At 33.3% G+C, this 140,077-nt stretch overlaps 5 protein-coding genes across 11 annotated transcripts; 3 read left to right on the forward strand and 2 right to left on the reverse strand.

The window, feature by feature from the left end:
* Positions 1–6,386: 6,386 nt before the first annotated feature.
* Positions 6,387–43,235, forward strand: LOC125062775 (gamma-aminobutyric acid receptor subunit beta-like). 2 transcript variants are annotated; one of them, XM_047668927.1, is made up of 10 exons: positions 6,387–6,520; positions 36,037–36,137; positions 37,003–37,070; positions 38,734–38,960; positions 39,049–39,131; positions 39,418–39,555; positions 39,764–40,048; positions 40,452–40,633; positions 40,709–40,882; positions 41,016–43,235. In XM_047668927.1, exons 1-10 carry the CDS (start codon positions 6,435–6,437, stop codon positions 41,178–41,180), a joined length of 1,509 nt encoding a protein of 502 aa, XP_047524883.1. In that variant the 5' UTR covers positions 6,387–6,434; the 3' UTR covers positions 41,181–43,235. The 2 variants fall into 2 exon arrangements, with proteins under 2 accessions (XP_047524883.1, XP_047524884.1); XM_047668928.1 differs by lacking the exon at positions 37,003–37,070 and adding an exon at positions 37,240–37,307.
* A 7,315-nt stretch (positions 43,236–50,550) lies between these two features.
* Positions 50,551–61,232, reverse strand: LOC125062733 (JNK-interacting protein 1). 2 transcript variants are annotated; one of them, XM_047668832.1, is made up of 8 exons: positions 61,096–61,232; positions 60,801–61,024; positions 59,872–60,126; positions 57,778–57,978; positions 57,397–57,514; positions 57,148–57,310; positions 56,558–56,739; positions 50,551–54,337 (listed from the first exon to the last, which is right to left on the reverse strand). In XM_047668832.1, the coding sequence occupies exons 1-8, from the start codon at positions 61,215–61,217 to the stop codon at positions 54,265–54,267; spliced, it is 1,338 nt and encodes a 445-aa protein (XP_047524788.1). In that variant the 5' UTR covers positions 61,218–61,232; the 3' UTR covers positions 50,551–54,264. The 2 variants fall into 2 exon arrangements, with proteins under 2 accessions (XP_047524788.1, XP_047524789.1); XM_047668833.1 differs by having other exon boundaries at positions 50,551–54,351; positions 61,096–61,231.
* An 8,992-nt stretch (positions 61,233–70,224) lies between these two features.
* Positions 70,225–81,243, forward strand: LOC125062475 (tryptophan 5-hydroxylase 1). Its single transcript, XM_047668442.1, has 10 exons — positions 70,225–70,505; positions 72,340–72,493; positions 73,613–73,778; positions 73,844–73,894; positions 76,529–76,646; positions 77,194–77,357; positions 78,518–78,644; positions 79,490–79,722; positions 80,460–80,676; positions 81,045–81,243. The coding sequence occupies exons 1-10, from the start codon at positions 70,248–70,250 to the stop codon at positions 81,132–81,134; spliced, it is 1,578 nt and encodes a 525-aa protein (XP_047524398.1). The 5' UTR covers positions 70,225–70,247; the 3' UTR covers positions 81,135–81,243.
* An 11,804-nt stretch (positions 81,244–93,047) lies between these two features.
* On the forward strand, positions 93,048–101,210 carry LOC125062793 (UDP-N-acetylglucosamine--peptide N-acetylglucosaminyltransferase 110 kDa subunit-like). 3 transcript variants are annotated; one of them, XM_047668954.1, is made up of 9 exons: positions 93,048–93,084; positions 93,471–93,918; positions 95,156–95,550; positions 95,885–97,107; positions 97,179–97,470; positions 97,583–97,763; positions 98,474–98,578; positions 99,079–99,231; positions 100,987–101,210. In XM_047668954.1, the coding sequence occupies exons 2-8, from the start codon at positions 93,803–93,805 to the stop codon at positions 99,227–99,229; spliced, it is 2,463 nt and encodes an 820-aa protein (XP_047524910.1). In that variant the 5' UTR covers positions 93,048–93,084; positions 93,471–93,802; the 3' UTR covers positions 99,230–99,231; positions 100,987–101,210. The 3 variants fall into 3 exon arrangements, with proteins under 3 accessions (XP_047524910.1, XP_047524911.1, XP_047524909.1); XM_047668955.1 differs by lacking the exons at positions 93,048–93,084; positions 100,987–101,210 and adding an exon at positions 99,352–100,965 and having other exon boundaries at positions 93,372–93,918; XM_047668953.1 differs by lacking the exon at positions 93,048–93,084 and having other exon boundaries at positions 93,373–93,918.
* Positions 101,211–108,600: 7,390 nt separating this feature from the next.
* Positions 108,601–139,484, reverse strand: LOC125062718 (gamma-aminobutyric acid receptor subunit beta-like). 3 transcript variants are annotated; one of them, XM_047668805.1, is made up of 10 exons: positions 139,350–139,484; positions 116,674–116,774; positions 114,769–114,836; positions 113,169–113,395; positions 111,754–111,836; positions 110,392–110,529; positions 109,839–110,123; positions 109,528–109,700; positions 109,175–109,303; positions 108,601–109,001 (listed from the first exon to the last, which is right to left on the reverse strand). In XM_047668805.1, the coding sequence occupies exons 1-10, from the start codon at positions 139,424–139,426 to the stop codon at positions 108,837–108,839; spliced, it is 1,446 nt and encodes a 481-aa protein (XP_047524761.1). In that variant the 5' UTR covers positions 139,427–139,484; the 3' UTR covers positions 108,601–108,836. The 3 variants fall into 3 exon arrangements, with proteins under 3 accessions (XP_047524761.1, XP_047524760.1, XP_047524762.1); XM_047668804.1 differs by lacking the exon at positions 114,769–114,836 and adding an exon at positions 115,010–115,077; XM_047668806.1 differs by lacking the exons at positions 110,392–110,529; positions 114,769–114,836 and adding exons at positions 110,777–110,914; positions 115,010–115,077.
* Positions 139,485–140,077: the final 593 nt, after the last annotated feature.

Here is a 140,077-nt window from a genome sequence, read left to right on the forward strand (position 1 = left end):
AAAACATATTCATCGAATTTCAAATTCTTCGGGCTTTTAGTAACCGGTTAGAAATACTTAAATTATTTAGGAAGGATTTACGATAATTGTTCAAAAAGATCAACAGAATTTCACTCAAAACTTGACAGAACTTCAATTCACACAATTACGCCCGCATTCGAGGCAAAGAAGGTCTAATTGGAAGAACGAAGTAATTGCCGAACCGCCAGGAGCAAAAAATAATTTGAATTTACACAAAAACCACTATTGGTGATTGATTTGAGGATAAAGTGAGCTTGTTAACCCGTTCTGATACTTCATTACTGATACTTTTTTAATATGGAGTGTTTTGTCTTTTTTCTGTTTTATTTTTTCAACGACAACCTCCAGCTTATAGTGACTCTTTTAATTACTAACCCATTGAGGCGTTTGTGGTACAACACAAATCTTACCTATGACAGCACTGGATGTGGCTTGCCATAAGCTTAATTAAGTAATACACATATAATAAACGTATAAGTAACACAGCGTGCATAATAATAAAGTGAACTTATATATACAATGTAAAACGAAATCGTACAACACAATCGAACAGAAGCAAAGACTATAGAAAAAGATTTAAAAGTTTATCGTGCTAGTTTAATTTTGTTAGCTAAGAAGAAAAACAGAGACAAGGAAAGAGAACGAGATATACCAATCACTTACTTGTGTTTATTTACAATTCTACATACACACGGTAAAGGGGAAAGCTTGAGAGACTGGCGCTGTGATATTAAATTTTATTTTACTTAGTAGTTGTGGACAGTCAATTTCGTTTCGTTTCGAGTGAAGTCTAATAAATCTAGCTGATTATGAAGGGACATAAGCCTGTACGTTTTTAGTTTTATTATATGAATGGCGTTTAGAATCACGAGTGCGGGCGTTGTGTGAATTAAAGTTCTGTCAAGTTTTGAGTGTAATTCTGTTGAGCTTTTTGAACAATTATCGTAAATCCTGAGTATGAATAATTTAAGTATTTCTAACCGGTTACTAAAAGCCCGAAGAATTTGAAATTCAATGAATATGTTTTACTAATTACTAAACAAAATTCATTTAGTATATTCATACTTATTGGATATAAACGAATTATCACATAATACATTTCATTCTCTTTGTAATAATAAATGTAAAGAACAACATATTTTTAACATATCCACTATGGTGTAATTCTCCTACAAAGCTTTATTCAACGTCAAAGCGTAATTGCTATATAATAAGCTTGAAATGAGCAAAATCATATCAAAAAGGCGATTATGTTTTGTAAAAAACGGTAGGTTCCCGTGTTGCACAGACCCCTTTGTTATATTAAGGCATTTCAGACACTAGATACTAACTAACTTTTTAGTCTGTTTTTATAGATTTTTGAAGACATGTTTCAAGTCGCGTGGTGGTCAGAGAAACATCTAACAAACTGCCAGGTTTTATATACTTCATATATTTTCAAGTGATTATTGGTTAAGTCATTTCCAAACCCAAGAGTTTCTCACAATATAAAGCGACCCCATGAATCATTATTCTATCTTTACAGTTATTAGTAATTCGATAGAACGACTATATTAATATTTGTTTTCTTACTTTTGTTTATTTATGATAACGGGCGTTAAACGTAAACTACATAAATTTTTCTGATAAATTTCAAATTTAACACTTAAATAAATCAATACTGGTTTTGTTTACATGCAATAATGGAGATTGGCTGCGATTGCAAAACAACCAATACGTACGAGGATTAACAGAGGCGAAATTTCGATCTCGTAAACGAAGTGAACTCACTACGCTGACCTAACAACTACGAGCGAGCAGGTTCCAGTACCTATCAATTAATAGACGTGGAAAACAGTTTTGTGATACTGAATATGTGTTTTTAGAATCGTAACAAAACTTTAAATATATATTTTTTATAAGAACAAGATTGGATTATATAGTTCATTTCTTTAATAGCACTTTAACTTTTTCTACAGCTGTGATACTTTTTGACATTCAACACCTTTTGACTTTAGTCACCACGCACGCTGTAAAGCATGCGAAACGTCGGTTAAATTTAAAATTATGAAAAATAATTGTAAATACATAACTTTAATCCGGTAAAAAATTGTTTTATTATCAATTGTGTGAAAGACAATACTAAGCACTTTAACTGTTAATATCTGTATGATTTAAAAGTCTCTAGTTACTTAATAAAAAAAAATCAAAAATATTTCTCATTTATATGATAGGTATGCTTCTCTAGAATTTCTCTACTTCTTCTCTTCTTATCTTACGATATGTTAACATACTTTTCTGGCGCTTTTAGTAACACACAGTCCCTATAATCGAAAGCATTCGGTTCTGATTGTTTCAATACAATAGTAGTGTCGCTTTTGAAAGCTCAACAGGATTGCATGAACAAATTGTTTATATTAGTTATTTTAATACTGAACAATGAACTTTTTTGGTAATTTGAAATGCCAAAATCCATTCATGCATAATTTAACAATGATTAAACATTAGTCTTACTATCTATACTCGTATAAATCAAAATGAATCGCAAATTATGTTGCTATGACCGGCTGTCTCAATGGGGTAGCATAGCAAAATGTTGGTTTGTAGCTACATAAAAGGCTAAGTAAAAAAAACATATTAAGGCGAAACGAAATTAACGGGGCCCGATAGGCCTAAATAAATCCTTCATAATACTCCAATTTTTAATATAATTTATGTTATAGAATTCCCAATCTATAAGTCTAATTAATCCATAATCAATTATTACTAATTGTATGCGCTTTGTTATGAATATTATATGAATGCGTGCTCCATAGCTATGCATACTGCCCTGCGATTCTGTAACTCACTTTTCGAACCCACACAGCGGTTTTCGCATCGGCGGTCGCTCTCAAATCAGTCGTGAAGCAGTCATTTTATGATTTGGCATTCTGATAAACAATAAACTACAAGCTCTCACCTTTTCAGAATGCCAAATCATAAAATGACTGCTTCACGACTGATTTGAGAGCGACCGCCGATGCGAACACCGCTGTGTGAGTTCGAAAAGTGAGTTACAGAATCGCAGGGCTGGTGATAGAGGCTAAACATTTGTTTTTTTTTGTCTTTATTACTACGATTAATTCCAAATCATGTCCAGCAATGTGCTACGGTTGCACTCAAAAGCGTTTTGTAAAGCAATAAACTTAGTGATTAAAATAGAGGCGGTAGTTAGTTCTTCTCGACCGTCTTTTGAGAACTCAAATCAGGGGCGTAAATGGCAGTAAATGTAAATTTAGAGTGTTTTTTTAAGCACAACAAATAACATGAAATATATTTTAGCTTTATCATTGATATAAAATTCCACCACGTCCGTTGCTGTACAATTGTGTTTTTGAAGACTTATTGTACGAATCACTATGTGATACTGTCTACTCGGAATATTTCCGAATTATTTTAGATGTTCAAAGCAAGTGCGCACCAATTCCTAAAACTGACAATGCATTGAACGAGCCTGCACTCATGTGAAATTCGCAAATGCTAAAATCAAGCTATTGCTAAAAGTAACTGTAACATAAAACTTTAGAAGTGACCTAATGGATGCCCTATTAGGTCATGGGCACCTTGTTGCGGCTATTTTATTGAACATTCTTTAAGGTAAGAAGGTTTCGAATTAAGTATGTTATTGCCATTTAAAACAATTAAACTTTCTCGACGAAAGTCTTTGGAATATAAGACAATTTTCGTTAAGTTACAAACAATTTGAATGCAGCTATTTCGCTCAAATCTCTAGTTGATATTAAATTATTCGTCATAGAAGCACTCTGACTATCTCGGAATGAATGCGTCGGTACAATTCTTAAAATCACAATGTCGACGGTAAATTACCCCTCCTTGAATAGCACTGAGCCGAGAAGAGCATCTTCACTATTCAGACGCTCTTAAATTTTGTACAAAAGAGTTTCGTTTATAGATAAAAGTTTTTTATTTATATTTTTACCATATTGACCTGAAATATACGATATTATAGAAATCGGATAATATACGAGTACGACATTCGAATTTGGTTTGCGTGTGCTACGTTTCGTAGAGCGTGAATCAAAATGATCCTTTTTAATTTAAATTATATTGTTATTTTAGTGATGTTCATCCACGCAAATCTGGATGGGTAAAACTGTATAGGTTAAATAATAAGGTTTTAAAGTTTTGTTTTGTTACTCTTATTAACATTGTTGTCTACTAAACCTGTAACCATTATTGTTCGTAGATTAGAAGCACCACGGATTGGAAGATTTTGTGAAGCTAAGAACCAAGCCCATTTGGTACCTACTTGCCAATATAATAGGTTTATTTATCAACGTAAAATTATTTAACTTATCGATATTACACAATGTTCGATTCAGATTTCATCTCTATATATAATGCTAAGCAAAAGTCACCGAAGCTTGTGATGAGAAACCTTATTGTGCTTGCCTTGCATACTGATATATTTTCTCTTGTTACGGAACTTGCAAGAGGACTGGCGAGCTACTTCTCAAATATTTCCAATATTTATAGAAAGCCCGCCGTCTCGCAACTCCCGTCTACGCTTTTGTTGCATTGAGTGACGTATTTATATAAAACGGATTCGTTTTAAAGTTACTTTCTAGTTTCTTGAATTTTCTCATAAATGGCTTTGCAAGGAATAGAAAGTTTTCGAGTGTTAAAAAAAGATCAAAGTTTCGCTTGATTGAGATTGGTCAAACGGAATCACAATCACGCAAAATGTGTCATTGTTTTGTCTTTTGTTTTTCATTTTCACCTCTGTTAGTCTGTCAATATTTTTTAAAATAAAAAGGGTATCTTATATAAATTCACATTTAAGGGAATACAATATTTTAAATTGCATAAGTAACTTTGCGATGTTGTCATTTACTCTTGTTATTGACAATTCTAAACTTCTATGAAAGCTCTACTGGGTACGACTGCAAAGTTACGTTAGCTTTTATGCAAATTAATTTCGTAATAAATACATACTTTAGTTTTGAACGTCTCCTTCCTAAAGTTTTGAGCGTCACCATTCTAAAGTTTTGAACGTCACCTTTCTAAAGTTTTGAGTGTTTAGCTTTCATACGTAAATGCCACTTTATTTGTTTTTTCCTGTTAGAGTATATTTTATCATTTTATGCATTTAATATACAGCTTTTTAACGCGATTAATATTTCACTTATTTTGTCGTTATGTTTACACTATAATCTATGTGGTAGTAAAACTGTTCTTTATGAAATATTGTATACTTATAGCAAAGGTTTTTGCCCTTTTTCAAGCCTTTTTAGGGCGTGAGACAAACGAGCAGGCAGTCACTTGGAGTTAACTTCAGCTGCTTAGCGCTAACCACGAATACTAGAAGTTTTGCAAGTGCGTCGCTGGGTTTTAAGAAGGCCTTTAAAGTGGTACGGTCTACGCTCGCAGCCTCCTAATTCGTAACGGTTTGGAGTGGAACTGGCCGCAAAATGTGTCCTTTTAAGCGCTCTGTTATGAATCTCGACATAAATTCGGGGTCGACTTTTCATCAATTAAATTATAAGTTTGTGGCGCATACGAGAATAAATAAAGACGCATTAAAACCACGATTTGACTTATTATCAATGAGTATATACGTATTAGACTAATTAATAAATTATACTGAATTTTCACTCGCCTTAGAGTGAGCGTGCACGAGGGTTCTTAGAATAAAAATACCTAGAAAAATGAAATTTGTAAGCCTCTTATTCTTCGTCGGCTAACTAGAACGCACTACTTGTGCAGACGGGATCGTTTCACTCGGGGATAATTAAAAAGTAAACAAAACATATAGAAATATCTAGACGTTTCAGCGATAAATATTTCAATTTCAATTTTATGTTTATTATTCGTAGAAAACAGTGAAGAGGTTTACGTAAGTCACGTTGCTTTTTTAAAGTGCAACGTGTTTTAGAATTCTCCAACTAATTGACACAACGTGGATTTTATACAACGTGAATTTTATACAATGTAAACAACGTTTTTCATCTTTTTATTTTATCTTTTATAACATTTTCCTGTTTAACTTGAACAGCTTCGTTTATTCTCATTTTGGCTTTACAATAATACGGGTAAGTCAAGTGCATAGTTTTTAATTAATTTTTATCGGAACACAAATAGTGCGTACAAATAGATATCGGTGAAATCGAAAGTAACATGTTAATAAAACATGAGCGGTGGCGAAAAGTCGGTGCGTCGCAGCGTCAAGATGAAACGTTTAGTGCTTGTCGCTCGATAAGTGTTGAGGATCTGAACACCAACATTGCGAAAGAAAACGCCCGGGTTTGCGGTCGATAGGCATGAGAGCGCAAGCGCGAGTAAATGCTGCTACAGAAGTCGAAAGATCGCATCAGTCCGCCGACAAACTGGAAAGCGGTTGCTGCCAGCAGCGCCGCTGGCACGCGGCGGGCAGAATGACGTCTCGTCCGCGTAACATGCGATTTCTCGCGTTCGTATTTTCGCTCGCTATAGCATGGTTACCACATGCCGACCAAGCCGCGTGAGTATTCTCACATCATCATGAGGTCATGATCAGCATCATTTAAGTCATCATTGATGCGCACCGAACCCGCACCATCCCGCATCGATCACCGCATCGCGAAACCATAGCGTGCGAGCAAACATTCAAATAAAATTTAAATTACCGGGTTTTTTATTTTTTATGATTTTTAATTCAGCTTCGCAAACTTTTCTAAAAGTATTTTTTATTTTAATAATCAATTAAAATAATATTTTTTTAAATATTTGAAGTTAAATTAAAACTTTAAAATTATTAAATTATAATTTTGCACAATACCTACATTTATTTATCGGCTTTGAAAAATAAAATTACGAAATTAGCTACAGGATTTAGGAGGAGAACAATTAATTAAAATTTAAGTGACGAAAATATCCTTTTTAATCACGGTTAAAGTTTCCTTCTAAATATTGTGTCTATAAATCATTAACGTATTTAAATTTAAAGTGTGATTTACAGTGAAAAAATATTTTTTTAAATTCCAATAAAATTCAGGGCCTCTTAAATAGTAAGTATTATTTTACAACTAAGAAAAAAGTACTAAAAAATTAACCCAGTGCAAGATGTATCGATTGAAATTTGAAAAAAAACTACAATTAAACATTTTTCGTGAATCTTAGTCGATTCTTTGGATCACCTTGTGTTACAGCACATGAATGATAAATAATTCCTACATTCCGTAAATTGTCTAATTAATCTACAAAAATTAATTAAATAGTGTCGATATTTGAAGAGAAATAAAATTTTCAAGTTTATCTAAACTTTGTATTCATTTAAGTACCTATTGTCATACGAAATGTATTAAAAACTAGATGACCCGTCGAAATCCTATACCTATATATTTGTGTCATAATTTACAAAGTTTTAAGAATAGACCAAAGAGATCGGACCTCATAATATAGCTATGAAACTCAAATGTCTAAATGAATATATGACACTCCGTTTAATTCTTCCCTGATCTCCCACAAATATTTAAAGATCATAAGACAAACGAAAGCAATTCGTTTTATGTATTATACAAGATAGCATGATTTTTGTAGTTCAAAAAGTCAAAATTGTTTAATTCATACACACTTTAATTTTATTGTATCCAAAGGTTAAGACTATGCTTATGCGAACAGAAGATTGACATAATATTTCTTCATTGGATCTAAACGCGAATTTATTAAATTATTTACTATAAAGCAAAAAACGCTGAACGAACTGCTAAGACTAAAATAATTCTGAAATAACCATTAAAAAAATAGATTTGACAAATGCACTACCGTACGTCGTAACTCAAAACGATTTTGATATACAAGAATGTTTTACTTAGCGCTTTGTCTTTTATCTCCTATATTTAGTAGATCTAAGGACAACCGGTATCCCCACAACCTTTACCATACAATTAAAAAATATTTAGAAAGTAAATAAAAAAATCAATTATAAATAATTCTGAAACAACCATTAAAACAATTAGATTTGACAAGTGCACTACCGTACGTCGTAACTCAAAACGTTTTTGATAATATACAAGAATGTTTTACGAAGCGCTTAGTCACTTATCTCCTATATTTAATAGATCTAATGACAACCGGTAACCCCACAACCTTTACCATACAATTAAAAATATTTAGAAAGTAAATAAAAAAATCAATTATAAATAATTCTGAAACAACCATTAAAACAATTAGATTTGACAAATGCACTACCGTACGTCGTAACTCAAAACGTTTTTGATAATATACAAGAATGTTTTACTAAGCGCTTTGTCACTTATCTCCTATATTTAGTTGATCTAAGGACAACTGGTATCCCCACAACCTTTACCATACAATTAAAAATATTTAGAAAGTAAATAAAAAAATCAATTATAAATAATTCTGAAACAACCATTAAAACAATTAGATTTGACAAATGCACTACCGTACGTCGTAACTCAAAACGTTTTTGATAATATTATACAAGAATGTTTTACTTTGCGCTTTGCCTCTTATCTCCTATATTTAGTAGATCTAATGACAACCGGTATCCCCACAACCTTTACCATACAATTAAAAAATATTTAGAAAGTAAATAAAAAAATCAATTATAAATAATTCTGAAACAACCATTAAAACAATTAGATTTGACAAGTGCACTACCGTACGTCGTAACTCAAAACGTTTTTGATATACAAGAATGTTTTACTTAGCGCTTTGTCTTTTATCTCCTATATTTAGTAGATCTAAGGACAACCGGTATCCCCACAACCTTTACCATACAATTAAAAAATATTTAGAAAGTAAATAAAAAAATCAATTATAAATAATTCTGAAACAACCATTAAAACAATTAGATTTGACAAGTGCACTACCGTACGTCGTAACTCAAAACGTTTTTGATATACAAGAATGTTTTACTTAGCGCTTTGTCTTTTATCTCCTATATTTAGTAGATCTAAGGACAACCGGTATCCCCACAACCTTTACCATACAATTAAAAAATATTTAGAAAGTAAATAAAAAAATCAATTATAAATAATTCTGAAACAACCATTAAAACAATTAGATTTGACAAGTGCACTACCGTACGTCGTAACTCAAAACGTTTTTGATAATATACAAGAATGTTTTACGAAGCGCTTAGTCACTTATCTCCTATATTTAGTTGATCTAAGGACAACCGGTATCTCCACAACCTTTACCATACAATTAAAAAATATTTAGAAAGTAAATAAAAAAATCATTTATAAATACTTCTGAAACAACCATTAAAACAATTAGATTTGACAAATGCACTACCGTACGTCGTAACTCAAAACGTTTTTGATAATATACAAGAATGTTTTACTAAGCGCTTTGTCACTTATCTCCTATATTTAGTAGATCTAATGACAACCGGTAACCCCACAACCTTTTCCATACAGTTAAAAATATTTAGAAAGTAAATAAAAAAATCAATATAAATAATTCTAAACAACCAATGAAACAATTAGATTTGACAAGTGCACTACCGTACGTCGTAAAAATATTTTAAGTATCAATGAAAAAAAAATCACTATATATATTTTGAAACAACCATTACATTTGACAAGAGCACTCCCGTATGTCAAACGAAAACGTTTTTGACATATAACAAAGTTATACTTAGCGCTTGATTGAGAACCTTTAACTTAGTACCGAGAGCAACAGCAACCAAGGTTAAGATTCAATTCTGAACTAAATATAAAAAAAAATCCTTTGCCTCTTATCTCCTATATTCTCTTTTGTATCTATCTAATAGATCTCAACAAAACCGGCACCCTCACAACCTCTATCGTAAGCAATTGTCGCTTATGCAGATAGAAAGAATTCCATTTAAAACTCACTCCTAAAACGAATTTTTGGGCATAAAATAATATCAATCTAAATTACCTATAATTCGAATTATAAACAGTAAACGTCTCAATGTAACTCGCGATCTTGAATTTATATTATAAACATACATTTCAATATATACATCGACGGTGACTTTCGCTTTTCAAAAGCTCATGAAGCATAAGATGATTAGTTTAATAGCGAAAGTACACAGTTACGTCTAGCCACTCAGTCTAGAGCTTCTTGTTTTGAATACGTGGTGAGTTACGCAAACCCGTTGTAAATACGATAATGGACTAGAAACCTAGATTAACTTCCATTATAACCTATTTAACAGAAACTACGTCAGAAATAGGATTATTAATTATATTTATACCCAACGCTGTAATGATACAATGAATCTATTTACCAAATGTCACAAATACTTTATTAACTTGTTAAAGAAAATATTCTAAAATTCATGCTATCTTAATTTTTATGTTTTTGTCAAATAATGTGTATGTTAACGTAAAATTGTAAAAACCTCAGCGTACTACTTATAATTTAACGTACTTAGATACTTCTATAGACTACAATTTTATTCGTTCTTAGTAACTTCGATAGATTACAATCTACCTAATAATAATACGTTAAATTGTAAGCAGTTCGTTGATGTTCACAATCTTTCGACAGTAACAATCTCGCGAGATAGATTACAATCTAACGGTGTTTACAATTTTACGGTGACATATACAATGTAGAAAGAAAACGTAGAAATTTATTAGACTTTAGTCATGAAACATGAAGTAAGAATTTTAAAATAAACAACATTAATTTTAAGTTTAAATACTTACTATCATAATCAATAGATCTAATTTCACGCACGCTTAATTAGTAATACATACTCGTATAAATACATATATATTATAACATTTGAAACTAATTGAGCAAGGTAATACAAGCTATGCATTAATACACTACACTGCAACTATACACTAATATCGCTTTCACAGCACCTAACGCAAATATAACTATTCATTAAAAATTAACGGTTACTTAAGATTTACAAAAGTTATATAGACTCAATTCCAAGCTAAATCCCACTGTATATGCTTCCTTAAATTAGCTGTTAACTAATAGGATACGAATCATATCTTCTATTTAAGATAATAATGAACATCTCTGAGTAAATCTGTGTCTAATTTATTCTTATTTTTAAGTGAGGTCTGCGTAGAACAGATATTTTTAATATATTTTTTAATTTGTCTGGAAAACTTCGTGGAATAATAAAGATTAAGCGATCAGCCTTGCGATTCTGTAACTCACTTTCGAACTCACACAGCGGTTTTCGCATCGGCGGTCGCTCTCAAATCAGTCGTGAAGCAGTCATTTTATAATTTGGCATTCTGATAAACAATAAACTACAAGCTCCCACCTTTTGAGAATGCCAAGCGAGTGCCTTTTGAGATTTGAGAGCGACCGCCGATGCGAAAACCGCTGTGAGAGTTCGAAAAGTGAGTTACAGAATCGCAAGGCAGGTAAAGATATCACGAGTTCACCTACACGGGAAGAAGTATGCCATACATTCAGTCTTTAAGAAATAAATTTAATTAAAAAAATACTGATTTATTAATAAGAAATCACTCTTATTGGACCGCTTTAACCGAAAGAATTAATTATTTCATCATTAAAATATCCGCTAAAGGTAATTAGCCCACTAATGTGTACTGTACGAATATCACATTAATTTAAACATATCGGCTGCTGATTGAATTAATTAATTTTCCTCGAGCCTTTGTCATTATCGCACGGAAAAAGATTTTACGGAGCTGTTTAAAATACATTTACCGTTCAGCAATGAAAGTTAATTGTGAAACGTGAAGGTGGATATGTCTGAAAAACACAACCACTATGGATGACACTAAGACTATTCCCTAACTTGAACACTGTATTTTCAAAACATCGTAAGATCATCTAAATTTAACTTTGAAGTTTCTAGAAATTTTAACACAACAATTATGAAATTTAGCACAACCAACACCATCCGACTCCAAAGCTATCAAATACATATCAAACTGTTAAACTTTTGAAATTGAAAATATTTACTTAAATATATAGAATCGAAATAAAATTGACGGATATCTTAAATACTGCCGATCATTATATAGCTTACTAAAAAAATAAAACTTACAAATGTACAATAAGCTTCACGTTTAAAATTTCCCACAAAACCTTTTTACAAAACCAATATGGACCGTTTGCATTTCGCTTTTACCGGATGGATCCACTGAATTGATAAAAACCTATAGGGTTTCTATGCGTCAATCGTTGAAACTATAATTCCGATATCCTTGAAGTGGTATGTGTTAATTTTTAGCTTTAATCGACGATTATGTCCTATGTACATGAGTACTGTGTATTTAAATCGGAATGTTATACGCCTTTTTTTTGACAAAATATATATTCTACCCTTCACACGGAAATTAATTAAAATGACTGTATATAAAAATAAACAATAGAAGATGTTAAGTAACGAGCAGATAATGCCTAAGGTATTGGAATATGTTCCCGAAAATATCAACCAATGCGCTGTTACCATTAAGTGTAATGTTGACTGTGCGCAACCATCAGATCCTAGATAGCGTTTAATAATAATGATAGATTGATCAAACATGTTTGATTGAGTGCGACCGTAATTACCCGGCCTTTGTTGATTATATGTAACTAGTTTCCCATTATTTAAAGTACGGATGCCTGATTTTAGTCAATAGTACTCGTGGACATGTAATTTAATTATTGCAGTCAGCAGTTTACAATGAACTTGATACCGTAGTAACGCAGTTATTCATTTAGTCAGGTATTTGACGCAAAATACGATCATTATAATTATTCACCAGACGGCCGGCCAGCCTTTTGATCAACCGCGTGTATGATGTTGAAATATAATTGAAATTCGAATGTTGAAAGCAATATAAGACTTAATTTTTTTAAATCATTTCTTCGGCAGTATATTTTTTGTCTGTAGTATATTGTATGTATTAACTTCAACAAAGTAATTTTAATAATAATATATATTGTATAAGTAAATTAAATTAAGTTGAACAATATATACTAAGGGAACCTTTTAAAATATCACCCGGTTTTAAAGACACATTACAAGTTTGAAGTTTAAAGCATTTTATGTCAAAATGTCGGTACAGCAAATCCAATTTCGATAAAGTTTTAAATGTATAATTGACGTTAAGTTCTAAAGTGGCTGTTGTCATAAATTTTAAGAGTAGCTTATATAGTCTAGTCGACAAGTTGAAAATGGTACAAAAGAGAGATACTGCTCTTAAAATTATGTGCGATAGCTCATTGGATCCGGAATGACGTCTAGAAAAATGTGCCAAAAGCGTGTATTAGCACATAAAAAATTGCAAAAGTTATAAACAATTAATAATGAAAAAAAAGGCATTTCGTTTTTTGCCAATATTTAATGAACTATTAATATTTAAGAAATTTCAAAAAAAGATTCTGAAAGAGGAGTTCGAGAAAATTTCGTTAGTTAACATCTTTAATTGTTTATAACTTTTGCAATTTTTTATGTGCTAATACACACTTTTGGCACATTTTTCTAGACGTCATTCCGGATCCAATGAGCTATCGCACATAATTTTAAGAGCAGTATCTCTATTTTGTACCATTTTCAACTTGTCGACTAGACTAATATAAGATAGGCGAGGAAAATATATTTTACACATATTTCGCTTGATTGTGATTGTGTCCAAGTATCCAGTTCAATCGCACGCTACACGGCGTTCCGTTTGACCATCGTTAATTAATAATATCGGTTGACGAACGATGAAATGTTTTATGCTTTTAAATTCTGACCAATTTAACTCAAAATATCAACATGAATAAAGCGATATTTCATTGGAATTATAAATAAAAACAACTTGAACACTTGGAAAATGAATTTGTCTTCCCACGTTGTTTACTAAAAGTAGCTTGGCTTATAGTATGTTTTCGAATACAAAACATAAATTCAAATGAAAGTCGTGTAGCAATTTACTAATTTGATAAAATATATTATTAGCCCTTTACTTGTTCGTAACAATTTCCGAATGTAGAGATGTATAATAAATTGCCTAGGGAATTTTATATTTATGTAATTGAAAAACAAAATATCTTAAAAAACTTATGTTGGATAAACCTTTTGGTACCAATATAACTGTGAGATCTATAACTATTTTGTTAATTTTAGTCTTACTAGACAAACGAAGCAATCTAAAAACATCACTAAGAGTGAAACTGTTTTCAATTATTACAAGAATGTTTCAAGATTTTTTACACATTAATTCTCTTGTTAAAAAAACTTTCTCTTTTGGTCATATAATGTTAACGTTGTGTTGTTGTTAACGTGTTTCCTGTAAGTTTTTCACAGTTTGGTGAAATTTACATTTAACAAGGCAACTATATCTTACGATGTACATTGTAACACCACAATACAAGATATAAGCAACTATTACTACTATTCGCGATATTTCATATTATACTGAAAATCATTTAGATTATTTTTACGGAACTGAATGTATCATCAAAAAGTCCGCAGAAGTCTTGGTTGGCAGTGGACATTTGCTAAGTTCTATTCTCCTAGCTGTTTGTCTTACCAATACACTTTATAAACGAACAAAAAGAATATATTGAATAAAGGATGAAAGAATGAATTAGTTTTATTCAAAATGTGTAAAGTGCAAAACTGCAACAAGATAATCCCTGAGATTGACGCTTTAAGAACCTAAATCAATATTTGAAGGCGCATTAAAAACTTCACAGAATTGACCGAGCCTTGCTTCAATGAAAAATTTTCCGTGGTAAACGCTTACATACTTTTTGTTTCACGCCGATGTGTTCAAAGTTGTGTAATAAAAGTGTTTCTACAGTATTTTGCAAACATTGAACGCATATTTACTAGTGGCTAATAAATCTGGTTTGTAAATATTTCGGATATTTTTAGCTTTCGAAATGCAATGTATAAATTAATTTAAAAGTGTGTTTTTATATTGCCGTCGATGTAACGCTTGGTTCATATAATATATAATGGTAAATGGCTACAGAATTAAAATAGTTAAGCTATAAAATCATTTTATAAGGCATGAATACTTCATTCATAATTGTGGATGACAAAAGAATAGGATTGTTCACCGGTTATTCTGTCAAAACTACGAGATCGATGAGTATCGCTTTTCACCAGGAGCTTGTATTGGACAATATTTTTCGACGAGGATAGAAATATAAATGTATCTGAGATATCTGCCAACTTGACAGTAAATTATTCGCTTTTTTTAACTTTAATTGTCTATTAGCGATGTTCAAAGTCATAAATCATTTATTAATGTAGGTAACACAATGTAAACTTATGAACGTCCAAAAAAGAAATATACATTAAATGATTCAAATTTTACATTTACTGCCAGTTCTCAAATCAAGGGCGTAGAACGGAAGAGAAGAACTGGCAATAAACTCTCCGCCATTCTTTTTAATCGCTAAGTTTTTTGTTTTACACAATGTTTGTCGGGAGGTGCAACCATTACACCATGTTCCACATGACATCTTAAGTAATAAATAAATATTAATAACAAAGATTTGTCCTCTATCAGCAGGAGGCATAGTGAAATAGGAGCACATTGCCCAGCCCCTTATCTGGTTCTAATAGGTAGAACCTTTTAGAGGTAGAATAGGTATTAGAAAAACAATATAGTAAAATTTGAAAAAGTTTGTAATCAATAGCGGTGAGAAATAGGGCTGATATGAATAATTAATTTACTATATTAATAATATTGGCATATTAGCTACCTTTGAGCCAGTTCACAAATAGATGTTTAATGAAAACTAGAACCTTGAGACTGTCAAAGACAGAAAGTTTTGGAGGCAGCCGCAAATTTTAATTAAAATTGATTACAAACAAAATAGACTCAAGCATACGTTTTTAAGTTATCCGCGACGTAATCTTCATTTTTATAAAGCACCATCGCACTTTCCTCATTCGTCTAGTGGCTTGACGTGACTAGGTTACTGAATCCCGAATAAGGGCCGATAATAAAAAATTACATCTTCTTTTCATATCTTAAGGGAAGTTTTCGAAAGCCATCGTGATATTAAGGTCATTTCAGATATCTACCTGTATGGTATGAGAGTTATGGAATAAAAAGTATGTTCGTAACGATACACTTTTTAGTGTCGAGTGCTATACCTCCTATACCTACACGTCTTTAAGAGATAAGCCGTGGTTGTGTCCACCTGGAGGTGTTTAGAATTATTTCTAGGCATTGATACGTATTAGCGTGAAATAGCATGATTGGTCTAATAAAAGAAAGAAAATTTCCCGTTTCCAGAATGATGCTGCTTGTGACTTTTTTAAACACATTGTTCCAACCTAATTTATGATTTTTTTACTAGAGTCTAGAAATGGCTTCAACTTCGCAACGAATTCATTTAAATATTTTAATGGGTAGAAACCATTCTTCTCAATAAAACGACTAATAACGAATTGTATTTTGATGTGTATAGTCAGCGACTAACTATAAGTATTTTATAAAACCAACGTATCATAACAGAAGCAAACAAATCTTTACAAAAAAGTGCGCAAGTGCTAACGAAGGTTTTACGTAAATATTTTTTGGTTTTAATAGAACATTTAAATAACACAGGCTAAAATACTAATAACATGATAGAAGAACGAAATAGGTTCAGCTAATGCTCAACCAACATGGGTGGTGATCACATGTTGAAGGTGAGGCACTGGATTACAGAATGATATTCTCAAGATTACCAGAATCAGTTGTATGTAATATAATATTCAGCCTTTATAATGATTTTACACTCACACTTATCCATATTCTTTTTCTATATAGAAAGTGCTATACAGATATAAAACTCTAACCGTAAGCTAAGCGTACTCTTCTTATGGTACAGGTACTTAATTTAGAAGGCGTCGTAAATATAATAGTGAAAAAGCGTACTCTCTAAGACACCTAGCAGATAAATAGCGACTAAATCCATGTAACTCCGACAATATTTATTGAATTTAACACAAAACAATAAGCTTGAATTCTTTGACGTTTTCACTTCCGCACTTTGAAATTAAACAAACGTGAGCGAGCACTTACAACACTTAAGAAATAATATTATGTTTCACAAACAAAACAAGTGTAATAAAGTTATGGTATTGAAACCTAAAGCTAAAATAAAGCATTTTATATAAAGTTGATACAAAATGAAAGATGATACGAATAGCGATAAGGTTTATATAATTTAATTTGATTTGAATACTAATATTAATGCTAAAATACTGTTACTATATGTATTTTCATGAGAAACAACGAAAAACCCCAACGGAAAGCCAGAGAGATCCGTAAACTATTAAATATTTAATTCATACCTTTGTAGTTAAAATACCTGATTAATGAAAATACCAGCTCTCGTAATGAGCTTAAATTTTGAACGGAAATCCATTAAAACATAAAATTGATTTCGGTACATCGTTAAATATTTAAAATATCAAGTTTGAAAAGCTACAGGTGTAATTGCGTTATTCCACGTGCGGTATTCCAGGAATTTGTAACTATCGCTGATCACTCAATTACCTTCAAAATCGTGCATTATTTCCCTAACAACTCTATTGCCATTATTGTCCTCTATTGTAAAGGAAATTTGTATTTGAACACATGATTGGTGATTATTCCTGATTAAACACATAAACATGTTTATTTAAGCGATAATGAACTGAAATTTATGTAGATTATTAATGTACTTCGGTATTTTCATAAGCTTTGGCCTCAACATAATCATGGCAGGGAATAACAGTCTACTTGATGAGGCCTACGCCCCAATAGAGTGGCTAAACTATCCCGAGGGCTACAAAAGCCGGTACCTCTTTAAGTGCCAGAAATGGTTAGCTAGCCACCCGCCTGTCAGTAACAGCGACCGTGGATCTGGTGGAGCCTAAGTTGAACTGTTGTGAACTATGTTCCGGTTAGAAAAGTCGTTATTACTTTAGATCAGGGGTCTCCATACTTTCCAGCCTTAGGGCCATACTGATTACTCTAGTAAGTTCCGAGGGCCAAAACCATATGTCTTTATGCTTGTTATAAGTTATGTTTTTATCACAAAAACAATAACATTAAGCCTACAACAATGTTATTAGTAGTTAGCCCATGACCATATCAATGTAGATGTCATATTGATTCAACATAAAATTAGAATACTTCAGTGAACTAAATTTAATTTGCTATAAAAAATATGTTCTCTAAAAGGAGTTTTCAAGTATGCTAGCTCTCCGCGGGCCGGACAAAATCTGTCTGTGGGCCAGATGTGGCCCTCGGGCCGTAGTTTGGAGACCCATGCTTTAGATAAACAATTTCGGAATACCTATATTGACGGAAATATGTATTGGTTTTTCTTAAAGATATTTAATGTGCTCCTATAATTGTGTGGTTTTCTGGTAATATCGTCTCATTGAAAAAATTAAATTGATACGATTTGACATTTCCTCAAATGTTTTTTATAACATCTGTATACTTTTGATTGTCACGAATAATTTGTATATGAATTGCAGTGTATGTGTTAAAATTGTACAGAAGTATTAAATATTAATCACAATTTCTATATCTGAGAAACACCGATTTCCCGTGGCGCCAGGTAAAAAATATATATTTTTGTATTAGATTTTTTTAATCAGTAGCGTTAATTAAACAGTTAATTAAAATCCGGACCGCGAATAATTAGATTTTGTACGCAAATTGCTAATATTTGGCTCGTTCATCTAAGAGATTACGAATATATTTCCCAAAAAAGAGAGCGACTCGTGGCTAGCGGGTCCTCAACGAGCGTGACGCGTGGCATATCGATTTGTGGTCGTACCGCAAATTATACTCAAAAAAGTTATTTGTTTCCCGTTTCAAGTGGGTTGAGAGAACCAGACCGAATTTTATCACGGGCCATGTATAAAGTACATTATTGTATCAAAGACAAAGACATAAGAACCGGTTGTTGACTATACTCTGATATTGTACACATACTACAAACGTTATGCTATTATTTGTCTGAATATTACTATTATTATATAAACTACTAGCCGAGCGGCCAAGCGTTGCCGTGGCTAAAGTTTTAGTTATATTACGTAGTAGTAACCTATTCAAGGGAAACGGTAGAACACCAGTCATGGGGACCAACATACTTTTTTGGTGGTAATGCCATTAAATTGTAGCTAATATTTGAAACGTTGGTACTTTCAACACAGCGCCATCTGTTAGAATTGTGACTATTAAATAATAAACAAAATTTTTTCAATAAAATAATATTGCGGGTGTAAATTGAGATGTAAGCTATCCTATCTTTTAAGTTGGATCAAACTACACACGGTGTGCAAATTTGATTGAAATCGGTTCAGTAGTTTAGGAGTCCATAGCGGACAAACAACGTGACACGTAATTTATATACAAAGATTTATATTATATACGTAATAACCAATAATGTTATTTTCAGTTAACGAGAGTAAATACTAATTGCATACACCAATCGTGGTCAAAATGTAAATTATGAAATAGTTGGTATGTTAAGCAAACAACATTATTGTACAATATACATATAAATGAATCTACACAATAATGGAATCTATGTCAGAGTGGCTTTGTGAGTAAACTAATTCCGGATAAAGGATTTATTGCGTAAGTTCGATCGATCACGTCTATCTCAGGTCTAGACTTTGCACGTTGCATCTATTGAGACTGCAATTGATCTGGATAAATTTCCTCGTAATCTGTCTAGACTATACAAAGTGAAAACTTAAACGCCAATGGCAAAAGATGCAGCGTAATATGATCAAAGTATATAAGTCTAATGCGAGTCAAGTTCAATTCTTGGCCAATAAAAGAGTTGACATCTTAATAGGTGCCAACTTGTATAGAACAACTGATTAATTTATACATAATATAAACAAAGAACAAACCTCTTTTAAAGTACGTAAGAGTAGATTAACGCAAAATTTATGTTTTAGTAAATATATATTTTAGTGTAAACATAAGAATATTATTAACGCTCATACTATATTTAATTGTACAGTAGAATTTGCTTGTTATTACAAAGGTAATCCAAAAAAAAAAAAATCAGTGGCGCTACAACCTTTTTAGGTCTTGGCCTCAGATTTCTGAATCTGTTTCATGATCATTTTTTAAATCTAATAGGCAAGTAGGCGATCAGCCTCCAGTGCCTGACACACGCTGTCGACTTTTTGGGTCTAAGACATGTCGGTTTCCTCACGATGTTTTCCTTCACCGTTCGAGGAAATGTTAAAAGCGCACATAGAAAGAAAGTCCATTGGTGCACAGCCGGGGATCGAACCTACGACCTCAGGTATGAGAGTCGCACGCTGGAGCCACTAGGCCATCACTGCTAAAAAAAATGAAGAATAAATATATATATGTTTAACACTCGAAGACAATCTTTAATTACCCTATAAACTTTTTGCTAGACACCTATAGGCAAACGTAAACGTATAGTGTAAGAACTGTTTTTGAACGAAATATTACAACTTCCTTATTTCTCTTAACAAGAAATTGTATCAAATAACATTTCAAAAGTCTTATTCAACGTTATCTCTCAACAGCTAATTATAAATTTTCTAAAGAACCACTATTCACAGCAGATTGCCGTTTTTCAACAACAAAAAGGGCTGTGATTAATTGACGCTGTTATCAAATAACAGTAGCTGGCACACATCGGTAGAGTCACCTGGCTGGGTTCCATTTTGTAATAGAACCAGGCCAAATAGAACTATTGCGTTTAAGTCCAAATGATATGTAGTGTACTAAAGCCTATGCGAAATGTATGCGCTTTTTTGTATTATATCTTCTATACAATGTGGTTTTAAGGTAGTGTTACTCTTACTTAAAATAATGTGCTTAGTAGAAGCACAATAAAATTTTAGTTCGACTTTTCTCGCTACGCCCGGTACCTTGCTACAGAGTCGAATTGTTTTGAACAAAACATACAAAAATATTCATTTCTTGGATTGATAGCGTCACTATTCAGGACCAAATCTATCTAAATATATTAACGTAAAACGTGAAAATAAAAAATATATACAAATATTAGTAAAGAGTTAATGGCTGCATAAAATATGATACGTTATGTATTTATAAATAAAACTACCATAGGGATTTTTGGCGTGGAATATATGGCGAACATTTTATATTCACGTAGCAAAGCCAAAGTCAATAGCAACGTTTTTACGACAGGATTCTATAAACAATTCACTCAAATAAATAATATTTTTCATTTGTATAATTTAAAACCCCGACCCAGACACCGTACGCTAATTAAAATAAATCAGTAGATAACCGAACAGAATTTCGGTAATTTCAGTATTACGTAAGAACACGTGGTGAATTGTGAAATAACTATAAGGTTGGGGTGGGGGAGTATATGAGAGGTCGTTACGCCGGCGCGATAGCCCCCGGGTGATGTCGATTGTTCATCTTACGGGCCAACACGCTCGCTTTGACAAAATCTCGTTTTGCATCGTAAAAAATTCAGGCTACTTCACCTAGTTTCATAATTGCAGGATTATGATTTTTTTATGTTCTCTGTTCTAAATAGAGATGAGTTAAAATTGTAATGACTTGGGCCAACAGTCAACGAAATTATTATAATTATTTTCGTAGCCGCTCGTAGCACTATAGTCACGTTTCGAAGTGACTACGTCACAGTTTAAATACAACGTCGCAGAGAACTAAGTACTCATATTAATTATCACGGGCTTTCTCGCATTGATTATTCTTATTGTAACGTATACAAATGTTGGAAAACTTCAAAATTTTAAATACTTTAAAAATTAAACATTTATAACAGAGAGAGCGGAAAATCCAGTAACATGAGGAGTACGTTCTAGTGGTTTGCGCCTCTCGTCGAATCGAGACTGTACTTCAATGGTTTTTTTCTTTCTAATTGCGTAATTAACATTTGCTCTTATGGACAAAAGCAAACATCATGAAGTAATCGGCATGATTTAAAACCCAGAAATCTACGATATGTGTGGGTGTGTTACATATAATATGTTGATCAACTATGTCTAAAAAAAATGTTTAGAAAAATGAATGGCTAAGACCTTTTTATCATAAGTTGCAGCACCATTAAATTGTACTTACTTATTGTACTTTATCAAATTAATATTAATTATCACGTTTCACGCAAATAATAATTAACTTGATTTTTAAAACTCCAGTAAGACGATCTTTAAATGTTTATGGTAAATTATTATAAACCTTGATTGCCATACAAAAAGTTTATAAAAGCCAAACCTAAAAAGCAAACCTTATATTTTATAATTATTAACTAGTTTTCAGAGCTGCTAGCTGCTGCGTAGCAGCCAGCCCACAACATGGCGGTGTATAGTGTTAGGGGCGATGTTACTTGTAGATTAGTAGAAAGTGTTATGTCGATGTGTGTCCGACCGAATAGAACACGCCTTGCAAAATTTTAGCCAAAAAGAACCACAAACGGCGGTATTAGCGAATTAAAGCGGCCATCTTGTTATTTGGTTGATTGGGTTAAAATTCCGATCTCATTAAATTTGGTGGCAATCTTGACCCAAAACCCCCACCCGATTCCACTAAGTATTACCGTTTAGACGGGCTGTTGAAATTTTTTAGGAATCTTCAGACCCTGCACATGCCAGAATTTTCCTATACTCCATTTCGGAGTAAGTATATGAAAACATTAAAAATATCCTACGTAACCGACTTCCTCTCGAAATAAAACCTATTTAATTAATTAATGAAACATGTTAATTCAGGTCTATACAGTATAATTGCAAATAATTTTAGGTTCAAATGAAATAAAATATCATATAAATAAAACTCATATAAAGCGTTTGAAATGTTACCAACAGCTATGTTTTATTTTAAAATAGTACTAGTATTTACATGAATAAAATGGATTTAGTTTCAATAATAACTCAACATTTATATGGCCTCAAACGTGTGATCAATAACATTTTATTCTATTAACATTGAATCAGAAATAGATAAAATATTTCCATCTAGAATTTTTATTGAATACATAGGTTGACAGTCTTTTATATTTTATATTGGAAAGGTTGATCAGATCATTTTATATCACTCATGAAAATTGTCAATATGATTTAAGACGTGTAATAATTTTGCGTGTGTTTAGTTTTTAAAACAAGTTGGTGATTTAAAACATCTTTTTATACAAAATCTGATTGATTTACTAAACTACGGAAATTATCGCGTATATTGCAAAAGGAAAATAAATACGGAAATAATACAGTCCGTAGCCGAAAATAAACAATTCGAAGATAACTCAAGCTGCATACTCTCCAAAGCAATTTAATATCAAATATTCAAGCAAATTTTATCACAGTTACCTTGACTAAATCGCGATACCAATATTAAATTCATAGTTCCACACAAATTATTCAGTAAGAATATTGATAGGCATTTGGGCATATTAATTATAAAATAGATAGGGAATTATCGGGCTTTTGGTTCGATAATTAGTTACATGTTAATATATTTCTAAACTATGAATGATTTATTGGAGTGGTGATATTAACAGTATGGGCTTAATTCTTGAGTTTGTACGTCCGAACACCGGCTTTTTCTTTGTATATGTCTAATTAACATTTGTGAAAAAAATATATTGGGAGGCATTTAATGACGGCACATTTTTACTACCTACGTATAATATAATATTATATGGGTAGGTAAAACTTAAAGAATTTTTTGATTCAAATTACATCATGTGATTCATTAGTAATTTACTAGACTTCACTATTGGCTTCTTCTCGTACTTGATACAAGCTATTTTTATCGCCTTTTCAAACAAGCTAAGTAGCGAAACCCTTGCGACCATCAAGTTTAATTACAATTTCTTCAATTCCTACAAAGTTTTAGCGAAAATTTCTTGGAAAAATATCGTTTCCCAGTTTTTATTTGTTGTTTCAGAAAAGTTAATTAATTACATAACACCTACTTGTTTTGCGTAAACAGCGTTTTTAATATAAGAAAATTATTCTGATGGAATTTTGCAAAGCTAATTTATCATTTTCACGAACTATATTACAAAATTTTGCTCTTTGGGAGATAATACAATAAAAATTATAACTATATTTAATATAGTATTCATCCCGCTATCTTCTAAAACATTTTTACTACACAGAAGGCTGCTTCTGCATTCCTATACAATTTTTTTTTGATTAAAATATAATTTAACACATACAACTCTATTGATAATTAGCATATCAAAGCATTATATTAAAATGTTTTTGGCAAAAATTATCTAATCAGCTATTGACATCAATGTGGTATTATATATCAAAACCTATGGTCACCAATTATATGAGGATTAGAAGGACGCAGCAGAAGAACATATAACATTAAGGATTTGTAAATCTTAAGAAAAACTTTTCCACCTCCCTACGTAAGCGAAAAAATACATGACTGGATAATGTTCATTACTGAATAAAAAAAAGGGTGCGTATACTTATGTACGCGCGTAAGGAGTTATACTTCTTTGGCATTATTAAAAATAGTTTTTGATTGCATGCAAATAATTAATTACAATTAAATAATCAAAGACTGGTAAAGGAGTCATTATAGTCAATAAAGTTCAGTTTGCATTTGAACATTTAAATAAATAGAAATTTATTATTATTCTCTTACATTAAGTGTAACATAAATTCTATTATTATTCGAATGTTGTTTTTAAATTATGTCCAATGCCGTAGCATCTTCCGTGGGCAACTTTGTTCTGTTAATTTTGTGTTTCGGTGCGCGCGCATCGTAAGATTTCACTCTCATCAATTGTTCATAACGCGCCTAAAGAAGTATAAATCTAAAATAATATGCTATTACATTCAAACTTATTTAAAGCCTAATTCATAGAGTTGATAACTTGTTTGTTAAAACTTGACACTCTAATATTTTCACTACTATCAATTTCGGGATACAAAATGTTTCTCCTATCGAACTAGTTTGCTTTGTAACTTGTTCTAAAAATTAGTTATTTTTACGGCGATGTACGGGAATAATCAAGTACACAGAAACTAACGAAAACAACGTATATAAACATTTCTGTCATAAGAAAATATCTTGCGAACCCAGCGTGGGTGGAGTCTATCAGTGTTGTGATTTAAGTTAATTCATTACGTGGGGACACTTTATATAACATTGTAGCCGATATTATATAGGTGAAAGTAAATATATAATTATTATGATATAATAAAGTAAAATTTTAAAACTTGGAAAATTAATAAAAATACCATAAAAAACTCACACACTCATGTGGCCGAAACTTTAGTATGGTAATGCAACTGTTTAAAATTCAGATACTGAGAAACAATTTTAGCTTCGAGTAAAATATTAATTTATTTTCTATTTAGCATAATCCATTTAGCCTTTGTACCGTAGGTCACGTTAAATAGTCCATTATATTCTTAACAAAGTTGACGTGTATTATAGAATAGAATGCCTTGCTAATAGAATAGTAATTCTAGCTTGCGTGCATTTCTTAATCTTCTTCCGTACCCGGAATTTATAGGGATACTAGCTGACCGGGCAAACTTTATAATAAAAAAATAGGGGTTGATCGTAGAGGAGTGAAAGTTAAGGGGTTGTATGTATTTTTTAATGCTGTATCATAAAAACAGATAAAAATATCTAAAAAAAAAAAAAAACATTTAGGAGTGGACTACCCTTAACATTTAGGGGGATGAAAAATAGATGTTGTCCGATTCTCAGACATACCCAATAAGGACACAAAATTTCATGAGAATCGGTCGAGCCGTTTCGGAGGAGTTTAACCACAAACACCGCGACACGAGAATTATATATATATGATATCTTATGTGTCTAAAGTCAAAGGAAATCCTTGTTTAAGGCAAATCTTTCGGTAAGGTTTAGAGGGTTAGCGCTAACAATGCCTCACGTTGGAAGGTATTAACTTTTGACATAAGAGAGTTACTATCTTATTAAGCATTTCGCATGTTTTAATTATTAAAGAAACTGTTTTTAATTGGACGTTTTCAAACAATATTCGTAATATATAAGTGGTGATCATAAAATTTATCCACATTCGAAATTTAAATCACTGTTAATCCGGGCGAAATTACAATTAAAACGCTATTTATTTTTAAATACAATAAAAATAGTTACTTTCATTAAATATAAATAATGTACAATTAAATTCCACATTCCCCGCTTTATTTTTAACCAAACAATTCGGAATTTGCAATAGACGGCATGAATTCGAATAGTTACTGTAACTATTTCGTTGGCAATTGTCTTTTGACTATTTATGGGACGACTGCCGATGTTTATAGCTTTTGAATTTAATTAACTTTTGATATCGTGGCTCGGATATTCGGAAAGTATAATTTAAACACGGAACTGTATTATATTTATCATTGCTGCTTTATTGTGGTTTTAAATTGGATTAAAATGCGAATGTCAGATTATGATTATTTATTTAAAACGTTTGTTTCTCGTAAAGACTAAGCGCTGTATATAGTATAATGTGAACATTTTAACACTAACGACATATATACAATTGAGCGACCCAGGTATATGAATATACATTCACGAAATATAACATAGACCCTAGTGAAAATAACACGTCAAGACCAATGAATCGAATCTTTTAATAGGATAGTAAAACAAAAGTAAATAATCTAAAAGCCAACAACAACACATCCCAGCGATAGGTCGTTTTTATGATTATTATATGTTATATACAAAGGCGTAAAAAGGTTAATTATGGAGGCAGCCTGGTGAAAAAATTTCGAAAATTAGCATGTAGCAAAAAAAAAAATAAAAAACTTAATATTACGACGTAACTGTAACGGCAGTACGAGTAGTTGTATGTCGGATAGCCTATGACAGTTATACTTATAAGAAACAAATGAACAAAACTTTATAAAGGCTTTAACATTCTCTAGTTTTTCAACCTTAAAATATTAAAAGAAAATATATTTTCCTTCACTGAAGTAAGAGTCTTGTTTGCTCCAATCTCATAAACAGTCAATAATAAATTATGTTCCCTACGCTAAATAAATAGAATAACATAATATAATGACACATACTCATTGTAAACAAGTCGTCGTCGAACATAATTATTTTTCTATAGGCTCATCTAATGTGAATTGATACCGCCGCCTATGGATAGTCTCTACTCCAGAGGGCTCGCGAGTGCATTGCTGGCCTTTTAAGAATTGGAACGGTTTTTTGTTGAAGGAATTCAATGGACTTCAGTGGGCAGCTGGATCCACATAGTGGTGGTGCGCGGCAAAAACTGCCTTAAAAACGCTCAGCTGTTTGTTTAATACAAATTTATATAAAAGCTATTTTTTATTAATTATGTTCTACTGTGTATTCATTTAGAGAACTTATCAATGAATGAAATATGTATTTTTATAAACATACAAATTAAAATAAAAGCAAATATTACTCTGTCAAATATTTTCCAGTGTCCATTAAATCTTAATGTAAAAACTTGGATTTCACATTGACCGAGTGCATAATACGTTTTTCAAAGCCATTTCCGACTATACGATTAAGCCTGTGTGGATTTAAAAGCTCTTCGCCTAAAAGTCTGAATAGCTAATTTGTCGTCATTATGATCTTACGTTGCTTTTTGTGAAATGACTGGCTATGTTCCCTTTGTGAGATAGTATTGAAATTAAGTATCTTAGATGAGATGAATTTACTGTATATTATTGTAATTAAACTTCGAAAAACGTATCGAAATGCGTTAAAACGGGTACGGTGTTTTCTATGGAAAAATAAGGCTTTCAAAGCCTCATTTTCATACAAAATGATGAAAGTAATAGATAGTATTTAAAGGCCGGGAGCACTGGATAAATATTATTTTTTAAACAAAACATATTATAAAAAGAAAATGTCATTTATCGAATCCAAAATAATACTAATGATTATTTTTCCGACCCAAATATCGGCCAATAGAATTGCACCATTCGACGTCACGTGGTACAACCTACATGGTATTATACTGAAAATTTTTTGTGAAAATTTTCTCTGGTCGTTGCTTCAAGAAAAGTATTAAGTAGTTGTTTTATTCATTATGAAATTCTTATTTGTTAACTGTACATTTCGTCTCATGGTGCAATTCTATTGGCCGACATTTGGGTCGGAAAAATAATCCCCCGAATACCACTCGAGCTTCAAAATTATCTGGTATTTCCCTCAAGGTTCCCTGCAAACAAATATAGTCGTCATGACGACTATATTAATTGTTTGCAACGAACCTATCGGGAAATACCCGATAATTTTGAAGCTCTTGTGGTATTACATATGAAAATAATTTTAATAGTAGTTATGTCTCAAAATCAGAATAGAAAAACGAAGCGTGTATTCTATAGATTTAATATCTGTGGAATATATAAAAGTTTTATGACCGATTATTATTACTAATAATTACTTTAAAATTAATTTATTAAAATAATTCCTTGAATGAGGCGAATCATGAAAATATTTCCACAAATTTCGATAAGGGTCGTTAGAGGCTAATATTATGGGTAAGAAAGTGTTTTAATCCCGTCTAAGTAGAATGAAACGAGCTATCTATGGTACTTCATAAGGGTACCCTTATTGAGAACCACTCCACTTTGACGCCCCTTGATTATTCCTCTTATGATTTTTTGTTCGGAAAAAAAACCATGCTTTTAACACCTTTTATTTGGACTTTAATACGATTATCATAAGTGTTGTTGTTTAGTCATTGAGTTTTAATAAATGAAGTGAAGAGGGAAGACGTGTTTATTTTTAATTTAATATTATTGTGGTTGTTATTGAAAACTGGACCTTTAGTGATCGAACCGGAACCGGGTCTTCGAATTTATTTTAGTTGTTTTATTTAAGATCGCTAGAAGACGGGACTAATATATCTTAGACAATTTTATACTTTACTGTATAGTTTGCTCCTATACAAGAGTTTATAAAAGAACAAAAAGCCTAAACAGTTGACTGTGTTTGAATAAGCATTTTAATTGTTACAAAATATATGTGTTTTACGAATTGCACTTACAAGAAGTATTTACAAAAGATTATATAAGTATTTTTCAGGAACATAGATAATTTAGTGTGCGGAAGTTATTATATCCTAAAGATACTTTTAGAAAAAATAATTAATATTGAGTTTCGAGAAAATAATTTTAAAGGCATATTTTCATCTTGTAACTTTGTATCTGGATAATAATGTATTTTGTACGATACGTCAAGTTATTAGGTTTCGATGTTTCCCTTCCATTGGGGCAGCCGTGGATCTAACCAATGTCCTCAGGTATGAGTCGCACGCTAAAACCACTAGGACAACACTGCTATCGTATGACTGCTGGCAGAATGACCAACGCTGTGGACTTTCTGCTTCTCAGCATAATGCTGAGTCAGTGCCAATTACCACAGCCACACGCATTACACACTTAAAACGTACCATGTTCTTTAGAATACAAAATTGTTATCTCTAATTTTTTTTGTTATTGTTATTTTGTGTTTCTGTTTGTGTGTTTTGTTACTAATAAATGTTATATCTAAATTGGGTCACAGTCGATAAAACGAGGACCTTCTTTATGAAGGAAGCTGTACCGGTCTAAGTCGGTTGCGCATTCCTATCACTGCATAAATCTTTTCTTTACAATATATAAATATAGTAGTACAGTTCAATAGTTGGGTTTTATTCAGACGCGGTTAGGTTTGCAGCAATCATTTTATAAAAGCTATTTCCTGGTTGCATTATTTATAATAAAAACCGTGGATTTATAAGCAATAAAGGCAATGCTAGTATAATTCGCATCGGTGTAAAATGAAGCGATAAGACGAAAAAGGCAAGTAAAAACTTTTTATATCTCATAAAACCAGTACAATATTTTAAACGTTGAATATTAGTGTATTAATTAAAATGTAAACATTATTTAACGAAGAGTGGAAGCGGATTGTATCGAGGTAATCGGCTTTAGACGTTGGTTGAAGCAGCTAGGCGTTATAATTCCAACCACAGTTATCGCATTCGCCATTTCTGAATATCACGGCTATTTCGAATACAGTCTAGCGTAATCCCACAGGTACATTTTGTTTGAATACATGTTTGTTTGAGACCTATTGTCGGAAAGGGGAATCTACAATACAGTTTGGTGACAATGTGTACGCTTTACACCGATATAGATTCAATAATTAATATCCTTATATGCCTGCCCTGCGATTCTGTAACTCACTTTTCGAACTCACACAGCGGTTTTCGCATCGGCGGTCGCTCTCGAATCAGTCGTGAAGCAGTCATTTTATGATTTGGCATTCTAATAAACAATAAACTACAAGCTCCCACCTTTTCAGAATTCCAAATCATAAAATGACTGCTTCACGACTGATTTGAGAGCGACCGCCGATGCGAAAACCGCTGTGTGAGTTCGAAAAGTGAGTTACAGAATCGCAGGGCTGTACATAATATGTACATAACCAACCAGATAGGTTAAAACTGTAAACTCGATACAGTTTGTACGAGCATGTAGTGTGTCAAGGGTAGATTTGTATACGAGAGGTCAGAACAGTTGTATAAATTTAAAATTAACTTCATAATTCATTTGATCTTTATACATTTTAACAAAAATGTACTTTATTGTAGATCAGTGTTGGCCTAGTGGCTTCAGCGTGCGACTCTCATACCTGAGGTCGTAGGTTCGATCCCCGGCTGTGCACCAATGGAATTTCTTTCTATGTGCGTATTTAACATTTGCTCGACCGGTGAAGGTAAACATCGTGAGGAAACCGTCATGTTTTAGACCCAAAAAGTTGACGGCGTGTGTCAGGCAATGGGGGCTGATCACCTTCTTGCCTATTAGATTTAAAAATGATCATGAAACAGATTCAGAAATCTGAGGCCAAGACCTAAAGAGGTTGTATTTATTGTACTTTACGTTAAAGAATCTCAAGTTAGATTCTTGTATTGTCTGAAATAAAAAACTTCAAGAGAAGTAAGGTATTCGAGACTCGTTCAATTCGCATTTCAAAGTTAATAAAATAACTAGAAAAAAGGGCAAGAAGTAAGAAACTTTTTTATTACATCTAATTCACAAATTATATTAACACGTATATAACTCCTAATGTAGTAAAGATCAAATTGCAAGAACCTATTTCTTTACAGTTACTGAATATTTTTTCGATAACGTGAATTTACAACGTAATTGACAAATTGAAATAATTAAATAATAATATTAATTAATATGAACAATAAAATTTATTTTTATACAGCTAACATAAAATCTTTATTTGTTTATTAATTATCTACAAAAAGGATCGATTTATACCACAATCTAGCCTACACAAAATTAATTAGAAATTGTTTTCCTAAAAATTTATTAGCATTAAAAGCAATTATTTTATTCTAACACCATATCGTCTTCATAGTTGTGTTCTGAAAGTTTCTACGGCAATTTCTGCTCGACAAGTGGTTTTCGAATCAATTCTACTTAACTTACTTCAATACTCTAATACCCGTTTCTCAAAACATTATTAACGCATTATAGCAGCGCATATATTAGTTCACTTCACTAAAACTAACAAGAAGACCTTCAATATATATGAGTATGTTACTCATTTCACATGAAAATTTGCATCAATACTTTTATTTGAGAATAGAAAGAAGCTATTCAAACATAAATTATAGTTCACCAAAATATTCGCTACTTTCGCCGCCAACTTTATATTTACATTTTTAAATTTAGAATGCAGTTTAGCTGAACTTAGCAACACTCCCTCGTGTATATGTTAAAATGTTTCATGTTGAACTTCTCGTTCTGTTTGTCAACACGACGAAACTGTCTGGTTGAAATGTTCCGATAAATTTCTGAGTGTATTTTCATTTAAGGCAAATAAACCTTCGCGTCAACCAACTTGAAATTATTGTATCGTATCACACGTACATTTAAACATCAACCTGTTTCATTTATTTTGGCAAAGTAGAAATTTGTCTTAGGTTTTCCTATATTTTGTATCTTACATAAAAAATATTTATCTAGGGATAAAGGTTGGCGGGGACCTCCCTTCTACACGAACATTACGCAAAATCGAATAGTTAATGCAATTAAATAGTAACTAAAATAGGACGCTAAGCAAGCAACTACGCAGGCTATAAATGCCTCATTAGGGCAATTATAGTGCTTCATTATATAATTATATATGACGGCGAGAGTAGTGACCAGAACGAGGGTAGCACCTAAATAATGGTGCAGGAAGATACGCGTAGGATTACGCGTGGAGATAGGATGGTAGAGAGTGAGAGGTAGTAACTGACAATGAATGATAGGAATATTGTCGTCTAGCGACAGGAAGGACGAAGGAGTCAGAAAGAAAGCAACAAACGATAACCTGAACAATGTCTCGAAAACACAACCTGAATTTCAACAAATTGTTGAAAATAATGACGTCAGAAATACTGACGTCATAAATTAGTTTGTAGGCATCAGCCATGTGACATTAGAGTCTTTTTAAAGTATTTATTTTTGATTGAAATCCCGCTGTTAGCCTTAAGGGTCTTTACAGTTCAGCCTTGCGATTCTGTAACTCACTTTTCGAACTCACACAGCGGTTTGAAAAGGTGGGAGCTTGTAGTTTATTGTTTATCAGAATGCCAAATCATAAAATGACTGCTTCACGACTGATTTAAGAGCGACCACCAATGCGAAAACCGCTGTGTGAGTTCGAAAAGTGAGTTACAGAATCGCAGGGCAGCTCGGGCTGTTTTGGCGAGCGTAGCTCGGCCTGATTGGGCGTTTTTCCCGCAAATAGCGCAAGAGCGTCTCCTGTGAGACTCGGACCTCGGCTTTGGCCGTCGCAGGGTGGTCAAACGACAGTCATAGGAACGAGTTGCAAAGATTACTTTAAAATTTATTATCATTAAGTTTCGAATGTTTAAAGTTATGATAAATTACTTTTAATAATAATGACCATGGAATCATTAGTATTATCGACCATAGAATAGTCGTTAATTTATAGCAACATTGACAAATTAAATAAACCATTCGTGTTAACGGTTTTGAACTAATTTGCCATTGATGTTATTAAATTATTATCACAATGGCAGCTGATACCGCTGCTGTGAATTTTATAATTGAAATTATAAAACTGTTAATTATGATAAGTAAAGCGATTTCTCCAAATTACGCTTGTCGTGTATTTCTTTTGTTTAAGAATTGATAATCAGGTTTGCGGCATAAAGTATAACAGGCATAAAGTAAGCAATATAATATAATTTGTATTTTCAAGCAATAAAAAATACGCCAAGCTGGCTAAATAGCCGAGTTGATACCGAATACCAATAAATATTTTCCAGGTAAAATTTGTTATTCAATAAATTCGAAATCAGAATTCTCGCAATGCAACTTTTAAGCATGTCTCGTCGCTTCATGTAAAATGTCAATGCCGCGGTCAATTTCCTGACTGTGACATTAAATTTCCTTCTGGTATTGAATACATCTGTTAGATTAATTTCACACGAGTCCTGATTCTATGAATAATTAGTTATTCTACATAAAATTAACGAGCATATCCTAATTTATTTGTTCTGGTATTTTGTAAGATTTAAAGCGTAGGTTGGTTGTTTTCCGTGCCACTACTTACACCATGCCTCCTGCTGATAGGGGACTAATCTTTGTTTTAAGTTTATTTTATTATTATTTATTACTTAAGATGTCATTGTGTAATGGTTGCAGCTCCTTACAAACGTTGTGTAAAACAAAAACTTGGCGATTAAAAAGAGTGGCGGAGAGTATATTGCCAGTTCTTCTCTTCTGTTCTACGCCCTTGATTTGAGAACTGGCAGTAAATGTAACATTACAAGCATTTAATGTATATTTCTTAATTTGACGTTCAACTCGTGTTAGTGTGAGTAAATGATTTTTGGTTTGATTTTCAGTTAGCGGTAAATGAAGCGGTGTTTAAAATATTCAATTAACTCTTACATTATCAGCTTGGATTTCAATCTTATTTCCTCAAGATATTAGAAACGGGTAAATTAACTGATTTTGCCACGATCCTCTGTTTGCCTTAACACAATTTCCGGGGAAATTGATTGCGCTAGCAATATTGACTTCGGCTGCAATTTATGCCAATGTATCGCAGACTTTAAAGCAAACATTTTATTTGTATAATTTTATATTATATCATTTCGCAAAACGGACCGAGTACATGTCTAAGTGCGGAAACTGAGTCTACCAACCATATACCATATTATAATATTTAGGTAAACGTGAAATTAATTTTTGCTGTATTTTTTTTATAAAATTTTCTATGTCAAAGGTCTTGTATACTGACTAATTGGTCTGACGTATCAGATCGTGTAATAGTCTAAATATATATAAAAAGTTGAGCAATATAAGCCTAGTGGTTCCTAATGGTTTGGATTAAATGGAAAAAAGCCTAATGGTTGGAGTATTTCTATATCCCCTTGTACATGAATAAGAAATCTCATATAAGAATTAAGAAAGGTTGCAGCATTGTTACAAAATTATTAATATGTCTTTATCACAGCGTAAACACAATTCGACAGAAAACGACGGAAATGAGAGTGCTTTATAATTAAAGTGCATTTATTTATTTATTAACACTTCGTTATATTAATAGTACTCATAAAAAAGGTAACATGTACGTAATATTATTGAACAACAACGATTGTTTAAGTACGGAAAAAGAAATACTAAAGTGCAAAAAATGTTTTTAAAAAGACGTCAGAGGGGTAGCTAATCGTATGGAACCTAAAAAGCGTGAGGTGTGTTATCGAAATGGTATTTCAAAATTGCATCTGTTAGAGAAGCGTAATATGTATATAATTTGAATTATAAGAATTTAAATTCATTATAAAACTAATCAATAACACTGATTTAGTTTTTATGAATATAATATAATAATAGCATGAAGCTTGAGTTTAATTGAACACAATCTCATCCCTGAGGTCGACTTTCTATGTTCACATTCAATATTCGATCGAACGGTGAAGGAAAACATCGTGTGGAAATTGGCTTGCTTTGACCCAAAAAGTCGACAGCGTGTGTCAAGCTCAGGCTGATCACCTACTTGCCTATTAGATTAACAGAACAGAATCTCCTAAGTGGTGATTAAAAAGGTGTTTCCACGGAATAGACGCGGCTAAACCATAGAGCACAGCCTAACTTTATATAAATCACCTTTATTTATTATTCGATAATTTTGTATTGTCAAAATTCCGAACCGCATTTTAATAATTTCAGCAATTAAATGTTAACTGGATTATAATAATAATTGGCATTGCAGCTCGCGCTTTCATGAATTTAATAAAAGAGAATATGTAAAATATCTTATTATAAGTAAATTAATAATAAAATTAAAATAACTTATATTAAGTAAATTAAATTCATGTCAATTTCATTATGGGAATTGAAATTGATAGATTAATTTAAACGATAAATTTAGAGTTATCTAACACCGCCGGTGACCGGCGGAAATTTATTATGAATGCGACAAGCCGGTGCATCAAGAGAGAGTATGTTATGTAAATGTATACATGCAAGATAGAAACGTAAACGTTTTAGGATTTTTTTATAATTTTCTTATGTAAATTATGTAATAGAATGCAAATCTCTATATATTTTTTATAAAAAAAATTGTTTTGTATAAGTCTTTCTTATTATTTGTTTGTAATTTACTACGGTGTAACAAAATAATTGCTTCTTTTTCAATATTCTGTACAATTTTTTACTGATCACTGTCACACCATTTGTTGTCATTTCTATGAAAAAGATAAGAATTTTCACAATATATTGCACATAATAGGTACCGACTTACAGCTTTTTTTCTAGAAAATCATAAGTGCGGCGGAAAAAAATTGTCTCGACGTTTCGCGTGATCGTTCGTTTGTCGTTCGTCGTTCCCTGACTGAAATAACGTTTCATACTTTTTACACCAGCACTATGTGGCTGCCTTTTAATATATTTCCAACCAATTTAACTCCTTTCCTTCAAGAAAAGAGTGTATCAACTGGCAACAGAGGATAGTACTGTGAAGGACCGTTAGACGCGTCTATGAAGAAAATTAATAGTCATCAATAGGAAACTTGATATTCACGTAAATAAAAGATGATATAATGAAGCATTGTCAACAGGGGAGCGGGAGGCGGAGGAATGTTTGGCGATGTCAACATCTCAGCTATTTTGGACTCTCTGAGTGTCAGCTACGACAAAAGAGTGAGGCCCAATTATGGCGGTGAGTGATCTTCATATTCCCAAAACTCCGCTTTGCTTACTGCAAAAATCTAGCGCTATTTACGTAATTTTGCTCTAAGTGCAAGAGTGGTTCACACGTTCAAAATTTCTCAAACTTTTTGTTAAAATAATAATTTGTTGTTGTTATGTGATGTAAATCAAAATATAGGATAGCATTGGACGACGAAATCTATGTTCCAGAATGTCTTCAATAGAACAGCGACGAGAAAAATAATGTATATTTCTTAAATGTTATTGAATTTTTAGGGCTTGGTAAGTAAAATTTTCTGTTTATTCAATGCGCGACTATAAATGTAAATTCAAATCAATAGTGTGTTATGGCAACAAAACAACATTACTATTCTGTTTGTATATTCATTATGCTACATTCGCCCAAAGTAATTTCTTACATAAATAATAATATTTGAATTCGCTTTGAATAATTTAAGCTCATTGTCTGAGCTGTCAGGAGAGCTGAATGTCTCGTTTCTAGAACTATTACTGTTGCACAATTCTTTAAGAAGCTTATTTAAAATTCATATTTCAGGAAATACAAAAGTAAAATAATATCTTTTCGTAATTGGAAAACCTTTTTCGACAGTTTAGTTTCTACCTGTATTGAGTAAGTATATACGTGGGCATGTTTTCCGCCAGGAGATTTGTATCGCCATGCATTTCTTTGAGTTTGGAGATGTATTTTATTTATTATGTTTCGTTGATATATGTATGTCATGTTTTGGAGGATAACCTTTTTATTTTATTTTATATTTTTTAATTCGCCGGCACAATGTTTAAAGAGCATCAGGATTCAAAAAATTCATCATTGAGGTTTGGTGTAATGTGAAGTAACTAATATAATATTTCAGGACCACCAGTGGACGTTGGAGTCACCATGTACGTGCTGTCCATCAGTTCTCTATCTGAAGTTAAAATGGTATTTAAGAGACTACTTTTACGTAGATGGTCATGTTCACTGAAGAATTAGGTTTACTCTTTTTCGAGTCGGACCTAGTCCGTCTTCGAATAAGGGTTCCGGGGATCATCCTTTGGTTTGGTTTTCACTCGCGCATGCGCGCTCGACTCACGATTGGGCTTGATTGCAGGTCCGCCAGTGGAGGTGGGCGTCACCATGTATGTGCTGTCTATCAGCTCCGTCTCCGAAGTGCTCATGGTACTCGTCACTGTCAGCTCACGCTTGTCTCGGCCGCTTCGGCTCAGCGCCGAGCGACCGAGCAGCCCTAGACACGAGGCTGCGAGCATGCCGGCGTAATGGAGCAGACCTCCTGGACGGTTTAACACTACCACAAATGCTATTTACTGTTCCAAATTTAAAACTTCATTGGCAAGTAGTGTTACCTTCCAGGTGTGTCAAAAAAGACAAATATGTAATTTGCTATTGAGCATCCCCCCCAAGACTCTGTCGATGCTCCATTGTTGTTATTATGTTTTGAGCTTTTTATGTTTTTGAGTAGGTATCTGTTGTGTCTGTGGATTTCTTACTATTGTCTCCCAGATTGGCGTTTACACCTCAAAATCGCCACTCGCAATAATTTTCTTACTTTCAGTAGTCTTGCTATGAATGTATTTAATGTTTGTAATGTTGTCCGTGAGTTCCAGTTGGACGAGGGAACTTTTCGAAGCGTAATTGTTTTATGATTTTCTTTATATCGGTACAGGTGAACGTTTAATTTTATTTTTTGTACGACGGTAAATTTTGTGTTCCGCCTTTCAACCTTGCGTTATTACAATATCGAGCCGCGACGATAAGCGCAATTTTTTATGTTGAAAACAAACGCGATTGTATTATTTTTTTCAAAAAGCCGCTCATGGTTCTCCCTTGATAACGGTTCCAAATTACACCGTCTAACTGTGACCAGGGTTTGTGACCCCTAGTGGAAACCAAATCAAGGGGACGACATACATAAAGTCACCACTGACGTGACCAAAACGATAGCTGTTAGATTGCGTCAAAAAGTATACGTAAAATAAGGACTATTAAATTAATATATGTTCTTTATTAAATAACTTACGATTTCAAATGAATACACTTATATATAATGATATTCGTTCAATGTTTTACGTGTACTTAATTAATATAATGTGTGTAACAAAACAAAAATGTTATTTATTAATCTCATTTGCAGATATATAGACGTTTCTATGACAACGTTATAACAAATAACGTATTATAATAATTTAAAATTAAAATACTAATGAGCTGTCTTATTACATATAATATGTCTGCAATAATATGAGATGTTATATAAAACACAAGTTGTGCATTCCGGTGACTAAAATAAGGCACAGAAAATTCACATTTAAACATAAAGGATACGTTTCATCCCATCCCATCCCTATCATTTATTAACCGTTTAGTATTCATTAAAATTGTAATTTCTCTTAATTTTTTAACAAAAACTATTCAAAAACTCATTCGCGATTTTAATATTGGCGGTTTTGTGTTAACAAAAAGTTAATTTCTATTCGAAACGTCTCCTTTAGGAATTGGATAACACAGTTTTTTGCACGACGTCCGGAATGAATAATTGTGTTTGCAATTGAAGTGAGATGTTTTCTATAACTCTTTTTATTTTTAGGATTTCACATTGGATTTCTACTTCCGTCAGTTCTGGACTGATCCGAGGCTTGCATACAAAAAGCGCCCAGGTGTTGAAACATTGTCAGTTGGATCGGAATTTATCAGGAACATATGGGTGCCTGACACATTTTTCGTAAATGAAAAACAATCCTATTTTCACATTGCAACAACTAGCAATGAATTTATACGTATTCACCATTCTGGATCTATTACACGTAGTATAAGGTTAGGAGTAAAAGTAATACTTTAGTAGTTTCCAAATTATTTGATAAATGGACACAAATTGTATTACTATATGAGTATTTCTTTTTAGATTAACAATAACGGCCTCCTGTCCCATGGACCTACAATACTTTCCTATGGATCGTCAACTGTGCAACATTGAAATCGAAAGCTGTGAGTCTCATACAAGCTTACTTTATTATGAAAACATGATAGTTTCGCCATGTATAGTTTCGCGCTTAAGTTACATGATAATTAAGTTTTCTTTAAACTCAAAAACTATTGTGGATATCCAAGTAGCTTGTAGACATATACAAACTAACGCTTTCTTTTTGGCATACATTTTTTTATTTCACTTCGAACTATTAGCTTTGGTAGATGGCTCATTCACTCTACAATATACTAAAACCCCAGTGGAATGGGTGCTTATTTTATCGTTCCATATTTCTGCATGGTACAGTTGGCTACACCATGCGGGACATCCGTTATAAGTGGAATGAGGGGCCCAACTCAGTAGGCGTATCAAGTGAGGTGTCCCTGCCGCAGTTCAAGGTTCTGGGCCATCGACAACGAGCTATGGAGATTTCTCTTACGACAGGTACTTGGCACTATCCATATTTACCAGTGATGAAGAATGAGCCTTTTATTTCTTTATGGTCTATTACAACGACCATTTGCATGTTGATCGCTTGATTCGACTTCACTATTGTTCGGATCGTTCAACTTCATTATGCTCTTCCTTTCGAAAATCTCTATCTTTTTTCTAATTTATCGAAACATTTAACTAAACAAGAGTTCTTTTTCAGGAAACTACTCCCGATTGGCTTGTGAAATCCAATTCGTGCGTTCAATGGGATACTATCTGATTCAAATATACATCCCGTCTGGTTTAATTGTGATCATATCATGGGTATCATTTTGGTTGAATCGGAATGCAACACCCGCACGTGTCTCTCTTGGTGTGACCACTGTGCTGACCATGACTACCCTTATGTCTTCAACCAACGCCGCTCTTCCCAAGATTTCGTATGTTAAATCCATTGATGTTTACTTGGGCACCTGCTTCGTAATGGTCTTCGCTAGTCTACTAGGTAACCAAAATATTACAAGATGCGTTTTATGTATAGTGTTGTATAAAGATTGTTTAAAAACGGTAATACTTAAAGATATATGTGTAAAATGCTACGCGATCACTTTGCTAAGGGAGCGTTCAAGTATTACGTCACGCAATTTTTGGAGATTATTGACCCCCCCCCCATGTAACGCGCCGTTTCGTGACCACCTAGTGACTCTTTATACCATACCATACCATAGTTACCATTATGTAATGTAAAGTACTGGGAAGTCGAAAATAATATTAACAATAACGCGTAATTCAATCCGTTACGTTCCGTAACGTTTTACAAATGTACCCCCCCCCTCCCAAAATTCGTTACGTAATACTTGAACGCTCCCTAAGTTGGAAAGGGTGAATTAGCCTTATTTCCTTTTCAGAATACGCTACTGTTGGATACATGGCTAAAAGGATTCAAATGAGGAAACAACGATTTACTGCTGTCCAGAAAATGGCTGCCGAGAAAAAGATACATATCGACGGCCCTCCTGGCACGTCTGAGCCACTTCCACCGCCTAGAACAAGCACACTTTCAAGACCTGCTCCGCCTAGCCGCTCATCGGTACGTACAACATTCTTTTAGTTTAAATCAAAGCCTATAACTGAAAAACGTTTGATACTACTGCCTTTAATTTAGTCCTACAACCCTCACACACAGGAGGTACGCTTCAAAGTCCACGACCCGAAAGTATACTCAAAAGCTGTGACTCATGAAAACACGATTAATGGTGCAAGAGCCCCCCCACCGCCAGCCCCAGCTGCTCCTCCCTCAGAAGAAGAAATACCACCGCATCTACTACAAGCATCGAAGGTTAGTTGACGTTCTAATACTCAATTGTTAAGCGAATGTGAATTTGGTAATGCAACGCGAAAGTTCGCCTAGCGAATGTATAATCCAATAATTTATAATAGTCTAAAAATGTTAAGTTGGAAAAAATTTACAGAGTATCAACAAGCTGCTTGGCACGACTCCTTCGGACATCGACAAATACTCGCGCATAGTTTTTCCCGTTTGCTTTGTCTGCTTCAACCTAATGTACTGGATTATATACCTTCACGTTTCGGATGTCGTCGCTGACGATCTGGTACTTCTCGGGGAAGAACATTAAATAACACGGCTTGATAATGGTACTCGAATGATTTTTGGCCAAACCATGTAATATTTAAATCTTTGCATAGTATAGTAATAATACTACGTAGCACGTTATTGACATACAAGTATCACAATGTATCTTTGTTTATGATGTAAGTGGCACGAATCAACAGAATCTAATCAAACATTTCCGAAAGGTTATTCTATACAAATTACGTAGACTTGTTAGTGTATAGTATCATAGTTAATATAAAGTGTATTAAATTAGACATACAATTTCTAACGATAGTGAAGTAAAATTTATTCCTTAAATAACTATGTCTATCAAATGAATTACTAAGTGTTATAATAATATTTAAAAAAATTGTCGGTCACTCTAAATATTCCTTGTTTTCGTGTAATGTGCCTCCTACATGATACCTGATTTAGTATCAATATGCTCCCTGAAGTGATATAACAAAAGTTATGTAGAAAATTACAAAAAAAGACAAAAAAACATGATAGTCAAAAGACGATAACTCGCAGTTAAATGACCACGGGTAATTTATATAAGCTAAGTGTGTAAATACCTATATATATATATTTATAGCAGTAAACTTTTAAGATAATCAATATGATTCTAGACGTATATGTAAAAATCATTTATAGAAAACTAATTTATTTCAATTTTAAATATTATACACTGATGACACAATATTACAATTCTAGTGCACAGTACACTTGCATCCACGTGTTTAGAATAAATATTGTTATAATCCGGTCTCTGATGTGGGAAGATACCAAAACTGTTTTACCTTCATATATAAAAGAGAAAAATCTACATTTAATCTAGTATCGTAATTGATTTCAAATTACGATTATGTATATATTTTTGTATTTAAAATACATATACATTTTACGTACGAACATTACGAGAAAACATAATTAAATCAGAAATGCTCTATTGAAACAATGTTTTAATATTAATCACAATACTGGTCAAAGGTCAATCCCACGAAGATTATGTTCCTAAGGAGTTTTCAAGGAGAAAAATACTACAGGCTACGGAAAATTACTGTTTATTTATCTTTCACTTTTGCTCGTTTTTCATACGTAGCATTTTTCACAACTTTTATGCATAAGGTTCAATAACTTTGTCTAAAACTGTACATGACCAAGTATTACACACTTATGTGACTCTATAAGAGTCAAGGCACGTTGCAAAAAACGCTGAAACAGATTTCTTGTGACTTATCTTAACCATGGTTAAGGATCTTTTTGTATAACTTTTTGCATACCAAGCAAATAATCCTATAAAATCTAACATCGACCAAATATCTCAACATAGCGATGATAACCGTATAGAATAAGAATGCATAATATATTTATTTATTTTTAAACCTGAATTTGCTATACTTCCCACATCAGAGGTAATGGTAATGCTCCAATAATGGTGTATTATCTAATTTATCAAAATATGACTGTTAATTTTTTGACAATAGTTTTCCCAATTATTTATGTTTCTCTTATAATTATTTCATGGTAAGTACCGTGCTGGTACATTCATACTTCTAGGTAGTTTTTTTGATTAATTTGACATTTAATTTATAGTTTAAAAATATGATTCATCTATCATATATTTAATTTGCAGTCATAGAGATAAAAGCATTTAGTTCATTTGTGAGTTATAATATGATAAAATAATTTTGTACCTTCAAAACTATAATATTTATCTATATGTTAACTGTGTACTATGTTCGTGAAAGTTTCGATGTTATTATAAGAGTGACTGTGAGTGATAAGTATGCCTGAATAACATGTTTGTACAAGATATACTGCTGTGAAATTTTAATTTATAATTAATGATTTTTAAGAGATTTTTACGAGTCTTAAAACATAGTCTTTTCCTTTTTGGCTTTGGGCCCGAATCGAGAGTGTTATTTTGATACATAGTTTAATAGATAATAGGAATGAGAAATGCAACCTATATAGATCAGCCTTGCGATTCTGTAACTGACTTTTCGAACTCTCACAGCGGTTATCACAGCGGCGGTCGCAAATCAGTCGTGAAGCAGTTATAGGCATAAACAATAAACTACAAGCTCCCTCTTTATCAGAATGCCCAATCGTAAAATGACTGCTTTACGACTGATTTGAGCGCGACCGCCGCTGTGAAAACCGCTGTGAGAGTTCGAAAAGTGAGTTACAGAATCGCAGGGCTGTTGCTGAATGTGTCTAGAGTGACTAGAGTGTCTAGTAAATGTACCACAACTTAACGCCTAGGTTGAAGCTTCTGTACCTAATGTATTAGTTGTAGTTGTGTTTACATGCCACCCCGATACATGTGGTTTTAAAGTTTGATGGCTTGTCGAGTATTTCTATCAAGTACGAATACTCGGACGTACAGAACACAATAGTTGGTACTACGACGCCTCTACCTACATATTATTTAATTTAGTTCTATTTTTAAGTTGTTAAAGTCACGTTATATACAAAAAGGTATTGTTATATTCCGTGAATAATTATATTTTATTTATATGTAGATATACATGTCGTAGCTACGTATGTCGTTACTTTGTTATTGAAGTCTAGTAGGTTACATTTGGTAATAATAATGATGTTGACTTATTTGCCCTTCAACTTTTCTCTCTTAAATCATTCACATAACATTCAGTAACAACTTTCTCGCTTACCGGGAGTTTTTGACTTTATAGATTGTAATCGATCGATCCCTAATCCATCTATAATGAATACTTACTCGTTATATTTATTTAACATAATAAGCATTTGATTTTAAATATGTTTTTTGAATAACCTTTTTCATTTTAGCGTCATAATTAGGGCTTAATTTCTCGCCAATGCAGTTTGAAATGCAAAAAGTTATTTAAATTTTACAAAAATGCGCTGCATAAAGGTGTATTAGAAAATAACAATTTATTATTGTATTTAGCCACCTTCATAATTCACTGATAAAAGATATTTTTAAGGTTAAATTTATCGTCTGAATTTTGACTCATGAATGTTACAGGCCGAGAAACGTATATTAATTACGTCTAAACGTGCTCAATATATAAGTAAAATTGTATGTATAAGATTTTATATTTAAGTATAGACCATATATTCACAAGTTTCAAAGGATTATCATTTGTTATATCTGAATATTTTAAAATTTCACGTTAATACTATGCATGTGACTCGTTAAGTTACCTTACCTTTTCCTTGAAAGTTAATCCGAAGGTTGTAATAGAACAAAACAAAGGAATAATATCAAAGTGTTGGCATTTATGAAAAATATTTAACAACGTTAAGTTTATTGCAGAGAATTATAGTAATGTTGGTTTACTGTCGCAATGTACTCAAACAAAACAGTCAAATTAAAATGAAAAATGTAAATTATGCACTTAGATAGTAAGGAAGTAGAGTAGATTAGCATGACAGGTAACGGACGAATTGTGTGTTAAAAATATGTTAAAATAAATTAGGAAAGATATAATTTATCGACGAATGTTTATCCTTTACTATATCCATTATTGAAAGACATTTATTTATATTGAATGATAAAATTACTCAATTCGTCCGGATACCTTCAGCGCGAAACCAAATTCTAAATCACATTTAAATAAAGGTTAGAATAAAATATATATATATTGACATATGAAATCGATTAGAAAATTATGTATTTAGTATCAATTGTTCAAAACTTATATGATATCAAGTTATTAGGTCTGCTCCTTTGGTAAAAGCACTCATAATATACCTTTTGTAAGACTATACTATAGCAAGTGGATATAATGTTCAAATAAAATAATAGCCGAAGATTAGAAATTTCACTAGGATTTTAAATGGAATGAATAATTTTAGAATTTCAAAATTGATATAGATGAATTATCACAGCAACATGAATGCATCGGTGTAGTCTGCCATTCGTGTAATCGATTTGTCCTGAGAGGGCTAAAAAAACGATGGAAGGACTCAGATGATCTTACCCAGTTATTCTTTACATGAGAAATGGAACACCGACAGTCATGAATTAACGTTAGCCCCACAAATTTTTGTCATATAAGCCTGCAAAAAGCACATGAAAGCACGATGCAATAAAGGTTGTAGATTATGCATATAATATATTTTTATTATTGTACAATCACATTTATATTATGGAAATTCGTAATTTTAATACACCTCTCGTAATTAGATGTTAATTTGAAGATAAATTTTGAATTTCGTACAGAATTATGTGCCAAATTCAGGCTGTAATTTTTGAAATATTATCAAAATAACATTTGAAATTTGATTATCATGCACACATTCTAAAAAAATTCTTTAATCATTGTGATAGACTTAAATATTTGTTACTTCTGAATTCTTTAACACCAAACAAATATTATTTTAGTACTAATTGGCGACTAAACTCTTTTGTTCGTGAGTTGTGGCTCTATAGGCTTTTGATTTCGTTCATAAAACTAATTTACGTATATTGTTAGAGTAGTAAAGTATTGTGTAAATTTTATATTATTTAAACAATCTTTTGTTATATAGACAATCACTACACTTCGGTTGAATTATGAAAGGACAACTAAAAGTCAATGCTTTTCCTACACTATCATACCACACACTTGCCGTTACAATGATATTTCTACCAAGCTTAAAGGGCATATAACTTTTCGAAGAATTCCTGGGGGCTGAGAATATAAAACAAAAGACGAAGGCCTGCATTCTACTGTGATTGGACAAACGTATTTTGACTTTTATATGTGTATGCGTGTTGACCAATTACAATCAAAGGGCCATAATTCCTGTTTCGTTTTATTATCTTACCCACAGAATAAGTAGTTGCAATCAATCATCAAATAACATTCTAAGACAAGGCCTGTAGTAGAGGCTAACACCGTCCGCCTTCTATAAATTGATCTATTGTTTATTACTCGTAATTTACCACATAGCTTTAACTAGAAGTATTGGATGATATATCCGCGTTTCCTTTATCAGTATTAAAATTAATGTCTCGTTTCGTGGTGCAAGAAGCTGGTCTATTTGGATAGTAAATTTGTATTATGTTTCTAAATCTTTATTGAATTTAAAATGTGTGAATTTGTAACATTTTTGATGTTTTTAAAATGGTATATGTTATTACTTAAAATTGTGCTGTTTGCAGAGCTGTTTCCTGTTAAGAAGAATCTCTTGAAATATTCTAAATTCTAGCTAATTGACTGACTACTATTGTTTTTAATCGGTGCAATCCAACTTACACGGAAAAATAAATTTTATTAAATCTAAGAACTGTTTGAATGTTTAATTTATTAATAGCGCGTGTAAATAAACAGTGATGCAGAACTAAATGAAAGCAAATACTGCGGTAAATATGCAGCATAAATTCAATTCATATTCAGCCTTTGAATATGGCAATTCAAAAGCTTCATACATGTAATTATCTTAATCGACAGGAAATTGTCCTTCATACCTCAGTTAATTGCAATAAAACCACTATTTAACGCAGTCAATATTATTTAGTTACGTTTTATATAAAATAATACCAGGCTTGATATTATGTCTGATAAATATTTAAATACAAGGAGAGATTTATATCTCGATATTTATGAGGTTTTAACAGCGCGTTTTTAAAAGTATTTCGTAGCTAATACAAGGTCGTGGCAAGGCGGGTTTTAAGAAGTACAGCATAAAAAGAGAAACCATTCCTTTGAATGTAAAAATTTAAGTAATAATTAATAAATGTGGTTAATATTCTCAAAAAATTTAAATATTGTAACAGTTCTTAGATTTATGTTAATATGATGAAGTATTTTATAAATTATAATTTTTTGGTAATTTATACTCACAACATAGTTAAGTTTAGCAGTACTCAACTGAATAATGTTAGCAATCTTGAAATCATAATAATTAAATGTTAAAACTAAAGCAAAATAGCGTTTTCTGTCGAATAGTATTTTGGAATGACAGTGTTTTGAATAAACAGTGTAGATTTTAGTTTTAAATCATTGTGTTAAGTTCCCTTTACATTCATTTCCTTTAACTTTTTTCGACTAAATATATTGTTCGCTGTTTATCTTTATTTTAACTGTAAATAGTATGTAATGTAGTAAGTCTCGTATTGTAGATTTCGACTGATATAGTTTGACTTTAAGATGTAATAGTAAATTTGTGTCGCAAGATAAATTTCTTATATAAAATATGTTTCCGTCTTACTTGATGTAATCGGATTAAACACGCTGGCGCTTTTGTAGTACGGCATTATGGAATTCGTGTTTTAATAAATAAGGTATAATAAAAATGTTTTCAAGATTGCTAACTGAAATATTAGGTAATTATAAGTTTTTGACTTAACATTAGATTGTTTGTTTATAGATTTGATGTTAAAGTACCAGTCTGCCATCGTACATATGTAATCGATAACTTCTAAATGTTTTAACATTAGTTTCCCTCATTTGTATTATGTTATAGTGTTGGTGTGAATAAAGATGTTGCTCAAAATATATAACTTTAATGTGTGTAGTTACAATGTACGACATTTAGTTCTGTGATCCAATAAAATTATATAAATAATAATTATTTTATTTACGATGTAATCGTAGCACGTATAAACCGCGATGGGTAAATATAATCCGGGGTTTTTCTTAGGTTAGAAAATTAACATTGCTACTATATAGATACAGTGGTGGTCGTATATCTAGAAGCACTTACGCAAGAATCTAGAAGATACTTCACCGCAATCGTTTTTATTTTTAAAATAAGTAGGACAACAATATGTTCAACGATTTATCATTTATTAGAAAACCAATATAAATCCCATTACAGAAGTGCAGTTTCAATATTAAATTACAGACAAACATTTAAATCAGTTTTAAGGTATGAACAATAATGATCAACTAGTTAGAAACATCAAAAAAGTATTAAAGTCAATATAATTTTAAGTACGAGACGAATTAAAAATAGGCCCTTTCAAGCTAATAGAGAAAATATCAAACTCCATTTACAGGATTGACACTGGCATCAGAAAAACAGAATCAACTTTATTCTTACTACTAACTTACTTGAAGATAGCTAATAGATACATCATACAGTGTATATCTATACACTGTATCTATTATCTTTGTATTTTATCTATATTATTTAGAGTTAGATGTAATGAAATCGCATTTCATTAATATGAATTTGGCGCGCTTCGCGCTTTTATAAGTTGTCTGTGGAAGTTGGTAGGCGACGCATCATCGTGACGCGCGATGAAATGGCGTTCAGATTATTCTGTGCATTTTTTCTCATAAAAAAACTTGTAGTGAGATAGATTAATGGATATAATTGAGGAGACTTTATTAGTGAACTTTACCTGTATTTTCAGGTGAGATTTAATAATTATTGTCATAGTTAAACTATAATTAGTAAAGGCGTGATAAATAAAACAAAACTTTGTATTTTCAGAGAAACATTTTGTGGTTTATTTTGAAAATCCTCAATAATATATCTTATATATACTTGTCTAGTAATTACCCCTATATAGGGTGTCCATGCGTCGAGTTGTCCCTCTCCCGAAAATATGGCGAGGGGGCCGGTGGCTGGCCATGCGTCATACTCGTGAGCGGGTGGCACTTGTGATGTCTGGTCGGAATGTCTTGAATTCGTGTACGAGTTGTTATTTCGACTATGTATATGGGTGTTGTTCCCACGAGAATGTAAGTGTGTGCTCCTATTTCGTAAGCATGGTGAACATGCTGTTAGACGACAAATCTTTGCTTTTTTTAAATTATTAATTAAGAAATAACTTAAATATTATGTCTTGTGGAACACGGTGCAGTGCGGTAAAGGTTGCAGCTCCTTTAAATATTTTGTAAAGCAAAAAAACTTGGCGATTAAAAAGAGTGGCGGAGAGTTTATTGCCAGTTCTTCTCGTCCGTTCTACGCCATTGATTTGAGAACTGACAGTAAATGTAAAATTAGAAGCATCAAATATGTTACTTAATGAATAAATGAGTTTGAATTTGAATATAAATATATATATATATCGATTCTTAATAGTTCCATTATGGCAAGTGTTGGTAGGTACATTAATATTCATCCCTATCCTTACTTTCATTATCTACAGAGACATAGTGAGAACTAGCTTGCCGCGCTCCGCAGACTGTCTACTTGTCGCAAGTAAAATTTGTGACAATAGCCATCTGACACGAACAACAAATTTTGTAATGCTAACATTCGAAATACTTCATTTTTAAATAGAATGTTTGTAGTTTCATGAATTTTTTTATTCTCTGGTTATAAATTAAAAATCCAACATTTCTAAACGAGTTATTATAGATATTGTTAAATTTATTTCCGCTTGCAATCTTATATGGGACTATATAACTTATAAACGTATGCTAGAAGGTAGGTATTTAAATAAAATGTTTCAATGCGTAAATTCGGAATTATTTTTAATCATTGCCACTTATATACTCAGGTAGATGAAACAATGTAAAGTTGTAAATTATTTAATTTGATCGGCATAATGTAAGGGAAAGATGTAAGACGAGCAACGGCCATGTTTCTTAGGCTTTTCTTGACTTATTAGGGGCTGACATGCGAAATCTTTACGGGAGTTAAACATACTGTAACAACCTTGTAGTACTTCATGTTGATCACGAACATTTAATGGTTACTAAGCAATTTACTTACGTAGTCAGAAGCGGTCATTAAGAATGAGCCTATAAAAGATGTATAGATCAAACCGAAAGCTAAAGGATTGTTTTCGCAGTAATTAATTAATCCAGCGCCAATTTTCAACAGTTCAGACGATTATCAAATATATATTTTATCATTAGATATAACTTAACTACTGTACGGCTGATATAATAAGCGTAAGGTTTGAATTACGTCCTTGGTTATATATGAGGTGCATATATGTATATATTTTAGGAAACTTATTAATATAATGTTATGGTTAGTGTGGTGGTATCTATTGGTTATAATAAATAGCTTATATTCAAAGTTCAAAATGTTGTTATAGTACACAAAAGCATTGGTAGGTGGCGCTGAAACACGGTAACAAATACCCGTGGGAAGAGAGTCAAATCTAAAATTTAACTTTATAAAACAGTTTAGCACATATCCAATATAAATCAATAAAAAATACCTTAATATTAAATAACACAGTAAATACTAAATATATAACTCGCATTTTCAGTCAATCAATTGTTTGACTGGTCAAGTATTAGCAATATATGAAACAGTTTTAAACAGAATTAAAGTTAGTTGAAACAGAATTAAATATGTCGCCCCATTGTTTACATACTCCAAACATTTAATATTCACATTAATGGTATTTGCTATAAAAATACACAACAATAGAAGGGTTAGCTATAAAATGTTAAAGATATAGGTGCCCCTGTGAAAGGAAAATTAATTAAAAATAAAAGATAGTATTCAGTCCCGTTTAATTTATTTAATGTCTAAATCAAACTTGCTATACAATTACTGGAAAAATAAATATATTCTATCAATAATTTCTTGCAATGAAATTTGATTTTTTCACGTACATTTAATGTACAATATTGTTAAGAACTGTAATAAACAAATACTATTGGTATATTGTAATCTTCAAATTGGGGTTTAATTTTGGTAAATAAAGACAATATTATTTAAATTATATTTTAATTAACCATAACGCGTGACTAATGAAATTGTAATAACGCTATACAACGCAGAGGTAAGACTTGTATTTACAATACAGATGAAAAAATGTTGAACAGTAAATATCAATAACATTTATTTTGTTAAGCCACTACCTATTCGGTTCATTGTTCATCTGTTTTCAGTATTAATAAACACAAAATCAGTCTTATTACACTATCAACTCCTAATAAAATATATATCAGTAGATATTGGTGAAGGGTTAAAGGAGGTCTGTACATCTGAGTGGCTTGCGTTTCGATTCCTGCCAAAACTCTGACCCTAGATGGGCACTAGATCATACTGCACTAGTTCCGGACGTTCTGCCGATTTGGCATTAAGCATTTCAAAAATCAATATAAATAAATGCGCAGCAGCAAATTACATTATAAGGTTACCATAGGTTAATCTATTAAGGGAATCTTACTGTCATAATAGTACAGTTAGACTGATTTAGTATTATTAAAGACTGATCAAACCAAATCAATTACGCACAACGGACCAATTGAGAGTCTAAGTGCGAAAAATGAGTCCATAAACCTAAGGTAATTCTATTAAGGGAATCTTACTGTCATAATAGTATAATAAGACTGATTTAGTATTTTTCAAGACTGATCAAAGCTAATCGTAAAATACGTAATTACGCAACACACGTTTCATACTCGGTACACAGGCTGCAATTTTAACACCACAAGGAAGGTAGGAATGTACTTCAAAAACAAATCAATTAGCGCATCTAGTCCAATAACAGACAATCCCCCCGTGTGACCATTAAAGACACGCGCCATCATTTTGTCTCCTATAGAGGAAGTATCTGAAATATAACTTTCTTGCGTTCTAAAAAAAATCTTAGTTTACTTTTACGTGTCAAGATGTAAACCAGAACATACAGGTATTTTTAAGCGGTTAGTAAATACATAAAACCTGTACTCAATATACTTAGAATTTTTTCAAAATTTATACTAATGAAGGTTGGATGAAAACATGTAGAGTCGGTGTATTGTTAAAGCACCGCCTTAAGACCCTTACGAAAAAGGCTCTCACGGCATATTATATTTGTTAAACCCATTTTTATTTAGATTTTTAATATCTCATTGAATCAGTGTTTCCACTGAAGTAGTTTTGACGTTGTTTCATATCATAAGTGTGCATTATCCCTACGCAAAATGTGGTTAACGTGCAGAGACAATCGCTTACGTGCTTCGAAGTGGTGTTAAAATTCCTCCCCGTATATTCCATTATGTAGGCAGTGGCTAAGTTTGTAAACAGCATTCTAGCGTTAGCTAAGCTAATGTTAACCTTTTTCATATTATCAAAAGTCTTTAAAGCTATTGACATTCACTGTAAATGTACAAAAGTTGTTCTTATTGCTTTCTATTTCAAACGTTATATTAAACAAATCTTATTTTACAAGATCAGATTTAACAGTGTCATAGTATAGATTTGTGTCAGGATAATTCTAAGTGTCTAAAAAAATATTATCTATCAATCTATAGAATTTTATTATTACCGTAATGTTGTTTATTTTAGAAGAGTTGATTAAAAGGCTGCCTTGAATCGACTTATAAAATCAAGTTAAAGTTTTTAAGAAATAGTTTAGTTATAAATCTAATGATACGCCAAATTTATCAAAATCAAATTGTTAAATAATAACGCGTTATAATTCAGGCAGCCGTAAAAAATTAACCCGTGCATAATTTTTTATTATGCAACATATCACAGTATTTGAGAATTGTTATATTTTGCGAGTTAGTTTTTTTTAAATATTTGTATCTCAAATAAAACATATTAATAACCGTACGTAATCGTGATAAGCAAGGCGCTCAGCAAAGCTCCCGTTGTATTGAATATTATATTTTATTGTTTCTATATATTATTATAACTATATATACAATACTTTCAAGGCGACATAGCATCGGCAACGATATTTGGAAAATTTTATTAATTTGACACACGACGAAAAAAAAATTGTGTCCTTTAATTTGGAGCATTATTATAAGTTGATTATAAAAGTCTCGATTATCCTAGATTCTTTAGCGAAAGAGTCCCGAGATGAGACTTCAAATAGGACACGAAGAATTCTTGTTGCGTCTTTTATTATATATAGGATAATTACCGACAGTGATATTAAAACCTACATAAGTAACTTTAGTGTATAAGTGTATTTGTTAGTAGTTGAAAGATTTATTGGATTACAATTTTCGGACCAGGTTTTTTTTTCGTATTTATGCTTTTTATAATAATTATTAAAGCTGTCTGAATTGTCAGGCACGATATAAAAGTCGATTAAGATGACATAACCATCTAAATTACCTACGTTTTTAAAAATAATACTGATTTATACGCGAGTCATTCAATGAATGTTAAAAATTAAATAGGAAAAAAATTGCAATCAAGATACCGAAATTCGAATTATTTTACAATAAAATAACATATTTGGTTTAGGCCCAAGGTTAATATCATTTTTTAAGTTCAGCTTAATACCACGCAAAGTCCGCAAGAAATCTCTGTATGACCGTAGCAAAGTACCAATCACGTCACGCTCAAATAAACGTCGTAATTTTCAAAATTCCAGTGGATCATTAAGAGTAATTATTTACATTACAAAGCTAAGCCAAAATAAAACAAGTTCAAACAAAAGAAGGAAAAGATCTTTCTCGATGATTCAAAAGGATTCCTTAAATAATGAATTCTGCATTCATATCTGTAGATGTGTTGCACCGTAAACAATATACGAGTTGTGTTGGTATGTGTTTTATTAGAACAATACAAAATACCTACGTGATTTGGCACAAATTTTTATTCTGTATGGAGGATTCTATTGTGTTGAAAATGTATGTAATAGCACTGTGATTTTCTTATTAGTGCATTTACAATGAGGCGGCAACTGTAAAAACGGCCGTTAAAACATGTAATGGCGAAAGAAATACCAATCACAATAGTGAGTTTGTTCACGATTTGTGAAGTAAGACTATCAAAATTGGGTATAGTCGTTAGATGACGCTGGGTGCTGCCAAGTGTGCTGTTTTAGTTACATATAAATTAGAGAGTAATATGCTTGTTATGTTGTTGGTGTATTTTGAAATAATTGACAAATTAAAGAAACTTAAATTGACTTGGTCTGATGAGTGAGTGAGTATCCCAGTGATGGGAGACGGAAAAGAGACCAAATAGGGCAAGAGTCAAATAAAGATGTGAAGAGACGATCCGCCGGAAAGTTGGAGAAGTCATAAGATAAAAATCTCGTAGTTGAAATGTATGTTTTTGCTTACGTTAAAATTATGTAAATGTAGGTATTTGGTAATCAATAAAGGCTTTTATTATTATTATAAGAAAATCTTTTTGAGGTGAAATGAATCTAATCAAAAATTTAATCAATTGCGATTTTATAATTATGTATCTGTGCTACGGCCATCTTGTTAATAAATTTTGTTAAATGGTCGTTTAAAGCTCCAAAGCTTTGTTCCTCATTCAATGTAAATATCCTCAATAGGATATGCTGTTTCTATGAACTTCTGGTAAAATCTCTGGAATGCTCTCCTGAAATTAGACAACTAATTATTTATTGATATACTTTGAGTCCTGTTGAATAAGCAAGCTATGTATAATTAAGCTTTATATAGTTATATTATCCCCCTTGTTCACGAAAAAATAGTAACTAAAAAATAAAAACTTGACACTTAAAAAAAGCACTTTTTCGTATTATTATTATGTCAAATTGTATTTTAGAAACAGATTTTCGGCCTCTCGTCGAAATCGAGAATTCTTTGAAAGCGTGGGCACAAGCGACATCTCGTGATCCCAATAACAGCGAACTTAAAAAAAGCATATTACTCTGCCAAGCCCTTCAAACAGGAGATTTCTAAGGCAAAGTATGAGCACATTGCCAGATTTGGCTAGAGATTAGCCCTTCTCCCTTCGGGAAGGCCACAAGCTCAGCCCTTCTGGTCTCTCGCCAAGCTGTCCAAGGGAATTTTTGGGCTGTCTCTTCACGTCCAACTCGACTTTGGATGACCAAGGCGGGTCGCCACAAACCATGTCGATTGGATGCCGGAAATTATATTCTGGAAACGTACTGCCCGTAAAGCCCTTGGACATTCATAAGTCGAGCGGGCCTGATGGCATCCCCCCAATTGTGCTACATACTTGTGCTCCTGCGTTGGTTACGGTCTTAACGCTCCTTTTCCGGTACGTGTACTCGCTCAGCGTTGTCACATACATCAATACAAAGCCATCGCTCTGATCCATTCACCTATCGCCCAATAGCTTAACCTCTTTATTCTCTAGCCAGCTCCTAAGGTATCTAGAGGCCCACCAGCTCATTAGCGACTATTAGTATACCTTACACATAGGTGGGCAGAGAATTGAGTCCATGAGGGAGACGCTAGCGGTTAGTTTGGATATAGCGAAAGCCTTTGATTGGATGTAGCATAAAGCGCTGAAGCTCTCTCGAAGCTTCCAGCCCCAAGAAATTATGTGAATGGTTCTCCTCAACAAGGCTAAGGTCCTATTCCCGACCCAGTTTCTTCTGCACATCAATGATGATGATGTTGCAACTTAGCAACATTCAGTGCTATGCGGACGTCAGCACAGGGAATACACATTACACTGGCCATGCAGGTATCTAGGAAGTTGTCGATTAGTGTTCCGGTACTACGGTAAACTTCTGTCTGAAGTCGAAACCCTGTCCAATTTAACTCCAAGAAGACACAAGTTTTCGTGTTTTCCGCTAAAAAACACCTTTTGCTACTCCTCTTTTCGAAAACACTTGTCTTAAGACCAGCACGGGAATACTTGGCGTTGACATATTATCGAACGACGTTCAATTTCTCGGTAATGTGGAGGGAAAAGCTAAATTAGCCTCCAAGAAGCATGGTATGCTCAGCAAGGCAAGACGCTACTTCACTCCGGGCCTTTGCTTGCAACTGTTTAAGCGCAAATTCAATCCCACGTGGAGAACTGTTTTCACCTCTGAGCCGAAGTTCCCCAGTACCAGCTCCTTCCACTTGACCGTATTGTACCGTATTGTACCGACCGTACCGTACCGAGCGCCTTGATCCCTTGGCGTTGCGAAGAGATGAGTCTGCATCGTCTACCGCATTTACCATGGAGAATGTTCAGAGGAGTTGTTCGGCTTAATGCCTTCAGCATATTTTCATCATTGGACGTCCGTCGGTCCACAACTGAGCGTTTTTTAAGTAAATTTTTGCCGCGCACCACTATGAACCAGCTATCCAATGAAGTTTTTTATCGAACCAATAATGACTTCTGTCTTTTAATAAAAGAGCTTAAGTCATCATTCTCAAGAAGTACTCTATGCCTTGTAAACCATAAAAAAAACTAGAATAATTAAATCAAACCTATCAAACAGATTTAAAATATAAAAAAATATTATAACAAAATATTAAATAAGAAATTATATACGAAATGACTCATAAAATCTTTGAAATTATATATATACTAGTGGACCCGACAGACGTTGTCCTGCATGATATTTCAAGCGATTAGTAAAGCAAAGTATGAAAGTACTGACTGCAGCGCCATCTGGCGGGCTGATTTGTGAATCTAAACCATTTCCAGATCCCCTTGAACACACACAAAAAATTTCATCAAAATCGGTCCAGTCGTTTGAGAGAAGTTCTGTGACATACACACTCACAGAAGAATTATATATATAAAGATCTAGTCTAGCCATCCTAATACATTTACAAACCCTATTCAATCTATAAGCAATGCCAACAATATAATTTAAAAAATTACCCCACGGCTTCAGCCACAGGTCTGGTAGACTCCTGTCCACGGAACACGTGACATGCAAATCTCTGGAGTGTGGGATGTTTCGTGATGAAGCCGAGATAGCGATGGTCCCGAGGGTGGAACGCACAGAACGATACATTCTTCAGTGAGTAAAAATAGTCGATGCAAGGCGTATTTCGACTCCGCTGTAAAAAAATTAGTTCTTAGATTAGGCTTGGACATGTAACGCACGCGCTATGTTGACTTTATATAATTCAGTTCGCAATCGTTTACAGTTTATAATAAAAACAGTATACTATTAGACCTTTCATTAATTTATGTCATGCACTAACGTGCATATTCATGCTTGCCTTAAAAATACAATTTTCTAGGATAATTAAAAATTGGGAAAATCTATTTTATCAAAGTACAGTTAGTAATAAATTATTGCAAAAACTTTATTATGTTCTACTTGTTCCACTTACCACTGTAAAAAAAAATTAATATTTGATAAAGAAAGCAATCGTAATATTAACGACTAGTACTAGGTGATCCATAAAAGTCTGAACACGTATTAACTAAGGACATAAAAACGAAGTAAATTTAGAACTTACATCTGGTTTGGATCTGTCGACCATGCGAAGGCCTTGATCCGAAACTTCTAAAATACAAGGCTGAGAGCCAATATCTCCATTAGAGTCACCGACAATTTTTTTAACTGCCTGACAAACAACACCAGTTCCTTTATGAGCAAGTGTTTCTACGGAGCCCATATATCTGCAACAGAATATATATTAAACTACATTGCGCAATAAAATGTACTTCACTCGAGAAATTGTATAAATAAATGGATTTTAACTTACCCCAGTAAATATCTCTCTCTCTTCGCTTTAGCGTTTGCTGGATCAAAATCACTGTAGTCCATATCAACCGCGTATGCCGAAGGAAAAATACCTTGTTGACCTGTTCTTAAATTAACTCCTAAAAAAACAAAAATAAAGTTGAAGAGCCTAAACAGAAGAGAAGATAAAAGGAATAAAAGTGGCAAAAGTAAAATATAGCCAGATGAAATTAGGAAATAAAATCATAGTACTCTCCGCCCAAGTCACAATTTGGGTTTGAATAATAGAATTAAATTAATAATAGAAAGTGTAATAAAATGTAATAATTTTTAACCACTTTGGAGCGACAATATCTTATTTCTTAAAATTACAAAACATATAGTCTTATCTATATATACTTACCTTCGCACCATAAGTCGTCTGCCTCCTTCTGAACATAAATCGGATCGCCTATTTCCACTTCTATCTCGTCGTGATGTCGCGGGTTGAATTTGTGGAGTCCTCTGTGTGTGGCTTCGAGCATTTCTAGTTGGCTATGAGGCACTGTGCTTACGTTGCCGGCGAAGTTAATGCCGCTGATGCTGCAACTTGATGATGGTGACACTGAAACATCAATTAATACACGCAATAAATAAGAATATTCCAGTACGGTTCCCAAATAGTTATTGAATATTTTCCCCTCATCACCATTATTGCTTAACAAATGAATGAACGAGGCATCCATTTTAAAGAAGACAAATTCATAAAAATAACTGGATTAATACAAAAGCAAAATGTTGTATACATTTTAAACTATCATAAAATGTATATTGTAAGATGAAAAAAGCAATGGCAGTTGAAATTCATATCGCAAAAACAGAAAACTCTTAATAATGGAGAAGCAACTAAGTGAGTCCAAACATTCACATTAAAAGAAGCAATTTAAATATGGGTGATAAACGGCTAAGCATTGTATTGCTGTTAAACCTATGACTTAATAATCCACATATCAAGAATGTGTCCACAAATGAAGCTAAAATCAATATGTTAGTGGATAAAGGATATGATTCTACATATTAAACGGTCCCTTTAAGGTAAGGTATAAAATAAATAAATAAATCAGTGGCACTACAACCTCTTTAGGTCTTGGCTTCAGATTTCTGAATCTGTTTCATGATCATTTTTAAATCTAATAGGCAAGTAGGTGATCAGCCTCCAGTGCCTGACACACGCCGTCGACTTTTTGGGTCTAAGACATGTCGGTTTCCTCACGATGTTTTCCTTCACCGTTCGAGCAAATGTTAAATGAGCACATGGAAAGAAAGTCCATTGGTCCAAAGCACAGCCGGGGATCGAACCTACGACCTCAGGCATGAGAGTCACACGCTGAAGCCACTAGGCCAACACTGCACAGAATGTAAGGTATAAAGATGATAATCAAATATCATTCACAAACAAAACAGATATGGAAATATCATGGAGAAGACAATGGTATCTGAGACTAACTCCTCTTTGTAAGCACGTAGAACTTAGATAGCTTCAAGAAAGAAAATAGTAGAACTTCCAAATGCGAATGTTTTTATAATTCTGTATTAATGGATGCCGATGTTCAGGAACTACACCACCTTTAAAACATATCATGACATAAGGGATATAATATGTATAAGTGTAGGTTTGTGTAATACTTAAAGACCACAATATTGGACAACCATCATTACATGATGAGGAAAAAAAGATTAAAACGAGGTATATGATTGAGGGAAGAGATGGATAGCATAAAAGCGTTTCCTATCCTATTTTCATGTCTACTAGTGAACTTTTGAAGTTGCCCATTAGCGACAATGCTCTACAATACATGTTATATTGAGAAAGTAAAAAAAAATAATATCAAGAATTTAAATGCCCCAATTTATTGCCAAACACGATGTAATTCCAAATTTGAAATGTTGATTCGAATGACAAATTCAAACCTATCAGCAAATATAAATTGAAACACTTCAATTAATCCACTGTTCATCGAAAGCACTAACGGATAAAAATAATTTCTGTCAGAAGTCGCAATAAAGGAAAGTATTGATTATTCTAAAAATAACTCTTAACAGATTTCCCAGGACGTCTTTTTATAGCTATTTATTTGTGAATGATGTACTTTATACCGTAGTATTTATAGATATAATTAGGCTTAACTAGTTTGTAGGTTCGATCCCCGGCTGTGCACCAATTGACTTTCTTTCTATGTGCGCATTCGCTCGAATGGGGAAAAACATCGTGAGGAAACCGGCTTGCCTTAGACCCAAAAAGTCGACGGCGTGTGTCACAGGAGGCTGATGACCTACTTGCCTTTTAAATTGAAAAAATGATCATGAAACAGATGTAGAAATCCGAGACCCAGACCATTGAAGATACTAAGTGAAGCTATTATTGTTTTGTCGGGAATCACCTATGACCTTCTGCATTTCAAAAGTGTTTTACAGTGGTTTCATGTTTAGAATATTTCTTTCATGGAAAAGCTCTTACCGTTCTGTTGTAACGGCGTTGGGGATAGGCTCTTAGGTCCAGTATCGATCGGCGAATGTGCAGTGCTGTGTCCACTATCTACATCGCCGAGGCTTTGCAGCCTTTCTGAATCGGGACTGGAGTCTTCGTCCAAGAGGTAGCCGCACTTTAGCACCAAAAGGGGCCGCCCCTGCCCCCCTGGTCGTACAAGAAGACCAGTTAATGCTCCTAACTCATCAGCAAGTGATGCCGGTTGGGATGCACCAACCACAGAAGCTGTAAGACACATAAAATACAGATTTGCATTACATTATAAGTTGGCGTCGAAATAACCATGCATAGGTTTAAAAAAATTAACTACTGCATAAAAATATTTACACCTGTTTAGAATGTGGTTGTTACTGTGAGTTGGCTAATTTGGTACCAACTCTGTGTCTGTAACTTGTTTTTTTTGGTAACTTTTTTATCCTTTCTCGTAGATATCATTCCCTTGTATTCAGTAATTTGTAATTCTTTACTAAACATGGAATTAAGTAACAACTTAATACTCTTGTCTGCCTTACAAAACCATATTACCATGTACCTTTGTTTTAATTCTTCTTTATTTCTGTTATTTAAATACAAATAAGTTTAAACCCCTTTATCGTGTTATCATGTTACAATATCAATCAAAACTACTATTGGATTATTGCGCCAGTCAAATCTTGGGACGAACAGAGTAACGCTGTTACGAGGAAATTACAGCCACCATATACTGGCTGGTGTCAAGCATGAGTTTTTTTAAAGAGTAACCGATACAATATTTTTACATGTTACATTATGGAAATTTTTTCATAGTATTCGCAAAGCTAAATGAAGAATTAAAAAACATATCATGAACGCTAGAATAACAAGTGCCAGAGCGCATGTGCCGAGATATCGCTTAAAATCAAATATCGAATTTAACTTACTTTTTCTATTTTTGGGTATCTCTGGGAGTTTTCTTCTCCTCCTTTCTCCACTTGTAAATTGGTGACGGGGACTGCGTTGTGCGTCTGTTTTATCAGATTGTGTGATTGGGGAGCCATCTGCATTTAACGCTTCGGTGTCGGCCACACACAATTTTTCTTCTTCTGGCGACTCCTCGCTTTTAGAAGACGGCGAATCATCTTCCAGTCCAACATTTGGTACTAATCTGCAGAAGGGAAGTGTAATGAAGTTGCGGTGGGTGTTTGGATAAATAATTGTATGTAAAAGCAAACTTACGAATAGAACGGTGTTGGGGCCTTTATGTGTTGCGGTAATTTGTCAAATACCCGGCGAAATTCTTCAAATTCGCTGTCGGCCATGTCGGTACACCTGATTGTTGAAGACAGAGGGTGGCGCATGCGCGAATCGCATTGAAGGGCTCATATCGACCTTTGCTTTTAGCAAGGGGTGTCGGGAAATGATACGGTCTGCGCATGACGGCGCACGCATGACTGCGCGCGCATATCTGATGTCATTAATAAAAATGTATGAATCAGCGGGAATTCCAAATATTTAGAACTTACTTTATTTGTAATAAAATAACATTATATTTTACTTAATGGGTTTAACCAAAAATACTTATTTGTGACAGGTATACTTGGAGATAAATAAAAGCGGTTTCTATAAGTAGACATTTTACGAAATAAAAAAAAATAGGCATTAGTTTATTGGACGGTAAAAATAATGTATATCGCTGTCGTGGACTTACTATATCACGGATTAACTCAGTATTAGATTTAGAGAGTTAACACGAACTCAATGTCTCGTTTAAAGTTCAAAGGTGAAACAATAACTAAATGAGGAATACTCGAAATTTATAACATTTTAAACTAAAAGCACGAAATAATTAATGCAATCAATAGAAAGAAATCGGTCAAAATTAAGCAATAGGTATTGTACTACGAACGGTTCGGCGGCTGTCGATACACAACTTATACTAAAAATTAAACCTGAGTATATACCTCGTTATAATGTCTCCTTATCAGGAAGAAAGGCACACAATATCGTCAGCCGTAAGGATTTGGAGATATTGTTAGTTTGGGAACAAAGAGAGGTTGGACTGATGCTGTACCTTGCCTTACAATAATAGTTCACAAACACGCACAAAACACTCATTATAAAAGTCTAAATTGAGGACGTAACTATTGACAATTATAAGTACGAAAAAGTTTATACATCATAATAAAAATGCAACTTATGTAACCCTAGTAAATTTCAACAAAGACTAATCTTATCAAAAAATGTGAGGATCGGACGAGTAAAAAGATTTTTGGAACGAAGTTCCTTATCGCGCGTTGTGAAAGGGGGCTAGACGGAAAAAATTCTTACGAAAAGTTGTCACGACATTTTTTTGCTATTTGCTATTGTAATACACCCGTTCTCGTCCGATCACCGAAGTTAAGCAACGTCGGGCGAGGTCAGTACTTGGATGGGGAACACCTCGTGATGTTGGCTTTTTTTTTTCGTCGTAAGATTGGTGTCGAGAAAATCTATCATACTGTTATGATACCAATTAACATATAAATTTCGTTCCATCCCGGTGTCCCTTGACACCTCTAAAGTTTTTTGATATCACCTCTTCAAATTTAATAAAATTATGTATTTCGAACAGGTATTCATATAAATATAATAACAAAAATTTAAATTATTTTCTATATTTATTTTAAATTTAAACAAATATTAAACATTAAAACGTAATAGAAAATAATGTTCAAGAAATAAATCTTATTGCAATAATTTGAAAATAATTTTAAACTAACTAAAACACGTATAACAGCTTCACATGATTTTTAATTAATGCTAAATTGTTGTTTTACACCAAGCAAAATTACTACTATACAGAAGTCACAACACTCTTCCACGCTCTGCATATCACAACCGTGATTAAAATTTGACATTATTTTTTTTATGTACTAGCTGGCCTGGCGAACATCGTACCGCCTAACAGTCGATTCTTAATTTTTTTAAAATACTTATTCTGCTATTCGGGACACCGGTCTAGCCAGTAAGATAAAAAAAAGAAAGTTGATAATACAACAAATACATTATGACAAAAAATAAAAATTTACCTTCCCGGAACCCCTCCACTAACACTTGAACTTTATGATATGGTATTAAAGTTCAAATTGCCTTTAAATATTATTACGAATATTTTGTATGGGAATATAGAAAAGTGTTGTTTTTAGACGTTTTCACTCAATTTTATTAATTTTTCTCTCCGTAAGAACCATCCTCGTACGTCAAGGAATATAATAAAAAAAAGAATCAGACAAATCGGTCAAGCCGTTTTCATGTTAAGTCGTGACAACGGAAAACGGGTTTCATTTTTATATATATAGATAAGGACAATGAGCGACGTAAGGACGACAACGAGCCTAAGGACAATAATCGCATGGACTCCTTTTTTTAGTGGGTGCGATCCGGCAATTGAAGGAGGAGTTCACTCGAATTTTGAACAGTTGGAGGTCGTATCTGTCAGGAAAGACCCCTACCGGGAATCGATTTCACAGTTCGCTACTTCGCAAAAGAAAATGCCTTGTGAAACGGACTGTGGAAGATTTCCAGTCATCAAGGTGATGTTGATGGAATTTTCAATTGATAAGGCTCGTACGGTGTTGAAACGAGGCAGTAGGGATCAACCCAACCAATTCTTCAGAACACTCAACATTTGGTTAAAAGGAACAAGCTGGATGAACAATATTAATACTTCACGACGCCGAGGTGCTGATGCGAGTTTGAAATGACTTTTAATTATTTTTTCTTTTTAAACGTAATGTTGTAAAATTCAATAAACACTACCACGTGTTTAGAAAGATTTTCATTATTAGAAACCAATAAAAAACAAAAAAAAACATTTGTTAAGTTTTAATCACTAGAATATTTGTTAGAACTTGGTCCTTTATAGAATCTATGAAGTAATATATACCCAAAGCTGTGCTCCCAAGAAAATAATTAATGGCTGAAAAACTTAATTAAAATTGATTTTACCATTTGTTTGTATCAGCGATATATGTTAGAAAAAGAGACATACCAATACTTTTGATCTAACAGTTTAGTTTTCTAAATGAGTTTTAATAATGGAACTGAGTTCTATTAAAACTTCCGCTGGTATTTACAGTGTTTGTTGATACATCGGCTTTGGCTATTGACTGTCCTCTCGAAGCGTGCGGTTTCCTTCGTCTACGGGATAAAAGAGTACTTCACGAGTAATCAACTTCCAACAATTCATGTATTGATTGGAGTTGCAATAATTTATGACGTAATTATTCATTCAACACCATTCAAAATTCAGATCATTGAATTATTTATTCGGCAAATTATTCAGAAATACATGAACTATTGTATGCAAGGTCTCTTACCTGTTTTATTTGTATTTGACCTATTGGTCCAAGATCCCAGGGCCGCCAGACGTCACGTATTTTCTGACGGATGAAATGTGGACGATTGGGTAGTGTTAGTATGTACTATGATCGTATGCCTACCTGCTAGCTTGGTCAAACGGCCAATTTCCAGGTATCAGGTAATCAAGGTACACAAAAACATTACTTACTTCACGTAAATTCTCATGGCTGATTTTTATATATGTTTTCGAGTGTATAGTTAAAAATAAATTGTCAATACTCCCAGACACTTTCCGTCGGCCATATTGCTTAACAGACGCTTTAAGGGTCTCAAAATAATTAGTCAACTTCACGTAAATTCTGACGCTCCATTTTTATATATGTTCATCCCACAACTATTTTAAAAGCTTTGACAAGAAGACAGACCGATCCAAGGGGCCAATCATCCCCTAAACTAAATTTTAATATCTCTATGAGTGGGAGCGCGAGAGCATTATCTACGCGCATGAGACTGAGTGAGACCGACTGCGCTGTTAAAGCCATGAAAATTACTTGAAAAATTATTATTATTCAAAAAGGGCAAGCAAAAGCCGTTTAATATTTTGAAGAAAAATGAAGAGTACCAACAAGCATTTCACCGTTTTGGTACGTTGGATTTTGTTGGTGATGTAGATGAAGAAGAACGTTCCTGGAATAATTTTATTGATGTAGATGCTGCCAGACTACAGTTGTTTATCATTTACATACATGGTATCTGATATAAATGAAGAATTCAATCGAAAGAATTTAAGAAACTTCGATGCCAGTAACTTACCACCTTGTAAAAGTGAGCTTTGGCAACAGTTTCGACGGGCTGGCTTTGGAACAATGCAAGTATGAAGATGATAAATATTTTCAACCCCGAAAACAATGGCTGGACACTACAAGATGGTAAATATGATTTTCATTGGTTCGATGGAGATCAATTACCGGGTTTTGTCAGTGAGTCGCTGGAAGAACAATCAGGTAAATTATTTTCGTTTCTCATATTATTTGTATCTTTTTAGTTTTTTCAGACCTTCATTGTTTAACTTGTTTTTTACAGAGGAAGAAAATAAGGATAATGCTGATGATGACGATCACGATTTAGATATTCAATTTCAAGATTGATATTTGTTGATGATGATAATGAAGATTAAGAGCCACTGTTAAGAAATATTGAAGAATTAATATTTTTCCACTTTGTTTCCAAATTTCCAATAAATAATTAATTAAAAAAATTGCTGCTATTTAAATATAAGTGGTATTTTTAAAAAATATTGTTTAGTTCTAATTAATAAATTGAAAAAAAATAAAAAAAAAATTCGGCTAACTTTAGTATTATTTATTATGTGTCAATTTTTTTCTTATTTTTGTTGCTATAATTTACTTTTCAACAAAAGTTCTAAAAATTATAAAATATCTGTTCAAGTAATTTTCATGGTTTTAACAGCGCAGTCGGTCTCACTCAGTCTCATGCGCGTAGATAATGCTCTCCCACTCATAGAGATATTAAAATTTATTTTAGGGGATGATTGGCCCCTTGGATCGGTCTGTCTTCTTGTCAAAGCTTTTAAAATAGTTGTCGGATGAACATATATAAAAATGGAGCGTCAGAATTTACGTGAAGTTGACTAATTATTTTGAGACCCTTAAAGCGTCTGTTAAGCAATATGGCCGACGGAAAGTGTCTGGGAGTATTGACAATTTATTTTTAACTATACACTCGAAAACATATATAAAAATCAGCCATGAGAATTTACGTGAAGTAAGTAATGTTTTTGTGTACCTTGATTACCTGATACCTGGAAATTGGCCGTTTGACCAAGCTAGCAGGTAGGCATACGATCATAGTACATACTAACTCTACCCAATCGTCCACATTTCATCCGTCAGAAAATACGTGACGTCTGGCGGCCCTGGGATCTTGCTCTATATCTGAGATTACCGCACCCCGTTTTATACGTACGTCGAGTAACGTCAACATCCGTCAGAGTCCCAACACTATACTATTGAATTATTTGAATGGTTTTTTGACTTTTCAGAAATATCTTCATTTGAGATTGTTTGATTGAATGTTTTTTTTATTTGGCTACATATGGACACTCATGCTATATTAGGTGCGTTGCAAGTCTTTGAGGGAGTAGTACGCTAGTAGTTTTATGTAATATAAATAAAATGAGTGCGTTTAAAAAATATACAAAGAAACCTTTTTCATTTATATTCCTATTAGCAGAGTAAACGAGAACAAACAAGTGAAAATCAAAGAAAAACATGATGAATGGATTCAAATTAGATAGGCGCTTTGCTCCTGGGAAATTGAGTTTGATTGAATTGAGAGCTTCACGGCGAATGATACAGTCAAATACCAGATAATAATAAACAGATTTAATTATTTATATAAAGTCCCTAGAGCTTAATATGAGTTATTTATACTATATTGAACTTTGAGTTTATAAAACTCTACATAGTAATTTTTGCCAGAATACATAGTTTAACATACCATTGTATATCTATTATTATTTGTATAGTATTAGTAGTACAATAGGGGAAGTAATAACTTAAAAATTACTTTCATTAGCAAATATGTTTTTATACCTAAGACTCGCCACGAACGAAGTCGTAGTATATATAATAGTGACTTTCGGTAGCGTTTTTATTTTTTAGACGAATTATATCGCAAATAAAACACATTATTATTATTAGTAGTAGAGCTTTATTAATGAATCCATACAAGAATAGATTATTATTCTTAATTTCAGTATTAGTTGTGTTAGGATAAGTTATGGTTTTTTTGGTCTAGTATTGTATGGTTTTAGGGTAAAAGCCTCCTCTATATTTTACATTTCTAATTTTTTTGCTCTGTATTTTCTTAATGCAATGTTCAGATCTAATTGTCTTGTGTTGAATGACAGGGATCTTACTTTAAATGTGCATAATTTTAATTGTTGTGACATGACGCTCCTTTTTTTATTTTCATCATTGTTCTGTTCTTCGTTTTTCATATGTAATGGAGTGTGGTGGTCGCTTAAAACTCATAAATAAACATTAAAATAATCTATTGACATTATTTTACTAAATTTTTAAGTACATATTTAGTTTATTCATCTATTGCCAATGCATAAATATTATGCGAATTATGGCCAAAACGTTTTTTTTAAATATAAAACCTAAACTAAACATCTGAAACTTAAAACGTCCCTCCTTGAGCTTTCTTTATTGTAATTGAAAATGTTGATTTCAGTGGAAACTATACTCTTTTAAACTGAAATGGAAAATCTGTCCGAATTATTGGAAAACGGGGATTCGAAGCATTTCTCTGGTAATACTTATATTGTTTATAATGTTGTGTCCCATATGTGTAATTTGTATTCAATAGGCTTGGAACAACAACTAACATGGACTCCTGATTCTAAAGAGTTGATAAACTCTAAGTTTTAATGTGAATAGTTCGGTGTCCATAACAGTCCTACTGTGGGGTAGATCCCCTCCACGACTGACATGAGTTGTTCGATTATATGGTTGTCTATCCTTAGGCGGTGCCATAATGCCCTTCCCAGGCACTCTCGAATGTCCATATTAATTTAAAGTTGAGGATAGATATTATTTTTTAGGTCATCTGTGTTATCGACAATTAGACGTGTAATCATGTTGTTTCTATCTCTTAGCATACAATATTCTCCAATTACACTGCTTGATAATAATTGTGAAGTTGTACTCACATATATATTTGTTTCACAACTTTTTAAATTCCCATAATACATATGCTTTCAAACTGACATTTCATCTGCCGGCATACCCATAAAAAAACCATCACATGAAATCCTGCTTGCCTTTGATATTTCATTATGCGATCTAGTGGTTCGATTCATACCAAATTTTCCATTAATCTAATTTTATTTGTAAATACTACTATACTTCTTCGGAGCCTTCTAGCCCATTGTATTACTGATCTTTCCCATTATCCCATTTTCCAATATGTATATACTTGCTAGAACTTCCTAGAACAACATTTTAAATAGGCACACTAAATTATGATTCTGTAACCGTACCTAATTCATATTTCTATTATAAGTGCCTTAAAATCTAAGACTTAGCAAATGAGCCACAGAGACATAAAATTAACGGGTCATTGTAAGTCTCCATTTGATCTCTTAACGTTAACGAAGCATTAACTAACGTAACGTTGTGAATGACGTCGGGTATTTGATAGTCATCTTCATATGGGCTGTAATTAAGATAATGTTAGTAGAACAGGAATATTCGGTTAATGTTGCTAAGGGCAGAGGAGGCATTTTGATTAAGTGTGCAATTCTATAACTAAATATATTTAATTATTTTTTTTGTTTGAAACTCCGTGAAATTGTATTAATACCATCATGAAGATATACGTTAGTTTTACATCCAACTATTATTATAGGTTGATTTAAGTTACAATATCGCCGGACATAGTAAATCCAAATTAATTTGTACCAAATACACTAACTCAAGTAAAATTATAGGTACCTATGCATAAAGGTATGCCAAAGAGAAATGGTAAGGAGCACGTTAGAGCAGACAAAGTTGGAAAGTTGAAAATGTTTTAAAGAAAATAAGCCGTTTTAAATGACGATGGTCGATGGACGATGGGGCACCTGATGGACCCTTACAAGTCTTGAGAGATGGAGAAGATTCACTACTGGAGCTCAGGCAGCCCCTAGATGTTAAAAGAATACGATTTAGGAAATGGAAGGGATAGCAATAAATGTAGAGAGCTGGAAGAGGCCTACGTGTCATATACACTGTAGACCAAATATTTGGTCTTATATTTAAAATTATTGGTTACAGAAATTATTGATTTTTTTGCATGTATCTGGATTATTATCAAGATATATTCTCACCTATCACTATGTAATTTGTTACCAAGGAAATGTCAGTATATCGTTTTTTTACTAATGCGTCTTCCAAAAATTATGTTTTAATACCAACATCTCATTATGGGTACAAACTATTAAATAATCCGCGTCGGGTTATCTATTGTTGGAATAGCTAATTCAAAAGAATTCTCATCGAAGGGCGTCCGGTAATGTATGACATTGATCCTCTTTCCGCTAAACAATGGTAATAAATACAGCAACCCGAGGTTTATAAGACGTCAATTCATGAGGTGGGTGGCTATTGTATAAATAGTACAAGGGGAATTTTCAGTGGCTGGTAAAGAATATTTTTGACTCTGTGACTAAAATGCATATAATAATAATCAAAATGTAATTTAGTCGTGAAGGAAATATGTACATTGTACAAACAATGTCAATAGGAAAATTAAAAAAATATAGTTTTGAACTGAAAACGGGCGAGAAGAATTTGTAAGAAACTCTGGGCCACTCGTTTTAGTCGTCAAATTTTCTTAAAAGATGCGTGCTGCACAAAATGCAAAAGGTAATGTTGACTACATAGTCGATTCACCGTCACACATCGTAGACGTAGAAATTCAAACTACAATTTTCTACATTAATTAACAAAAAATATGACATATTCTCAATGCGATTTTAGCTGTCATATCTGATTGGTATGTTATATTAATCTTAGTATATTTTGTCTATTAAACAAAAGATATAAATAATTGTTAGGTCCGTTTATTTTGTACGAGTCTCCGAAGAAATAAAAGCAAATATTAAGCAATTTATTGTAGTACGTTTTTTTTTTAACTAAAGGCCTTAACAACTAATACTTATAGAACAAATATATTTATTATTTATACATATGGATTTAGGTACATAAATATTAATTCTGCAAAATTTCATTTTTCTCCCGTATAAATGATTGTTATCGATTTAAATCGAATACAATCTAACAATCAAAAATAACAAGCAAAGTGTGTCCGTGACTTAACAATGTGAAAGATTTTCCAAGTTACGGTGAAATACTTGATTCAGCCAATCAAATATACCCACCCTCCTGCAAAGCTCCCGCGCCTCTTCTCTTTATATACGGACGCTTTAAAGGACTCCTCGCAGTGAATCACCGGCGTCCTTACTCGTCAAACTAATCATGAGCGGGTCCGGAAAAGGATTACTTGGTCTATGGCTGTATAGAAACGGTTCCGATTGGCAGGTTAAGAATGAGGGACACCATCCCAAGCTTGGTGAACTTCATCCACCACAGAATTTGGAGGGTGAAAGAATCTCAGTCATATTTACAATCAACAATCAAGTTGGCGGTCTTGTAAGAGTACTGACGGTTTTCCAAGACCTGGGGATTAATGTACTTCATATTGAGTCGAGAAAGTCCGCTACGGAAGTTACTGCGGTAAGTTGTTTTTATTCTGTGTTAAATCTTTGAGTTTTGTAAAGTTGTATGAAGCTTCGTATCAAAGTTACGCGCTTTTTAAAGTAGATATACGACGCGTATATAATTTTTGATATTAATCAATATTAAAACATTAATAGTGGATATTTAATATTTGCTTATAAAAAACTTAAAATGAAGTTTATTATAATTTTGAATAAGATTAAAACATACCAAGTTTCTATAATTCAATTTGATCAGGCAATTTGCGAATATTAGTGTAAAATAAAATATTAAAATATTTTCTTATTATTAAATATCTCATTGGCAAATTCATCGCATTGCTAAATGACTGTTAAGATTATATTTTTTTATTGGCAAATAAGTTACCTTATGTTCCAGTAAGAAAAAATCTTGGGGCGAATCCCACAGCGCTTATAATAATATCTATCTAAATTAAAATATGTTGTCTAATAATTTACCTAATCCTTTTTGATTAGGTATTAACGCTTGGCGTAAATTTTAAGGTTTAGGATTTGATTCCTGGCAAAACAATTATGACATCTGGTTGATAAATTGAGAGGGCGCATTGATGACACAACATAGTACAAACAATTTTTTATATAGTCACGTCTTAAAATAAAACATCGCAGTGCAAAAGTTTTTCTGACATTTCTATAAAAAAAGGCAAGGTTTATCTGATATCAAAAATAAAACTGAAATTAAGCCTGTTACAATGTATGAGGCCTGGTATCACAGATTATTATCTTTAGCATTATTAAAAAAGACTGACTGTTTAGCTCGTTCGTTAATATTATAAATAATATTTTTTTCATAAAATCGACTTAACAATATGTAAATTAAAACCTATCAAATATCTCCATAGTTGCGAATTAAAAAAAACGATTTTAATCACGTAAAGGTCACATTTAACTTATTCACATTGTAAATTTCGAGAAAATCATGAAAAAAAAAATTGTTTAGTTTTAACTTGTTTCCATAAATATACATCAATTAAATATGTCCCGTCACTTATATTTCGATATATGTTTATAAATTGATTTTTTATGTATGATTTTTTAGTACCGTATTTTTGCGAATATTGCATAGAATAAATTTATTTGATTCCGTTTAATTTCGTCACAACACCTTGATGGCTGGAAGTGTTCCTCAGTCCGTTTCACAAGGCATTTTCTTTTGCGAACTACCGAACTGTGGAATCGACTCCCGGCGGGGGTCTTCCCTGAGAGATATGACCTCCAACTATTCAAAATTCGAGTGCACTCCTCTCTCAAAGGCCGGCAACGCACCCGCTAAAAATAGGTGTCTATGGGCTGTGATGACTGCTCTTTTAGGCGTCCCGCAGGCTCGTTTGCCCCCCTTTTTTATTTAAAAAAAAAACATTTTTTTTAAAGTATTTATTGTCTTGACCCCTATAACTTCTAAAAAGAATTTGACACGTTCCATAATTAATGTATTTGAATCTTATAAACTTGTATTGCATTTAAGTGTAAATAAAAGGCGCCATAGTTCAATTCTTCACTCAATAATGAAGGTTGTTTTAAATTACAAACGAATCGCAGATCACAACTCAAATATCAATTTGAAATTGCATCTGACGATCAACAACACTTTATGGAACCAATTGCTCGTCGAGTCACTTTCAAACACATAAGAAAGAAAGAGCCTTCAAAATTAAAATCTCTCACAAAGTTGTGCAACGAAAGCCTGTCGATCCTAGAACACAGACCAGCTCTATTAACTGCTTTTTAGTGTTTAATTCCAAAAAGAAAACAATTGCAACACATACTATACTGTTTACGTTTAGAATTATACACTTTAATAATTGTTACAGTCCGATATATTAGTTGACGTAGAATGCGATCCAAGAATAATGGAACAACTGAAGCGTATGTTGAAGAGAGAGGTCCAAGATTTTGAATTGGTGTCGTCGAACACTGGCGAGGAGTTTCCCCCTCCAACGCCGCTTTCAGCCGCTGCATCATTTGGTGAGTTATCGAAACATATAACAGTCGGTTGCGCCTATAATTTCCATCACAAACATCGCGTGTGTATGGTTTGTGCATGGAAAAATAGTTGTTTGTGGTCAAATCCTATATGATAAATGCTTCCTTCCTTCCTCTTTCCTTATTTTTTTCTTCTGGTAGGCCGAATAAACGAAAAGCCAAGCGTCCGACTCTCAACCTTGAGGTCATTCGTTTGAATCACGGCTGTGTGCTGTGAGTTTTCTTTCTATATGCGCATCTATCACTTGCTTCGACGCTAAAGGTGAATATTGCGAGGAAGCCAGCAGCTAAGACCATATAGGGTTGTAATAAATGTACACAAAATATATTTCCTTCCTTGAGCCTGTGTTGCTAACTTAATCAATTAGCCAGGCTGTCCCGGCTAGCTGTTACATTGTTAGAAATACGATTTCTATGTGCTATTCTAACAGATACTGATAAAACTACTGTACTCCACTAATTTGCAGGGTATTTCTAGTGCCTCTTAAAACCAATTGACGCACACATGAGTTGCACTAAGATGCGCGTGTCTGTCAATGTCATTATACAATTGCTTTATATTCCGACATTTAGACATAGACATAGACATAACATTTATTACAAACAAAAACACACACACATAAACACACAAAATAACAATACTTAAAGAAAACATAAAATAAAATAAGACATCACAAACAATAAAAATTAGAAATTAAAATTAAGAACATTTGAATTCATTGTTTCAAAATATATAAAATGATACTCAAATGTGTTGCTGAAATATCCATTTTAAGAAACAACATTTAGAGTTTGTTATTTTTCTTGAAAACAATAACTTTAATTACCCTATTTCTTTTATAATCGATGATGTTCTAACAAAAAAAAATCTTCAAATTCAAATTTAAATGACAGCCAAAACTAGCGTCTTTTCCACAGACTAACTAAGAAAGAACATTTAGAGTGTGTCATTTTTCTTGAAAACAATCACTTTTACCCTATTTCTTTTATAATCGAAGATGTTCTAACAAAAAAATCTTCAAATTCAACTAACATGACAGCCAAAACTAGCCTTTTTACCACAGACAAATTAAATAAAACATCAGTTAACATGTTTTATAGATTTTGGTGAAATGCCTTGGTTTCCCCGAAAGATTGCGGACTTAGATCGGGCTCAGAACGTGTTGATGTATGGCTCCGAGCTGGATGCTGATCACCCTGGCTTCAAGGATCCTGTTTACCGGAAGAGAAGAGAACAATTTGCAGCAATTGCAAATAATTATAAATAGTAAGTTAGCTATGTGTATTATCGTCATAATTATGTTAATATTAAACGTCATTTTTAATTCCTAGCGGACACCCGATTCCTCGCGTCCAATACACGGATGTGGAGATAAAAACTTGGTACGTATTTTTTTTTTATTAAATCTTTTACTAAGTCGATTGAATAGTAACAATAGTTTATAATCATCAGTGTTTTTACGGTTTAAGATATTTTATTTGTCATTAAGAACTTTCAACTAAAAAATATACCAATACAATAATATTACACTGATTAATTATTTGGATATTACAAAGAGTACAAGAGCAGGTAAGAAACAATGGACTTATTACATAAAAATGCATCAATTACATTTTTTAACCGTTACTTAACACAAAAAAGAGATAGTTTACTCTCATTTAGGGGTCTAGTAACAATTATTATTTCCATTCCTTGTGTTGTAGAGCAGTGTTGTACTAGTGGCTTCAGCGTGCTACTCTCATACATAGCGTCGTAGGTTCAATCACCAGCTGTGCATCACTGGACTTTATTTCTATGTGCGCATTTTACTTTTGCTCGAACGGTGAAGGAATCATCGTGAGGAAACCGACATGTCTTAGACCCAAAAAGTCGAAGGCGTGTGTCAGGCACCTACTTGCCTATTAGATTGATAAATGATCATGAAACAGATTCAGAAATCTGAGGCAAAGACTTTTTCTAGTATTGCATTTAAGTTTAGATCAAGTCATAAGGTTTCGCATTGTTTCTTAAAGAAGACTTTTACTATTAATGACGTGGAATAAGTGATACCTGTATCTTATGTTCCATAATAAACGTATTCTATTTTTATTTTATAGATTTGTTTTCAAATTATTAACTTTTATAAGCTAACTAAATTGTGAAATTAAATAAATAATAATTTGTTGCGAGATGTATCTCGCGTTGACTGTGCCGAGAACTAATAATGAAACTTAAATGTTCAACAGCTTCCGATGTAAATCAAACTTGAGTCTGAGGCAAATGATGTGGTGTAACAATAAATTAGTTTCCCAAGAGCGATACACCGCTAACTTATTTGTGAACTCGAACTTCAATCCGTTTACACTTAATATATGTATGTTTTTAAATCCTAAGAAACAAAACTTGATTATTTTATATTTATATACTGTCTATACTAATATTATAAAGAGGAAAGATTTGATTTTTTGTTTAATAGGCTCCGAAACTACAGGACCGATTTCAAAAATTCTTAAATGATGGATTTTAATTTTTCAGGACACATCACTATCTATAAAAAATGTCGCGATAGCATGTCTCTATCTTTTATAGTTACGTCACAATAAGCGTCCTTTTATTATTATTTTTTATTAAAATACCACCGCTAGAAAAGGCTCTTTATTCGTACCTAGGTATTGATCCTTATCAAAATAAATACCAACGTTTCACATAAGCTACAATTTAATGGCATAACCACCAAAAAAGCATGGTAGATTGGTGTTCTCCTGCCGTTTCTCTTGAATAGCTTACTACTATGTAATATAACAAAAATCTTAGCCACAGCAACGCTTGGCCGAGTCTACTAGTCGTTTATAAAACAATGAAAATTATATGCTTTAAGCTATGAACATTCGGATGATATATTTACAAATGCCACATACACATTTTGTTATAAAGTTAAGCAAATTTCTAAGCTTTGTGCTACGTGGGTTAAAACAAAAAATACTTGAGTATAAATACTTATCGAATAATTATTATCGTTCTTTACAATATTCCTTTTGACATATTTTTACAGGGAATTGAGCTTCAAAATCCACCCAAAGTTGGTCTGTCGTTTTCCATTTTCATCCATCCGGCGCGGCGTTTAAAAATAGGCAAATTTGAGTAATATTTTTTTGCACTCAGACTGCAACTATTTCTTGTATCATTTTCCTTCAGTGTCGTCACATGTAGGATTAGTATTTGTGTAGGATCAATTATCAAGTACACACATATTAAAATCCATATAGATATAAATGCCTTGATATATTTATAATCTAATTCGAATAAGGGCCGGGTCACATATGTAACCCATTGTCAATAGGATGCGCATTTATTTGTAGATAAAATAAAGTTCAAATGTACATAAGACCTAATAATGTCTTGTATATTTGTGTTATAATATAATGCCGATGTTACTGCTACATTCGCGCTACACGGCCTTGACTTTGATTAAGGAGGTGTCGGGGATTCTCGATAGAACGAAGGCTTAATAATTGAAATCGAGAGTACCAATTACCTTTTAAATCCTTGCAATATATTGATATAGAACTAGCTGACCCGGCAAATGTTTTGCCGTATAAATATTATTACAGTACTAATATCCAAACTGAAAGACGTATTTTAAACTTAATTAGGGTTATTAAAATTGTACACGATCAAAACTACTTAAAAATCGGTCAAGTTGTTTTAGAGGAGTTGGGTAACAATTACTGTGACACGATATTAAAAAAAAGGGGTTACATTTCGCATTAAGAGTAAATTTTGGAATCCACATATGGGAAGTGTATAAAATAAAGGATATTTTATCCGATAAAAAATTGGAATGTGATTTTACTTAGCCTACCTTTTAAGTAGGTACATTTTGCTATGCTACCCATTTTTTAGGTTTTTTCTATGATTTTTCTCTATATAAACCTCACAGTTCAAGTTATAAGTTCTTAACTAATAACATGTAAAATTGCAGGACAAAGCACACGTTATTTTAAAATATAAGTAATGTACATTTTAATTATTCTCAGGGGCGTTATATTCCGTGAACTACACAAGCTATACCAAAAACATGCCTGTGAAGAATATTTGGAGAACTGGCCGCTTCTTGTCAAGTATTGTGGATACAGGGAGGATAATATACCTCAGGTATTAGTACCTTTTCTTTAAATATAATAGGGAAATTAAGAAAGGTGCCCTTGGATATGGAAATATAAAAGCTATACTATCAATAAGGAAGAATTTTATAACATTTAATCTTACGTGTACTACTTAATTACTTGAGAATATTTAAAAAATATTGAGCAAATCATAAATGTTGTATGCTTAACAATTTCATTGTTTATTTCTTTAAGGGTCTGTTTCACAATGTATGGATAAAGTACCAAATAACTATGCAACACATAAATTATTTGGAAGATAAATTTTGCTATTTGACACTTCATCAGACTCATAACTTATGATGGACTTTATGTGACGAATAGCGCTATCGGACAGTCGTGAAACGCAACAATAGTGTTTATCCTACCAATAAGTAATAAATAGCTAATTTGGAAATTATGTAGAACTTATCCGTACATTGTGAAACAGACCCTAAGTATTATAATCCATCCACGTACACTATTGCAAAACCATTAATTAGGTAAAAATTAAAATTATAGATGCATTGAAACAAGTTCTATTATTATTCTTGTAGCTTGAAGATTTGAGCACGTTTCTGAAGCGCAAAACCGGATTCACACTCCGGCCGGTTGCCGGATATCTTTCAGCGAGAGATTTTCTTTCCGGTTTGGCATTTCGCGTGTTTCACTGCACACAGTACATTAGACACTCGTCTGATCCATTTTATACACCTGAGCCGTAAGTTCCTCGAATTTTTATTTAGAAGAAATATTTTAATTATTCAAGTCGAGTCAAAAATCATTTAGGTAACACATTGTACAAGGGCGTAGAACGGAAAAAAAGAACTGGCAATAAACTCTCCGCCACTCTTTTAAATCGCCAAGTTTCTTGTTTTACACAACGTTTGTAAGGAGCTGCAACCATTACACATGACATGTTAAGTAATAAATAATAATAAAATAAATTAAAAACAAAGATTTGTCATCTATCAATCAGCAGGAGGCATGGTGAAATAGGAGCACGCACTTACATTCTGTTGGGATCAACACGCAAATACATAGTCGAAACAACTAAAATCAAATAGTAATTAATATTATGACTATCATCAGGATACCATGGAAACTCGTTTGAATCATCGTTAGGTAGAACTTTTTCTCTAGCTACTATTACGACACGGTACTGAAAGTAAAGCAAGATTTTCTTTATTTATTCATTTTCCATATTTCCTGTTTTTACAGTAACTTAATACTAATACAATAGAAAACTAAACTAAAACATAATATAAACATAAATAGTAAAAACTTAAAACCTAAACCTTTTTATAACTAACTAGCTGTTTCCTGCCGCGCTTCACTGTGGCACATTGTGATTGAATGGTTGAGAAATGAGAAACAAAACAAAGAAAACATCTTATATAAGTTTAATTTTGCAATACTTGTGGAAAATAATTAAAAAGTAACAAAAAAAAATTGATAATAACAATCCTTGATGCGTATTTTATATCATGCTAAAATTTCAGTGCAATCTAGTGCAAAAAGTTTTGCATAACATTTTTATATATATAGATTATAAATAATGCAATTCTTGTGAATTCAGCCAGTGTGCAACTAAATATATATGAGGGCAAGGCGAGACGGGAGTAGGTATTTTCTTTTGGTTTCTTCACGCCTTGGCGAGTATGGACAGCCGGATGCATAAAACATATATGTTCTGTATTTAACATAACTACAATGATTAATTAATTACATCCTTTATTTATTATTATTTACAATACTGTCCATGATTTTGTATTTTACTCTCATAGTGAAGGCATTGGGTACGGCGTAATGGGCACATATTACTGGAGAATTATGATCAATTTATATAATAATATGACAATACAAATAATCTTACTTTAGAGATTGCTGCCATGAGCTTCTTGGGCACATGCCACTACTTGCAAACCCAAGTTTCGCCCAGTTTTCACAAGAACTCGGACTGGCTTCACTCGGTGCTTCCGATGAAGACATCGATAAATTGGCAACGGTATGTTTTACTTTTTTCTATTGAACATTACTAATAGTCTTTATAGGAGAAAGTTTATTTTCTAAATGTAATTTGGAATAAAACTTATCAATAAAATAAGAAAACACAAGAAGAAGCATTAATGTCAAATGAAAGAGACAAGCTGCCCTCGTCACAGGGAATCCTGTGGGGGCTAGTGCACAAAGTCAAAAATCATTTATTTATATAGGTAACTAGTCCATTGAAATGTTACAATTTGAGGGCCGAACTGAACATTTGAATTTATGAATTTTGGATTTATGATAAAAAGTTACATAGACATATTTGTAAGCACAGCGATTTGCTACAAAATGTGTCTTTACAAATTTTATCTACGATGGATAGTTTAGGAGAATTAGCCAAAAACGTGTTTTTTGCACCCCTTTATCGCGCGGATGCGTCCTCTAACAAAAGTTCAGCAAATGTAACATTTCAATGGACTAAACACAATGTACACTTATGAACGTCAAAAAATAAATATACATTAAATGCTTTCTCTTATAACTATAGATCCTTTTTTAATTTGTGTAATAAAGATTTTTATCTTAAGTACCAAATTTGCAGTAATAAATTGCTTTAATGGGGCATCTTAATGCAATCACAGATAACCGGTCCATGGAAGCTTACCACGTTTGTATAGCATAATATCATTTCAATTATCTAATACGCTTTTACATCAGTTAAATGAAGTATATTTATTTATAATTTTCATAAACGTTCATTAATTGTATCTTCAATTTTAATATGGTATTATCTTTAACAACCCCAAATATATGTATAACTCTGCAACTCTTACACAAAGGTAATATTGAAATGTATCTTTCTAGCTATATTTCTTCACGGTTGAGTTTGGTCTGTGTCGTCAAGTTGATGGGACATTCCGGGTGTATGGGGCCGGTCTTTTGTCATCAGTGGCTGAGCTGCAGCACGCGATATCTACTCCTGAAAAGATTATGAGATTCGATCCAGACGTCACCGTGAATCAGGAATGCATTATCACGGCTTACCAAAACGCATATTATTACACGGATTCGTTTGAGGAAGCTAAAGAGAAGATGAGGTTTGTTGATGTTCATTAAATTAAAATCTTTCAATGCCCTTTGCTCAACCGGAGATCGAACACAGAAATAATATTTGATTCCATTCTTTAGAGAATATACATGAAAATGGCTAAAATAAATAAATGGTTAAAAGGTTATTACGAGTATACTTATTCAACATAATAATGGTGAATGCTAATGCAAGCCAACTTCTGGAAACAACAGCGAACATAATCAAAACATTATAGCTCACCTATGTCCAGATTAAGCATTCTTATAAACGAGCTAGGTCTCTATATACATAGTTGCTCCCCTCACAGTATAAAATGGATTTTTGTTTAGTTTTTTGTAATTAGAATTTTTTATTTGATAAGTAATTGTTTTGTTTTTTTTGTAATGTTTGTTTTGTTTAATAATCTCTATATGATCTCTATATGTATGTCATGTTTGCCTAAAGTGCTTGTCACATTAAAAATTGTATTTTGTGTTTGTTTTTACCAATGTCTCAGTGTGCCAAGCGTTGGCAAGCTTATTCTCAATAAAAAATTTTTTATAGAAAACTGTTAATGAACATTACCTTAGTTTAAGCTTTTCACTAGTATTGTAGAAAATTAAGTCAACATAATATTACTTACTAGCCATCATTATTGTACCGATAGGCTAGATTGTAATTAATTTAAAGTTGCACTCTCTTTTGTGAACTTTACTCTATTGTTGACAAAAAATACTACAAAATGGTCATGCAAAAATATTCCAGGGCTTTTGCTGAAAGTATCCAGCGTCCATTTGGGGTCCGTTACAATCCATACACTCAAAGTGTTGAAGTCTTGAGCAATGCGCAGAAGATAACTGCCTTAGTTCGTGAGCTTCGAGGTGATATTTGCATAGTTTCTTCTGCTATAAAGAAGATCTCAGCTCAAGATTCCACTCTCAACGTTGAGTCGATTGCTAACATGCTCCATGCTGGGTTGCAAGTAAGTAAGACACGGCACTGATAATATTTAGAAGATAATAACCATTATGCCGGCCATACACACTACGGTCTACCGGAGAGGTAATCTGTGCAGGTATGCCTGCGCAGGTAGACCGGAATGTGTGTGGGATTAGACCTGTACAGGTTTTTGAACCTGCGCAGGCGACCGGCGCAAGATCGAAAATCGATTCTTTCTAGTGACACCGTACGGTGTACCTGTGCGTGTGTGCGTGTGCTCCGGTCGCCTGCGCAGGTTGTTAAGATAGACCTCTCCGGTAGACCGTAGTGTGTATGGCCGGCATTAGGTAACAAGTTGTGGACATTAGATTTTTGTTTTAAAACAGTCTAGTATTTTTATGTGCCTTGCAGGTTAATGATAGAAGCCCTCAAAGTGCATCAGGTGGAAGTTCACCTAACTCTGAACGCGGCCAGTCTCCAAGGTCCGATGCTTCCAAATAAATTTTATCTAAATATTTTATAACCTGTTAAAAAGTTATTACATACTCAAACAATTTTTCCTTCGTTTATATATTTAGTGAATTTAAATTTCATTGATATTTAGTACATACAAACGGGTTCCTAGTCAGAATTTTGTTTTCTATCCCATTTGTAGGATTATAAAAATATTAACCAACTTTTATATTTTAATAATTATTTGTTTTTTAAAAAGATAATATGTAATAACATTTTAAATATAAATTCATCAATGTATTTTCCTAAATAATTTTAGATCGTGTAGTTAACAAATATTATTATACAAATGTACTCAAAAATATACTAATTAGTAATTATTCTTTCTTGTTGGTTACCTACTCTGTATACGTGTAGCGATAAATAGTGTAATAATATGCTCTAAAATAGTATTTATTTTATATAAATATTACATAATATATTTTAATATCGTATATGAATCTAGCTGTTTCCATTTAAATTATAATCAAATTGTTATTATGTAGATGTGGTTTATTAAATAATATTTATGTAAAGATAAATGTCTTACGATATAATATTTGTAAAAGTTAAGGCAAATATAAATTGAACTATATGTATTAGTTTTATTTACCATCCGTATTATTAAAACCGTCATCAGTGACTGAATTTGTGCAAAATGCCGTTCGAGTTGCGAGTTGTTCTTAATTTAAACAGGAACACATAGATGGCGCTGAAATAAGTTTATAAAAAACGTGATTAAAAATTTATAACTATAAACAGCTTACAGCTGAAAAAACAGAGATAGACCCAGGAAGATATGGAAATATTGCATCGAAGAAGACGTCTTAAGAGTGATGGGAAAGTATACGAAATGGAAAGATCGAGACCAGTTTAGGATTTTTGTGGAGGAGGCCAGGGGGTTAAGGCATCTTGACTAAACCCCCTGCGGTGTAAAGGGTTAGGTGTGTGTATGTTTAATAAAACAAACTAAATTTAGTTTTGCTAATCCTTAGATATAACTAATAAATAGAATAGGGTCACATATCCGAGCGTCTATGGAATTTGGCCAAAAATTTAAAATACACATCGCTAGACAATACTAAAATAGTTTACGTAATACACCTGTGTTAGATTTGTTTTCTATTCCGACAGAAACTATCTTGATTATGTGTGTAGTTTTCAACTCACCCTTTTTTATGATTCTGCGACCCAAAACAAATTATTGTGATGTCAATTAACTGCGTTTCATATTGTGTTTGAGAGGCTTAGCCTAGTTGCTGAGCTCGTAGGTTCCAACTCTGGCTGTGCACGGAAGTAATTTTAAAGTAAAACAAATTTTAAAGTGGCGAAAATATCAGTTTCATGATCATTTGTCAATCTACATATAATAGAGATGTAAGTGATCAGCCTCCTGTGCCTGACATAGGCCGTCGACTTTTTGGGTCTAAGGCAAGCCGATTTCCTCACGATGTTTTTCTTCACCGTTAGAGCGAATGTTAAATAATTAAGTATTTTAGTATCACTGAAGCATTATAATAGTATTAGTTTTAATAAATATTACACAGTACATTGTCTGACATTAGGTGGCCAAAAGATTTAACAGATTCAAATATGTTATACTCGTAAGATAAATTTTGTCATGAACGGCCTACCCTAATAAAATATAATTTTCATTTTAATATGAACGAAAAGGTTGATCGTTAACACTTGATATTTTATTATATAAATCATAATTATAGAAGGCCCTTGGATCGTATTTTGTACTCTTAACGACGAATTAACAGTTGATTTATGTCGTACAAAGCCTTTTTAGCGTTCTATCTATGAACTTCTTGTTCTTAAGTCTTGTATTATATTCTATGTTATATTTGTGTATAAAATTGTCGAATGACGTACATAGAGATATTAAAGTTTCAGTGTCAAATATAATGGCTAGAACCGCATCTATAAACAAATACTAGTGAAGGTTTTGATGTAAACACACCGAGAATTGATAGCGTCTATTTTCCTCTGCGTGGACGTTGAAGGAATCGTTTTGGACAAATGCGATAACAGTATGCTATGACCAAATCTCTTTAAATCTTTGAATAGACAAATATTTCAAAGTATGAGTAATCTCAATTAGTTTGAACAGACTTCCTATATCAGGCTCCCTAATTTCATACACTCCTTTATAATTAACTTATAAGTCATAAATTGCATTATGCCATAAATAATAAACAATACAATTGGGCGCTCCGTTTTTCCGAGAAAATATAAACTCCTTGGTGACATTAACGTGTGTATCGTATTGAATACAATAAATAAAAATAAATCAGTGGCACTACAACCTTTTTAGGTCTGGGCGTTAGATTTCTGTATCTGGTTCATGATCATTTGTCAAGCTAATAAGCAAGTATGTGATCAGCCTCCTGTGTCTGACACACGCCGTCGATTTTTTAAGTTTAAGGCAAGCCAGTTTCCTAACGATGTTTTCCTTCACCGTTTGAGCGAATTTTAAATTTGCACATAGAAAGAAAATCCATTGGTGCCGGAGCCATAAGGCCCACACTGTTCGAATACAACAAATAATTAATCTTCTTTTTTATATTAATTTAAATTATATATATTTCTAGGACAAAAGACATATGTCTATTAACAAATTATAACATTTGAAGTCATATATTTAAAAATTATTGTGAAAGCCCTTAAGATGTTAGTCATTATAAACGCTGATATTTCCACAGCAGTTGGCTTCCTTCCAATCAATTTTTATAACTAAACCGACGAAAGTTAAATGAGGCCATATTAAAATTATTTATTCTTGGCAATTATATTTTAACAATATCAAAAGAATAACATTTATTAACTAATCTATAAATTCATCTTTTGAAATAAAAATTACAATTTATTACAAGCAATTATTATTTTTATAATTAAATATATATTGTATGACATATTATGTTCAGTTTTGATCACATTTTACATTTGTTTTGTTCGTATTTTTTCTTTTTACGCAAGCTGATTTTCTCGCGATGCTTCATTTCCATTGTACAACAACTAACGTAGTGCTAACACTTTGTAAGTTTTTATATGAAACTTTGACATAGTACTAACCATAAAGCTCTGGCTATCAAAGCTTTACTGATAGATAAGATGCAACCTTGGAATCGCTGTCGGTATTGGAAGTTACAGAATAATAATTAGAAAGGAGATGTGACGCTACGTTTGACTCCTGTATATGAGAAACGTACTGGATTTCGACTACGTAAGTATTATGTAGAAAAATGTCAATAAAACCAACGCGAAACGAGTTTGAGATTTCGATATAAATTAAATTATTTGATGTTACGTAATGTCCGTAAGCGTCTAACCTTGGTTTTATGACTATAAGGGTTAAAAAATCACGTGTAATGACGATCCTTGGCAGTGGTTCTTCAATTTAATTATATCCACTTGAGTTTCTGTCAAAATTGTATGAACGTTGGCAACTGATGTTGTGGTTTATTAATAGATAAGACATTGAAAAATTTTACTACCGATAAAACAGATGGTGGAAATTATACCTCGCATTTGGAAGTATGAATTTAATTATAGTTAAAATTATTTTACTACTTGTTTTGGTCCGTTGTGAATGAGTATAATACATAAACGAAAGTTGTCACGTTTATATATTGTTGATATCTTTCTATGAAACAATTAATTTTATTGGCGGGTTTTATTTGCCGAACTCAGAATGAGTCGTATTATTTATTTATTACCTGACGGTAAGCAATTAAGCAATGCCTTTTATTCAAAAGTATGACTTAAATTTTTAAACCAAGAAAAATATAAAATTTTAATATTTCCACCTAATTCGCAATACATTTAACTACGATAATACAGAGTTAATCGATGTCTGTCTATAAAAATAATTTATAACACACAGAAATTTAATCAAAGTCTTATTAGGAAATTGTCTTTTCATGTATTCTACTTTTTCTTGTAAATTTCTATATATTATGTAAACAATACTGGAATTAGCGGCTAGATAAACATTTTATACTTATTCTAAACCACAGATTAACTTCCAGCTTTAATATCTAAATACCATTCAAATATGTTACTCGTACGAGTAGTAAATATATACCTACTGTGATTGACACCTGTTTCATTAATTTAGCGTCAATTAAAACGACAAAGTTTAATAAAACCCTAGTTCATAGAATTTCTTATAATTTTTATTGTCTGTTTCCTTATTATCACATACTTAGTTACATATTTCTTTTATACTTGTTCGGCATAGCTGGTCAATATTTACACTAATAACATAGATAATAGGAAGTATTTGTTTTATTATTTACCATGACTGCAGCGTTTTTTCGTAAAAGAAGATTAAGTTCTACATTATGTCAAAAAAATAAGTATTAATAATAATAAGTGCTAAATAGGGGTCATAGCCTAGCGGTCTTATTAAGTGGCAGCTAGGTGAGGGGTACCGGGTTCGATTCCCGGTTCGAGGGCAAGTTTTAATTTAATTTAAATTTGTTCTCGGCCTTTGGGAGGGTTGTGCGGTACCGGGCGAGTGCGTAAACCGCACATGGAGGACACGGTCGAATTTATAGCACTAGACTAGCACGAATTATAAAAATCCTATACTTGACGCTGGCTAATACACAAATCGTGCCAGACCATACAAAAAAAAGTGCTAAACAGTGAGTGATAAAATAGAACAAAACAACAGAGTGTCTTCCCTTTAATAGAGACTGTAAGTAGTGTTATTGGACACTTTCTTATGTTAAAAAAAATCTTAAATTACTTATTAGTCTTAAGTTAGGCCAGATCAAAAAAATAAAAATAATTAAATTAAGAACCTGTGATTATCAAGGTCATGTTCAGATTTTGGCTTTTTAATTTTAAAAAAAAAATTATGTCTCAAGGCAGTTTATAAAACTAGGCGTAGATAACATGGTTCGGTATGAAAATCAAACTAATATCTGCGTCTTTAAAAAGAGATCTATGTAAAGTTATTCAGGAGGGTTGTACATGTTCCAGACAGATGTCGCTTCTCTTTTCTGGAATACAAAAGAATTATCTTTGGTAATATATCGAATTATGGTAACAACTATTCAATGACAAATCTGAGGTCCAATCAATTAAATCAAATAATTGAACTGACCTTCTATTTCTCGCCAATTAAAAGCAGGTCAACGTTATGATCTCATGACTAAAACCGGACCTAAAACAACCTCGTTGTGTCGAAACCCATCAAAATACACGTAAACGTCAGAAAATATCCACACATTTAGCTATTTATATCGTTAAATAATTATTTTTCCCTCTTTTTGCGATATAGCACTTGGTTTAATTCAGTCGTATGTGTGTGTGTCTATGCCTTCTTCGAAAATGGAATAAACTGTTTGTTTTAAGCTAAGCAATTTTTCCTAAGAAAGTGTTTGATATACAAGGTGATATTAGATGACGCTAACTATTTAAAGGTTTGGCCTGGATAGAAATCCGCTTCCTTTTATTAAGCAAGTCATGAAATTTATATGGATCTTGCAAGATAAACTTTTCAACAAAACATTAATTTTCCTTAGATGTTAGGATGCCAAAACATATAACGCATTTTTCTTTTATTTATATATCTGTTTATACTGAAAGATATAATCCGCTCCTGAAAACCGGTATCGTATTCATTCGGTAACTACTAAATTATATCTTTACTTACTAGTACATCAGGTGAATCTAAGGACCGAAATGAATGGTAAAATTATAAAACTAAAACAAAACAATGAGATGTTTCGTTCAATCGTGATTGAGCCCACATCATCTCTAGTCTAATGCGCGTTAACAACTTAACAAGCGACATATTATGTCATAATATTTTCAGGTCGTAGGTTCGATCCCCGGCTGTGCACCAATGGACTTTCTTTCTATGTGCGCATTTACCATTTACTCGAACGGCGAAGGAAAACATCGTGAGGAAACCGACATGTTTTAGACCCAAAAAGTCGGCGGCGTGTGGCAGGCACAGGAGGCTGATCACCTACTTGCCATTGAAAAATGATCATGAATCAGATTCAGAAATCTGAGGCCACTGATTTATTTTTTTTATTTTTTATTTTGTCCCACACCCAGTACAATACAACGATTCATGTTGCGTCTTTCGTTTTACACTCTCCCTACTCAATATTTATAAAAGAGTGACGACTGTTAATGCAAACTTCTCTTTCCCATATATCACGGACAGGGTCCCAAAGATATTTTCTGATTATTACCTTCGACTAAATTTTATCATCGGTCGTCAGGAGAGAGTGGAAAATTACGGACAGATTGGAAATTAACGGAAACAACTATATAATTACATTAACGAATTATGATAATAATGCTAATTATTGTGTTGATATTATAAGTGCACAATCACGATAAATCTCGTAACAGCTTAAGGTATTATTAACTACTTAGCTTACTTAGAGCCTAAATAAATACCTAATTAAAAAATATATAATTTTATTAAATGAAAAGTGGTATTTTTAAATTCCATTAACTACTTTCACGTTTCATATTTAAAAGTGGCTGAATATATATTCCCCACTATGGCTGAGATAAAAGTGAAAAGAACTCTCATTAAAAGTGCTCAAGGTATTAATTTTTTTTATAAAGCGCGTTTGACATTGACTTAAATAAGCTGGACGAGTTAGAAATTGGAAAGACAATTATTAAGTTACAACTGAAACTACGCTAGTGAAACTATGTCTTACAAACTAATCCAAAACTTTTAAACTAGCTTTCTATAAACGTGATTAATAAATGACAGTAAATAAATATAATGTATAAACAGGGACTTTGGTATTTAGAACCAGTTTCGTTCCATCATCAAGACTGGTTGATAACGAAAACATTAACCCTACTTTCTTATTTCGCATTATAACATTATGACACGAATTGAGCAAATCGGCACGGCTCACAAGCCAGTTTTTAAATTATTTAGAATTGGTTGAATTTTTACAAAGAAATCCTGAGATACTAAGAAAAATCTACCTCTTCTTATCGAGATATGTTATATGTACAAAAAAAAATCAGCGGCGCTGCAACCTCTCTAGGATTTCATAATTACTGTTAAATCTTATAGGCAAGAAGGTGATCAGCCTCGAGTGCCTGACACACGCCGTCGACTATTTGGGTCTAAGACATGTCGGTTTCCTCACGATGTTTTCCTTCACCGTTCAAGCAAATGTTAAATGCGTACATAGAAAGAAAGTCCATTGGTGCACAGCCGGGGATCGAACCTACGACCTCAGGGATGAGAGTCGCACACCGAAGCCAGTAGGCCAACACTGCTCTGTAACATGTACATAAGAAACATATTCTCAAAAATATTATCTTCAGCTGGATCCAAAGAATGACGAATGAAAGAGTCCTTCAACGAATTGGGTTGACACGACAGTTTATGCAGACTGTTAAAATACGAAAAGTCGCACATCTCGGTCACGTTTTGCGTCATCATCGATACGACTTGTTGCAAGCTCATAAAAATCCATCGGCAGAGATGGTAGAAGGTATAAGTTGTGGACGCGGAACGGATCAGCATCAAACCCGCCGAAGAGCTGTTTAGACTAGCGCAAGATACCGGGCAATTCCACCCGGTAATAAAAGCCAACCTTTAGGAATAAAGTAGCACCAGAAGAAGAAAAATATCCAAAAGTTGCGCTTGAATTATAACACAGATTTTGTGTGTAAAACTATCTATATCAGTCAAGTCAATGCGCGTGTCTCATGCAGGATTCTATACCGTTTCATCCATAAACATTAAACTTTGTGTGATCCTCCTTGACGCAATAAACCGTATATAAAACAAAGGCAAAACTTTTCTTCATTCATTGAACTATCCGTGAATCGGAGACGAAAATAGCTACTTATTCACAGAATAATCACGAGAATGGTTCCATTAAAACTTATTTGTCCTTAGTATTTAAGTAAACAGAGGGGATCTAGTCCGGGCACAGTATAATAGACAGTGGGATTGAAAGCCCGTTAGGTTTTAGTTGTAAAATAGAATAATTTGCACAGAGTAACGCGGCTTCAAACCGAATCACGACCGGACAGTTTTGACGGTACCAGCACTTTTTCCAAGGTCTAGCAACAATATAAGCACGTACTTGAAGAGATTTATTTACATTTAAATAAATGATAACCACAGAAAAACAAATATCAATAACTTCACCAAAATATTTTCTAAAGTGGAATCGTCTATAAATATTATATGAGATTATTCCACTGATGTAACTAATTTGTGGGGTGGGTTAGTAGGTCAGCTATCGCAGGTACTCCACCTTTGTCACTTGTCAGAAGTAATGAACGTACATGGAAAATGTATTAGATGTTACAGTTAATATTAGGCTACTATTAAGATACTATTGGCGCGGGCGTGTTAACAGATCTATTTGCCTTTGTCTACGGATAATGATAGTATACTTCTTTTGTTTCTTATTAAAGTGAGTTATTCTTGTTAAACAAAGGCTACACACTGTTCTATTATTAATCATCTTTGGCTTCTTGTATTTATACAAATTATTTGACTCATAAAGTGTATGAGTTTAGCGATTTTGTTCATATTTTCCTTGCTAAGATACCTACTATGATCTCAATTTAAACGCACTTTGTAAAAAAATCTATTGTGATGCACGAAAAACGGTTGTCGTAATGAAACAGTAACGAAGTATCGATCCGTCGTTTGTTTGAATAGAATTCGTGTAGAAAAATAACAACTACAACCTTTTAATCTGGGCCTCAGATTTCAATATCTTTTTCGTTATCATTTGTTGTTTTCTAATAGGCAAGTAGGTTAGCTTTCTGTGCCTGACACCCGCCGGATTTGTGCTAAGGTATCTGAAACAAAAATAAAAGTAAAAAAATCATCCTGAAAAGTCTTTACTTTATTTACTTGAGTTGTCCTATAGACTATTCGATCATTGTAGAGAAATGTCTTGGATTAAATTTCATCACACACTTTTTCCTTCAATCACTTTTTTTCGATCCTATCCATAACCTAATAGTCTATTTTAGGCAGTTCTATAATAAAATATCGTTCTTACGTGTATGTAAGAATATTTATAGAAATGTCTATGTTTAATTACTCAGGGAATAAAATGTGTGTAATGTAAATCAACAGTACCTGAGTAAGCAGAGCCTCTGCTCTGATTAATATCCCAGATATATCCCAGAGGGACCGTGGTGATATCAACCCAAAAACCGTGCTTTTACATTTGATTCACTGAATAATGAAACGCAGACAATTCTATAAATATATAAGATATATTTGTGGTTCTTTTTTTTTAAATGTATACTTAATGTCTTATTATTTTGACTTCTGATAAATCGCAATAAGTAATTGTTTTTATGTATTATGGTAGGGGAGCCCAAGAGGGGATTTCGGGATTTACTAAAGCGCGGCAGATTAATATATAGGGGGATATCTTGTACCCGGTTAAGTACCTCCACAAAATATGAGGCTCATATATAAAGCCGCACGTGAAGGAGACAGGATCAGTTTAGTAAAAAAAAATTGACCATCAGAAATTCCCGAGCGCGTCAGATTAAGGTAGGGTGAGTTAATTACATCCTAAAAAGTGTATATTCCACTAATCTGACAATTTGAGAGTGACGGAAAAAAAGGGGAGGGCAACAAAGTTGTAAAAAAAAACGTCATCTCGACATTCTCGAGCGTAGCTAATTTTTTTTTTATTTTGAAGGAAATAATTCAAGAATAATGAAAAATATATAATCTGACGATTTCCGCAAGCCGAAATAACAAAAATTCGTCGATAAAGTTAAATGCGTGCAGCTGCGTGATGCCTACATTTCCTTAAACCGATCGGAATCTACTAAACGGCGTTCTAAATATTTCCCTCAAAATTACATTTCCTGTGAATTTGAACCGATTCGGACCGATAGATTTTGAGAAATTTTGAAAAATCTTAAAAAAATAAGAAATATTTTTTTTTAAAGTGGTTTCTTTATCAATCAACTTCAAAAACTAATCCGCCTTTGAGCTTGAAAAACCACGTCGATCGCCACCAAGCTGGTCAAAAGCGGTTGATTCGTTCGAGAGATATCGTACACGAAAGAAACCCGAAAAAGTGTTTTTTCGGGATTACCCCGAAATTTGTGGTTCGATCAATTAAAATTGCAAAATTATTTATGAGGATGATAAAACTGCGTCGAATGCCGCCAACCGCGTGAAAATTGCTTGATCCATTCAAAAGTTATTGCGGTTTGAAAATTCCAAAAATAGTGTTCTATGAAACTTCTATCAGACTTTCGAGCTGGGAGAGCTCAAATGCATAGAAATGTTATTTCTTTGAACTCAGCGAGCTCAAAATATCAATTTTAAGCGCCCAGGAATGGAATTAGCGGGAAGTTGCAGGGATGGCCCTTTAGGTGAACCGTTTTTCTATTTTTTTTTTGGCAGATCAGGCGAATCCCTCTAGATAATCGTCAGATTATGAGACAGTACGTTTAGAACATAAAGATGAACCACATATATCTTAATCTGACGCGCTTGAGTATTTCAAAATTGCGATTTTTTTTTTGCAAATTAAGAAAATGGCTGTGGGTTTGCGTCCCATCGAAATCGTCAGATTAGTGAATGAGAGCTTTTTTTTGGTGCACTTAACACTCCCTTAGAAAATCAGACGCGCTCGATAATTTTTTTTTTTTTTTAATTTTCAACCCTTAAATACAACCACCCGCATCATGCAAACGATCAGATTAACATACGTACATTATTAAAAATACGTAGGGCATAGATGCTATCAATATCTGACGCGCTCGAGGATGTCCATGCAACAGTTTTTTTTTACATATTTAACTATCTATAGCCGCTTCCCCCACCGATGAAAAGGAATTTATCATATAACATTTTTTTCTTCTTTTTATCTAAGCTTTGCATCCCAATAGGTCTCTACGACGCTCGAGTAAATCCCCATTTAGCATCGTGGGCTCCCCTACCATTAAAGATATTTTTAGTATTAAAAAATTACAAAGAAAAATTTAAAAAGAAAGAAAGACTAAAATTGTACTTTCCTATTCGTTATCGTGATCATTATAATTAAGATTATTTTAAAAAATGGGACAAATATTTAAGGAATGTCTAAAACAATTATTAAATTAAATATTAAAATTATGAAAAGCTACAGTATAGTCTAATTATTACAAATGAACATTTGGAACGTTAGCTGTTTAATTTTACTTCAGACGAAGATCAAAGCTTTAGACGTTTGGATAAAATCCAGAACAAATTAGACGGTTTATTTTCACAATCTGAAAAATCCATGAGAAACTAAAAAGTACAATTCAAAATTAAAATTGTATTCAAAACATTTTCAATGATTATGAAAGTTAAGTTTAACTGTCTAATGGTGCCTCATTCAGTGGGAAATAAGCGACTAAATGCCTTTTGAATCTGATGAAGAGAGCACTTCAGCCAACCTTAAGTACGTTGCAGTTTCAGCAGTTTCAAATCAGATTTCCAAAGCTAAATGTCTAGTTTTAATAATTTCTTTTGATTGTGCAAATTAGGTTCTACGTAGTGGCAATAAAGTTCAAATTGGAAATACGATACAAATCCGAAGACTACAGCCGTGAAGGGTATACTTGTAGGGATAATTCTAAAAGCTTGTAGTGCGCTTCGAGTGTTGCCCTAAAATAAAAATGGAACACTTTGTGGTAAGTATATAATGTATATAAATAATATAATTAATGAAAGTCTTGTTTAGTTCCATAATATGTTGTGTATACTAAAACTTGTTATTTTACTTATTAATCAATTCATTGACCTCAAAATAGGTTATTTCTGAACTTTAATTTGCACGTATAACCCTTGTTTGAGCGGAAAATGTTTTGACAAGAATTGGGAATGTGTGTGACATTGAGGCTGGCAACATCGTTCTTAGTCAACAGCAGTAGCATTTAGTGTTCGTCGCGAAGCACCGTTCCCATTACATACAATATTCGGGTACATTTACGCTTTTATATCCACGTAACTATTTTACGACAGTTTTAAAGTTTATTACCACGTTCACATGATTGAAATATGCTATTATAATGTTGTAAATAGTTTAAAGGGTTTAACAATAGATTTTAAAAGCGAAAGTTACTTGCGGAAACTTACAGTTTAAAACTTATATTATATACTTTAAAATGCTATATTAAAACTTGTATTTTATATCTTTATTTACTACTATTGAATTTTACATTTTAATTGTCATTTTCGTTTAAGTATTATTTTAATTTTAAGACGTTTAGATTTTATAATAATTGTAGTGTTATTTCTATCAGTTTTTTCATACTATACCATCTCAATTAAAACTATTTTCTTAAATCTGTTTATTTGGTCATAAGGGTTTTGTAAGAGTACGCTGAAATAATATTCAGTTAAATATAACTAATTTGTGAAAATAAACATTAAATGAATTATAACACCACGCCTTGCTACCATTAAAATTAATTATAGAGAACTATAAATGTCACCTGTGCCCTTGAATCGCAATGCTTAATTATTTCGAATAATTAAAAATATCATGGGAAATGAAAAATAAACGTTACCACAACATACGTGCGTCAAGGTCACGGCGTGCGTCGCGAGGAATTGGCATCGGCGCGTGCGCGTCGCTTGTGACGCTGGCTGAGACGAGACGTCCAGTTACTCAGTAACCGCTGGACATGACCAAATTATGGATTATCAATGCGTCGTCGTATATACTGTCATCAATATCGCGCCGCCCAAACTTGCAGCCCAAACGTCCGAGTTGGGCGGCTGCGTCGACTGGATTAAAAACAAGATTAAAAGGTATTTTATAGAGATCTTATTATTTCCTAATACTAGTCCTTAATATGTTATTAATTAGTTACTGAAAGAGATTCAATGTAACCTACTGTTGAGAGTTATTTTACCTTTTATTTTATTATTTAATTCAATTGAAACATAATGTTAAATTGAAAAAAATCCGAATAGTAAACGGTGAATTTTCCGATTAAAAATAGTATTTAATAAATTCTTAAAAAACTAAACTTTAAAGGGACTAATACCAATCAATATTTTGATGCTATTAATATACGTATATATGTCCACCTAAAGCTAATTCAATAAAAAATATGTTACGAAGTCTATCGAATTTATTATGACAAACATGTAGAATAATAATTCAAGCCTTTTTCAGGTTAAGACTTATACATTATTCAATAAAAGCTGTTGGTAATGTCATACGATACTGTAGACACGATTTCATACATATTTAATGCTAATCAGCCGTCTTTCGTAAATGCTAAAATTGATCAAGCAAGAAAATTATTCAAATATTCAACAGCACCTATGTTGACAGTATAATGTTTTTTTATGACATAAACATTATTCGAGAGTTTGATAACTTCAAATTGTATTAAAAATGTATATTTAAATAATACCTACCTTGATTTTCTTTTGTCATTAATGTCACTAATGTCCGGTGGATTATTGTTAAAAAAATAGCTATAAAAGTTATTTGTATTTAATTGTTTTATTTATGTCAGGAAAAGTAAAATTAATAATTTAATTACAACAGTTATTACTTGATTCTTATCGCTTTAAGATTTTATTAACAGAGTATTTTTACTTTAAGCTGTCAGATATTTAGATGTTAAAGATTATAAATTTGCACATTTTAAGTCCCGTTAACTCTGAATGATGACTATTTCTGCATCAGATTTTCGGATGTTTTATGAGCCAAACCGAATAGAATATTATTTTAATTTGTATGTATTTTAAAGTAGTACCTACTCTTATGTTGCGTTAAGGAATAATTAATTAAAGTTAGTATATCTATTTCTTACTCATGTCTGTTTAATAAATCAATCTTAATAATAACTAAAGCAATTCAATATTTATGACGTAACTACGCATAGATAAAAAAAACAAATAGATTTAAAATTTGTAAAAGAAAATTGATCTATTTAGATCAATTCTAAATATAAAATACGTGCTTCGCGCCTAACCTGACACTTGTTAATACTAACAAATCAAATCATGTAAAATTTGTTTATAATTCCAGAGCGGTAGCAGTATATCTTCAATCTTTGAAGTTAACGCCAAACAATGGTATCATACACGGGAATCTGGCATGTTTATACTATAAACAAGGCTTCATAGATCTCGCTATAGAAACATATAGAAAAGCTATTGAGCTTCATCCGAATTTTCCTGACGCCTACTGCAATTTAGCTAATGCCCTCAAAGAAAAAGGTCTCGTGATTGAGGCTGAGGAATGCTACACGAAGGCATTGATTTTGTGTCCCACGCACGTCGACTCACTCAATAATCTTGGAAATGTAAAGAGAGAACAGGGAAAAGTAGAAGAAGCAACAAATTTATACACAAAGGCTTTGGAAGTTTTCCCTGACTTTGCAGTTACACATAGTAATCTCGCATCGCTTTTACAGCAACAAGGTATTTTTTTCTTTTTTAAAGTTAACATTGGTTTAACACGATTGTGTAGGTTTTAACCTTGTAAAGGAATAATTAATGTAATAAATGTTTAAACATGCGAGCTCAGCGAGTTTGACCTTTTTACATTATTATTATAATAGATTAACTTGCGACGGTTATATATTTTAGTTGTGCAACAACAAAATATGATTTAAAAACCTATAAATATTAGCCCTGCGAAATGTTATTTTACGTTTGTTTGACAAGACTAAATGGATGTCGCCAATAATCGATAACAGTTCACTAATTAGAGGCGCACTCAGCCATACTAAGCACTTTGATTAATCGATTTCAGGTAAACACGGCGAGGCGTTAATGCATTATCAAGAAGCTATTGCTATTCAACCGAAGTTTGCTGATGCCTACAGTAATATGGGAAACACGTTCAGGGAGTTACAACAGACCCAAGGAGCTATCATATGTTTTAAAAAAGCAATAGAAATTAATCCTTTATTTGCTGATGCGCATTGTAATTTAGCCAGTATTTACAAAGACATAGGTGATATAATTGAAGCTATAAAATCCTATCAAAATGCTCTTGTGATTAGAGAAGATTTTCCTGATGCTTATTGTAACTTAACACATTGCCTTCAAATAATCTGTGATTGGGATGATTACGAGCAACGGATGAGGACAGTAATAAAAATTGTTGAAGAGCAGTTAAAAAGCGATAAATTAACGTCAGTACACCCACATCATTCCATATTATATCCGTTAACTAATCAATGTAGAAAAGAAATTGCTGCAAGGCATGCAAGATTATATATAGAAAAGGTAAGGGGGTTTACCAAGGCAAATAATTTTATTACAACAGACAATAACCGTTTACGCATCGGTTACGTAAGTAGCGATTTCGGTAATCACCCGACATCACATTTAATGCAATCTATTCCCGGGCTTCATGATACTTCAAAGACAGAGATTTTTTGCTATGCGTTAAATCCGAATGATGGTTCAACATTCCGTAATAAAATAGAAAATGACTCAGAACATTTTATTGATATATCCAATATAACGTCTAACGATGAGGCGGCAAATATAATACAAAACGATGGTATTCATATATTAGTGAATATGAATGGATATACAAAAGGCTCAAGAAATGAAATTTTCGCTTTGAAATCGGCGCCAATTCAAATAATGTGGCTGGGCTACCCAGGTACAAGCGGGGCCACATATATGGACTATATTATATGTGACAATGTCTCATGTCCAATGAAAGCTGAAAACGATTTTACTGAAAAGTTTGCTTATATGCCATATACATACTTTGTCGGCGATCATATGCAAATGTTTCCACATCTAAAGAATCGATTTAAACTGAGGACCAATAATGATAGTGTATTAAATGATAATGTAGCAATAATTAATTATATAGAAGAATTGGATGAGTGTTGTATTGATAAAACAAAAACAGTACTAGTTTTCGACAATTATGAACCAATAGAAGTATTAGAAACAATTATTAACATTCCTAAGTGTGTCCTTGAATTTGCGTCAGACTCTAACCAAATACAGGTAAAACCGTTCGATTAAATACTTTTGGAAACACAGCAGATGCGTTAATTTATTTTAAATCTACTTTTCAGATGAATATCGATAATATATCTATATTAAATGGATTATCAGTGTTGACATTTGATTCTAAAATAGCAAGTGGAGAAAAAATTTGTGATAAAGTTGTTATAACTACAAGATCTCAATATGGTTTGCCAGATGATGCAATAGTGTATTGCAATTTTAATCAATTATATAAAACCGATCCTAAAACATTAAAAACTTGGATCAAGATTTTACAAAGCGTGCCTAATAGTCTGCTCTGGCTGGTGAGTTTTCCAGTGGCAGGAGAACCTAATATTCACAAGTTTGCCCAAAAATTAGGTAAATATTTAATATTTAACCGTTTTTATTATTTCTCATAGGAATCTGTCGTAACGTTTATGTTTATCAGTACTAAGCTTAATTATGCCGCTAAACAATACATCAATTTTAGGTTTAGATCCAAAACGAATAGTTTTTTCAAGAATAGCATCCAAGGAAGAACATGTACGGCGAGGGCAATTGGCAGACGTCTGTTTAGACACTCCATTATGTAATGGTCATACAACCACTATGGATATGCTATGGGCTGGGACGCCTGTTCTCACCCACCCGGGTGAAACTTTAGCTTCAAGGTAATTAGCTTATTCCATGTTTATTTCTTGATGATATGAATAAATTACGTATTTTTATACAACTGAACTAAGATGTACCTAAAAATCTTTTGACTATGTTTGTTTGTTGTATTAAATGATTTTCTATAAATAGTGACAATGCACTTACTGCCTCAAAGGCCGGTAACGTTTCTGGAGCGGTAGATGTCGTTTATTGGGACCAAGGTTTCCTCACAATATAATCCTTAACCATACAAGAGGAAGTAAATGTAGATATAGAAAGAAAGATCCATTAGTACACAACCGTGATTCGAATAGTGTATCTTGAAATGAGAGTTGCCTATAGTATGTGCGCTGTAGCATGGTGCGGGTGAATGTTTTAGTAACGTTTCGATTTGCTGTTACTCATGAAAGTTGCCGCAATTTACAAATTATGATTCAGTATTTCAGTTGTACCACATTCGTAATATATTAAATCATTAACCACTATAGCAACTTATATTTAACCCAGCCAGAATATTCTAGTCGACAAATAAAATCAAATTTAAAGAAAAATTAAGCAACTGTCACCCGCACCATGTTGTAGCGCACATAATATAAGTCACTTGACCATCACCGCTCTCATATATATTCAAATTTATAATTTTTACAAAATAAATTATTTTTATGTTTTAAGTCATAGAACACTGTTGTGGAGCTAAAACAGTAATCTTCTCCTTTATGGGTTACAGAGTAGCTGCATCACAGCTTACTGCACTTAATTGTCCGGAACTTATAGCTCGCGATATAAATCATTATGAACAAATGGCTATAAAATTGGGAACAGATGTCAACTAGTAAGTATTTAATATAATTGAATAAACGAGTGACATTTTGAATTATATACACGTATATTATTTTAAAAACTTCTTTCGATTTTGCGCCATTTCACATATTGTTTTGTGTTAATTATCGAATTACAATATGGAATGGGGTGTTAAAGAAAATATGGTTGCAGTGATCGCCTTGCACAGAGTGGGTATGGAGCAGCCTTGCGATTCTGTAACTCACTTTTCGAACTCTTACGCTGCGAAAACCGCTGTGAGAGTTCTCATGCTCATTTGATAGTAACTGAAAGAAGTGTTGAAAAGCGTTGCTTATAAACGAAGTGATGAATATGATTTTGGTGAAATATTAAAACAAACAATAATTAATTATGAAGTAAAATTCAAAAAATTCATCTTCAAGATTTGGAATTTCAATTCGTTTGACATCGACATGATCGTTTCGAAAAGTTTATAATTTTTATTACTTTGAGTGGTTATTTGCATATTTAATCCCCGTATCTGATTTTCAGTCGGAAATATATACGAGCTAAAGTGTACAAAGCCCGCGTAGAAAGCACACTCTTCGATTGCAAGCACTATACAAAAGGATTGGAAGCACTTTACGAGAAAATGTGGCGACTTCACGAAGACGGAAAAATACCTGAACATATTGGCGTATAAATGTAAGCTATTCAAAGGGTATTTCTAAGGTATTTTAGAATGTTGTTTGAACAGAATCGGAATAGCTTTGCATTTTAAAGAATGCATTTTCAATATCATAACTCTACCTATAATTTTTACAGCACTATTGACATAGTGGCTTAAGCGTGCAACTCTCTCGTCGGTTTGATACCCGGTCGTGTACAAATGGACTTTCTGTCTATGTGCGCATCTACGAGTAACATTCGCTCGTACGGTGAAGGAAAACATCGTGAGGAAATTGACATGTCTCACATCCAAAAATTTACGACATGTATCGCGTATAGAAGGCTTACTAGTCTATGAATTAAAAATAAGCAATGAAACCGGCGCAATTTGAGACCAAGGCCAAGACCCATTTCGGATTTTTTCTATAGAACAGGGGGCAAACGGGCAGGAGGCTCTGAATAAATATTATCTATAATTTTAACTTTAACTAGCAGAATAAGGTTTTAACATCATTCAGTATCCTCAATTCATTCAATTTCAGTATCCTTTAATATCTATGAGATTAAAAATAATGTACAGTAGGGGTGTTCAATAAAAAAGTGATTAATGAGTATGACGCAATTATGCCGGCAGCTTTGTTCTTCGAACTAAGATCTCGTAGTTACGGCTCTATAATTAATGCACTCGATCATTACTACCCCTTAGCTATCCTAGAAAAAATCCAATGATCAGAGATGACGGTCACTTCTAAGTTATGAACTGTTTATTCGTTACCGGGTCATAATGGTGACAACATATTTGGTCTACAGATATGAATCGATCAAGATCTTATTAACAAACCCACAGCTTTGTGAAATTCTCAGTCTCGTATGTTAGTTTGCATCAGCAAGCACCCAGCGCACTGACACTTTTGTGCACAATTCCTTGAAAGTTTAATTTCATCTGCTGCAAAAAAAGTAACACGACGAGGTGCCGCGACAATGTTTTCAACTTTTTTAATCATTTGTTCAGTCACTATTGGATACGGCGTCCCATGCGGAACGTTAACGGAAGGTCATCTTGAACTAAGCACACCAACGCGAAATTTTTATTATATGACAGAGGGTAAATGGGCAGGAGGCTCACCTGGTGTTAAGTGATCTCATAGACACATTGCCAGAGGGCTCGAAGAGAAGTGCATTGCCGGCCTTTTGAAATTTGGTACGGTCTTGAAGGACCAGAAGTCGAATGAACCCTTAATTTTGCATGGAATACTGATTTACCAGCTTCGTAGTAAATTTTTTCAAGCAGAAATATTTAATTACCCCGCGAACATTTATACATTTTTAAGAACACGTCCCAACAAACACATGACTTCTGTTTAAAAGAAACAAATGAGAATTGATTGTATTTTTTATTTCTAATGTATTTTTCTTTCCAAGTGTATCTCATTATCACTACATAATATATTCATTGAACAGCCCTCGTCTATACGAGAAAAATATAGAGGGCGTTAACGCCATTGGTTTACCGAATACATAATATAAAGATATATAACTTTTTAGCTTTCATCAGAAACTAACGCCATCTATCTGTAATAGGATATCAACAGTGCCACTGGAATGGAGATAAGGTTCAATTTTATTTGGAAACAATTTAATATTTAATTAAAACTAGAAATATCTACTGCGGATAGTATCAAAAAATAGGAAAAGATTATTTTAATTTGCTAACCACAACTGTAGAAATAATCAAGTTTTTATTTATAAGTTTATTACAAGCCATGCCAATTAAAACATTTAATTTTTTAGATGTTTCCTGCCGAAGATTTCCCGTCCAGAGTGTTTAAGGAAGTCTGACTGGACCAGTAATAAGCCATTAAGGCTTTTATAAGAGCTAAAAAGAGTTATCACTTCTACTTTGTACCCAGATATTGAGATTATATTTATATAAAGCTAAAATAGAAAAAATATAAGTATTTATTAGATATAAAGGTTTTTAAAACGATATTTTAATGTGTTGAAAATATTACATTTTAAAAGCATAATTGATTTTTAATATATTTACCAAAATATTTAATTGCCCGCAATCATACAGATTAAGTTTAATATAAATAAAGTATTAACATAAATAAACAAACTCCATGGACAAACAAATAAGAACAGGCGGTTTTGTATTCCCAACGCCAAAACGAAAGACTGTGTTTGGCCAACGCTACCTTGCATCACCTAGATGATTGATGTCCCCTTCCTTTATTATAAAATTTCACATAATCTATGGATTCGTAGATATTCAAACTATCCAGATATAAACTCGCAAATCACATAAAAATCGTATCTTGGCATGACTTTCAGGTTCCAAAAACTCACACAGACACAGCGTACGATCATAACATCTCTCAATTAAATACACATACACACCCATTCACACTCACACATACTTAATGTTTTATAAAAACTAGTTGTTACACTAAAATTACTTTGAAAAACTGTTTTAAACTTGTACCATGTACGACGGAATAATTGTTGTCTAGTAACCCACAACACAGGTACTCCCAAGTGTAGGGACAAGCGATAAATAAATTTGGTCACAACCTTTATGTGATGAATAAAGTTTTTGTTATATTAATATTAAATATAAGTAAGGAATGAAAAAATACACATAACATGAGCTTTATAAGATTTAATATAAGTGTACTACAATTTAGTATTAGTGGAACATTGATTGCTTTGAGTATTTTTAAACTATATAAAAGAGCTCAAAAACATAGAATTATACATAAAAATGTGTACATGGAATAATTAACCCATGCACATTTCAAAATATACGACTGAGTACATAATTTTCAGGAGAAAAATTACTTTAATCACAAAAAATAGTTTGAATGTGACAAGTAAAATCAGTCGTGACATCTCAAAATCAAGTTATACCAAATATTAATTTTGGAGATACCTTCCGAGATCCTATATCCATAACACCCACATTTTAGAATAAGAATAACCAAAAGTAAACTTCTTCTGTATGGTGATTCACGATCAGCGCATTTGCCGCGATTTTTAGTTCAAAACTTCTTACTTGGAATTCTGTTGAAATTCGAAATACGTTTCCTTTATACGCGGTTGAAGCGCTTTAATATTTATTTAGATCAAAAAGCTTATAATAAAGTAATGTGTCGCCACACAATGGTGCATGGTTAAGGTAACTCCTGACTACAGCAAATCACAATTATGTTGATAATTTACCAGTGGTATTAGGATACATAATGACGGTAAGTATTTCGTATAAGTATTATTAATTAACAATATTGACTAAAATAATAATTTTTATAAGTATAGTCAACTAATTATTTCAGCTTACATGAAATATTCTATATAATGTGTATCGGTTTTAAAGGATTGTAGGGTTTAATAGTGATTATATATATGTATATAACTAATAGAATTTAGAGAAACAGGACCATTAATAACTAATTATATACATTTTTATATTTTCATAAGAACATTGATAATTGAGAAATTTTATGGCCAGGATATTCGAATGCTCATTATGTGAGATACAAAAAAATTCAGGGCAACTAGAAGCTACAATATATTTGGATTAACATAAAGTATTAATATATATATATGTATATGAGATTAACAACCACGCAAACACGATAAATAACTAAAAGTGTTCGTTATTTGTCTTTGATCGGGTCTAATTTATATAATCTCGTTCCAAACAATAAAAACCATTTCAGCACAAATAAAGAGTTATCTAATTTTAAACTTATTAAACATCAATTTGGAGTATTCTGGCCAAAAACTGTCAATATAATATTTAAAAATACATACAAGCAACACAAAGAGTTTTCATATACTGTGAAGACAGATAAACCTGTACAAGTATAAGACACTGGTTTAGTTCCTAAGAATAACTAATGATGGCGACTGTGAGATAAACCCACCTTTAACCCTAAATTATACCATTATTCATTAATCCACGGAAGACAGGAATTTTATAACATATTACAGTAATAACGCTATATTAATATTTTATTTATTCTATTACAATAAGAAAACACATGAAACATACAAGTTATATAATAATAAATATAATGTATAATTAGAGAAGTGTTCTTCAATAGTTTCACGGATATTTTTTTAATAAGAAATTTGACATTCGTGAGTTGGTCATCTCAATATTAACCACAAAGACCACAAGCAAATCGTACACCGATCTATGGACACTTCTCTATTATACAGTTCGACAGAAAGTGACGTATGCGCATTTAATTTAAGTCAGTGGAGTTTCTATTAGTAAGAGGACTTTATTGGCGGGTTCATCTTTCATCAGCCTAACTATGAACAAAACGTGAAACTAAAGATTTAAAAATCATTTTAATATATTATTGTTTGTATTAACAAAGTTTGTATAAACATAAAATAAACAATAACAAAATGTTTAAGAGCCTAATACCCGAAGAGTGATAAAGCTTTCCTCCGATTTTTTTTTAATTTTGAAACCTTTCTCTATGCAATTTAGGAGTTGCATTTCAAAGAAAAATACAAATCAACTTTTTCCCAGTTCACGAGTACGAGTCTGATGTACTCAAAAAAAAAATCAAGATTTTAAAGAAGACATATAACGTGATCTTGATAAGTTTTTCAAATATGCTTTGGGCATTTTAATTAATTTTTTACCAGTTTTTATCTACTCGAGCCCTTCCTACCGCCCGTATGCCCGAATAATAATTTTTTTTTATTAATAATAATAATTCACTAATTCCCTTAAAACATATTGTTCAATAATTGTAAAATTATGTATGGTTTTTTGTAATATTGCATCTAACATAGGTCTCACATAACATCTAATATAGGTTTTGACTAGAATCATTCTTAATTAAATTTTTACATTACCTAAAATTATAATAAATAAATTTACTGGATTTCGACAGATTCTTAATTAAATCTATGACATTGATCTTTATACATCAGTCTATAATATTTAGTGTACGGCGCTATTTATCACGACCCCAGAAAAAAATACATTTTAGTATAATTATTGAATATTACGAAAGCTTGCCAAAAGTATTTAATTTAAAATTAGAACGGATTTTAAATTTCGAATGCCTCTGCCTCGGTGACAACACAGGTGAGGCTAACTAGAATGTAATAATTTTCTAAGACCGTGACAAGCTAAATCTAATTTCCCGTCTTGGAATTTAAAGTATAAAACTGTTCTACCGTTCTCTATATAATGAAGGCACCCTTGACGCTATATTGAAAAATAATGGATTAAATTAGGTGCCGCATAACATAAAATTTCGTTTTGTGCGTGAGTTTGTCGTGAGCTTATCTAAGTGTAAATTTCGATCCTTATAACTAATTACTACACATATTTTAGAATTTCGTTTCAGAGAGACGCATTAACTATAATAATTCTAAGGGTCTGTTTCACAATGTACAGATAAGTTCTCATAAGTTCCAAATTAGCTATTTATTACTTATTGGTAGGATAAACACTATTGTTGAGTTTCACGACTGTCAGATAGCGCTATTCGTCACATAAAGTCTATCATAAGCTATGAGTCCGATGAATGTCAAATATCACAATTTAACTTCCAAATAATTTATGTGTTGCATAGCTATTTGGTACTTTATCCATACATTGTGAAACAGACCCTAAATAGGCCTACGCTAACCTATACTGTAACTAAAAGCGATAGAGGTGCCGATACAATATAAGGTGTATCCACCATCATTATTAACATTTTATTTTGTTCAAAATTAATTGCGTATTCATGTCAATTTTCCGTCATTGACGCGTCAACATTGCTTACCTTTATTTTCATTGTGATTTTAAGACTTGGTAAATTTCATAAAACTGATCATAATCGTCGTTTAACTGGCGATCATGGTGGCCATGATGATTACCTCAAAATGAAACGCGCATCAATATGTGATGTGTCAAATTATATTACTAGCTGACCGGGCAAACATCGTTTTGCCATGTGTATAATTTATCATAAAAAAATAGGGGTTGATCGTAGAGGGGTGAAAGTTATGAGTTGTATGTATTTTTAATGCTGTATCATAAAAAAAAAAACAGAAAAATTATCTAAAAATAAAATAAAAAAATTTAGGGGTGGACTACCCTTAACATTAAGGGGAATGAAAAATAAATGTTGTCCGATTCTCAGACATACCCAATTTTTCCACAAAATTTCATGAGAATCGGTCGAGCCGTTTTGGAGGACTTTAACCACAAACACCGCGACACGAGAATTTTATATATTAGATTTGTGATGTTGACGAGTTAAAACAACCAAACAACCCATTTAACATTTAACTTTCTATTTGAACCAATCCAACCTAAACTAAATTGCTTATATATGCTTATAATATTAAAATTGTCTAAATAATATAGCATCTCTTGTTTGTGCAGAAATGCTCCTAGATAAGTTAATAAATACATTTTATGAGACATACATTCTTGTTGTTTTTTCCCTATTTTTCAGCTTATCTTATAGCTTATAGGCGGTGTCTAAAACTATTTAGAACAATCTAGTAAATTTCTACTTATTGCAATGTTTTCCGCCTTATATATAAACATTATCAAGGCTTGTTGTTTGATACACTGTAACAGGCTGATGTAAAATAGTCAATCACTATACTAATCTTTATCTTTTTTAACAATTTATCAAACTTCATATGATTTCATATTTTTTACTTTTATCAAATATTTACATTGCTATACCTATAAAATAAATAAAACTAAAACAAATCTAGCAAATCTTTGACGCTTAGAAGACAGCGATTTTGTTTGAATTTCAAACCGTGATAGGGACATTGGAAAATCCCGTCTAAAGTTATATGTACTGTGCATCACTAAAACATTTTTGTGTAATTTTGAGTAATATGCACTATATTTAAGATAATCTTTATTGTATGAATATTGTCTTAACAATGCAAATAAAATTGTTTTGTGCCTTATAATAATGTGTTGATTATATTGTATTAACATCATTATCTTATCCAATTTAATAATCTCAAACAAAAATCTATCCATCAAATAAAAAGTTTCTACATATGCTATCGATAATAGAACAGAAAATTACGGCTAAAACTTAAATGCTATTCCGCACATTGTATAAATAATTCATCCGAGCCTATTTGGTGTTCATTTATTGCACTTTATTTCTTATCTGTAAACGACAATCTAGCGACGACAATATTTAAACATTGTAAAATTGTTATTGCATATTTGTATATTATCAACGTTCCGACAGCTAGAGGCATCTATTATAATTACGTACAAGAACACATTATAATTATATTACATATATAATATTTATTTTCCGTTTTTTTAATTTTGGTGTTTGCGTTGGGCAGTGACATTTTTAAACTCTACAATAACAGCCGAACGGGGAGAAAGGAAAACGAACGACTGAACGATAGCGCATTTCGTTTGATTGTGATTGAAATGAGGTTTACACATATATTCCATCACATGCCTTATCACAATCGAACGAAACGTCGTTATTCCGTCTTTTGTTTTACATTCACACCCAGCTTAAGAAACGCTCTCCGCTTGTGACGTAACTGATGATAGGGATTCTGCGTTTCAGATAATCGAAGGTAAAGAGCTGATGGTGGGGGAGCCTCTGGCGAGGAAGACTAGACTCCCACACTATCAACATATCTAATGCTCAACTGCAAATAGATTGCAGTATCCAAAGCGTTCTTTCTACAGTGCGACGAAAACAAATTATACACCTATGGCTACGTTAGAAATTGCAGCAAGGCTATTTTCACTTTGAAAAATCTAGGTACATTTTTAAATATTCTTTTTTGTTGTCTGAACACTATGCTGTGTCTTTGTCAACGGTTATATTTAATTCATATGAATGCAAACAGCGTCGCTGCAGACGTCACAACTCTTTTCAAATGTAACTACAATGCGAGCTCGTTATGGTAAGAACTTCATGTGATATTTCAATGCTTTGTGTATGGCTTTTATTAAACATTCATAATATTAAACGTACAACAAATGAGATGTGGTTTAGTTTCATCAAATATTTGAATTACGGCTGATTTGATTGCCAATGTGTCGAGTGTCGCATTGATATATTTAAAGTGATTGTAATGACTTTGATTTTCAGTGTAAATAGCACACTAACTAGCCCCTATATTTAAACTGTTAGCGTTGAAAGAAAGTTTTGTAAAGCTGATACTGTTGATAATAAATTGTTGAGTAAATCAGAACATTAAAAATGTTAACTTATAAAATCTTATCCCATTAAATAAATAGACACGATAAACGAGCTTATTTCATTCACTGATACTTAGTTTTAACTGAGTATTATAACATTGTTAAATAAAGCACACATTTTATAAACTATATTTAAACAATAGATTTGTTACTGGAGTATAACTTAGTATTTTACTTTTTAATTGAATGATGTTCGTAAGTTTATATTATGATTTTATGGTTCATTTGCAATGTATTATTAGCATTACATCGCCTTTTCTTGTCTTACATTAATTAAGAAGAACACATTATTTATATGTCCAGCCCTGCGATTCTGTTACTCACTTCACGAACTCACACAGCGGTTTTTGCATCGGCGGTCGCTCTCAAATCAGTCGTGAAGCAGTCATTTTATGATTTGGCATTCTGATAAACAATAAACTACAAACTCCCACCTTTTCAGAATGCCAAATCATAAAATGACTGCTTCACGACTGATTTGAGAGCGACCGCCGATGCGAAAACCGCTGTGTGAGTTCGTGAAGTGAGTTACAGACTCGCAGGGCTGCATCGATAAACAATAAAACCGATTAATTGAGATGCGATTTCATTAGTTACATGTAATTTGTAATTGTGGAAGCAGCAATGACAAATACGGAACTAACGCTTTTATTTAAAATCCTGTCATACCTATACATTGATTAATGATGTGTAAATTTGGTTAATTTAATTCCATTTCGAGTTATATGTATCATGCCAACAGTCATGCAGTTTCGATCACATTTATGAAATGTCGATAAAAGAACATTACTGCAAATCAAGTTTTCACTCTAAAAGTTATAAATGATACATAATTAATACTACATTATCCAACTTATAACTAAAAATTCATGCAATTTAAAGCTGGTACTTAAAACAAACTAGAAATATACAATAAAGCCATGAGAGACTATAAATAATTATTTTATGATATATGCAACTACAATTAAAACTTACTTATCACATGGTTAAAAAACAAATGTATTACATAAGAAAAACTAACAGATAAAGCTATTTTGAGCATTAGAATAAATTACTAAATCGTAATTCATATTCCACTCATTTTGCCACGAAATAATAATTTGAAAGTTAATAAAAGGCTCTTTCAACGTTACAACCTTTTCAATTCTATTTGAACAGATCAGCTCCAGATCAGTCATTTCTAGCTCCCGAAGGAATACTTACAAAATCCTATCCACTATTTAATACAATTCGTTAATGTCGTGTAGATTGGAGATCGTTTTATATACAATTAATCTAAAGCGATATTCTAGCATCTAAGCTACGAGCGTTAACGTCGTGAAGTTTCTATCATAGAAATGATATCGCATTTCAAATTATTATTTAATGTGTGCGAGTGGAAAAATAAGTGGTGATAGCTTAGACCCCTCTATTTATCCTCTTCCAGAAGTACCAGATCGTCAGCTACGACATCGGAAACGTGGAGGTATATTATCCAGTACATTAGGTTGAAGCAGACAAAGCATACAGGGAAAACGATACGCGAATATTTGTCGATGTCCGACGGAGTCATTCCAAGTAGCTTGCTGATGTCCTGAAAACGTAGAACCAACATCTAAGACATTAGAAGAGACCATAAGAGTAACATTCGCAAAGACAACATGACATTGAAAATCAACAAGAGCCATTATTTAAATAACATCTATCGTTCGCAATACAGACGCAAGGCCGCTTATGTTAAAGAAAAAATACAATTACTGCTTTTACCTTGCCAGGTGGTAATAGTTGAGGGGCCGGCGGATTTTCTTCTTCTGTATTTCTTCCGCCATTTACGGTGTTCTCCAATACTCCGCCCTTCGAATGTACTTTGGGATCATGCACTTTGAATCGGACTTCCTAAAATAAGAAAATTACAATTAATAATTTAAAAATTGTCTAGAATTAAGATCACGAACTAAAGTTCGCCATAGTATCAAAGAGTGATGTCTGTGGTTGTTATGAGAAACGTAAGGGAGTCAAAACATAACATAACGATGTACGTTAAAGACTACTTAAACTATAATGTTATTAATTTTTTTATTAACTATTACCATTACTACTTAGTACGGAGTATAACTTACTGATGGTCGACCGGGGTTACATCTTCCAATGGTATTCATTTTCGAAAGCGTGTGGGTATCAACTGGTGGACAGTCGACTGGCATTTTCTTCTCTGATGCAATCTTTTGAATCGTCATAAACCTCTGTTTTCTCATTTGTATCCTCTTTGCCATATACCCAACCGTAGCATATTCTGTAACGATACAAACGGTTCTTCATCCCTCAATCTGTACCACTAAATGAAAATACAGGGAATGGAAATCGCTTTTGCATTAAAAAATATCGCTTTGCATTCGCTTATAGTTGTAATTATTAATATGTAATTAATTACCTAACAGACTGGCGAAGACCATTACGAAGCAAGTGCCCAGGTACACGTCGATGGATTTGACGTAGGAGATCTTTGGCAGAGCAGCGTTTGTTGAGGACATGAGCGTGGTCATTGTCAATACCGTGGTCACACCTAGCGCCACGCGAGCAGGTGTCGCGTTACGATTTAACCAAAATGATACCCATGATATGATAACAATTAGACCAGATGGAATGTAAATTTGAATTAAATAGTATCCCATTGAACGCACAAATTGGATCTCACAAGCCAATCTTGAGTAGTTTCCTGTAAATGATTTTGCTCGATTATTTTAAAGATATAAACATTTATAATAATAATTAACTGTCCGATAAATAAAAAACTTTCTTCCTTTAGAGTTATTAAGTTTTTATTGGCTTATTATGATTTTGTGTTGCTAACACAAATTCTGTGTTTTTAGTGCAATAATACAAAAGCAGGACGTGAACAGATTCGTGGTTGTTATGCCCAGTGTTTCATGTTAAGTAATGGTATCATTATTCCTTCTCGTTCGATGCTTTCTCCAGTCAAGTACCTGTTGTAAGCGAGATCTCCATAGCTCGTTGTCGATGGCCGAGCACCTTGAATTGCGGCAGGGACACCTCACTGGAAACGCCCACAGAATTGGGCCCCTCGTTCCATTTGTAACGGATGTCTCGCATGGTGTAGCCGACTGTGCGCAGCGGATACATAAATGAATGACCCCTGACCCATTGCAGTGGGTGTTCCGACTCGAATCGTCTTTCGGTCGGGTCAAAGCCGAGGACTTGCGTCAGTTTTACGCGTTCTCATGCTAATATTGTGTCATGTATACATGTGTGCACGTGCCGCGGCTTGCACACGGGCAGAGGGAGACGGGGTCGATAGCGGAGCATGGATGGATAATGCGGAGGTTGCTAATAATGCGGTCTATTGGTTACCTGTTGTTAGAGTTACAACTGTGGCGCGTTGTCGATGTCCAAGAACCCGGAATTGAGGTAACTGCACCTCGTTACTCATCCCGACACTTGCTAAGCCGTCCTTCCAATGATACCGAATGTCTCTCATTGTGTACCCGACTCCGGAGACATGCCAAACACACAAAACGCTATCACTTACGCTGCGTAGCATCGCGCTTCCCACTCGTAGCCAACTGATGGGACTCGCGGGTAAAGATATAGCTGAGCTGATTCGAGTCAAATTCACCTCGAGTTGGCTCATTGAAGATGATAGAAAAATATGATAACTACATTACTTAAAAAAATAAACTATTGACTAAGGCATGCAGTGCTGAAAATACAATCTAGGTGCTAGTAAGCGAATGTGCAAGGAGTGAATGAATTGAGTTTGCGTAGGTTTGCGAAGGTTTGCGCGTGGTATGGTGGTTGGTACTGGTTGCGTGCGGTACGTCTGCACCCGGCTCGGGGTGATGAGCAGACTCTGCTGCCGCGTACCCCGCCTCCTTCGGCCCACAGGTTGCAGCGATGTCTCAAAATCAGTTTAGCATAATGCTCGTGAGGACACAGGCTTACAATGTCTTCCTTCTGCGGGTGCTGTATGCGAGAAGGAGACATCCAACATGACAACACGAGGGAGTCAAACGTGTCGACGTTACGCTTGTGCTCACATATCCCTGAATAGCATCTGTGATAAGAAAGTGGTCACAACACATTGGGAAGCCCAGTGAGAGATTGCACGGTGGTAATAATTAAATAAATGATTGCGTCATCGTGAACACGCTATCAAAAAATTATTTTTCTATCATCGTAACGTATAATATACGATACGTTAATTTTATATGCCGTTTTTTGTGTTATATTAAGCGTGAAACTTTATGTGATATAAATACAATTACATTTTTTTTGCTATTGTAAATTTACAAGTGTTTATTGAGGTATAGGATTTCTGTGATACTTACAACTCTCTATCTCAATGTGACATAATTGACGGTCCATTGGGAAATATTGAAGATTCATAGGGCAAGATGCTGTAATGGTTAATCTGGAAGATGATATATTTGTTCTATAATCACGAAAAAATTTAAAGTTTAGTTAGATTACGTGCATTGGCGTGCTGAAGGCATCGGTCAGATTTTAGTGGGTTGTCAATTAAGTTTGCATAATCCCTCTTTGAATAAAATGCCGCAAGCGTAATCAGCATTTCTTGAGGTATAAAGGTAAAAAAAAAGATTTTAACGAAATATGTTTTTGAGTTTCGCGTTGTAAATGCAAGAGATTTATTTAAATGTATTATACGATAATACGTATTTTTGGAGTTTACTCCTTAAGAAACGATTTGAGTTATAAGGCCCGGTACGGAAATTTTATGAGGAGTAAAATCAAGTGTAACACGAAAAGTTGAGGCGTTATGTGTAACACGAAAAGTTGAGGCGTTATGTAGAAAGAGACAAACATATAGAGTTTACTCCTTAAGAAACGATTTGAGTTATAAGGCCCGGTACGCAAATTTTATAAGGAGTAAAATCAAGTGTAACACGAAAAGTTGAGGCGTTATGTACAAAGAGACAAACATATATCTGTAGGATTGAACGTGTAAAAGAATGAGATGGAATACATTACACAGACTTTTCTATTTTGAATTCACGTTTTGACAGACACGTTACAACATTGTCAGTGTTTCTTACCACCTTTAGTATGAAAATATGGTCGACAGCCACAGAACATTATCGCCATTTTATCGTTCGTAAGGAGTAAACTCCAATCGTGCGTCGTAGCTGACACTCACACACTTTTTCTTTGCAAAACCGTTCTTCACGGAGAAGGTAAAATATAAAATACATGACCAAAGTATACAAATAATCAAATTAATCTTATCTTATTAACGAAAGAGTCACATTCAAAAATACAGACATCTGCTGAATTTGTATGGATTTAGTTTTAGATTTGAAAATAAAAAAAATACACAATTACTCTCACAATTACTATTGCGTCCTAACAGAGATATTATATAACATCAGTTAGTTACAAATCACAGAGATATGATATTAAATTGTTACTATGAAAATTGTAAATTGAAAATCAACTGTAATTATGAAAATTGCCGCATAATGGCTTACAGCTTTAATACTGTTCAAATAATTTTCTTTACGTAAAGTTTGTATAGATTTCATTTTTTTTCAGAAATGCATGTTCTAAAGAAAGATTTCACACATTAATCAGTGGTTGCCTGAAAGAGCTCGCTTGAATGTGATAAGGCCGCCAGTTGCTCTCATTTGTAAATTTTATTATCTTTCTGTACATGCAACAAAGTGTTAAAAAAATTGTTTAATTAATCTTATTAAATGAATACCGGATTTAGGAATATCAACTGTACCTTATACTTCTTGTAATAGATCCTGAATAATGTATCCTTATAAATTCGTTACTAGTAGTGGCTATATGAAAATAGGATTGCTTTTCATTAACAAAAAATGTGTCGGGCACCCAAATATTCTTAATAAATTCGGACCCAACTGATAGTGTTTCAACCCCGGCTCGTTTCTTATATGCTAGTCGTGGATCCGTCCAAAATTGTCGAAAATAAAAGTCCAATGTAAAATCCTGGAAAAGAAAAGATCCAATACAACGAAAGTATGATTTTTACATTAGATATATAATGAGTTTTCTCGTAAAAACATCTAACAATGCATGCCGTGACATTAATATTATAGTGGTTATGAAACTATTACATAACAAGCTGGAACTTTTAATCACAATTATTTTGTTCTAATTTCGTATTCATGAACGACACTTGAGTGAGAATTTAGTTGGTATGGTATGGTATGGTTCATAAATACGCAATATTTATGTGCAGAGTGAGGAAAAGCTAGGCGCAAGAGTGTATCGAAGTGAAGTCTACAAAATGAAGAGGTTTCTGTTCACATCGACGTTTATAGGTGGGTGTTCGCCAAGCAGGCACCCACGGCTCGATAAAGCAGTTAAATGAAGCTAAGGCCAATGCTTGCACGGGAATATAATTTTGACATTAAGTTATCCCGCACTTAGTCCTTTATAAAGTCACGTTCAATGTAACCTTATGTATTTGATTTGGTTTCCACTTCAGTATTTATTGGAAATATTTATTTCCTTAGCTTGCTACTAACATAAAATAAGCGATCGAAATAAACTAGAGCTATACATAAATTCCGGTGTTCCAATTAACTGAGGAGCGTGAAAAGTAACGATTACGTTGGCAGATTTCCAGTAGATACGGTACCACAGACACAAACACAACGAACTACGAAATGACGGACAGATAAAATTGTACAGTCGTCGCAAGTCCACCCAGTGCAAGGCTGGTGTTCATAGCTCCAAACGTTTACTAATATGAACATGAGCCAGAGTAATGATTGTATAAAGAAAATACGACAGACCCTGGAGGCCTAACTAATAAAAGATTGTCTAATGACCCGGGCTTGAGAGAAATGCATTTGTTGGAGTTACGAGAACTGATAAACACATCAGACATATTATATACATTATTGCTTTTCTTATCTCGAGTTCCTTGTATAATTTTGAATTTTGAGACTAGAACCGACAAACCACTATGAAATATTTATAAACGCAATGCGTATAAAATGCATTAATCGCTTTTTTTATATATTATATTTATAATTGATTTTCATTTATTAGCACGTTGTTATTAATTAAGATCATCAACTTGCTGCCTCTTGAAATCAAATAATAATGCCAATTATTTCTTTCTAATTTTTGTATTTGTATAGTTTGGTTTTGGATTTGTCAATTAAACAGTGACATAAGCTCCAGATACACAATATAGTGGTTTGTCAAACTCCGATAAGAAAGCAACTGTAGACAGGGAATTCTGCTCGACAAAACGAAGACATGCTCGCAGCCTCGTATCTAGGGCTGCTCGGTCGCTCGGCGCTGAGCCGAAGCGGCCGAGACAAGCGTGAGCTGACAGTTAGGAGTACCATGAGCACTTCGGAGACGGAGCTGATAGACAGCACATACATGGTGACGCCAACCTCCACTGGCGGACCTGCAATCAAGCCCAATTGTGAGTACCGCTCGCGCCTCGAGCCGTGAAAACCAAACCAAACGTCTGAAACGTAATGGTTCCCGAAGGACGTCGATCGAACCGTGGTCACGGGTGCTACGATGAACAATGCTGGTGATTGTCTAATGCATATCTATATTCTTTGAATAAGGTACCATTTTCACTTCAGACAGAGAGCTGATGGAGAGCACGTACATGGTAACCCCCACTTCCACGGGTGGTCCTGAAAACGATAATATATGATACTTTTGTATCAGTTAGGATCTACTCCTTTAAATTTATATTTTAAAACATCCACTAGATTTCTATCACTTATATATAAGACCTGTTTTGGGTCTCTGTTCTTCTTCTGTCTTTCTTCTCATTCTTCATAAAAACTGCCGGTCAAAATGTTAATGCACTAATATATAAAAGAAAAAGGTGTTTAAGTAATCAAATAATCTACATTAGAATGTAAAAATTAAATGAATTCTGACAATTCTTGTAGTATAAAATAACAAGAGGTGAGATATACATCATACAATTTTATCTCGGAGAGTGCCGTGCCGGCTTATCTTTTGTTCGAAGAAAAGGGTGCTTAAGTGGAAGTTTTTGATGCGTGAAATTCGAAGGTAAGTACTTTGCTTCAAATTATTTCACGAACATTTATTATTTAACCATAACGTCTAATAATAAATACGAATAAAAATAAATGTACATTGAGGTATTCTCTTTTGTCTCAGCCTCCATAAAAGAGTTATTAAGGCTTTAGTTTTGGCCGGTGAACCCGGGGAATAACTATTTATTGTCCAAGTCTTTATTCTCTTACATTGTTCATTTTTATCTGCTTGATGATAGATAGTTCTCTTAGGTTACGGCTCCTTACACCTTCTCTCTCTTTCTCTTTACTCTCTTTCCTTACACTATCTTTTCTTCACATTGGATCGTTACAAAAACAATAATAACCACTCAAAGGGTTTCTAATGTAATTACAAAAGTCTTTTAGTAGTATAAAACGAAGAAACGTGTTATCAAAACTACAATTGCAATTTATAGCTTCTACTTTATTGCGAGTACGGCGCCTCTCGGCTCGAACAATTCAAATACGCAAACGATAATTCCCTTATATCATTATTTAATCACATTGAGCGAATTAATCAATGATAATCGTTAATGCTACTTGGTTTAGTGAGAATTGTTGTTATGATGAACAATTACGATAGTCTAATGGAAGCATAAATAGGTATTGTATTAAAGAGTTCTTTCCGGTGGGCTTGCTATTTTAACTTGAATAAAATTAAATTTAAAAGAGTTTCATAAGCAAAATTATCAAGATATTAAAGTTAGATTGAAGAATATTAGCCATATCAAATAAAGAAATCATCCATTTACGATACTTTTTTGACAGCATGCTGACCAAATATATGAAAAACATTCTCAATCGTATAACTTATATTGAAACCTAGTAACAGTTATGCCAATATCAGAAATATCGAAAATTGGAAATACTCTCAGTAACTTAATACAGATCGGAAACGGTATTGAACAAGGCCTTACCCGTCTACGTTTAGTATGCATGTATGATATTAATACTACAAGAGAATTTAAATGTACCTTTGAACAGAGATTAATAACCAGTCTTATTATAGACTATACAAGATTTTTATCTCACTGTATATAACTCGAATAGTGAAATTTTAAAGAAACTAATGATTGACAAGTACTCGTATATAAAGTATACGATGCATAGTGAGAAGAATGTTTTGACCTGTTATTTGAGTTGAGTTGCTGTTGGGAATATGTGGGTATTGCATTCAAAATTTAAAGAAAAATAACTTACCACCATAATTTGGCCTTACTCTTTTATCATAACTTATACTGAAAGAGTCTAAAATTGCTGATATATTAACATCTCCGAACATGCCACCCCCGCCGGAGCCTCTGAAATAGAAAAGAAATGTTATATAATCAAACCTAAATTACATTTATATTCCGTGTTTGTACATCAAATGCTGATAATTCCATGTGCTATTGAGGTTAATACGCTATGCGAGGAAAGTGCCAGCTCTGTGATCTCCAGTACTACCAGTGTTTTCGACCAGCTTACCTTAATCAAAATATATTTTGGCATCTAAGTTCATTGTTACAAAAAACACCTTTAAATAACATTGTCGTTGTTACATGGCCTCATTAGGGAGTGCCTATATATGAAAACAATATAGCTTCTTAAAACTAGACAATCCCATACTAAAAATTTAATACGAAGAATTAATTCTAACTAAATTAAAACCTATCCACTTTGTTTAAGGTGCATTTTACAATAAAAAAATTGTACGTCCAAATAATTCCTATTTCGAATTATTTTATGTGTACAGACCCTGTTGGAATTGATTATTTGTTTAATTAACGCGGAAACTTGTTTGTGTATTTATCGTGTGTTAATGTAAATTTGAACGAGTTTTCATTAGACTTATCGAATTAAATGGATATTTGCAATGAAACGAATCATAATTACCGGATTCGTTTATTTTTCGTCTATATAAACTTAGATAAAAAAGTCCTGCTAAAATCCACCATTAACCTGTATAAAAATACCCCGTTTGTGTATTTAATATTAAAATCATTAATATATTCGTGTACTAATCTTATATTGTAATTGATGTATTGGTCTGTAAAACACTTATTTTATTAAATACTTTGAGTCCATAGATAAGGTTTGTAGTCACTGTTTTAAGTATGGTGTAATCTCATCTCACGCTTTATTCTTGCGGCAACTTGTAGTGCAAACCCATATAATATAGTCAGGTGGGGTAAATGCATGAACGGGGCAAATGTAATACCATAACTTAAACTGTTTACACACAAAATAAACTAGTGCTGGCATCTCTTATACACGTAAAGTACTTCTTGCACTACACTTTGTCAACTTATTGAATCTGATGGATTGACAGATTTTCACCAATCTCTTTGCAATAAAAACCAAAGTATATTTCAATTTGCGTATTTTATTGCTATTACCCCAGATTAGTAACTATCTACACTATAAGAATTTTAACATATTTTTTAAATTTACCCCTTTACACCGGGAAAATGCAATAGAGAGTTAATATGTAATCATCCATAATTAAATATAAGTAATTACATCAAAGAAAAGCCTAAAACATGTTTAATATTCACAGTAAAAATTATTTGTAAATTGTAAAAGACCACAAAATAACCAGTCAATCTAGTTATGGTACTCGCATTTACCCCACCTACCCGGCTTTACATATATTTTTATACAAATATATATGTAAACCCGGGTATATGGGTCAATCCCTGGTGAATATAATCTTTTAAGAATACCTAACTAATAAAACAGAAATTCAATTGTGTCACATCAAATTTACTATTTATTTATAATTTCGATTAAAATAAAAATATAATTTCAGTTACCTAGGTTATATGTACTTTAATATGTTTTGTTTAGATCTGTTACTATGAATTCACAATATACATAAACAATGAGCCAACAAAGCCTATATGTTTTGTCTTTATCACTCTAGTGTTGAAAATAAATCTATGTGACAAAATGTTCTTTAAATAATGATACAGGATTTTTTTCCGATCGCCCCCGAGTTTAGGAAGGGCATTATGTTTTTGTTTACAGTATTATATCATAAGCAAAAAGAGGCAGATATAACTTATTAGCAGTAAAGCCACTCATTGGACTACGTATTTTATTTTTATTTTGTATCTTGTAAATAGTTTTTATGTTGTGCAGTGAAGTGTGAATAAATTGTATTTATTTTTGATGCCTATCATTCGTTCTAGTTTATGCAACAATTGCCTTCATTTTTAAATGAATAAATAAATTTTGTAAGCAAATCCTTCGATAGTTTTCATCGTGGTACAAGCGAGTTACTTTATTATTAATAAAGTTCAAACACTTCAACTCGCTATGCATTCTTAATTTCGTTCACAATTCGTATTGTATTGATGAAATCTATTTGGAATTCAGTATTATCGATGGAACCAATATTGTATTTTATTCAAAAGATTAGAATTTAAAGATATTTTATTTAAAATTATTGTTTTATAAAGTGTGTATGATTGATAGTCGACCATATTAAATATAATTAAAATTAACTTAAACATTCATAATTAGGTATTTAAGGTAGGTAAGAAAGGTATTTTTTTTTATACAATTAAGATAAAGCTATATTACTTTTAAAGCTGGAGAGTTTGTTTAAACGAACGCATCTCATGAATTACTGAATTTGAATTTTTTTATTAGATAATCAAAAAACGCGAGCTAGGCGGAAAGAGACAAGAAGTGAATTACATTTCTTCACTCTGAAGCCTCTAAACAATTCTTCAAGAAACAATTTTTGAAAGAGCGTAAGCTATAGCTATGAGTTGAAAGAGCGTAGGCTATAGCTATGAGCGTAGGCTATAAATATGAGTTTTAGGATTGAAAACGATGAAATGTAAGAGAGAGCATGATCATCACGCAGCCGACGAATGGGTAACCAAGCCAAGACCCAAGCCCCTTTCTTAGATCGAATACGGAGGAAAATAATGATCAAGTATGTATTAACATTATTCGTATCAAGCACGTATTTATTATTATATTAGCCTCACATTGACGGCTATATAATGATAATAATGTTATACATGATTATTCTAAGTAAATAAAACTGCGTTAAATACTTACGCAAGCATTCAATTAAATTTAAATAACTTGGCGTTTTAAGTGCTTATCAGTAACTGCGGTTAGCTTGATACTGCAATATCAAGTTGGCACAGAATTAATTCATATTCAGGTAAAATTATTGAAATATTCCTATGTTAACACTCTAAATTGGCGCGAAATTGTTATGAAATATTCCGGTCATTTTCTATGAATTTCGAAATTGCATACCGTATAATTGACATAATGAAGCTCCTTGTCGACTCTCGACATTTAGTCGGAAATGTTCAACTTGCTATGCTAATGGGGGACTCGACGCCCGGCTCTTTCCGAAGAGTCATTACATTACTACATTTCAACCAATTTTCTCGAATATGCGACATTTCTGAAGTAAGATGTAACACATGCCTTTTTTATAGTACAGGGTACACTCGGGCACGAGCCTGACATGATGTTCTGCTGCCCATGGGCACTTACACAGCCAGAAGGCTCGCACATGTGTTGCGAGCTTTTTAAGGAATCGGTGCGCTTATAGCTTGGAGGACCCTAAGTCAAATTGTTCGGAAATGCTTTAGTGGGCAGCTGGTTCCTCATAGTTATCCACCAGATAGACATATTCTTCCAAAGATCATTCCTCAAGCCCAGCATTCTCGCACTTAGGTTTCCCTCGGAGAAACGCGTAACGCTCATCTATTGATCATTGGTCGGGAATTTGTACAGCATACATACACAAGGTAACTAAAACAACTCCAATCGGTCAGCCCTCGGAGACTTATTGCCCTCATTCAACCGACGATTAGGGTACGAAACAAAATTGTAACGGCCTTCTCTCAACGGAAGTCTTCGGTTCTACGCAACGTAGCAATAACGCGTAGCGTAGAGCGTGCTACACGAAGTCTCGTCTCGGTTAAGTTTGAATTCGGTCCAGGAGGACCGAGTTAGGATAAAACACCCAAGAGAAGAGGTCCAAAATCATTGTCGATTGACAGAAGCTAGACGAAGCCCTCAAGCCCGTCGAAACCTCTCCAACTTCTTCTCTTCAATATCTTTGTTTGTTTTTATACAGTATGAAAGCATTCAAGTATTTCTTTTTTTTTTTCTTCAATACGGTTCGAGATTGCATTTTGCTGAGTACAAACAAAATAAAACCAATCGAATTATATTCAGTCTCATTTTGCATTCTTTTATTTCAGTTCACGTTATACGTTTCTATAACTAGAACTATACTTTAGTATTTGATTTCAAACTTATGGTCATATTAAAATTGGTCTTAGGTAGAATTTTTATTATTTGACTCGGCTATACATTATCAACCATTTTGTAAAAGCAGGCACACAGTGTAGGAGTTTGATAAAGTATAGAACGCTTTCGTTAGCTACGTATCTGTCTAATATACCTTATAATCGTTGGTAACCATAGTTTTTATTTATACTGGATAAATAATCTTTAAGATGGTAACACAGTAGTTGTGTAAAAAAAGAGCCTTCTTATCCCTAAAAGGCCGGCAACGCACCCGCATGGGCTGCGTTAGCTTGCTTTTGCGCTCTTTTTATACTTATTATAAAATAAAATTCTTTCATTTTGCGTCAAATTTTCACAAATATATTATGTAAACCCTTGTAAACTCTTTACAACAAGACTAGAGTTAAATGAAAATGAAGAAATTACGTATGAATCAAAAGAGCTTCCAAGTCGATGTTGAATGTAGTTTACATTCAACCTCGACTTGGAAGCTCTTTTGATTCAAACTTAACTGGTAAATGCACGTTTGCTTCTGAATGAAATCTGAACTAAGTTTAATTACGACACTTCCATACAATTAAGCTACGGTTTCCTTGAAAAGCGGTGCCATTATCTAACGTTTATAAATAACATTGGAGTAGGATTTCTAGAGAACGTTGAGTGTCACCGTAACGTCAAATAGCGGTGCTGTCATTAGTTCAACGTTTTTCGCATGTAGCGGTGCGCATATTTAATTACTACAATGACTTGGACGAGCGAAAATGATGAACAATTAATTGATTTTGTTAAAAATCATGAAGTTTTGTACAATATCAAATCCAAAGGGTACAGACAAGCTCAGATGAAGCAAAATTTGTGAAGCAACTCTCCTTCAAACGCTTTTTTTCGTCTTCTGATGACTCTTCATCGTCCAAAAATACTAATAATGCTATGTCCAAATCGTCCATTTTTAACAGTGCACGACCTAACGCTCGAGTGAGTACTGAGTGACTACGATTTTTTTTTTTTTTTTTTTTTTATAGAACGGGGGGCAAACGGGCAGGAGGCTCACCTGATGTAAAGTGATACCGCCGCCCATGGACACTCTCAATGCCAGAGGGCTCGCGAGTGCGTTGCCGGCCTTTTAAGAATTGGTACGCTCTTTTCTTGAAGGACCCTAAGTCGAATTGGTTCGGAAATACTTCAGTGGGCAGCTGGTTCCACATAGTGGTGGTGCGCGGCAAAAACTGCCTTGAAAAACGCTCAGTTGTGGAACGGCGGACGTCGAGGTGATACGGGTGGAATTTCGTATTCTGCCTCGACGTCCGATGATGAAACTCAGCTGCAGGTATTAATCCGAACAACTCCTCTGAACACTCTCCATGGTAAATGCGGTAGAAGATACAGAGTGACCCCACATCTCTACGCAACGCCAAAGGATCAAGCCGATCGGAGAGGGATTGGTCGTCGACGATTCGAACCGCTCTGCGTTGTATACGGTCAAGTGGAAGGAGCTGGTACTGGGGAGCCCCCGCCCAGAGGTGAGAGCAGTACTCCATGTGGGGCCGAATTTGCGCTTTATATAGTTGCATGCGGTGGCCCGGAGTGAAGTACCGCCTCGCCTTGCTGAGCACACCAAGCTTTTTGGAGGCTAATTTAGCCTTTCCCTCCAAGTGACCGCGAAACTGAACGTTGTTCGATATGTCAACGCCAAGTATTCCAATGCTGGCTGTGGCTTTAAGAAGAGTGTTTTCGAAAAGAGGAGTAGCGACAAAGGGTATTTTTTTAGCGGAAAACGCGCAAACTTGTGTCTTCTTGGGGTTAAATTGGACTAGGTTTTGTCTGCCCCAGTCTGAGACTCCACGTAGTAGAGTTTCGACTTCAGACACAAGTTTGTTCCGGTACTCATCAACAACTGCCCGAGAAATACCTGCCCGGCCAGTGTAAAGAGTATCCCCAGTGCTGTCATCCGCATAGCAATGAATGTTGCTAAGTTGCAACATATCATTGATATGCAGAAGAAATAGGGTCGGGGATAGAACACAGCCTTGTGGGACCCCAGCGTTTACGGGTTTAAGGTCGGAACATGCTCCGTCGATGACGACCTTGATGCTCCGATCGGCCAGAAAGCTGGAGATCCAATCGCATAATTTCTCGGGAAGCCCATAGGCTGGAAGCTTCGAGAGCAGTGCTCTATGCCACACCCGATCGAAGGCTTTCGCTATGTCCAAACTTACCGCCAGCGCCTCCCCCTTGGACTCAATTGCCTCTGCCCACCTATGGGTAAGGTATACAAGGAGGTCACCAGCTGAGCGACCACGACGAAAGCCGTACTGAGAATCGCTAATCAACTGGTGGCCCTCTAGATACCTCAAGAGCTGGCTATTAATAATGGTTTCCATTATTTTGGAGAACAAGGAGGTTATAGCTATTGGGCGATAGTTGGACGGATCAGAGCGATCGCCTTTTTTTGGGATCGGATGTATCGAAGCGGTCTTCCAGCACTTCGGGACAGTGCCGAGCGAGTACAGGTACCGGAAAAGGCGCGTTAAGACCGGAGCCAACTCAGGAGCACAAGTACGCAGCACAATTGGGGGGATACCATCCGGCCCGCTCGACTTATGAATGTCCAAGGAAGAAAGTGCTTTGCGGACAGCACGTTGCTGGAATGTGATTTCCGGCATCGAAGAATCACACCGCGAAATGGTCGGTGGTGATCTCCCTCGGTCATCCAAAGTCGAGTTGGACGCGAAGAGACAGCCCAAAAGGTCGGCCTTCTCCTTCGCAGTATGGGCTAGAGAGTCATCCTCCCTGTGCAGTGGCGGAATGGCGGGCTGACAGAAATTCCCTTGGACAGCTTTGGCGAGAGACCAGAAGGCACGTGTCCCTGAAGGGAGTTGGGCCAATCTCTCGCCAAATCCGGCAATGTGCTCTGACTTTGCCTTAGTGATTTCCCGTTTGAAGGACCTGGAGGCTGAGTTATATGCTGTTTTAAGTTCGCTGGTATTGGCATCACGAGATTTCGCCGCTTCCGCCCATGCCTTAAAGCATTCTCGCTTTCGACGCGAGGCCGCCTTGCAAGAACGTTTAAACCAGGGCTGAGACTTGCCACCGATCGGCACCGCAGAAAATGGAATAAAGAGTTCCATGCCCTGCAGAACCACTTCGGTGACAGAGGTGGCGACGGAATCTGGAGCTTCCGGCGAAAAGCACATAGGCCCCCAAGGGAAGGACGCAAAGAAAGACCGCATCCCATCCCAATCTGCTGACTTATAGTGCCAAATACGGCGACAACCCATAAAGCGGGGCCGTGAAGGGCGCGTAGAAGGCACAGAACTCCGGACCACACAATGATCTGATGAACCTAATGGCGGGTCAACAGAGACTTGATAGTTCTCCGGATGTGAAGTCAGCAGAAGGTCCAACAAAGAGGGTTTATGACCATCCACATCTGGTATTCGCGTAATCGCAGGGACCATTTGTGTCAGGTCGTAGGCTAAAGCAAAGTCGTGAAAGGATCTTCCCGCGTGATCGGTGGTTTCAGAGCCGAGCCAATCGGCATGGTGGGCGTTAAAATCGCCAAGTATCACGATTTCAGCGGTAGGAACCCTTTCGAGCAGGGAATCTGTAGCCATTTGGATGTGCTCAATGAGTCGGTCAGTTTCGGTATTTCCGCTATGGGACCTATACAGGCATGCGTAGAATCGCGGATGGTCATCGCAGTCTACGCGCAGCCAGAGGTTAGATAGGTCCCTTCCTTCAAGCGTCCCGAGGCGACGAGAACAGATATCCTCTCTGACGTACACGCAAACTCCAGCCCGCGGCACAAATGAATGTTCCAATTTGTACCCCGGGTAGGAGAGGTAGGAAGTATCAGCCGGGGGGGATATCTGAGTCTCGGTAAGAAAGAGCAAGGCCGGCTTCGCAGTCTCTAAATGGTAGTGGACTGCGTTGATGTTGGAATTGAGCCCCCTAACATTTGTGAAGTCCACGGCGAGCGTGGACGGGGGTGCCTTTGTTGAATTGCTCCGTTTGCCCCGAGAACGATAACTGTTTTTGTTTTTGAGCGCAGAGTTGCCCCCCCCAGAATACGAAGGGCAGCCTGTGCGTCCACCACCGGGTGCTGAGTGTCCCGGTGTTGGACGCCCAGAGGGGGATTCTCCACCGCGAGCGCGTGTGGTACCCCCCTGGGGTAGATTCTCTTTTTTCTGCGCCTTCATATTTCATATGGGGGGGGGGGGGATGGGCTCCGGGAGTCTCTCTCACCGCACGAAACGCGAGTACAATAGGGCGAACCTATTGCATCACTTCACGCCGGTTTTCTAAGAGACAGTGGTACTGCCCCGGTCGTGCCTGCCCATTTGGCTGAAGCCCGAAGGCAACAGCATGGCACTCCCACTAGGGAATATATATTGAATACGGCCGCACTACTTTCTAGGAAACCACAGCTTGGCCACCGTAAAAACGGCCATTATTAAGAACCGTAAAATGAGCGGCCGTTAGTTAACAGCACCGCTTTTCTAGGAATCCGTAGCTTTAGCGGTAAACAAACTTTCAACGAACATGGCATTCAAATATTCCCCTATACATTTTATTGTGCCTCGCTATTTTGTAAACCAACACGGATTTCAATGGTTGTGTAAATACTTAATTTATTGGATGAATTTGACACTCACATTATGTTCAAATAATGATTAAACACAATGTTTCGTTTTCCGGCAATCGTATTATTGAAATGTGTGCTCTGATAAAAGTTTTTCGTTTCTAAAGAAATACAGAAATGACTAAGTATAAGTCAGCAAAGCGTATCCTTTTGACACGTTCAGGAGGTGGAGGCTTGTCTGAGACCTTACAAAGATTATCCAATCCAACTCAGAATTTTGACTACAATATCCATTTTCTTTACATAGGGTAGACCTAAAATAATATTAACCGTTAGAGTGGCTCCTCAGAGAGGCCCTCAGGTCTTGCTCAATGCTGCGTTTTTCAAGGCAGTTTTTGCCGCGCACCTCCGATTTCCTAATTGGGTAGTTGATAACGTAGATGGCATATACGGTATAAAAGGGGATTTAATCCCTTAATTACCTTTATTAATGTAACGGATGGCCAGTCTCCTAATAGATTTTCTGATAGATAAACAAAAGCATAATTGTGTTGTAAAAATTTAGGCGAGTACAAACAAATAACGGGATACTATTTAGGATTATAAACTAAATCCATGTTCAGTTAATTATTTAAAAAGCTTGTGAAAACTAAATACATAAGAGGTAAACGTAATTATAATTACTAATTCATGGCCTTTATTAACACAACCTCCAAAGCTAAACCCGTCTAATATAATATGAATAACTTTCGTTACAACGGTGAAACCACATTCTGAGCGTTCTAAAAATAGATGTGCCGACAGGACGAAATCCGCGCATGCCATCTTCGACATGAACATGTTAAAATATTCAATGCTGACGTTAAATAAAGTATTATTAATGTAATAACGTCCTTGCGATAGCGTGGTGAGTCAATTCAAATTGCATGTTAAATAAAAGTTACTCTGTACAGTCAATAATTTTAAACATTACACGAATGTTCAGAGCTGGGAAATAAATTGCGCCTCATCAAAATTATTTTTAAAGATGACAAATAAAATCAAGTGGGTTTGGCTAGTTCTAGAACTTCCTTTTTTTAGTTTTCAAGGGACGATCACGAACGATTAATACGTGAAAATCTTTCGGTATATTTTAATTAAATCAATAGTACATACAATAGTAGTAAATACAACAGTCTAGTGTCGTATTGTGAAATAAAATAAGAAGCTAAATAACAAAGAAAGAATTCAAGAAACAATGAGACTGAACATAATACGATAGGTTTTATCGTGTTTTTTGCAAAATACAATATAGAAACCGTACTGAAGAAAAAAAAACAAAAGAATAATTCAATGCTTCAATGCATTAATAAAAAATCTGTATTTTTTAATTAATAAATTTTCTTTTCCCTGAGACAACATTGAACTTTACAATGTACCCTATGTAATGTGCTTTAAGACTAATCCATGATTTTTTTGTGTTTGTATCTCTAAAACTACTGGACCGAATTCAAAAATAGAAGTTTGTTTACTAATAACAATAGCTACAGAACGAATTTTTGTACGGTTTTCAGTAAAAGAAGGGAAATTAAAATAAAGTATTCCTTCAGCTATAATGTAAATAAAGTTATAACAATTATAGTTAAAAAAATCTTAAATATACTAAATCCAAGAGCGGGAAGCTTTAGACGGACGCTAGTATAAAATAATTCCCATCATCATTGAGTTAGTTAATTTTTCTCCATAGTTTTAGTATTTATGTAATTTTTAAATTTATATTTCGAAAGTTGGTTTATAACATGTTATAAGTCTCATAACTGCGTTCTAGTATTAGATTTGTCCTAACCTTTTTCGGTAAAAGCGGGCTAGTTCAAGACTAATAAAATATATATTCTCGCCTAAACAAAGATAGCTTAATATTTATTATTCAAAGCATACGTCTCACCGTATTCTAACAGACCAGACATCTTGACGTCTGCGTTATTTTGGAACACGTTTATTCTCATGAGAGCAGTAATTTGCACATTGTCTGGGAGGATTCTCCCAGCTAGACAATCAATAATTTAGTTTAAAGAAAATCTTACACGCAATTAAATAATACATCGAAGTTAATTCGATTTAGAATATGCGAATATCGAGAATATTGAGTCTTGTTCCCGTGAGACGAGTGTGTAAGTGCGTGCTCCTATTTCACCATGCATGATAGAGGACAAGTCTTTGTTTTTAATTTATGTTATTATTATTAATTACTTAAGATGTCATGTGGAACATGTTGTAATGGTTGCAGCTCCTTACTAACGTTCTGTAAAAAAAATATGGCCATTAAAAAGAGTGGCGGACAGTTTATTTCCAGTCCTCCTCTCTGTTCTACGCCCTTGATTTGAGAACTGGCACTAAATGTAAAGTTAGAATCATTTCATATACATTTCTTTTTTTGACGATCATAAGTGTACAATCTGCTACCTATATGATTAAATGATTTTTGAATTTGAATTTGCTATTACTGAATTTCTATAAACTATAAACGGTTATATACATATATCTTAAGTACGGTGTAACTAAACAAAGTTGAATAACCTATTAGGACGCCTCCTCTTAGAAGCTGCCATTAGGATCTACGATAAACTTGTTTGAAATTTACTTCTGCGCTGACTTGTATGACCTTGAGTGGTTCTAAGTATCGCTGTTAGTGTCAGATTTAGAGGTCAGGGGTAGTGCGGTCACTGAATTTCATATGTCAAAATCGTCAACGTCAAAATCAAAACGTTTTTGATATTTGTGACTCATACTAAGGGGCTATGTTTTGACACTTAAATTGCACTGCATACTTAAAAAAGGGTGCATGTACTTATGTACGCGCGTAAGAAGTTATACTTCTATGGTATTATTAAAAATAGCTTTTGATTGCATGCAAATAATTAATTAAGTACAATTAAATAATCAAAGACTGGAAAAGGAGTCATTATAGTCGATAAAGTTCAGTTTACATTTGAAAAATTAATATTTATTGTTATTCTCTTACATTAAGTGTAACATAAATTCTATTGTTATTCGAATGTTGTTTTTAAATGATGTCCAATGCCGTAGCATCTTCCGTGGGCAACTTCATTCTGTTAATTTTGTGTCACGGTGCGCGCGCATCGTAAAATTTCACTCTCATAAATTTTTCATAACGCGTCTAAAGAAGTATAACTTCAAAAAACATTGAGATAAGAATAATGAGAAAATATCTGTATTCTATTATTATGTCGTAAACTCAATCTTTCCAAACCAACTCGAATGGTATTTAATAATGTTTGGGACTTTTTTATCTTAACCTCAGGGCCTCAGATTTCTGTACCTGTTAATCTAAAAGGCAAGTAGGTGATCAGCCTTCTGTGCCTGACGCACGCCGTCGACTTTTTGGGTCTAAGGCAAGCCGGTTTCCTCACGATATTTTCCTTCACCGTTCGATCGAATGTTAAATGCGCACATCGAGAGAATGTCCATGGTGCACAGCCGGGGATCGAACCTACGACCTCAGGGTCGCACGCTGAAGCCATTAGGCCAACACTGCTCATCGCTAAATACGGCGTAAATAATAGAATACGTAAATTTGTCAACGAATTTCAGCTCATTATGGCCGATGCGCTATAATTTGAGTGCTCAAACAGAATAATATAATAGTTTTAAATAGGTACTAAAATTTCCTAGGATAATTACAGTGTATACAGAGCTTGTGGGTGCGGTCAAGGCTGGCGCCACCCACTCTATACAAGTGAAGTAATTGGCAACATTACGTACTAGCCTTCGCCCGAGATTTCGGCTTCAAATATGTGTTAAATTGCGCAGTTTACGCTCGCAAACTCAATGGTGTCGAACCAAACTGTTATTACTCCAGTGTAAAACCAACTAGGGGAATATAAAATGCAGTATTTACAATTCATTTGTGATTTTCAAAAAATCTAAAATTCATCTGTTAATGTCTCTTTACAGCGTAAGTCCTATTTAATAGAAAGTGACTTCACGGAAAAAGACTGAAGAAATAAAAACAATAAGTTATACAGGTTTTAACAAAAGTTTTAAATTGAATTTGACGTGTTTTAGTTTCGTGACTGCAATTATATTAATAATAGCGCGCTTACTCAAATTTATCTAACAAATTTCACATGTCACAGTTTATATGACACAATCAATCATTCATAATACAAGTGCATTTTTAGAATTGAATTGAATAACGAAACCCAACATTATTGTAACAGAGTATTATACAATTATGTCAGTCAATCTTGCATAAAATATTCACACACTAGAAAATTGCATACCAATTTGTAAGAACATTGATAGCTGCCTTCATTTTCTGTAATAATCTTGATGATAGCTTATTTGTATAATATCAAGGCTAATGTTATGAAAAATGCACATTTTCTCGCATCGATTTTTTAATGTCCGTTATTTAATATGAGTTTTGTATTGTGTTGAATTGTATATATTCATTTCAGGTTTAGCTTAATAGATTTTTTTTGACAAATCAATGTTGTTATTATAATACAGATATTTCGAATACTTCGCAATATAACAGTTTTTAGTCACTTCATATACTTTCTTCTCTTTTCATATTTAAATATAACAAATACAATTCAGTCTACTTATTCCTTTTTGCTTGTTTATTATAATAATAAAATAATTACTTGACAAAAATTCACATCTGGATAACGGAAATCCATCAACGTTTCAATAAAATTCCTCACTGTTTGAAAATCCAGTTATTGGCTGAAAATCTCAAATATTTATACGAATATTGGTAATATTTCGGTGTTGAGGCTATTCCAGTTAAAACGGATGAAACGACTTAATTTTTATTTACACTTGACGTGGGAATATTTTATTCCAGTTACGACGAATTCGTTAATTCCTCTATTTTTTGTAGATAAAGATTTTATTTACATTTTATTTATTATATTATTGATTTTATTTATATGACGACTCATTGGTCTAGTGCTTAGTAGCGAATCCATGGGTCCCGGGTTCGATCCCCGGCTGAGACGAACATCGATGTGATGAGCATTTGGTGTAGTGCTTAGGTCTTGGGTGTTTAAATATGTATTTATGTGTCTATCTATCTATAATATGTATGTATATCCGTATGCCTAGTACCCATAACACAAGCTTCACCAGCTTATCATGGGACTAGGTCAATTGGTGTGAATTGTCGTAAAAAAAAATTACATAGTTATATCTACATAATTATTACAGTTGCACACAAATCGTGCATCGTTTAAATAATTGTATAATATTAGAAATTTAACAGTTTTTGCTTGTTGAAGGTCTGCTCTAGCTATTTGCATACACGAATACATTTTTGAGGTCAGACCGACACGCGAATCCACACTTTATTTGGGAACAAAATAGGCGAGGCCATTGTACATATCGTGTATTATATAACTATGCATGTATAAGTAATGTATTCAATAGTAAAATGTAATCAATTGCTTATGGATATAAAATCAAATAAACTTCTATTGGAAAATAAATTCTTGAGTATTTATTTTCTAATGTTATCATTTTATATTTTTACTTTTACTGCTTGTGTGAAGTTGGCGCTGAAGGATGCTTTCGCTTCCCGGAAAATATGTATCGGTATAAAGGCATACGACACAAAGAGCAAAAGTAGCCCATTTTGATATGATATCTTATGATAATGAAAATATTTAATTAAAACGAAATGAATTTGGGCTAAAGGGAACGTGATACATTGCGCTAATTATATAATTCTTAATTTTATTAATTATAAAATTTTCACCATTGTCAATTTATTTCTGTGTGTTTTAATGAAAAATTTTCTTTATAATAACGGTTGGTTACCACAGTTTCCTGACTATTTTCTCCTTTCGGAAAATCCTTTACCCATTATCGGAGCACAGTCAGGGATTGTCAGGCTGAAAATGGTAACTTTAACCACTATACTAACACCGCTTTATATCTATAAACTTCCACAGCAGTAAACGTAGATCATAAACTTTGTATTTTGAGGCATTGTTCATGGCTGGCAGTATTTCGATAGTAAAGTTCGTCGTTCGCGGAAGCTGTCACCTCCAGGCTCTCTAATTGTGTCAACCAGACGCTTGCCAAGATGTCTAAGCGCCTGCGCAATTTTGCTTTGATACGAAATACCGTGCTAACAAAGGAATTTCACGAAACCTTACCCTTATACGGTGTTACTACTATTTTATTTGAAAATTTCATATGTTTTAGTATAACATATTTCGTATTTTTAAGTAGGTAGTTGTTAAATATTTCTAAATGAAAAATAATATCTAAATCCTTTTATAATTTTTTTTGATTAGGACGATTTTACTTAAAAGGTTTATAAGAGACCTTAGAGAAGGGCTAATCAGTTTTGCGAATTGTTAACTTATTTGATGGGTACTTTAAGTTTGAAGAGGTATTAATGTGTAGGGTAGACATGATAATATGTTCAGCAATTGTTTTACTGTTCTGTGAGCAGAGTTGGTCTAGTGGCTTAAGCGTGCGACTCTCATCCCTGAGGTCGTAGGTTCGATCCCTGGCTCACCAATGGACTTTCTTTCTATGTGCGCATTTAACATTCGTTCTAACTGTGAAGGAACACGTCATGGTGAGGAAACCGACATGTCGTAGACCCAAAAAGTCGACGGCGTGTGTCAGGCACAGGAGTATGCACAAGTATACTTGCCTATTAGATTTTAAAATGATCATGAAACTGATTCAAAAATCTGAGGCCCAGACCTAAAGAGGTTGTAGCGCCACTGATTTTTTAATTGTTTTACTTATAACTTCTAACAAGGTATAAGATGACCAGATTTGAGTTTGAAACTTTGAGCATATTTTGCTTTTTAAAGTTACCATCCCCGTACTATAGAGCCCGGAGATCAAACTGGCTTCCACCGACTATCTCATAAATTTTATTTTTATAAACTGTAATGTATTTTAAAGAGGTTATCTATCTAATTTAATGTAAAAGAACGAAATTTGGCTCTCAGGATAGTTGGCAAACGAACTATAAGATAAAAGATTTGGTGCATTCGATGCTATGCGGAGGAAAACTTTAATAGATTAACCTAAATATAGAAGATTTTTTTATTCTGCTATTAGGCAATTTGAGACTTGGTTTGGAGTATCAAAGCTGTGTGATATCGAATTCAATTGGTAATTTATTATTAATTTACTTAATTTTGTTGGTACATAAATAAAACTTAATGAATTTTGTTGTGTAATATCATTTTAGTAATATTACTGGATAAAGTTTATTGACAACCTAGGTTAACATTCTCTTGTATACATATTACTACAGGTAAGACTTTTTATAGCTAATTAATGTATATGTCACCGTAAAATTGTAAACACCGTTAGAGTGTAGTACAATCTACCGAAAAATAATACGTTAAATTGTAAGCAGTAAGCTGAGGTTCACAATCTTTCGACAGTTTATAATCTCGCGAGATAGATTACAATCTAACGCTGTTTACAATTTTACGTTAACATATACAAATGGAGATGGACTTATTTGTCTATCCTGTGGTTTCACAAAGGTTTATATAATATGTTTAAATTTGATATATTGAGCAGTGTTTGCCTAGTGGCAGCGTGCGACTCTCATCCCTGAGGTCGTTGGTTCGATCCCGGCTGTTCACTGTTCTGCTGTACTTTATGTGCACATTTAACATTTGCTCGAACGGTGAAGGAACACATCGTACCGAACCGACATGTCGTAGACCCAAAAAGTTGACGGCGTGTGTCAGGCACAGGAGACTGATCACCTACTTGCCTATTAGATTGACAAATGATCATGAAACAGATACAGAAGTCTGAGGCCCAGACCTGAAAAGGTTGTAGCGGCACTGATTTATTTTATTTTTTTGAGATATTATTTAAAAGCTAGGTGTAATAATTATAATGTACTTTTATCGTATTAATTAGTTAATATTGGTCTATGTATTAAAACAAATGATTTATTACTTTATTAGAAAATAGCAAATAGGTTAGTCGATATCACAGGAGACCGAAGAGCTGGCAGCTACCTCGGACAAAGAATTAGTCTAGCTGTTCAAAAGGGGAACGCTGCCAGTATCTTCAGACCTTGCCAAATGTTATGGTATTATATTTTTTAAGGTTATTAAGTATTTCTTTTATATTCTGTAATTTGGATTATCTTTATTGTTCTTTAAGTGATATTTTTTCACCGTATTAGTGTTACACTAAAATGGTGGAAATACTTTTAATAAGCTGTAAAACTCCAAATTTATGCCCAATTTTCTCGACCACTAGAACTATTTCATATAGAATTTTTCACGAAAAGTTTGAAATTGAACGTGTTTGTGAAATAAACACAATTAGTGGTTGAAGGTTAGCTGCCGGAGGGTTGAAATGTGTGCCACGAATACAATTTCCTTTTGATTTTAATTATTCGGAGGCAATCAGCGCGGGGCAGATGTATTACCGATACCAATTTCAACCGTTTAAACTCGTAACCTATAAAGGTGAAATGTTTTTTAGTTATAAAGCATGTTTAAGTAAAAACTGCTTATGGTAAATGTGTTAAAATTTATGCGATATCTTAAAATTTGAGAACATATTTTGTTTTTTTTGTAAAACATGTTAATGAATAAAATAAACAAGATTAAGATTTTTATTTGGAAGGCAGAACTCATTTATCAAATAAGGTTTAAACACTATTGAATTATGCCCCATAAATTCGGCAAAAGGGTAAGGACTGACAAACATCATACTGTTACCATGTTAGACAAAAACCCTTTTTTATTTATATATTTTGTGAGTATATTCAATGTCTAAAACATTGAATGATTGTCATAGATAGAAAGGCAATAGCAATTCCAAAGTTTTTAATGACAGAGATTCAAAGCGCTATTGTAAAAGATTGACCTAACAAGAAAATACGATTAGCCTAAAAAAAATATAACAAGAATATTACGAGCAAATTCCATTTCCAATCATTTTCTTATTATTCTGATAAAAGCAATATTAACTTATTATAAAAAACTTTCCAATAATGAAAGAAAATACGCCAGAGCTTTATGAGATTTTAATAAAGTTCTTACTTAAAACGACCGCACAAAACAAACCATAAAAAAAGTTAGAATATTATTCGAACTGGAAAATACTGAATGAAGTGTGAATTAAATTTTCTCCGATAATTACCCAGCATCCAGCATACGAGACGTGAATAATTAAATCTTCTTAATGCACAATTCATTATTTCCCGATCACAGATTTTCCCGTAAGCTAGATTCAGGCAATATTTATAAAAATACGAGATTTTAATACGTATTTTAAAAATGCTAAGCCTCCGCGATGATTAATGACGTTTCTTAATAGTTTCGTTTAAACGTTTTATTACAAAAATGGCCGCGCCCCACTTACGTTGCAAGGTAATAGTAAAACATAGTGTTGACTCTAATATTTAAATGTATGTTTCAAGATTTATTAGTCGAACGGTGACCATAGCTTACTTTGTCATTTGGTTTTTGCCAAGTCATGTTATTTTCTACATTTAGGTTTGTTACCGCGAAGACTTATAAAATTGGCTCCTCATATTCTTCTTCTCTTTTACCTTTAAGAACGTGGGTTAACCAGACCTGAGTGAACTAGTCAGGAACGTTGAAAAATCGCACCAATGTTTTTTTAAACATGTTCATTATCTGTTTGATTGTATGTGTTATGTGTGAAGTTAGAATTCAGTATAATGATGTATTTATGTTAGGATAAGTGTACACACTGCCTAGGGGTATAGGTGAAAATTTATTTTTCCTTTTCAGGCAATAAATTCAGTTTACTTTTTGCTTTACACTCTCTCGAACTTGTAGACTAAACAATTCGTTTCGAAAAACGGTAAAGAACATTAAACGTTATTGAGTAAGTATTTGATGAATTTCTAAATTGGATCTCATAGTTTTTTGTAGATAAAAAGGTTTTAGAGTTTTAATTATAAATCAGACACTTGGGTTCGGACCGTTTGACTGAAAACTAATGACCCTCATGCTTCAAGCCTGCGCTTGTCAAGCACACTCTTCAGGTAATAAATGGATGCATTCCACTTTGCTATTCGAGAGACATTTTACCTGTGAAATAGTAGAAGCATTTGTAAAATATTCGACGGTGTACACAAAAAAGAAATGAGCGAAGGATAATTTTTGTTTTCTGTGAGGTTTTTAGGTAGTATTCTTATAGGAGACGGGAAATATTTGTGTCTGTAATGAATAATGATTATGGCCAATATCTTTGTATAATAATAAATAAGGAAACTGGAGGGGGCAGTAGTATAAAGTATAATTAAATCTTACTTGGAGTCAAAGCATGTAGCTACAAATTTTGAACAATGCCCTTTCTTATATTTCCGTCAGACAGTTCCAATTCGCAGAGGTTTTTGGTATTTTAAATAATAAAATAACAGTGTAGTATTCTGATAATTTCGACATTTGAGTTTTACACTGCGCTGCGATTGTGAACGTTTGTGATGGCCAAACTAATTTAAACTATCTTAATCAGTAACTTTCGGCTCGCAATTCTGGTCAAAATCAGGTAGGAAAATATAAATATTTTGGACATTGTTTTCAAACCAAATATGCGTAGATTGATACGTTTATTTGCATTATAGAGATTTAATATTTTTTCTACTGTAAATCTACGCTCTCCATTTATATCAATCATTTGTTAGCAACCAAATATTTACTCCCTATAAACTTAATTGACGTCATGAATGGTATCAATAGCTAAATATTACATTTACTTTTAATAGTTATTTTATTTTTTCTGTTTGTTTATTTCATAAATACGACCAAGTCAGTGTTAATGAAGCAAAGCAAGATATACATCAACTGTCAGTGATAGCCAGAACACAAGATAGATTATGTCATCCATTCGTGCTTTTATTAATAATTACTTTGGAGTCTTGGCAAGGCTTACTTAGTCGGGTACTACTACTAAGCCTAGACATATTCGGTGGTGGGCTGATCAATTTTAAAAAGCATTGATAATGCTATCTAATACCTAATCCGCATTGTAAAGCAAAAAATACTAGTGAAATCAAAAATTGGAAAGGTTAAATTTCAATGTTTTGTAATATTAATGTTCACCAATACCATGTATTTTAGAAGTAAAAATTTATTAATTATGATTTGGTGAGCTTTCATAAATAAATAAAGCTTTTAGAATTATCGAGCAAAATAGTAAAATACCAAACAGCTTAAAGTCGAAACTATTACTGAGCAGACGAAATGTTTTAAAAAGACTAAAATTTAATATGAGGATTGCATTTGTAGCATGTATTGTATTCCATTGCATAGAAATTAAAAATAGCTCGCTGAATTTTCAAAAGCTCTAAATAGTATTCTTTTATTTCACTGAGGTAAAGAAAGGTTCACTTTTCATTCTACATAAAAATATGTCACAATTAACACGTGTCTTATACGAAGCTTCTTATCTCTATAGCCACAAAGATACCAGAGATTATAGAGGACATTAAACATTATTTAATAGCACAAACACGCCTGTGTAATAGCGCACTATATCTACATACGCATATTGATACATGCTTCTCTCCCTGAAGCACTCTCGTACGTGAGAATATATCCGGGGAAAGCCGATTCCACAATTCCCTCAAGCGTGGAATTGAGTGCCTCGCAAGCAAGCTATCGAAGTATGTATGATGTTATTTAATAATTTAAATTTTAATAACTTTTGGTTGTATAAGTTATTATAATTCTAGTTATATTGGCCTAGTGGCTTCAGCTCAACCGTCCGAGATGGTAGGTTCGAAGCCTGGCTGTGCACCATTTTATGTAGGTGATGGAAAACATCGTGAGGAAACCGGCACCTCAGACCGAAAAGTCGACGGCGTCGATGGCTGTTCACTAACTGATTAATGATCCACAGAACAGAGAAAAATGTATAATTTTTAAATACCGTTTAATAAATATTATTGCTTTATATATGTATGTGTTATATAAGCCAAACTCGGTCTTATTTAAAAAATATCTTCAATCCCTTTCAAGTATAAAGACTTGAAATGAAACCTTTTCCAGCTTTTCTATCTTTTATATCTTGTTTATTTAGTAAAGTAGGTTCTTTCAGAACGCCGTAAGGAGATCATATAAACAATTTTCCACGCTAGAAAATTCTATTAATATTAAAGGGATAGAGGCTTTAACGGGAAATTCTGAGCGATATTGTAAAGCTCTTAGCGTAAAGCTTAGTTGTTCAGATCAAAGAGCTACACTAATTGTATTCTTTTAATACATTTAGTAATTAGCTTAAGGTTTTTGCGGTATGTTGAAAAGATATAACAGTTAAATGATGATAAAAAGCGTTGTTCGGGGGTGCAACTTTTAATGCTAAGGTTGGAATCCCAGCTTTCCCGTACATTGTTCTTACTATGCGCATTTAATACTTGCTGGTATGGTGAAGAATCGCCAAAAATCTGGCTAATGGTATTGCGAAATTGTATTTAAAAATAGATGCAGAAATGTTAACTCCCCTATAAGTTAATAATCGTGTAACTAAGCTTATCATATAATATGCAATAGAGAAATTTATTATATAATAGCCTGTCCTCAAGCGTATTACGGTATTGTTTACTATAATGGCGGTGATCTAAAAATAATTTACATCGCTCTATTAATATTTTCGATAAGTCAGTGATAAAATATTTTAGCTTTTAACTTATTTTAATGGAGATTTTGAGAAAGGATTTTTCTTCAGAAAATAATTGGTAAGGTCTAAAATAATATTTAAAATTCGGCCAAAATACTATAAATATGGTTACGTAAAATCTATAATAACGGTCCAGTTATGTATATACAATTTGGTTGTATGTATATACAATTTTCTACCACCTACATAGTAATAATAAAAATAATTAGAATTAATAAAAAAGAAAATTAAAACAAATTTAAAAAGTTTGTTACCTTTTACGCTAATATCAATATATGTAAAAGAGAAAATATATATTTATATAAATCGTCATGTTCCTATTGATTAAGATAGTAAAATGTTTCTGTACAATTGTTTTTAATTATTATTATGTACAGCGTATGTATTATAAATAAAACTTCATACAGGCATCATAGTTTTAAAAAAATACCTGTGTGTCACAAGAAACTATGGAAATAAATGTTTTTACATACATAATATTTTTTTAAATTGTAAAATAATATTATGCTGAAATAAATAATATTTAATTTTATTTAAATTATGATTGTATTATTCAAATTACAACTTCAAATTTAATAGTTAGGAATATAAAGGTAGACTAGAAATCCCCAAGTTATGCGTGTTTAAATATTTAATCTAAAAATAGAGGAATAAAAGAATGTACCTTATTTCGTAGATAAAAATGGTAATTATATTTATTTCTGTGATATTTCAAATTTCCTTAGTACGTATTAAAATGGTGCATGTGTCATTCTTAAAGTGAATTAAATGAACAGTAAAGGTATTATTTCTATTTAAAATTGAGATCAATGTACTTAAAATTTTAAGAAAGCGTTCGTTGTATTTAAAGTATGTATGTATATGCAACGAAGTGTTAATAAATAAAATAAATAAAATAAAGTGTATGCCCAAATCTTTGTCGAATCAATAAATTCAACTACACGTTACACCTACACCAATTCATATACCTTATTTTAAATCACATATCAGAAAAATATAGAAGTATTTTTCATGTAAATAAATTCCAAACATACGTGTTTAAATTTAATGCATTTCGGAAGGCGTAAACTTTGCAAGTTGTAAACTACATATCAAAGTGCAACTACCAATCATGTTCGAGAGACTCGCGCAACATTGCACTTCCCGCTAAGTTTAACTTTCGCTGGGAAAAGTTTTTAAAACATTAAAAACTAAGGTAAAAGTAGTATAACACTGTTTAACTATTAAACATATTATGGTCCCAAAGCAACTTTTGGCAACTTTTAAAAGTTTTCGAAAAAAATGAAGTTCTTCAGAAAGTTGCGTAGTGTTTGAATCTACTACTAAAAAAAATATTTTCGCGCTCAGTACTCACTCGACTGGACTGGCATGTGGCAGCACAGCGATCGCGAACGCTAAGTAAAGCGCTTCGCTACGCCAGCGTGCGCTCATTTCGCGTATTGTTTAACCATTTACGGCAGCCCGGACACTCTACAGCCGTCGAGGTTCCTCGGCGGAATGGCACTGGGGTTCGGAATCCGACACTGCTTACAGAATGTTTTCTATCGATCCATGCGTGACCCGAACAGCGCCTGTATCCCCCCAATATCGACCATAGCGCCACCATACGCCGACGCGTACTCAACTCTATATTACGCTTAAAAAAACCGTCGCATTAAAACTTCACGTGCGCGAAAAAGCATCGCTCATATTTTTCAGAAAAAAAAAAATTACGCCTCCGACGTGCACTACGAGTATTAGACTGATCTGTCATCCAAGCCCGTGTGGACAAAAAAATTCAGTCGTGACGTTATCCAATTTAAGCCAAAAATAAGGGATTATCAGTCAAGTTGATCTGACAAAATGTAATCGAGTATTTACATTTATACACAGATATAAAAGCATTCTGTTTAAAATTTAATACATAAGAATGAATCACTTAATTACATTTCAATTAATGTTGACACGTATGTTACATGTGCGAGTTGTTCATATTGCTGTTTGTTTATTAAGCTTCTGCTGTTTGTAAACGGATTCTAGGAAATGCTGCTGTGAGTACAATTTGTTTAAAAAGTACAACATTCCAACTGTGAATGAAATGAT

The sequence above is a fragment of the Pieris napi genome, chromosome Z, assembly GCF_905475465.1.
Source record: "Pieris napi chromosome Z, ilPieNapi1.2, whole genome shotgun sequence".
Classification (NCBI taxonomy): Eukaryota; Metazoa; Arthropoda; class Insecta; order Lepidoptera; family Pieridae; genus Pieris; species Pieris napi.

Coding starts and splice junctions, on each gene's coding strand:
- LOC125062793 (XM_047668954.1), top strand. CDS start 93,803: ATGGATTATCAATGCGTCGTCGTATATACTGTCATCAATATCGCGCCG. Junction 93,919..95,155: donor ATTAAAAACAAGATTAAAAG/GTATTTTATAGA, acceptor TTATAATTCCAG/AGCGGTAGCAGTATATCTTC. Junction 97,764..98,473: donor GGTGAAACTTTAGCTTCAAG/GTAATTAGCTTA, acceptor TATGGGTTACAG/AGTAGCTGCATCACAGCTTA.
- LOC125062775 (XM_047668927.1), top strand. CDS start 6,435: ATGACGTCTCGTCCGCGTAACATGCGATTTCTCGCGTTCGTATTTTCG. Junction 6,521..36,036: donor CCACATGCCGACCAAGCCGC/GTGAGTATTCTC, acceptor CATTGTCAACAG/GGGAGCGGGAGGCGGAGGAA. Junction 40,634..40,708: donor CTCCGCCTAGCCGCTCATCG/GTACGTACAACA, acceptor CCTTTAATTTAG/TCCTACAACCCTCACACACA.
- LOC125062475 (XM_047668442.1), top strand. CDS start 70,248: ATGAGCGGGTCCGGAAAAGGATTACTTGGTCTATGGCTGTATAGAAAC. Junction 72,494..73,612: donor TTCAGCCGCTGCATCATTTG/GTGAGTTATCGA, acceptor CATGTTTTATAG/ATTTTGGTGAAATGCCTTGG. Junction 80,677..81,044: donor TGCTCCATGCTGGGTTGCAA/GTAAGTAAGACA, acceptor TGTGCCTTGCAG/GTTAATGATAGAAGCCCTCA.
- LOC125062718 (XM_047668805.1), bottom strand. CDS start 139,426: ATGAGCGCACGCTGGCGTAGCGAAGCGCTTTACTTAGCGTTCGCGATC. Junction 116,775..139,349: donor CCACATGCCAGTCCAGTCGA/GTGAGTACTGAG, acceptor TTTCTATTTCAG/AGGCTCCGGCGGGGGTGGCA. Junction 110,530..111,753: donor TCACATTGAGATAGAGAGTT/GTAAGTATCACA, acceptor CGCTGCGCACAG/TCGGCTACACCATGCGAGAC.
- LOC125062733 (XM_047668832.1), bottom strand. CDS start 61,217: ATGCGCCACCCTCTGTCTTCAACAATCAGGTGTACCGACATGGCCGAC. Junction 61,025..61,095: donor GCCCCAACACCGTTCTATTC/GTAAGTTTGCTT, acceptor TCCCTTCTGCAG/ATTAGTACCAAATGTTGGAC. Junction 57,515..57,777: donor AGACGACTTATGGTGCGAAG/GTAAGTATATAT, acceptor TTGTTTTTTTAG/GAGTTAATTTAAGAACAGGT.